Source organism: Cetorhinus maximus, chromosome 8, assembly GCF_964194155.1.
Source record: "Cetorhinus maximus chromosome 8, sCetMax3.hap1.1, whole genome shotgun sequence".
Taxonomy (NCBI): domain Eukaryota; kingdom Metazoa; phylum Chordata; class Chondrichthyes; order Lamniformes; family Cetorhinidae; genus Cetorhinus; species Cetorhinus maximus.
The window spans coordinates 118784324-118928502 of record NC_135886.1 but is presented as its reverse complement, the minus strand read 5'-3'; the positions used below and the strand labels follow the sequence as shown (position 1 = coordinate 118928502).

General features: G+C 42.0%; 2 protein-coding genes across 3 annotated transcripts; one reads left to right on the top strand and one right to left on the bottom strand.

Moving 5' to 3' along the window:
• Positions 1-46679: 46679 nt before the first annotated feature.
• On the bottom strand, positions 46680-100535 carry LOC144683913 (ubiquitin carboxyl-terminal hydrolase 12-like). Of its 2 annotated transcripts, XM_078547481.1 has the most exons (11): positions 100301-100535; positions 80268-80348; positions 74199-74412; positions 73133-73359; positions 72564-72640; positions 58931-59014; positions 58335-58532; positions 54134-54212; positions 52304-52373; positions 46905-47035; positions 46680-46779 (listed from the first exon to the last, which is right to left on the bottom strand). In XM_078547481.1, the coding sequence occupies exons 1-10, from the start codon at positions 100346-100348 to the stop codon at positions 46959-46961; spliced, it is 1155 nt and encodes a 384-aa protein (XP_078403607.1). In that variant the 5' UTR covers positions 100349-100535; the 3' UTR covers positions 46680-46779; positions 46905-46958. The 2 variants fall into 2 exon arrangements, with proteins under 2 accessions (XP_078403607.1, XP_078403608.1); XM_078547482.1 differs by lacking the exons at positions 46680-46779; positions 46905-47035 and adding an exon at positions 99652-99734 and having other exon boundaries at positions 49697-52373; positions 100301-100403.
• A 4752-nt stretch (positions 100536-105287) lies between these two features.
• Positions 105288-129897, top strand: rasl11a (RAS-like, family 11, member A). Its single transcript, XM_078546264.1, has 4 exons — positions 105288-105598; positions 109886-109942; positions 110718-110797; positions 128020-129897. The coding sequence occupies exons 1-4, from the start codon at positions 105457-105459 to the stop codon at positions 128485-128487; spliced, it is 747 nt and encodes a 248-aa protein (XP_078402390.1). The 5' UTR covers positions 105288-105456; the 3' UTR covers positions 128488-129897.
• Positions 129898-144179: the final 14282 nt, after the last annotated feature.

Here is a 144179-nt window from a genome sequence, read left to right as displayed (position 1 = left end):
CCTCCAGTGAGTTGTTTAATTGTCCACCACCATTCATGACTAGATGTGGCTGGACTGCAGAGCTTAGATCTTATCCGTTGGTTGTGGGATTGTTTAGCCCCTGTATATCACGTTGCTTATGCTGTTTAGCACGAAAGTAGTCCTGTGTTATAGCTTCACCAGGTTGACACCTCATTTTTAAGTATGCCTGGTGCTGCTCCTGGCATACCGTCCTGCACTCTTCATTGAACCAGGGTTGATCCCCTGGCTTGATGATAATGGTAGAGTCGGGGATATGCCGGGCCATGAGGTTACAGTTTGTGCTCGAGTCCAATTCTGCTGATGCTGATGGCCCACACCGCCTCATGGATGCCCAGTCTTGAGTTGCTAGATCTGTTCGAAATCGATCCCATTTAGCACAGTGGTCATGCCACAAACACGATGGAGGTATCCTCAATGTGAAGGCGGGACTTCATCTCCACAATGACTGTGCGGTGGTCACTCCTACCAATACTGTCATAGACAGATGCACCTGCGGCAGGCAGGTTGGTAAGGATGAGGTCAAGTATGTTTTTCCCTCTTGTTGGTACGCTCACCACCTTCCGCAGACCCAGTCTAGCAGCTGTGTCATTTAGGACTCTGCCAGCTCGGTCAGTCGTGTTTCTACTGAGCCACTCTTGGTGATGGTCATTGAAGTCCCCTACCCAGAGTACATCCTGTACCCTTGCCATCCTCAGTGCTTCCTCCAAGAGGTGTTCAACATGGAGGAGCCTTGATTCATCAGCTGATGGAAGGCAAAACGTGGTAACCAGCAGGAGGTTTCTTTGCCTATGTTTGACCTGATGCCATGAGACTTCATGGGGTCTGGAGTCGATGTTGAGAACTCCCAGGTCAACTCCCTCCCAACTGTAAACCACTGTGCAGCTACGTCTGCTGGGTCTGTCCTGCCAGTGGGGCAGGATATACCCAGGGATGGTGATGGTGGTGTCTGGGACATTATCTGTAAGATATGATTCTGTGAGCAATTAATTTCCACTTAAGGGCCTCATCCCACTGCTACCAGGATATAACCAGTGGCGGGAAAGGCCCACATCAAGCCAAGCAGGTTGGTGGAGGGTGGGAGTCCCTCAATAGGCCCTGTGGGCCCATCAGAGGGCCCCCAGAGGCATTACCCTCTCCCAACATTGTCCTCCCTCCACAGCCTCTCAAATCCCAGCCATCTCACTCCTCTTGCTGGACCCTGCCAGTTTAGCAGCTGATGAGACCCCCAAACACATACCTAATCCTGTTCCAATGTCATACAATGTCCCACAGTACTGGAGAGTTGCCAGCTTCTGATTGGTTGGCAGCTCTCTGAGGCGTGTCTTCCTGATCCAGAAACTAGGGTGGAAGTCCCGCCTCAGGACTATTAATGGCCAAGTGACCATTAAATGGCTGTGGGGCAGCCGGTGATCCCTCTATGGCCTTCTCCTTGACTTTTTACCCAGGGGCTGGGGATGGGGGCAGGGAATCCATGCCTTGTATAATCCAAGCTACTCTATCAATTAACTTACTGCAACATTGACACTATTCTCTTGTAAAATGCTAACTCTAGTTTGTTTGAATTAATTGTCTAACTTATTTTCATTCTTTGTTACATATCGAAAAGTTAAAGATACATGGATCTTGTAGATTGATGACTTGGTGGTCCTCCTGGTTTTGGTGTTGAGGCTGTTTAAAAATGTAGATGGGTGATTTATCTTTTCTACATTGAAAGTTACCTTAACCCTTACCTCAGAAGACCCTACTACTACAAAGATTTTCCCTCAACATTTTTCTCTAATGAAATGCTAAAAAAAATGTGAAATTTATAGTGAAGTCATGGCAGTTTTGATTCTGTAACTCCTCATTTAGAACCAGATCATCACAAAATATTTGTCTCAAAATTGCTAATGGCCTAGAATACACAATGCAAAATAAAATTAAACAGAGGGCAAAATGAGTGGGTAATTTGAAATGGTCCCATTTCCAGCCCAGCATGTTTGGTTAAAATTGCCCCATTATGATCAGGTGAGGAGGAGTAGGATTGCTCCTCTCTTTCCCCACTCCTTATTTGACCGCAATAGTTTTTTTTAAAAGGAGATGCTTGCCACATGCACACACACACACACACACACACACACACACCAATGAGTTACAGGGTGGGGGGAGATATTAAACAAGTATTTTTGGAGTCCGATAAATGTTAAAGATACGTGGATCTTATAGATTGATGACTTGGATGGTTCCAGGCTGGCTTGGTGGTCCTTCTGGTTTTGGTGTCGAGGCGGTTTAAAGATGTAGGCAGGCAATTTATCCGCTCTTCTGGAGACAGCAGCTATTGGGTTGAATTCTTCAAAAATCTCTGCCTGTGGCATGTGGATAGTCAAAAAGCATAGGGTTTGAACTTGCCAGATGGATGGGGAGGGAGAGAGGGAGGCCCACACAGGGTCTTGCCATTTCAGCATCTTTTCCGCTTCTGTCTCTGGCCTGGAGAAAACAGTTTCTAAAAACACAAAAGAGAGTTAGCTGGCTTGTCACATGACCCTCTCTTTCAACAACTGTCCAGTTACCCAAACATGGCCATGGCAAATGTATTCCAAGTGGGTGGTTTTGACTTGATTAGCCGGAGTTCATCATCTGAGGTGATTACGTCTAATGCATTGTCGCCAGCTAGGTGATTGTCTGAATGTTCTGTAAATGGGTTAGGAGATTATGCCATTCACACACCTTAAAGGTAATTGTCTCTGCTGGGGTTTCTAGACAGATAGGCTCCACTTAATGGCTTTGGGATTTGTCAAGTACAGTGATGCAAATGTTCAACCATCTTGAGTTTGTGACTCTAACTCACTGGAATGTTGCCTCAGTCTTTTTAAAATTTGATCAGTGGTTTTCAGATAGTAAATATATAAAAAGTCATTTTTCATAAAGCATAACCTCAAGATCAGCTTCATGATCTAAACACTATTTATCTTCAATCTTGTCGATCAAAACTGGATAAAGTGCAATCTGACTAAAACATTGCACTTTATAGTTACAGTACGATATTGTTTGCTTTGTATTCTAATGATTTAGAAATACCAGCAGATATCCCATGGCCTTTCTCACAGATGATTTGGAGCAGGGTTGTGATGATTGGCACCTAACCTGACCTGTCTTAATAAGTTCACAGCTCAAGTATTCCCCATAATTGTAATTGTAACCTTGAGTATTGCTGAAAAAGAGCCATGCTATCAAAGCTTTTCATCTTGCATTCATCAGGACAGCTCACAAGATAAATCAACAGTAAAGGGAACAACAATTTATACTGCATGAGAGGAGAGTGCTGATTTGTTAGCAAGTGCCCTCTGATTGGGAGAGGCATTTCCATGGAGAATGCAGCAGAGAACATTTAACTGCCAAGCTTTTGTTCAAATTCAAACCAGGCAGGATGACTCTTCTATGTCGCCTTAGGTCATTTTATGCATGCTAGAAACCATATGTATGCACACGCAGGATCCTATCTTTTGCAGACAGAAGAAGCATGTCCTTCATTGCACCTTTTCCAACTAAACAAAAGATTGGCGGACAGTCATTCCCTGGTTCATTCCCCATGGCAATATCTTGACCAATCAGAGTCAACCTGCCTGGTTTGAATTTGAACAGAAGCTTGGCAGTTAACTGCTCTCTGCTGCATTCACCATGACAACACCGCTACCAAACAGAACTCTCTTCTTGTGCAGTATAAATTGTTGTTCCCTTTATTGTTGGTTTATCTTGTAAGCTGTCCCAATGAGTGCAAGACGAAAAGCTTTAAAAGCATGTCTTTTTTTTGAGCAATATTCAAGTTCTGTACTACCAAACGACCAATTGCAACATTCTTATTATCATATAATTGTGGCTGAGGTTGATTATAGGTCAGTAAATTTCAAGCTCCAAGATAATTTTGTCTTTCTTTCCACATTTTTAAAATGAGTCCTGCATCTTTGAAATGTGATATTCAGTTTATGATCTTTGGTCTGAAATGCATATGCACTAGTATAGACTTTTAGTTGCTTGATTCATTGCTGAGCTAGCTAATTGAGTATATCTATTGTCCTTTTTTTCTGCTGATATGTGGTATCTTACACTTATCCATATTAAAGCTGAAATAATAACAGCTCATGATGGAGTCAGTCTATCAAATTCTTTCTTCCTTATGCCCAGAAGTATTTAGATGGTTTCCTCATTATATAAGATGCCTTAGACATATCCAACTCATTCATAATCAGCCAAAATTAACAATAGTGTAATTTTTGTTGAATCACATTATTGCATCACTGACGTGATACTATTGCAACAAAATAATGATTGGATCTGATCTCTTCACCGACAATGAAAAATTGCCAAACATTTTTGCATGAAACTAGTAGCCCGACCATTCAACTAACATTAAAATATTCCTAAAATGTATTAATCTGATCACAGTTAATATTAGATTAAAGAATGCATGCTTTATTTCTCTAATAAAGCAAAACATTCATCTTTCAATTAGTGACGATTTAAAGGGATAGTTTTTACGCAGATTAGTGCATCATGCCACATTGCTTGAAGAAAACAACAGTGCCACCTACTGGGTGCCAGTTGTTAAAGACAAAAGTAATTATATTGAAAAAAAAACTTCAGTTGTAAACAATTATGCAAGCATCAGTTCAGATACTGGCACCATGTGTTCTTTACAGGAAAGGCATTGTTCTGCATTGAGAAGCTCATAAATACTAGTGTGTAGGCACATGGGCAGAGGCTTGGGATAGCTCAGGAAGCGATTTGTCAAATGGAAACACACATTGCCTTACTGCAAAGTGCACAGATGAAGATCTCGAGGGCGTGTCCCACGTAAAAAGACTGACTCTATATCCTAGGACCTTCTAACTAGTTTGCACACAATGGTACTGGGCATGGAGGAATCCTGCTCTAATTCTTGCAGTCTTGTCTAGTATGGTTTTGAACCAATGCAGTCAAATATGGAGCTTTTGGTCACATCTATGAATACTGCAATGGGACTCACAATGATGGACCCTCCAGTTTCTATATTACAGCAATGCTACATTTCAAATGTATTTAATCAGCTGTAAAACATTTTGGGCATTCTGAGGTCATAAAAGGTGCTATATAAATGCAAGTCTTTATTTTTTGAGAACAGATCTGACATTGTTGCTAGGAACTTAAACTGTTTCTACTATGACTCTGAAATCTCACAGCTCCTCAGCCTTTCAATGCACAAAGAGCGAACGGATATGAATCTGGGGAACTTTTATAATGGCTCCCAGAGCATCACTACGGGATCAGACAGGATTAATAAATAACCTCATGGTAAAGGAACCTCGAGGTGACAGCAATCGTAACATGATAGAATTTCACATTCATTTTGAAGGGGAGAAGTGTTGGTCTAAGACTAATGTATTAAACCTAAATATAGGTAGTTATAAGGGTATGAAAGCAGAGCTGGCTAAAGTGAACTGGGAAACTAGGTTAAAAAGTAAGGCAGTAGAGATGCAGCGGCAGACTGTTTTTCTTCTTTCATGGGATGTGGGCTTCACTGGCTAGGCTGACATTTATTGCCCATCCCTAATTGCACTTGAGGAGGTGAGCTTCAGTCCATGTGGTGCAGGTACATCCACAATACTTTTAGGGAGTTCCAGGATTTTGACCCAGCAACAGTGAAGGAACGGTGGTATAGTATCTGCTGCCCTTGTCCTTATAGGTGGTAGAGTTTGTAGGTTTGGAAGATGCTGTTGAAGGAGTATTGGTGAGTTGCTGCAAAGCAGTTTGTAGATGGTACACACTGCTGCAACTGTGCATCAGTGGCGGAGGGAGTCAATTTCGAAGGTGGCGGATGATGGAGATATTTAATAACTCTCAGCAAAAATTTATCCCAGTGAAAAAGAAAGACTCTTTGAGAGTCATCCGTGGCTAAATAAGAAAGTTCTTGTACCTGGCTGAATCAGTTCTACACAAGAACCATCAGCTCAAACTCACTCCTAAAGATGTGGCGTATGGCAAAAAATCATTCCCCTTCCAAAACCTGGATAAGATCTCACATTGGCGGCTAGCTATCGAACAATTTCACTACTTTCTGTGTGCTTTAAGATCTTTGAGCGTCCTATCTTACAACGCATATCTCCGGAAGTATAAACCATCCCTAATGTCCACCAAGCTGGTTTCCATAAGGGGCGCAGCACATGAGATCAAGTTCTAGCACTCACCACCTACATCGAAAATGGCTTCCAAGAGAACCCAAGGACTGACATCGTGCTACTGGACCTCACAGCTGCCTAGGATACAGTGTGACACACTGGCCTGCTCCTAAAGCTGTTCAGAGCGCTTCCAAACTGGGTCGAGACAGTTGTTGAAACACTTCTTCTCAACAGAAGGTTCAGAGTACACCTTGGACAAGGGGAAAATACATGGAGAAGACAGGCCAACAGACTACCACAGTGTTAGCCCTAACCCTGTTCAACATATATACAAATGATCTGCCAACAACCATGTCCCACAAGTTCATCTGTGCTGATGGCATCTATTGTGGCACCCAAGCTCCATCCTTCTGCACTCCGGACCAAATCCTTAATGAAACATAGAAACATAGAAAATAGGAGCAGGAATAGGCCATTCAGCCCTTTGAGCCTGCTCCGCCATTCATCATGATCATGGCTGATCATCCAACTCCATAGCCTGCTCCCACTTTCTCCCCATATCCTTTGATCCCTTTCGCCCCAAGAGCTATATCTAACTCCTTCTTAAAAACATACAATGTTTTGGCGGCAACTACTTTCTGTGGCAGCGAATTCCACAGGGTCACCACTCTCTGGGTGAAGAAATTTCTCCTCATCTCAGTCCTAAATGGTCAACCCTGTATCCTCAGACTGTGACCCCTGGTTCTGGACTCCCCCACCATCGGGAACATCCTTCCTGCATCTACCCTGTCTAGTCCTGTTAGAATTTTATAGGTTTCTATGAGATCCCCCCCCCTCATTCTTCTGAACTCCGGTGAATATAATCCTAACCAACTCAATCCCTCCTCATATGTCAGTGCCGCCATCCCAGGAATCAGTCTGGTAAACCTTCGCTGCACTCCCACGATAGCAAGAACATCCTTCCTCAGATAAGGAGACCAAAACTGCACACAATATTCCAGGTGTAGTCTCACCAAGGCCCTGTATAATTGCAGCAAGACATCCCTGCTCCTGTACTCGAATCCTCTGGCTATGAAGGCCAATATACCATTTGCCTTCTTTACCGCCTGCTACACCTGCATGCTTACCTTCAGCGACTGGATAACAAGGACACCCAGTGCTGGTTGCACATTCCCCTCTCTCAGTTTATAGCCATTCAGATAATAATCTGCCTTCCTGTTTTTACTCCCAAAGTGGATAACCTCACATTGATCCACATGATACTGCATCTGCCATGCATTTACCCACTCACTCAGTTTGTCCAAATCACACTAAAGCATCTCTGCATCCTCCTCACAGCTCACCCTCCCACCCAGCTTTGTGTCATCTGCAAATTTGGAGATATTACATTTAGTTCCCTCATCTAAATCAGTAATATATATTGTGAATAGCTGGGGTCCCAGCCTCGATCCCTGCGGTACCCCACCAGTCACTGCCTGCCATTCGGAAACAGACCTATTTATTCCTACTCTTTGTTTCCTGTCTGCCAACCAGTTTTCTATCCATCTCAATAGATTACCCCCAATCCCATGCGCTTTAATTTTACACGCCAATCTCTTATGTGGGACTTTGTCGAAAGCCTTCTGAAAGTCCAAATAAACCATATCCACTGGCTCCCCCTCATCAACTTTACTAGTTACATCCTCAAAAAATTCCAGTAGATTTGTCAAGCATGATTTCCCTTTTGTAAATCCATGCTGACTCTGTCCGATTCTGCCACTATTTTCCAAGTGCTCAGCTATTAAATATTTTATAATGGACTCTAGAATTGTCCCCACTACCGACAACAGGCTGACTGGTCTATAATTCCCTGTTTCCTCTCTACCTCCCTTTTTAAATAGTGGGGTTACCTTAGCTACCCTTCAATCTGTAGGAACTGTTCCAGAGTCTATAGAATCGCAGAAGATGACCACCAATGCATTCACTATTTCTAGGGCCACTTCCTTAAGTACTCTGGGATGTTAATTATCAGGCCTTGGGGATTTATCAGCCTTCAATCCCATCAATTTCCCCAAACACCATTTCCCTACTAATACTGATTTCTTTCAGTTCCTCCCTGTCACTAAACCCTGTGTTCCTCAACGTTCCTGGTATGTTATTTGTGTCTTCCTTTGTGAAGACAGAACCAAAGTATGTGTTTAGTTGGTCAGCCATTTCTTTGTTCCCCATTATAAATTCCCGTGTTTCAGACGGTAAGGGACCTACATTTGTCTTCACCAATCTTTTTCTCTTCACATACCTATAGAAACTTTTACAGTCAGTTTTTATGTTCCCAGCAATCTTACTCTGGTACTCTATTTTTCTCTTCTTAATCAATCCGTTGGTCCTCCTTTGCTGAATTCTAAGCTGCTCCCAATCCTCAGGTCTGTTGTTTTTTTTTTAGCCAATTTGTATGCCTCTTCCTTAGATCTAATACTATCTCTAATTTCCCTTGTAAGCCAAAGTTTGGCCACCTTTCCTGTTTTACTTTTGCGCCAGACAGGAATAAACAATTGTTGTAGTTCACCCATGCGCTCATTGAATGTTTGACATTGCCTATCCACCATCATCCCTTTAAGTAACATTTCCCAATCCATCATAACCAACTCGTAGATTCCTTTATTAAGATTCAGGACCCTAGTCTCAGAATCAACCACGTCACTCTCCATCTTGATGAAGAATTCTATCATATTATGGTCGCTCATCCCCAAGGGGCCTCGCACAACTAGATTGCCAATTATTCCTTTCTCATTACACAAAACCCAGTCTAGGATGGCCTGTTCTCTAGTTGGTTCCTCAATGTATTGGTCCAGAAAAACATCCCATATACTCTCCAAGAATTCCTCCTCTACAGTATTGTTACTAATTTGATTTGCCCAATCTATATGCAGTTTAAAGTCATCCATAATTATAGATAAAAACAAAAAGCTAAAAGCTACTGCGGATGCTGGAAATCCAAAACAAAAACAGAATTACCTGGAAAAACTCAGCAGGTCTGGCAGCATCGGTGGAGAAGAAATCAGTTAACGTTTCGAGTCCTCATGACCCTTCGGCAGAACTGAGTATAGTTAGGAGAAAGGTGAAATATAAGCTGGTCTAAGGTGGGGGGGCGGTTTGTTCCTTTATTGCATGCATCTCTAATTTCCTGTTTAATGCCATTCCCAACATCACCACTACAGTTTGGGGATCTATATACAACCCCCAATAACGTTTTTTGCCCCTTAGTGTTTCTCAGCTCTACCCATACAGATTCCACATCGTCGGAGCTAATGTCTTATCTCACTATTGCGTTAATTTCCTCTTTAACCAGCAATGCAATTCCACCGCCTTTTCCTTTTTGTCTGTCCTTCCTAAATACTGAATACCCCTGGATGTTCAGTTCCCATCCCTGGCCACCCTGCAGCCATGTCTCCATAATCCTGACTATATCATACCTGTTTATATCTATTTGCGCGATTAATTCATCCACTTTATTGCGAATGCTCCTCACGTTAAGGCACAAAGCCTTAAGGCTTGTCTTTTTAACATTACTTGTCCCGTTCCCACTATTTTTCACTGAGGCCCTGTTTGATTCTTGCCCTTGATTTCTCTGCCTCTCACTTTTCTTATTCCCCTTTCTGTCTTTTGTTCTTGTCCTTGATTCCCCCTCCTCTAACTCCTTGCATAGGTTCCCATCCCCCTGCCATTTTAGTTTAAACCCCCTCCAACCACTCTAGCAAATATTCCCCCTAGGACATCAGTTCCAGTCCTGCCCAGGTGTAACCCATCCAGTTTATACTGGTTCCGCCTTCCCCAGAACCGGTCCCAATGTCCCAGGAATCTGAAACCCTCACCCTTACACCATCTCTTCAGCTACGTATTCATCTGATATATCCTGCTATTTCTACTCTGACTAGCACGTGGCACTGGTAGTAATCCTGAGATCACTACCTTTGAGGTCTTACTTTTCAACTTACTTCCTAACTCCCTATATTCTGCTTTTAGGACCTCATCCCTTTTTTTACCTATGTCGTTTGTACCAATGTGTACCACGACCACTGGCTGTTCACCCTCCCCCTTCAGAATGTCCTGTAGCCGCTCTGAGACACCCTTGACTCTAGCACCAGGGAGGCAACATACCATCCTGGAGTCTCGTTTGCGGTCACAGCCTTGTGTCTGTCATTCTGCATCCAAGCTCTTACAGACTTATGTAACCAGACTGTGTCACAATGGAGAGATTATGTGCACTCCATATTGGGCAAGCATAAACTGTACCTGTGTGTTGTCTGTTAAATATGTTTCTGTGAATCACAGACAGCTAGCTGACCAAAATGATTAAAAAATTGAAAGCATTGTTTTCTATTAGAGCATTCATTATTTGTTGATTCATTATTGAGCATTCATTATTTGTTGATTCATTATTGAGCATTCATTATTTGTTGATTCATTATTGAGCATTCATTATTTGTTGACGGCTGTACATAGGAAATCTAGTGATGGAACTGAAACTAGACCTATCTGCAGTCAGGGTGATATTAACCAACAGGGACCACTAAATGCACTTCTATGCTGAAACATCACTTTCCTCATTGCAAATTCTTCTTGCCAACAAAATTCTTCAGAAAAGGAACCCCACCATGTTTCCAGTGCCTCTGTGCTGCCCTGATTAATGTGTGAATTGTTCAACCATCTGTTAATATAAAATATACCTTTGTCAGTTTCTTTAGAGCCTGGCTGCTCTAAATTGTTAACAGTAATACATTCTTCATTGTAAGGTACATGTATATTCATACACATACAATGTGGCCAGTGTAATTTCTATTTTTGAACATATGGTGGCACTCACTAGTGATCTGTAACTTCATGTTGGCTAATACAGCATTCTACTGGCTTAGTCTGATATTGTAACAATTATAAGACCACACCCATTTTTGAACTTGCAGTAAAGTGTACACTCATAGTCGTGTGATTGAAGGCTGGAAAATACCCTGATCTGGCTCAAAAGGATCGATTGCAAGGAGCCCCTCTGCTGTAAACCTAATCTGTCAGAATTGTAGAGATAAAGAAATGTTGGAAACCTGAAATAAAAGTAGAATATGCTAGAAACACCCAGCGAATTAAAAAAATATTTGTTGGAGCTTAATCTTTTATTTTCTATGTGCTTCAAAATGGTGCTTTGCAATGTAAGAAAACATTTGCTACAAGTTGCTGAGTCATTTGAGCATCCTTGAGGTAGGTTCGTATCCTTGTGAATTTTACTCACCTTTTCATCCTCCTGAAGTAGATAAAAATCAGTAAAATTTCTTAAGTTTTAGGGAGAAAACAACACACTACTGGGGCTCAGCTTACCTGCTATATACTTGTACCAACTGTTTCAAAATGGAAACTGAAATCAGAGGCATACTCAGTGAGACCAACATTTGCCTGATCAATCTGTTGCTTTCTCTAATCTTCATTCAATCTCACCGGTATCTATTCTCTACCGTGATAGAGGGCTCACCTGATCATTTTCATTGTGCTTTAAATTGTAGGATCTAGGAGCTTATCAACAAAATAATTAATGAGCAAAGATATATCAGCACTTTCCCAGAACCATATGACATAAGCAATTGTAGTAATTATAGTTTTGGGAAATGTAGGACTGTAGCTTTAAGAATAATTCTATGTTGCAAGATCACATGATCTGTGTAAACCAATGTGTTAGCAATGCGGGGAGCCTCTAGGAGGGAGTTCTTCTCTAGTTATGGAATTTGATGCACATGTGCAGTTGCTGCTGCTGTCTTGTAAATAAAGTTAAATGTTTCCACTAAGAAAAGCTGTCTGAAGATCAACTCTATAATTAACTGGTGACGAGGATAAACCAGATTCGGTGCTGTACCTCGCTCAGCGATTGTATCTATGTTTGATAAAAATAAAAGAAGATATACTCATCCAAAATGCCATAGTTTGGCAGAATCGATCCTTTTGAGCCAACCACAGCGATTGGTCTCAATATATAGAACGTCTTGCGTTGTCCTTTCAAGCTAATAAAATCACGGGGGAGGAAAAGAGGAGAGCGATTCTCCTGAGTATTTGTGGGAGCAAGACCTATAGTTTAATTCAAAGCTTGACGGCCCCCGATTCGAAGACTTTCAGTGAATTAGTAGACTTTGTTAAGGGACATTTTCAATCCAAGTCCTAAGTCACAATGCAGAGGTCTAGGTTCAATTCACGGAATAGAGCCTCAGGGGAGATAATTGCTACCTACATGGTGAAATTAAAGCAACTAACAGAATATTGTGATTTTGGTGAAACCCTGAATGACATGCTCAGAGATCATTTAGTATGTGGCGTGCAGGAAGACACTATTCAGCGAAGATTGCTGGCTGAAGTGAATCTTAATTTTAAGAGGCATTAGAAATAGCACTTGCGATGGAAAGCTCTGTAAGGGATTCACAAGCAACGGCACCGTTCTCCAGGTCGGAACAGTCGGTTGAAAATGGTGCGAAAAGCCAGTACTCCGCCGCAAAGCAGGAAACAGCCCCCGCTTACTGAAAAATGAGAGGAAACAGTTTAGCAACTAAATCGAAAACTAGCTTTAATTGACATGGAAATAATCAGCCTTCTAGTGATTGGCAATTCAAAAAAGTAGAATGTCATTTTTGTCACAGAAGTGAACACATAATGAGACAGTGCAAAGCAAGATTTAAACAGGCCTCCAAGCAGCAAACAAAGTCCAATGAAGTCTATAGCGTAGAAAAGCCAGAAACAACCAATCCTGACATTTATTCATTATTCAACATGAAAGTTGGGAAGACAGAGCGAATCTTTATTACAGTGCAAGTGAATGGTAAACCATTAAAAATGGAAGAAGACACGGGTGCTTCTACCGCTGTAATAGGAGAACATACTTTCAGATATTTAAATAAAGGTGATCAACAATTAAATTTGAAACAAACATCTTCCAAGTTGAAAACGTACACAGGCGAAGAAATCCAAGTAAATATTATCATCATAGAACTGTTCATTATAAACACCAATCGGCACAGTTCCCAGTGATGGTGGTAGAAGGTGAAGGGCCAAGCCTGCTAGAGCGTGATTGATTGAAGGAGATTAAATTAATCTGGTCTGAAATCTTCCAGTTGTGAGCAGGTGGAATACCAGAGCTGCTAAAAAATGACACCGTCTTCAAGGATGAACTGGGAAAAATCCAAGGCCTACAGGTTGAGATTTATGTGGACCCAGAAGCAACCCCTCGCTTCCTGACTGGCGCCATGCGGCCTGAGAGAGAAGGTTGACACTGAGTTGAACTGGCTAGCCAGGCTGGGTGTCATAAAAGCGGTTCTGTTCTCAGAGTGGGCAGCACCCATAGTCCCTGTCCTTAAAGCAGACCAGACCGTCTGGATCTGTGGGGACTATAAACTAACAGTCAACAGAGAGACTAACTAGCAGGAGGGACAATGCATACAAAGCTTGACGTGAGTCACGCATATCAGCAACTGGAACTGGATAATGCCTCCTGGGAATTTGTAACCATAAATACCCACAAAGGGTTATATCAATAGACACACCTACCCTTTGGTGTTTCCTCAGCCTGTGCCATTTTTCAGAGGACAATGAAGAGCTTACTACAGGGACTACCTCTCAGGTTGTGGTCTACCTGGACGATGTACTGATAACTGGGTTCACAGAAAAGGAACACTTGGCTAACCTAGAGGAAGTCCTAAAACAATTTTTAGAAGCAGGACTGTGCCTGAAGAAGGAAAAATGCACTTTTCAAGCAAATGAAGTCATTTATTTGGGCCACCACGTAGATGCTGAAGGGTTATATCCGGTTGAATACAAGGTTAAAGCAATAAGAGAGGCACCTGCACCCAAGAACACCTCTGAAGTTTATCCACCAAATTTATCCACAGTTCTAGTCCCTCTACATTCACTGCTCAGAAAAATCCAGTGTTGGTTTTGGGAGGCACCCCAAAAAGAAGCCTTCATGAAAGTAAAACAGCTCTTACACTCTTCAAATTTGTTAGTGCATTATGCCCAGAGGAAGGAATTGGTGGTAACCTGCGATGCATCCCCCTATGGAGTGGGAGCGGTACTATCTCACAACATGGACGACGGTAAAGAGAGGCCAAGAGGCTATGTATCCAGGACAATTACCACAGCTGTAAAAGGATATTCTCAGATCGAAAAGGAAGGCCTGTCAATTATTTTTGGTGTAAAAAATTCCACCAATATGTGCACAGGCGACATTTCACGGTAGTATCAGACCACAAACCACTTTTGGGTCTGTTTAGCGAGGAAAAAGCTATACCTCCCATAGCCTCTGCAAAAATACAAAGATGGATCCTAATTTTGGCAGCATATGAATACACATTTGTACACTGACCAGGGATTCATATAACAAATGCCGATGCCCTAAGTCTCCTTCCTTTGTAAGAGAATGATGAACATGTCCCAATCCCACAGGAGCTCATATTAGTGAAGAATTTCATAGATTCCTCACCAGTCTGTGCCAGGCAGATAAGAAACTGGATGAATCGTGATCCAGTCCTGTCTTGAGTGAGAGTCCAAGTGTTACATGGATGGCCCCAGAAACTAGTCTCTGATGAATTGAAGCCGTTTTTCAACCAAAGACACGAAGTGTGCAGTCAAGATGGTATTCTATTATGGGGTGCACGGATAGTAGTTCCTGCACAAGGAAGGGAACCACTTTTAGTGGAGCTACACAGAGTTCATCCAGGGACCTCCCAGATAAAGACAATAGCACGGAGTTATCTTTGGTGGCTGGGCATGGATGGCGATATTGAAAATGTGATGACACACTGTGTGCAATGTCAACAGCTACAAAAGTTGCCAGTGGCAGTCCCATTACACCCATGGGAGTGGCCTGGTAGACCCTGGGTGCAATTGCACATTGATTACATAGGCCCTTTCCTTAGAGCCATGTTTCTACTGATTATAGATGCTCATTGCAAGTGATTAGACCTTTATGAGGTAAAGTCGCCAACGTCCGGCACTATTATAGAAAAACTAGGCCAGAGCTTCCCCACCCACGGATTGCCAGAGGTAATCGTCACAGATAATGGGACTGCATTTATGAGCACTGAGTTTCAAAGATTTATCAGCCTTAACAGTATCAAGCACAGGAAGACTGCTCCGTACCATCCATCATCAAATGGACTGGTGGAAAGGACAGTATAAACTTTTAAGGCAGGAATGAAAAAGTTAACAGGTGATTCATTGGAGATTAAGCTTGCTCATTTTCTATTTCACAACAGAATGACCCCCCACATTATGACAGGAACAACACCTGCATGATTACTGATGAGGCGCCATCTTCAGACAAGACTAAGCCAAATACTTCCCAATTTGGGGGGGGAAAGTGGAGAAAAGTCAAGGGAACCAAAATGTGACTCATGATTTGCACAGTCGTGAGCAACAATTTACTGTTGGGGAAGCAGTATTTGTAAAGAATTTCGGTGGAGGACCAAAGTGGTTACCTGGTAAAGTGAGTTCTGTGACCGGACCATTGTCATACCACATGGAAGTGGAGGGCCAGATCACCCATAAGCGTGTGGATCATTGAAGAAGAGAGATACCCCAACAAAATGTAGCCATTGCTGAATCTGTGGTTCCTGTTGAAGTTGCTCAACCAAGGATAGACATGCCCGATGTCTTTGTCAGAGTCGAAGACACTGAACTGCATGTGCCTAATGAACTACCTGATGTTAATGTGGGGGGTTCCAGAGAATGTGCTTCCTACAGTAGAATCTGAAGTCATGGAGCTGCGACGTTCCACATGGATCAGGAAAACATCTGAAAGACTGAACTTGTAATTTCATGAACTGTGTAAATATTGTAATGTCATGAGATAATTATCCTTGTAAATACAAAATGTATAGAAAAGTTAAAGGGGCAGGAATGCAGTAATTATCGTTTTGGGAAATGTAGGACTGTAGCTTTAAGAATAATCCTGTGTTGTAAGATCACATGATCTGTGTAAACCAATGTGTAAGCAGCGCGGGGAACCTCTACGAGGGGGTTCTTCTTTAGTTATGGAGTTTGATGCACGTAGTTGCTGCTGCTTTCTTGTAAATAAAGTTAAATGTTTCCAATAAGAAAAGTTGTCTGAAGATCAACTCTATAACAGCAATCAAATCACACTGCATGAAAATGTGTCCGTCTGATTGATTGAGTACTCGACATTCAAAATTGATTCTTTTGCTTGGGCAAGGGAGGCAGCATGTGAATTCGGATAGTGCCAGCCTGATGGTTGATGCAAACTAGTACAGTAGACCCAAGGCCCCCTTGATATTGGGCCTCAAAATTAAACCAGTGGGCTGTAGATAAATGCTTCACGCTCCCAGGCAATGTTCTGGAGAAGTCGACTCAAATTTTGGGTTGCTGTACGGCAGTAGCTCTCAGGTAGGCTCTGAAAGGAGGATGTGGTGTTTTATGCTGGAAATAACTCACACAGGTTCTTTACCTTAGTCAGCCATGTTATTGAACACTTCCCAACAGAAAGAACAATAACACAATATGATCAGCCCTTACGATATACAACTGAGGGGCAGGCAATCAGTGGGTGATGGGGTACGATCATGAGGGGAGCTGATTGGGAGGGAGGAGGTGATATGGGGGTACTGGACTGGAGGCCAGTAAATAATTTTGGTTTTGCTGTGGAGCTGGAAGTGGCTTCTCCCAGTTCCAGATTCAGGTAAGTATTTTTTATAAAAAGCTTATTATTTTTGGTACTGGCCTCCTTTAAGGACCACCAGATTCGACTGTATGTAGATGTAGCCGTATGAGCATAGCAGGCCCCGTGATGGCTGCATTCAAGACAGCCAAATTAGGAGAAGGTGGTGTTAGGAACACTATGTCATATGCATAAGGGCATATGCCTGTAAGAGGAAGAGGCAGCCACTTGTATCCCTCAAATTTTCTCCTGGGAAGCCTAGTAATTCCAGTGGCATTGTTCCGTGAAGAGGAAAGCCAGAGGCATGTCATGAATGTTAGTTGTACAAGTGTTAGTTATACAAGTGTTCCTTTTAGTGGGTGATGAGTGTGGATACGCCATGCTTTGCTAAGGATGAACAGGAAGTGTGCCCTGGGTTCTAATTTGCTTGGCCTGGTGAAGTCACTGTGCTTCTTGTGCCATTAGTTGGGGTGAGAGGGGAGTGCCACCTTCTGCTATGTGGCACAAGTGCCAGGCTTGCTGAAATGGATGCCCAGGAGTCTGCATCTCAATTCAATTTCTGTGAGTAAGTCTTGGAGGTCCATGTCTGTGTTCTACCGTGCCTGGGTGACATGCATTGCTGATTTATTTGTTTGCTTGTTTCAGAGTGTCCTGCTTTAAACATTCTTGAAAAGTATAATTAAAATGATTGATCAAACATGCCGTGAAGTTATCTTGGAGTCAGGTGAATGAGCTAAGCACTGGTCCTTTCTTACGTTATTACCCCTTGGTCTGCCACTGCATTATGCACACTGAGCTTTCTTTATATAGGCTGCACTGCACATTCCACATCCCTAACAACAACTTAAAGAAAGACTTGTGTTCGCTTTCCACAACCTCAGGAAATGTCAAATCACTCTACAGTCAGAGAAATACTTTTGAAAGGTAGTCAACAGTTGTAATGTAGGAAACACAAAGCCAATTTCTACACATTAAGGTCCCACAAACAGCAACGTGATCATGATCAGATAATCTGTTTATAGTGATGCTGATTAAAGGATAAATTATTTACACTCATTATACACAGGATTTCAGATAATTGCTGCTCAACAGCTATAAAGACCCTCATATAAATGCATTATCCTGACAACTGGTGGGAACATTTTTCAAAAATCATTTTAACTGCAGCACACTGACCACATGAAAATCCTTTCCCTTAAACACCAACAGCTCAAATCCAGGAGGGACATCTTCCTGATATATTGTAACACGCTCTTCATTAATTATTGTCCTTCTTAAAGACTTTTCCCCTCCTATTTCTGTTGCCTGCAACAAGAAATTGCAGAACAATAAATGCTGAGGATGCCAGTCCTGGATAGTTGTATCGTAGCATATTTGAGAACTACTAATATACATGCATCATGCCAAGCCTGTTACATTGCTCACTGTTTTAGATCATTGGCAGCTTCATATAAATGTGATTGCATTAATAAACTGCTACAGTAAGTGTCTGAGACCCATTAAATTCAACATGCTGTTGATAACAATTAGGCTTCCTTTAGGTTTAAAGTAGGAATTACCACAATCAGTATTTGTAAATGGGCTATAAAATAAACCTTCAGTTAAGTATGTGGTGATTTAATGCTACAGTAGAGAGACGAGGATAGACCAGCCAATTCAGGCATGTTCTGTCACCATGGCAACTGTGACAGAAGGAAACTACCCTGGAGAGCAGTTAATCAATTGCACTGATCCCATTGCATGGCATACCTATGTACTATTAACATTTAACATAATAACACTATACAAGTAGTATTGAACAGGTGATTTTTTTTCAAAGTCTGATTAAACTTAATGAAAATTTACAATGACTATATCCTTATTATGCATTCAATACCTCTCCCCATTAGTGGTTTTTTCTGTTAAGATCTATTTATGAGTTCGAAAATGGATAGCCATGTACGTAGGTGCCATGTTTGTTCACTGCAAGAAAATAAGGAGCTAAAGCCAGGGTTTCAATTCATGATCACTATCCAGTGGAGTCTTTGCAAAATGACATGCGTACACATCAGGTGAGCACAGTTAAGTAACAGTGAACAGTGAAAAAGAAGATTTTAAAGTATTGACTCGTAAAGACACACCCCAGCATTACACCAGTTACCTTTGTATCATTTTCAAGATTGATATTTTTTATGGGATTTCTGCTTCTTTTCCCCAAAGCTGCTTTTTTGCCCTCTGCCTCCCAGAAGTTGGCTCCCAGTGTCCATCCTATTCTGGATCACAAAGTCAAATTCCATTGAATCTGTTCAGTGCTTCACACTGTATTGCACTGCTATTTATACTGCTGGGTTAAAAAATTATGGGTGTGTAATGATCTATACACTTACCTTTGCTGAACCAGCAATCTCCATTTCATGCGAAGAACAAGAATCAAATAAAGATTCTAGAGCTAACACTCAAGGGCAATTAAGGATAAGAAATAAATACTGACCTTGTCAGGGCCACTTACATTCCATAAACAAATATAAAAAGAACTGTAAATGTAGACTTGGGTCAATGCTGGACCATATTTTTGGTACCTACATTAGATTCACATTTTTGATGATTTTCAACTTTGGAACAATCTATGATTGAATCACAGTATTATTCTATTGCCTCCTTCCCTCCTTATATAAATCCATGGATATTGTAATAAAGATCTTCTGTGATTCCGAAATAGATCTAGGGACAGGAACATCAGGACAGAAGAAGGTCACCCAGCCCCTCAAGCCTGTGCTACTACTTATTTAGATCAAGGCTGATTTGTACCACAATTTCATTTACCAGTCTTTGCTCCAAATCCCTTGATGCCTTTGTTTCTTTTAAGGTAAAATTAGTTAAATATTTGAAGAAAAGGAAGATACAAGTCCACAGGGAGAGGCTGGGATTAGTTTTGGATTGCTCTTGCAAAGAGCTGACACAGTCATGATAGGCTGAATGGCCTCCTTCTGTGCAATAGACTTCTACGGTATTATGGTTATATGAGATTAAGAGATTACAGAACTCCTGTACATGCAGCATGTCATTGAATGCACCCATGCCTGCTCCTTTTCACAATGCTCCTGCCCTAATGAATTGTAAGGAGTTGCACTTTATAAATGTTCATTAATGATGATGTGTGATGACCAGCAGCATATTGTGCAGATCATGCTTTTGTTTCCTAACAGCTGCCATGCTGCTCTTCAATTGCTTCAGTCAATATTCACGGCTCTGTGTTCCTGCATAGCAAATTAAAGCCTGGCTCCTTGGAGATAGGGGCTTCCCTTTGCACATTTGGCTTATGGCACTTTTTAGGAACCAGCGCTCAACAGTGCAAATCCTTTAGATCCACGTTGAATTACTCCATTGTTTCTACTCCTTTGTTGCTCCGTCAATGGCTGATACAAGGGAGAGGGAGATGATAGGTTGCATTGACTCAATGAAGGGCCCATGCTTGGCAACTCTAGGAGTTCAAGCCTGAGAGGACCCAAATGCAACCTGGAACAACTTGGCGCCTGCCAGCTACTGGGGCATTCTGACCCAGCTTGCTTTCTAACATTGAGGTAAGTATTGGCTAAGTCATCGGAAGAGTGCAATCTCACTCTTTTGTTTTTATTTCAACTTTATATCTTTTCCCACATAAAGCACTTTATTCTATTTATTCTAGTCTACTTAATTTTAACAAGGAAGCAAGGTGAAGTACTTTTATTGCTGGTTTCCTGTGTCTCCTTGTTGATTTTGGAGGCAGGAACATGATCCAAGTAATTTGCAATCCACAAATTGTTTGAAAACAACATCCAAAGTTAGGCTTCAGCCACTTCAACACTGCAGATCTAACGTGTAACTAGTTGTGTTGTAGCCAGGATCAGGTCTTTTCGTGGCACAGTTTTTATACATCACACCATGAAGGATTGCAATGGGATGAATTATTCTCACCAACATTGCCAGATTGCACCCAGAGGAAATAACTTTTTTATTCTTTCATGGGATGAGTGTTGCTGGCTAGGCCAGAATTTATTGCCCATTCCTAATTGCCCTCGAGAAGACGGTGAGTCATTTTCTTGAACCATTGCAATCCATCTGGTAGACGAACACTGCTATTACAAAGGGAGTTCCAGGATTTGACCCAGAAGGAACAGCGATATAGTTCCAAGTTAAGATGGTATATAGCTTGGAGGTGGTGGTATTCCCACGTGTCTGTTACTCTTGCCCTTCTAGGTGGTAAAGGTTGGAGGATGGAAGGTGGTGTTGAAGGAGTCTTGGTGAGTTGCTGCAGTGCATCTTTATATGGTACACACTGCCACCACTGTGTGCTGGTGGTGGAGAGAGTGAAAGTTTAATTTGGTGGATGAGGTGCGGCACATGCATGTTGCTTTGTCCTGGATGTCGGTATTGCAGCTGCACACATCCAGACAAGTGGAGATTATTCCATCACAATCCTGACAAGTGCCTTGTAGATGGTGGACTGGCACTGGGGAGTAATGAGATGAGAAAATCATCACAGAATTCCCCGCCTCTGACCTGCTCTTGTAGCCACAGTATTTATATGGCTGATGCAGTTAAGTTTCTGGTCAATGGTAACCCCAAGGACGTTGATGGTGGTGGATTCAATGATGGCGATGCCATTGAATGTCAAGGGGAGGTGATTAGATTCTTTGTTGTTGGAGATGGGCATTGCTAGGCACTATGTGGCGCAAATGTTACTTGCCCCTTATCAGCCCAAATCTGAATGTTGTCCACGTCTTGCTGCATATGAACATGGACTGCTTCAGTATCTAAGGAGTTGCAAGTGGTACAGAACATTGTGCAATCACCAGCAAACATCCCCACTTCTGACCTTATGCTGGAGGGAACATCATTCATGAAGCACCTGAAGGACACTACCCTGAGGAACTCCTGCAATGATGTCCTGTGGCTGAGCTGATTGACATCCAGCAAACACAACCATTTTCCTTTGGACTAGGTATAACTCCAACTAGTGGAGAATTTCCCCTCTGATTCCTATTGACTTCAATTTTTCTAAGGCTCTTTTATGCCTGATTCTGTCAAATGCTGTTTTGATGTCAAGGGCCTCACTTCTGAAGTTCAGCTCTTTCGTCCATGTTTGGACCAAGATTGTAAAGTTGTCTGGTGCCAAGTGACCCTGACAGAACCCAAAATGAGCACCAGTGAGCAAATTATTGCAAAGTAACTGCTGCTTGATAGCACTTTTAATTACCCCTTCCATCAGTTGGCTGATAATTGAGAGTAGACTGACAGTGTGGTAATTGGCCTAATTGTATTTGTCCTGATTTTTGTGAACAGGCCATACTTGGGTAATTTTCCACATTGTTGGCTAGCTGCCAATGTTGCAGCTGCACTGGAACAGCTTGGCTAGGGGTGTGGCTAGTACTGGAGCGCAAGTCTTCAGTAGTATTGTCGGATGTTGTCAGAGGCCCATGTTTTCAGCCATTTCTTGATATCATGTGGAGTGAATCGAATTGGCTGGAAACTGGCATCTGTGATGCTGGGGTCCTCAGGAGGAGGCCAAGATGGATCATCCATTCCGCACTTCTGGCTGAAGCTAGTTGCAAATGCTTCAGCCATGTCTTTTGCACTAATGTGCTGGGTTCAGCCATCGTTAAGGATTGGGATGTTTGTGATCCATCCTTGTCCAAGTTGTTTAATTGTCCACCACCATTTACAACTGGATTTTTTTTCGTTCATGGGATATGGGCATCTCTGGCTAGGCCAGCATTTATTGCCCACCCCTAATTGCCCTTGTTCACATGGCATTTAAGAGTCAACCACTTGGATGTGGCAGGATTATGGAGTTTTGATCTGATCTGTTGATTGTGGGATTGCTTAGCTCTGCCTCTCGCATTCTGCTGCCGCTGTTTAGCATGAATGAAGTCTTACATTCTGTAACAATCTCTGTAGAGACCAATAACATTTAAAAAGATATTCAAACTTCCAGTTGATAGTTTAAAGCTTGACAGGACAAAGATTTCACGTTTTAAAACTGTTACTGTAACAAATGACTAAAAGCACTATTGATTAAACATTATTTACTTTTTGTTGGCAACTTATACTTGAAACTAAAGAGAGGAGTATTGCCCTTTTACACTTATGACACATTTCACTCATGATGGAACTACAGTCCTTATAGCAAATTGTCCACAGTTGCTTCCAGCTTCCAATGGGTTTTCTTATCCCTGTTTTGCTGAGTAATAACTTTGAGTGACCATCTCCAGGCGCTTTCCTCAATTTTTAGAGAGTTTCTTAAATCCACCACCATAAATAAAGCCTGTTCTGAAGATTCTTCTTCCACTGGCCACACCAGGACCAATCTCCTGGAATCCACAGAAGGCTAGAGGATGCGTCTCTTCAACAAGAAACCATCTCCCCCCCACCCCTCCAAACACAACCGTGGTAGCTCACAATGTCAAGCAGCATTTCCCTCTGCTGACCACCCAGAGCCTCTGCTGTCTGTCTGTGATATTCACTGATGTGTTGGGAAGTCTGTAACGTGATCTCAAAAATGGTTTCATCTTACCTCTTCCCATGGTAACGTGAAACACATTAGCCTTGTATCTAGGTAGAAATACTAGTTAGCTATCCTTGATCCCAAATACCTTTCACCTTAGAAGTGAATGGACAGTTTACAGCATAACTGTTTACAACCTGATAATTACAACACCTTTCTGGAATTTTGTGAGGCTCAAAGTCTACTCATTGCAAACCCAGAACCTGCTGCCATTGTCTCCCAATGAAAATACCTTGCAACTTCTTAGTAACACAATCTAAGCCTTTCTTTTAACTACCCAGTGTTAGTCAGGTAGACTGCAGAACAGATCATAAGATGCCCTTTATTTACCGTAAATTTAAAGCTCCAAAACACAATAATCTTATAAACCTCATAATTCTGACAATAGTAGCTTCACCAGTTGGCACCTCATTTTTAGGTATGCCCCGTGCTGTTCCTGAAATGCTCTCCTGAGGTCCTCATTGAACCAAAGCTCATCCCTTGGCTTGATGGTAATGGCAGACTGAGGGATATGCCAGTCCATGAGGTTACAGATTGTGGATGAATATAATTCTGCTACTGCTGAAGGCCTACAGTACTTCATGGATGCCAGGTTTTGAGCTGCTATATGAACTTGCATGTGACCCAGTAAAAGTTAACAAGAAAGGGAGGAACCATATCTGATGGTGCACAGTCCTATGGTCGCACAAAATAATAATATGAGAAAGAACCATTTGATACATGCACAGAACTGCTGTGTATTGCAAGGGTGTTCTGTTTTCATTAACCATCTAATCTGACATCTTTCATTATACATCCTGGACAAGTTGCTTTTCTTGGCTTGAGATTTTCATGGCCTGCGCTACTCAGGAAGGATAATATTTCACAGAGCATTTGATTATCTCCATCTAGTTATATCTTTATAATCCTCAATCCTTCTGCTAACACGAAGAGCTTTCAATTCTATTTTACAAGCATTGAATGATGTAACATTATCTATTTTATCTGGAAGTCAGTCCAAAATCACATGTTCACAAATTCTACCTTCATATCCACATAGATGATTCGACTACATCTCCATCATCATAGAATCTTTAGGTAAATGCCCTATCATACTGTTTTGTGCATATTGTTTTTGTGAATTGCTACAATCTCCCGAAACAGCAATATTTTACTACTCTCAGGAATGTCCCAAGGGGTGCCACTGAAACGTACAGAGATTTTGATTTGTGTTGATTCCTCATGTAGCAATAAGCTACTGATTTCAATTGGTTGTATTTAGTTTTTATGCTAATATTCTCCTCAGGTTCCACATCATTGGCCACTTTGATAAGAAAACTCCTAATACCCAATGCATCAGAGTGTACCTTAACCTGCCAAACATCCAGGTAGTAAGGCCCAGGTGTTGACCAGAAAACCCCCATTACAGGATTCCAGATTACTGAATCTCATCTTCCATTGGTAGAAAAAATGCACTGTGAAATTTAATTCAGGTTGTAAATTAACAAAGCTATTTAGCATTTAACAGGAACTGAACAACACATTCTACAAAGAGTATATTCATAATTTACAAATGTTGCTTTCATCTCCAAATAGCAAAACAACAGATGTTCCTCCTGTGCTCTCAACTTAAATTTGATCCTGAAACACATTTGCTCACTTCTTAGATGAAGAAATACTACCACTCAGCCTCTGAATGACTTTGTACCTGGTACCAAGGGAAGAATTTCCCCCCCATTGGAGGGGAAGTGCAGGAGAGGGCGTGTCTCCGATCGGTGTCCCCAATCGGGGGTGCGCTGCCATTTTACGTGGGCGGGCTACTTAAGGCTCGCCCAGCGTGATGTCTGCCAGGAAGCGCTAAGCACTCCCTGCGCAGGCAGGGGGGATTCCCTCAGCTGGGAGTGCACTCTTTCGCGCATGCACACAAAAGAGCACATTGATCTCCCTGAGGCTAAGTGCTGCCTCAGGGAGATCGGCTCAGAATTAAAAGTTTTAACATAAATGTTTAAAAAATTTCCCTGACGTCCCCTCATGTGACACTGTCACATGAGTTGGGACATGTCCATCACTTAAACTCAAACCTTTATTAAAAATTTTAAAACCCTCATGAAACCTCATCCCGCCCATGGATGAGGTTTCATGCTTTTTCTGAAGCCCGCCAGGGCTCCCGGCCTGCCCACCAACCTTAAGGGTGGATGGGCAGGTCCATTAATTCAGTTAATCACTTTTTAAATGACCTCAATTCAGCTGCGCCCCCGTCGACCTGAAAATAGAAATGACGCGGGGTCCATCTGCAGACTTACCCCACTAAAAGTCAACAATCTACCATTAGCCATGCTGTAGCTACTGGGGTAGCACTGTATAGGAGCACTAGGACAGGAAATGACACCTGCAAGACAGCCGTCATAAAATGGTTACAACACAGGAGAAGGTTATTCAACATGTCATGTCCAAGCTGGCTCTCTCCAAGGGCAACTCAGCCATCTCACTCCCCCACCTTTCCCTATAGCCCTGCATTTTGTTTTCTATTCAGATAATTATCATATTCAATTTTGGAAATAGAATCATAGAATGATTGCAATGGTTAAGAGAATGCACAAAAGTAATTAGTTGACTCTTGGATAGAGTATCGGATGCTTCATTGGATAAAGTTGGAATGAACAGTTGTTTCCTGGTGGTTTTTATTTCAGGATGTTGTGATGGTCCATAACAGAGGGATGATAAGGTGTGGAACTGCTGACTAATGGGAGATTTGAGATTGTGTTCAAGAGAACTGTGGCAATCATGGATAATCCAGCCAGAGCAGGGATGTGCCAACAGCCTCCGCCCTTCCCCCTCCTTCTCCTGGGCTGCTTGCCTGGTGGCAAAGGCTGTTTCCTCATGATGGCCAGATTGTGGAGGATACAGCAGACTACTGCAAAGTGGGACGCATGCAGTGTTGAATACTTCAGGGCGTCTCCAGAATGATCCAGACAGCAGAACCTCTGCTTCAGCAACCCAATCATCTGCTTTATGATGATTCGCCTAACAGCATGGCTGTCATTTTACATTTGTTCCCTGTGTTCTTGGGTTGCAGAGTGGATTCACTAGCTAGTGTATAGTGGATAGCCCTTTTCACCCAGCATTGACCTTTTGGTTTCTTATGGTGACTGAATGACTGAGGTAGCAGCAGATCCGTGCAGAATAAAAGCATCATGACTGTTGCCAGAATAATGGCCAGCATGATGTGCTGAGATTGAACACCAACTGCATATTCAGAAAGGTGTAATCTTTACAGTTGTGGTACATCTCAGTATTTAAATGCCACTTTCACAATCAATCATTGACACTCTGTAACATGGGGAAATCTGCTTGGCAAAGTCACGTGCACGCTCTGCCTGATTCACTTTGTTCAGGGAGAACAGAATGAACTCTGCTCTCCTGACATAAAGAGCATCTGTCACCGCTGATGCAGGACTGGACAGCGAACTGGGATGGATCTTGACATGACAAAACTCAGGACCACAGATAACCTCACAGCTGTTGGCTGTGTGGTCCTTGTCCTGCATTGAGGCTGCAGTTCAGTTGCAAGAGGTGGCAGAGTTCTGCGAGCACCTCCTTCATAAAGCTCAAACAACGTACAAACTGCTCCTGGCTTAGGTGGAGGTAAGAGAAATCTTCTTGGAAAACCCTATGAGGAAAGGGCCGCCTATCAAGAGCCCTTTTGCCTCTCCTCTTCTTTCTTCTCTGAGCAGCTTGTCCTCTTCTTTGCTGCCTCTGCTCCATCTTCCTCTCATGCTGTCCAAGTGGAATTGTAACTATGGCACCCATGACTGTGCGCAAATGCTCTAAACAGAATGCTTGTAGTCACAACCTTGTCCACATGCAGTGCCACTCCCTGTACACTCCACCAATTTTAGCCAACTCTTCAAACCGCCAAGCGCTTCCACAAATTCGAACAGAGCCAGTAGAAATTAACCAACTAATCTGCAAGTTGTTTGTCTATTTAAATGGTGAGGAGTGCTTCCTGCTGTTACACGCTGACTAAAGTCACAATCCGTCTACCCTGCATACTTCTGACAGATGTACTTACTCACGCCTTTTCCTCCCGAGCAGCACATGGATTGTTCAAGAAGCAGTTCAAGAAGGCGGCTCACCACCACCATCTCAAGGGCAATTAGAGATGAGCAATAAATGCTGGCTTTTCCAGTGATGCCCACATCAGTGAATGAATAATTTTTTAATAAACCCTCAATAAGATGACGTCCGCCACATGCCATGCAGAAATGCACACGCACACATGCGCAGTAGACACAATTTTGGTTCCAAAACAGCATGCCTAGTGCAGAAACTGCAGACCCAAAGACGCCGAATTTCATAGTCTATAAACAACTTCATTTTTGTCATAACGCTATCATAGTGTTACTATTTTGTTGGTAAACCTTACAATCTGAAGGAGCAGAAAAAATATGACACTCTCAAGAATGCACCAAGAAGCTGTATTGGAAGGTACTGAGACCTTGGTTTACTTTGACAATTCCTCACATAATGAGCATCTGATACACACACACACACACACACACACACACACATATACACATAGCGGGGAACAACTGGGTGTTTTTTTGCCTTATTTCATGTATTTTAGAAAAACCCAGCCTCTTACTAAAACATCATCTTGCTTTTTGTATGAGAGAATAAGAGAGGGAATTTTGCTGATTCTAATCTCTGGCAACTGTCCTCACTGGGTTGTGAGGTCAGAAAACAAATCAAAAAGTAGTTAATTGAAAGGCACAGACAAGCAGGAGATAGCCCTCAAGTGACTTATTTTGAGAGCCACTAGGGTTGATTTTAACTTGTTTCACCTGGCATTAACAGAGGCCTCAAAGCAGTGTTTGTAGGGTTGCTGCCATGTTACCCAATGATGCAGTTGGCATTTTGAAAAGACACTACTTCTGGATGCCTAAAGCACTAACCTGTTTCTGGCATTTGGCCCATTTTAATATCCAAATCAGGGTCCTAGGGCTATAATTGCCATTTTAGGTCGCAATGTGCATTTCCAACTCACTCAATCTTTCCAAATCTATCAGATGGCCACATTCTTCAACTCAGTATGAACAAAATAAATCTCTCAAATTGTGACCCTCCCACTCACTTACTTTTCTTCCAGCTGGGACAGCCCCATGCTGGTTTGCCGCAGTCTGGCAAACTGCGTTGGCACATGAGGCGGCTTGCTGGATTTGAGCCAGTGTTAATGAGACCGAAATCACTGCAACTTCCTCACATTGAGATGCAGGTGATCAGGTGCTGCTCTGTCAGTCTTAGCTCAAAATCAACCTAACTATCCTATTATCATGTCTGAGGAGAAAAGGGATTGTATCAAAGATAACAAAGAAGAAGAGGAGAGGACAGGCATTTCTGACACTAGAGGTTCAAACGACTGAACATCCATGAAAGTACTGACAAAAATGAAAGGATACATGAGCCAATATAGTCAAGAATTTCTCTCTCAGATTAAAGTCCTTCCAAGATTCCATGATATCAAATGTTAAATAGTCCCTGCTATTATATAAATTATAGCAGATTCCAATTTAGACAATATATCGAAGATTTATGAAACTGATAGTATGAAGCATTCCTTCAAATGTGACACAAAGCACACATGTTGAACACATGCTCAAAGTGGTAGATGACTCACTTTATCAGTTCCAGTCTTCCACCTGCAGTCATTGATTTACATGCTGTTTCAGTGATTACCTGCGAATGTACGCATCAGGATTTAATCCAACACTGAAAAATGTGGGCTTTTGGTAAGATTAAAGTAACTTCACTGCCAATTGAATCGTACAGCTGAAAATGGTAAACACATGGTTACATTGCTGCAGACTACGCTAATAGGTTGATGTCTTCTGTAAATTGTTGAAATACTTTTCATATTTTCCTCCAAACTCTGTTTATAAATTACATCAAGCACAACACATAAATGGAATCTTTTTTTGGCTGCAGTGACACGCATCCCCAATAACAAGGCTGACCATAATCCATTCATGTATGTAACACCTGATGTCAAAATGTTCAAATCACTTCACAATTAATTACATTGAAGTAGAGTGCTTGTTGTTATCTAGGCATGCTGTACCCATAGTTTTAGTAAAGACTTCACATATTCAAATGGGGTGTGGACCCACACTCAAGTCTTATTCATCAAACTATGTAGCATTTTTTCCCCAAAACTACTAAATGGTCACATGCGCAACTTCTATTTCCTCCCAATTTTTCATGGTTGCCCTCTGATGCCTTGTCAAAGTGACATTCCTCATGTGTGGGTTTAAACAGTAGATGTCACTCTTCTCCATATCTAGCTCTTGTCTTGTCTGACCCAGTAAGTTAGTAAAGTTTTTCCAACAGGTTGTTATTAGTAGGGATAAAAACAAAAAACTGCGGATGCTGGAAATCCAAAACAAGGGTCATGAGGACTCGAAACGTCAACTGTACTCTTCTCCGCCAATGCTGCCAGACCTGCTGAGTTTTTCCAGGTATTTCTGTTTCTGGTTTTGTTATTAGTAGGGTATCAGTGTTAGGACTGATTGCCTTAGTCACCTTCCACTGACTCTGCACAGTTCTCGTTGATGACCTGTCTCATCCCGTGCTGAATAGGAGGTCCCTCATCTGTTTTATTTCATCCTTCAGCAGTTCCTTACGTGCACTGAGGGACTTTCTGCTCTCTTACAGATCTGACAGACATTTTTGCAATAAATTTCTTTTGTGATCCTCAGCCATTTATTTGAATGAGTACATCTCTTTAGGTTTCTGCAGGCCTTTAAATCCTGCAGCAGCATATTTGTTTGCACCACACCACTCCTGACAATAAGTTCCCATTGAATCGTGTTTCTGACATCCAGAGATCATTCCCAATTACTTAAATTGCACTAACTCTGGAAATTGTATCAGAGTCAGCCTACTTCACATTGAACAGGGGTGAAGTTCACAACAGAGTTACTGATTTTCCTGTTTCACAACAGAGTTCCTGATCATCTTGTTTTGGGTGGTTTGAAGCCAATTGTCTGGGCCCCATTGGTCTTCCTGCTATTCAGAATGTTATGGCACAGCAGATAGCAAATGCTGAGCTTCTCAAATCCCAGAGGGAAACTTGAAACAGCTGCCAAAACTGTTTTGCGATTTGTATTTCATTTTGAGATGCAAACCTTGAATGCAGTAGTAATGAGTCCACTGAGATTTAGAGATTTTTTTACAAAACTAAATTAAACATTTATTAATAAATGAAAAGATTTTAAGCACATACATAGGTCTACAAATTACTATCATGATAACTCCTAGATCCCCTAATTAATCTGACTCCCAGTTATACCAATTTTAAGGCAGCAGTAAAACAATTAGGCCCAGGCAAAGTACACAATACCCTGGTCAGAGATATTCAAAGTGAATTTTCTTAGCTTCGGTTCCTGTAGACAGCAACTTGCTGTACAGAGGCTGGAGGCTTTTCACACTTGCGTTAGATCTTAGAATTCCTTCTGCTTACACATAACCTCAACTCCTTTATATATGTTTCTCCCTTTTCAATGCAAATTCCATTGTTCCAAGATGTCTTTGCAGCTTTACCTTTCTCATAATATAAATCTTTCATAGTACCCATATTATAAGTAACTTTTGGGAAAAATAAATTTACTGTTTGGCTTAGCCTCTTAATGCTAGGTGTAACATCTCATCATCTCTTTGAAATTCAAACTACTCTAGCTTCTCTAAAAATGCAAATGTTCCTCATACCTCACATTCTAAAACTTCAACCATGTTTACGTATTTAGCATTTCAAACCTAGTTTCCCTTTTGATAGCTCAAAAGCTCCAGACCATCTGTCTTCAATTCAATTAAATCTCACAGACACACACACTAATCCAAACCCCACTATTAACCTACCTTTACAATAAATCACAATAATATTATGAGAATTATATTTTCATGACACCCCCCATCTAACTGGAAAATGAACTGTCATAAGTTAAAAAGATGGCTTCATTTACTTAACCCAACTTACATTATTTCCTATACTTATCTATATATTCACACTATTACATTACCAGATGCATGCATTAACATAACAATATATATGCAGATCCTTTACATTAACAGAAATCATTCCAGTTCAGTTTTTAAATGTCCAATTTTCCCTTTTTGCTTCAAACTTTTGACAAAGCATCTGCAATTAAATTTTCTCGTCCAGCCACATGTATAATCTGTGGATTAAATGGTCGCAATAATGAACTCCATCTGAGTAGCCTTGCACTTCTGTCTTGAAATTTGTCCAGAAATTTTAAGGGGAGAATTTGCTCAAGAGCGGGTGTGGGCGGGCGCGTAGCCAATTGCCGCCCACGATTGGCTGCGTGCCGCTATTTTACGTGGACGGGCCAATTAAGGCCCACCCAGCATGATGTGCACCCGGAATCGCTGTGCACTTCCTGTGCGGGCAGGGGGAGTAGGCTGAGTCGGGGCCTGCACTCTTTTGCGCATGTGCGTGAAAGAGTACAGAAATCTCCCTGAGGCAGAGCTGCCTCAAGGAGATCAGTTTTATTTTTGAAAATTTTAATAAAGAAAAGGAATTTGTTAAAACATGTCCCCTCATATGACAGTGTTACATGAGCTGGGACATGTCAATGAATTTTATTATAAATTTTTATTGAACTTTAAAAACCTTCATGAAACCTCATCCCACCTGTGGATGAGGTTTCATGATAATTAGGTTAATTACTATTTAAATGGCCTTAATAGGCCTTTGACAGTTCGGCGGGCGTGCAGCCAACTCCGATGCACACCCGCCGAACTCAAGGTCTGAATGATGTGCGGTGACATCGGGACACACGCCTGGCGTCACCTCGCATCATTTTACGTCGACCCGAAAATTCTGCCCTAACGGGTTGTGGTCTGTATAAACAATTGTTTCTGATGAATTGTTTGAAACCTAAATCTCAAAATGCTGCAATGCTAACTCCAGACACAGAGACTCCTTTTTGGTCATTGAACATCATCTCTGTTGTACATTCAACTTCCATGAAAAATACCCTATCAGTTTCTCAATTCCAGTGTCATCTTCTTGTAACTCAATGGCCATATTGCTGGAGTCAATGGCCAACTTAAATTGCTTGGCATAATTGGGTACTGTCAAAACTGGCATCATAGTCAATACAGTTTTCAAACTGTGTCCTGTGTCCATTGAAACTTCTTGTTCTTTTTTAATAGCACAGTCAATTGGGCAACCGCCTGCTAAAATTTGATACAAATTTCTGGTAAAGCCTAGTCATGCCCAGAAAGCTCAGAACTTCTTATTTGTTGTAGGCACAGGGAAATCCATGATAGCTTTGACTTTCACATCTCTCAGAGCCACCTTACCATGTCCAATGGTGTGGCCTAGATATGTAACTTGCGCTTTTGCAAAGTCACTTTTAGCCAAATTCAGTACCAAATTAGCTTCTTATAATTGACAAAACAATTCTTCCAGATGTTGTAAATGCTCCTCCCGCATTTGACTGAAAACTATCAAGTCATCAATATAAACAGCACAATTGCCCAGTTCTGCAATTACTTTGTCAGTCTTTTAAATGGGTGCAGGTGCATTTTTCATACCAAATGGCATAACTTTAAACTGATATAGTCCATCTGGTATCATGAGCTGATATCTCCTTTGCTCTCTCTGATAACTGTACTTGCCAATATCCTCTCAGCAAGTCAATCTTTGTGATAAATTTTGATTGTCCCACTTTCTCAATGCAATCTTCCAACCCATGGTATAGGATATGAATCCACTTTTGTCACCATATTCACCTTTCGATAGTCCACACACAGTCTTGGTGTTCCATCTGGTTTTGGTAGCAGCAAAATAGGCAAACTCCAGTTACTACAACTAGACTCAATGTAACCATTTTGAAGCATAAATTCAATTTCTTTCTCTACTTGTGATAACTTTGCTAGATTTAATCTATAAGGATGTTGCCTTGCCGAAGATGAAACTTCTACACATACAGCATGTACAGCTAAATTTGTCCTCTCTAGCTTATTCTCATAAATAGCTTTGTGTGACTGCAATAGCTTTTCCAAATCACTTTGACACTTGTCTGGAAGGTAACTCAATATTACATTTACATTTTCAAGTACTCTCTCATTATCCAATTTGATTAGAGGAAAATCAATTTCAGAATCCTTCATTTTTACCTCTTTCTCTTTATCTACCAACACTAATACCTCCTTTTGGTCCTCTTCCCTGTCAAAGTACTTTTTAAGCATATTTACATGACACGCCCTCTGCTTCTTTCTTCTATTTGAAGCATTTATTAAATAATTTACTTCACTCAGCTTCTTTTTAATCCAATAATGCCCACTAAACCTTGCCTTTAATGACTCCCACAGTACTGGTAATAGGGACTTTTTACCCAGCAAAAAAAACTACGAGCTGTAGCTTTCCTATCAGCCTTCGCTTTCATCACTTGCTGTGATATCTTTAAATGTTCCCTAGCTAACTCACATGCTCTATCCAATCTTTCTTTGAAGTTTGACACATAATCCAGAAGAGTAGTTTCCGAATTTTGACCCACCAACTTCTCATGAATCAATTTCAATGGTCCCCTTACCTCATGGCGATAAACTGGTTCAAAAGGGCTAAATCCAGTCGATGCATTAGGAGCATCCCTTAGCAAATAACAAGAATGGAATTCCCATCCCAATCCTGTGGATAGTTCTGACTATACGCCCTCATTATAGTTTTTAAAGTTTGATGCATCTTTCCAAAGCCCCTTGTGATTCAGGATGGTAAACTGTTGATTTAAATTGTTTTATCCCCAAACTGTTCATTACTTCCTTAAACAGCTGTGACATGAAATTTGAACCCTGATCTGATGTATTTCTTGTAAAATATTTAGTCAACTCTTCCACAATTCTCTTTGTTGTAATATTTCTCAAAGGTATCACTTCAGGAAACCTCATAATATAAATCTCTCATAGTACTCATATTATCAGTAACCTTTGGGAAAAATAAACACACTGTTGGCTTAGCCTCTTAGGCTAGGTGTAACATCTCATCATCTCTTTGAAATTCAAACTACTCTAGTTTATCTAAAAATGCAAATGTTCCTCACACCTCTCATTCTAAAACTTCAACCATGTTTACATATTTAGCATTTGAAGCCTAGCTTCCCTTTGATAACTCAAAAGCTCCAAACTAGCTGTCTGCAATTCAATTAAAGCCCCCACACACACACCTACACACGCACAGAAACTAATCCAAACCCCGCTAGTAACCTATCTTTACAATAAATCACAATAATATTATATAAACAATTATATTTTCTTTACAAGAAACACTGCTTCATTACCAGTTATGAACGTGAATCTATTGCGATCAATGTACATCTCCTGGAAACTCCATGACTCCTCATTACGGGGAGAGGAAGGCCACATGCTGGCAGAAGGAAAGCCAACAACAGAAACTAGGGGCTGAATTTTTCTTTTGTTGGGCGGGCGCACGCCTGACCAGAATGAGAGTAAAATAGCGCGCGGCGTCGTTGCACACTCTTGCAATATTTTGCTTGGCAGGCGGGCACGAGAGGCAGCAATGCGTCCGCCGACAATTAAGCAGCCTAATCAATTAATTGACTCGAATTTTTCACTGCCCGTCCACTCATTCGGTTGGCAGGCAGGCGAAAAGGCCAAGCAGCCTTTGCATTTTTGGCAAAACCTCATCCATGGGCAGGTTGAGGTTGCGACCAGTGATTTAAAAAAAAAATTAAAGTTTTAACACTCATATTTAATATATCCCTGCTTGCGCGACAAGAGACATGTGACATGTTTTCATTATTTTTAATATCTTTATTTTTATTGTTAAAAATCTTCAGCTCCCTGAGGCAGCTCTGTGCCTCAGGGAGCTTTTACTGCACGCACCCCTGCGCATGTGCACTCTTTCGCTCTCGCGCTCCTCCCACCCCCAACTTGGCAGTGCTGAGCACTACAGCATGTGTTTCATGCTGGCTGGCTGTTAATTGGCCACCCAGCGTGAAATCGACGTCGGGTCCGATCGCGGATGGTGGTCGGCTTCGCAACCGCTCCGGGGCCAACCCGCCGCGCCCACCCAACGAGGGCAAAATTCTGCCCTAGGGAGGGAGGGAGAGAGAGAGAGTGAGCAAAACAAACAGGGGAGCAAGGGAGAGAGTGCAATACAAAGTTGAGGGAAGGGGAGAGAGAGAGAGAGAGAGCAACATAAACTAGGGGGAAAGAGAATCAAGCTGAAGAATGGAGGAACATAAACTGGGGAAGGGAGTGAGCAATCCCAACTGGGGAGGGAACATGAGAGACCACATCCCGAACCCGAGTGGAGCAAAGAAAACAAACTGGGGAAGCACGAAATGAGACACAAACTAGGGAGGAAGATTTGATGTTGGACTGTGATGTGCACTGTTGTGCAATCTGTTTGGGAGGCAGGCGGTTTTATTACAGTTCCCTGTATTACTGACTTATCTGTGCAAGATCTTTTAGTTTAATAAAATTATTTCCTTAACTTAAGTTCACCCTTATTTCGTATGTTTTAAGTCCTTAGATTATTCTTGGTATGATTGCATAATTATTGCGTAGAAGTTGTTTGCAGATTTCTCTCTTTATAGGGGAAAAGTGGCAGAGAAGTAGATGATCAGCCTTACCTGTTTGAAAGGCAGAGCAGGCTCGACAGGCTGAATAGCCTACTCCTGCTCCTATATTGCTACATTCCTATAGCAGGTGTCAAATTGTCCTAAAAGAAAACAATGATGCTTTAAAGTCAAAAGATCACAACTGAATCACAGAGGAAATAATTTAGATTTTTTGAACCACATACAAAATCAGCTACAATATTTAAGCTCCTGATAACCATTCCAGCAATGTTAATGATCAAAATGTAGAAGATTGGCAGGAGAAATTGGAAAGAAGATAGGATTGCCCCATCCATATTGGACATAGGGGAGTCCTGACTTTGCCATCTTACTTCACAAGACAGGGAGAGAGCCATGCCATCTGCTGTTGGATGACTTCAGATAACATCTGGACTAGAGGTTGCTATATTTGCAAAGGATATCGCTTTCATCACTTTCTCATTGGAAGGCAAGCAACAGCTGCATGGGGTGTGGGGCTTTCACCAGGATTGATTATATGGCACCCACATGGGTATTATGGTGTCTTAAATCAGTCTACGTGAACAGAAATTGTTGCATTTTTAATTAATGTTCAGGTGGCATTTGACTGCAAACACATAATCATGCACAACAAAGGCCACTATGCAGGAAGCAACCATGACGCCTTAATTATATAACATTGAGCCTGCATTTCCAAAAAAAATAATAAACATTGAAATTTCACTTTTAAGAGTTGAGAGCTTTTCTTGTACCTATGCATCTTGAATGCACTGAAGAACCCCTGAACAGCAGAGACTGGTTGAAAGTCTGAACACTTGTTTTCTAATCCTCAGTATCCATTGTTACCTGACAGTTGTGTGCAAAAAGGTAATAATATGCATAATGCTTTAAAATGTACTTCCAACAGAATACAGATGTTGCCAATGTAGGGTTTCACTTCGATTGATGGGTCCCATAAGAAATAAGTGCACTCTTAAGTTTTCCATCGTACTGATATCAGCAAACATCTTCCTTGTCTGCAGCCAAGTATGAGAGGTCTGAGTGACAGCATTGGTGCAGTCAGGAATTCCTTCCATACATTTTCCAAACTCCTTTTGTGCCTCTTCTGCAGCAGGAGATCCAATTCTTCATCAAAGAAAGCATATTGCCATTGTAGACAATTTGACTGCTTTTCTGCCACTGCTGCAACTTCCCCTTCAATGGAAACTGCAGCTCTTTAGGAGCAACCATCACAACTGCACTTTATGCATCTCAGCCAAGTGCTCTGGAGAACAAGCTGTCTGGGCAAGCATTTCATATCCCAGCAGCCTATTCGCATAAAGGAGAGTCTCTGATACAAATTCAGCATGGTCAGTCTCTGAGTGTAGGTGACTTTGTAACCTGGGTCAACTCAACCTTATTTTTCTATTCTCACAAAATCGGGATTCATATCTCAGTTTAGAATGTGTATGAAAGCTTTCAGTTTTTTTGGTCAAAACTTTCATACCAATACGTAGATGGAGTTCTACCCTGTTGACGATATCCAATGGAAAACCCAATGGATTGACTCAATGCCATTCTTTCCATGGTTGGAACAGTTTCTATGATTGTGGGCAAAATGAGCTGATCTGGAGCAGGCTGGATAACCCTAAAAATAACAAATGCAAGTAATATTGCCTGCTCCAGGAATTACCAAGTCAAATTCCAATATAAATTACCATTCAAATTTCAAAATGTGCATTAAGATTTATCTCCCATTCTGCATGGTCACAAGTCAAATGAGCAGGGGCCAGGAAATTGTGCAAATCCTCACCAGTTTTGTGTGACTTACCTAAAGAGCTCTTGTATGAAAAGCTTGACTTAAATCAATGATAATAACAAAATAACAGCAAAAGCAATTTCCAAATCTTCTGATGGAAAATTTACTGTATTGCTAATGTGGCTACATGAAATGGGGAATGATGGTCAGCCCTGTACGAGGAAGATAGCAAGTGGCTGCTTAAAGGCTGTGTTTTTCATGCATCATTTCTAAAAATAGAGGTAAATGGTATATTTGCACTGGCTGGATTTCTAAGCATACCTTTTTTAAAACTTTTTTTTTGCATTTTCCCTATATTTTGTAGTAATATTATGAATTGTTAGAATTAATCAGAACATTGGCAATTTTTAGGGTATTTCTCTTTTGATATTATCATAGAAACATCAGAGGTGGTCGGTCTTTACTTTCCCTTTGTAGGTTCTGCTTCAGCAAAGGAGGCAATCGTCTATTTGTGCTGTTCGCTGGAATGTGATTTGTCCACTGCACTGCCAGTGCCAATCATCATCAAAGCTTTGAACTTCTATGCTTCAAGCATATTCCAAGCTATTGCTGGAAATTATCAGCCACATCAGCCAATCTAAATCCATAAATGCATTGTTCACCAGGTCAAACATTTTTATCACTTTCCCTGTCAATATCTAGCCACAGAAAATGTCTGACATGTTTTTCAAATCATGATTCCCCAACACCTAGGGCATTACCAATGGCAAGTGGTTTCATCTGTGCCTCAGTACAACCCATGGCCTTCAAACTCTCAAATAGTTCCAGTTGAGTAACGAGTAGAAGTCAGTGACCCATGCAAGTCAATGCCTGTGCCCCAAACAGCAGTGAAAATACCATCTTAAAACAATCCTATGTGATTTCACATCCTCCCATACAGGATGCAATGGAGAATCAAATATGCCAAATTTTGTTTCCTGCATTTCTCGCATAAGCACCTCCAGCCTCTGGAGAGAGGTGTGACATTCTCAGGCCAATTGTATTTTTATGTAACAAAACTTTCTTTCCAGTAATTTCTTCATTAGTCAAAAATAGCATCTGCAGCCTTCAAGAGTTGCAGATGTGCACAATTTCCCAGACCCTACTGTTAATCAGTACTCCCCATCCCATTCCTGCAGTCCCAAGGGAGGCCCAATAGAGCCAAAGAGGTAATTTACAAAAATTTAATTAGGTTGACATAGGGAAATCTCATGAGGTTGGCAATATAGCAATTTCAGCAAACGCAAGTCTCACTGTGTCCCAGATTTGGAAAATATACCATTGCTTCAAGGGTAAAAATCTGCTAATGAAGACTCAGTTCGGATCTGATCAAATAATGATTTTAAAATATACATAAGTACATGACAAAATGGATATTGCAGGTTTAAAATCTCACTGTTCTTCATATATTTTTTCAAAAATTTGACTGGCTGCCTGTAGCTACTTATATAAATGACCAGACAGAAATACACAAATGCAATAGTTCAATCTGGAGGAGCAACATTACTTTTGACAGATTTCTCTGTAATGGCTATGCTGTGCTGTAAGAGGAAACTTCACTAATTCAGGAACATTAAAAGGGTCTGATGGTTCTGAAGTGTGTGCTTCAGGTGACATTGTGGAGGATGGGATTTTTTTATGGTACAAAAATGTATATAAATAAACTCCCTTAAAATGTTTCCAGATGACCTGTGAACTCAAAATGGGTTATGTAAGTAGTATAAGTGCTGCAAAAATAAACAATGGCAAAAGAGCTAAATCTCTTCTATGATGAGATTTAATAAGGGCAAAAATACCCAAAATAGAATGTTCAAACCATTCTTTGCAGGTTTTGTGGAGATAGCAAACATTGAAATATGTTGACAATGAGTCATGTCACCAATTATCAGTCTATTCAGCACAAATGTCATCTTTTGTGGCTAATAGCATTATGTACAGCATCCTTTCTGCCAGGGAGAGTGTTTACAGATAGAGTGGCCAATCCTGAATCACAAGCATTGGTCCTAGTTGCCTATTCACTTCCCTTCTTGTTGAAGCCATCCATGAAATAGCATGCCTCAACAATTGCAAGAACATGGGGCTTTTGACTGACTTAGCATACCAATGGAAGCTTCAATTGGATATGCAAATGTGCTTTTTAAAATTTATTCATGGGATGTGGGCTTCGCTGGCTGGGCCAGCATTTATTGCCCATTCCTAATTGCCCTTGAGAAGGTGGTGGTGAGCTGCCTTCTTGAACCGCTGCAGTCCATGTGGTGTAGGTACACCCACGGTGCTGTTAGGAAGGGAGTTCCGGGATTTTGACCTAGCAACAGTGTAGGAATGGCAAGATATTTCCAAGTCAGGATGGTGAGTGACTTGGAGGGGAACCTCCAGGTAGTGGTGTTCCCTTGAAGTACATGTTTGCATTTCCTATGAGGAAAGAATGGCAATAATTGGGTTGAGCTGGTCCATAGCACAAGGTCACCTGTTCCAGAAGCTCAACGGGTAGGCTGTGCCAGATTTTGCAACAAGGTCCTTTAGGGTTGAAAATCTGCCGTCCTTATCCAGTTTGGCCTACATGTGACACCAGGTAGGGGTCAGTGCTGGTTGACTCTTAACTGCCCTCTGAAATGGCCAAGCAAAAAACTCAGTTGTATCAAATTGCTACAGAGAAGCCAAAAAAGAAAAACAGATGGACCACCTGGCATCAACTTAGGCACCAAAAAGTAACAAAGGCATATCCTGCCCATTTGACCCTGCAAAGACTTCTTTACTAATATCTGGAAACTTGTGGCAAAATTGGGAGAGCTGTCCCACCGACAAGTCAAGCAACAGCCTGACTTCATCATACTTACCAAGTAACTTACAGTAAATGTTCCTAACTCCTCCATCACCATCGCTGGGTACATCCTGTCCCACTGGCAATGCAGACTCAACAGAGGTGGTGACACAGTAATATATAGTCTTGAGGGGAGTGACCCTGGGAGTCCTCAACATCAACTCTGGACCTCATGGCGTCAGGTCAAACATGGGCAAGGAAACCTCCTGCTAATTACCACCTAACACACTCCCTCATCTGATGAATCAGTACATCTCCACGTTGAACACCACTTGGAAGAAGCACTGAGGGTAGCAAGGGCAAAAAATATACTCTATGTGGGGGACTTCAATGCCCATCAAGAGTGGCTCAGTAGCACCACTACTGACTGAGCTGGCAGTGTCTTGAGGACATATCTGCCAGGCTAGGCTTGTGGCAGATGTTGAGGGAACCAACAAGCAGGGAAAACCTACTTGATCTCGTCCTCACTGGTCTGTCACAGGTGCATCTGTCCTTCATAGTAATGGTAGGAGTGACCAACAGTGTCCTTGTGGAGGCAAAGTCCCATCTTCACACTGAGAATACTGTTATCATCGTGGTCGAGACCAGTAGCATTTTTTTTATAGAAATCTGAAATCCCAGTTAATTACTTAAAGAGTAAAGCTGCAAGATTCCATTTTTTAAAAACAAATTTTTTTTTTACTATATCAGGGTCAAACAAAGCAAACAATAAAAACTATTTTGGGTAACCACCTATACTCTAAACCGTAGAATCAGCACATGTTAAACATGAATTGACAGGCAAATTGCAGTCGATTATAAAATATAAATTACGCATTAAATGGCAGATGCAACTAAATGGGTCTTACAAATTAGCTCGGCTGTCCACTCAACACACATACCACCAGTCTCAGTCACAAAGTCCTTCGAAAATCTGCCTTCCTCACAAAGGATTTCAACTGCTCTTCTAGGATTTAGCCTTATCCCGACAACAACATAGCACAACCAGAGTTGCCACAAGCAAGGTCTTCACCAAAATGGCACACATCTGCAGAACCTCCTGGACTTTCTTATGATGGCCTGGATCCACCAATTTCATCTCCAAGTAACAGGAACAGCTGCAGCAACTGTATATTTACTCCCATCTTCTTCAAACTGTCTGTACTACGCCAGTGAGTTTATCATCTGAGCTCTGATGGCTCTGTGTCCTTTTATATGGTTTCAACCAGTTTCATTCGCCCCAGAAGTTTTGATTTCCAATCTCAGTTTCAGTCTTAGTTTCCTTAGAAACTTGGAGGGTCAGTTTCCTTCCTCAGTTTTCCCTTTTCAACTAGCGTCTGTCTTAGAAGCTTACAAACTTTGAAACCATGGATTCCATCACAATAATACTCTCCATCATGTCATGTGGCATTACCACCATGCTAAATGGGCTAGAATCACAACACATCTAGCAGTTCAAAACTGGGCACTGAGGGTCATCAGTGGCAGAATTATATTCAACCATAATCTGTAACCTCATGGACTGGCATATCCCTCACTCTACTGTTACAATCAAGCCAGGGGACCAACCCTGATTCAAAGGTGAGTACAGCAAAGCATGCCAGGAGCAGCACCAGGCATACCTAAAAATGAGGTGCCAACTTAGTGAAGCTACAACACAGGACTAAGAGCATGCTAGACAGCGGAAGTAGCATGTAATAGATAAAGCGAAGCAATACCACAACCAACTGACCAGATCAAAGCTCTCCAGTTCTGCCACATCCAGTCATAAATGATGCTGAACAATTAAACAACAAGTGGCAGGAGGATGCTCCACAAACATTTCCACCCTCAATAATGAGAGTGCCCAGCAAAACACTGAAGCATTTGCAACCAGCTTCACCCAGAGGTACCAAGCGGATGATCCACCTCGGCCTCCTTCTGAGGTCACCGCATCACAAATGCCAGTCTTTAGTCAATTCCATTCATTCTACGTGATATCAAGAGATGGCTGAAGCCACTGGATGCTGCAAAGGCTGCGGGCCCTGACAATATCCCAGTTGTAGTGCTAAGGACTTGTGTTCCAGAAATAAGTCCCCCCACCGCCCCGACCCCCCACATCATCCATTATCCCTAGCCAGGCTGTTCCAACACTAAAATACTGGGATCTACCCAACAATGTGGAAAATGCAGGATAAATCCAATCCAGTCAATTTACCATCCAATCACTCTACTCTCAATCTTCAGTAAAATGACGGAAGGTGTTGATGACAGTGTGCCCTGGCACTTATTCAGCAATAACTTGCCCACATGCGCTCAGTTTGGTTTCTATCAAGTCCACTTGGATCCAAAGCTCATTAAAGCCTTGGTTCAAATATGGAGGAAAGAAACAAATTCCAGAAGTGAGTTGAGATTGACTGCCTTTGACATCAATGCAGCATTTAACCTAGTGTAGCATCAAGAAGCACTAGCAAAATTGAAGTCAATGGGAATCAGGGGGAAAACTCTCTACTAGTTGGTGTCATACCTAGCACAAAAGATGGTTGTCATTGTTAGAGGCCAATCATCTCAGCTCAGGATATTGTTGCAGGAGTTCCTCAGGGCTGTGCCCTAGGCCCAACTATCTTCAGCTGCTTCATCAATGACCTTCCTGCCATCATAAGGCCAGTGGAATGTTCACTGATGATTGCACAGTGTTCAGTACCATTCGCAATTCATCAGATACTGAAGCAGTCTGTGCCCGCCTGCAGAAAGACCTGGGCAACATTTAGGCTTGGGCTACTAAGTGACAAGTAGCATTTGCGCTACAAGTGCCAGGCATTAACCATCTCCTAAAAGAGAGAATCTAACTATCTACCCTTGATATTCAATGACATTGTCATCACTGAATCCCCCACCAATATCCTGCAGAGTTACAATTGACCAGAAATTTAACTGGACCAGCCATATACATACTATGGCTACAAGAACAGGTCAGAGATTGGGATTTCACCTCACCTCCTGACTCCCCAAAGCCTGCCCACCATCTACAGGACACAAGACAGGAGTGTGAGGAAATATTCTCTATGTGGAAGGATGAGTGCAGCTTCAACAACACTCAAGAAGCCCAACAACATCCAGGACAAAACAACCCGCTTGATTGGCACTTCATCCACCACCTTAAACATTCACTCACTTTACCACCTGTGTACCTATAGTCACAGCAGTGTGTACCACATACAAGATGCACTGCAGCAGCTCGACAAAGGTCCTTTGACAGCACCTTCCTAACCTGTAACCTCTATCATCCAGAAGGAAAAGGGCAGCAGTCCATCACCTGCAACTTCTCCTCCAAGCTACACACCATCCTGACTTGGAACTATATCACTGTTCCTTCACTGTCAGTGGGTCAAATACCAGGAATTCCCTTCCTAATAGTGCTATGGGTATACCTAACCACTTGGTTTGCAGCAGTCCAAGGAAGCGACTCACCATCAACTTCTCAAGGGCAATAAGGAATTGGCAACAAATATTGGCCTTTGCCAGTGATGCTCATGAAAAAAAGAGTCCCTCTCCCACATCTGAGTAGCTAATTGGCATGTTAAAAGCTTACCCAGGGAGCTTAGTCAGTACCACACATAGCTAGGGAGAATGGCAACAACTGCTCATGGGCTACAACTCTCCATCAACATGAAGTTTTGGTCTCCATATTTAAGGAAGATTATACTTTCATTGGAGGTGGTACAACACAGATTCACTAAATTGGGATGAGGGGATTGTCCTATGATGAGAGGCTGAGTTAATTGAGCCTATATTCTGTGAAGTTTAGTAGAATGAGAGGCAATCTCATTGAAACATACAAGATTCCAAAGGGGCTTGATAGGATAGATGCCGAGAGAGATTGTTTCTGCTGGCCAGGGTAATCTAAAACACGGTACACAATCTCAGGATAAGGAGCCAATCATTTAGGACTGAGATGAGGAGAAATTACTTTACTCAAAGGGTTATGGATCTTTGAAATTCCCTACCCAGAGGATTGTGGATGCTCCATCGTTGAATACATTTAAGGTTGGAATAGACAGATTTTTGATCTCTCAGGGAATCAAGGGATATAGCCAGCAGGTAGAAAAGTGGTGTTGAAACCCAAGGTCAGCCACGATTGAATTGAATGGCAGAGCAGGCTCAATGGGCCATATGGTCTACTGCTACTACTTTTTGTGTTGCGTAAGTTTCAGGAGCAGACAAGGAGGACTAATTTTTCTTCAATGGCACAGTGGAGGCATGTGGGTAACACTGTTCCTCTTTGATGCTGAAGTATTTATTAGAGGTCCTATTGCAGATATATTCAAGGGGGATGTGGCCAGAGATTGAAACACAATAAAATCATGGATGCAAGCTGCAAGAGGGAGATTGCCACCTGACTTCATACAGTCACCCAGTTCCCTCATATCTATCTGCAAATGAGTAGTAAGATTGTGTGTATCAGTAGGAAGGGGAAGAGTATTCCTTATTAAACATGACACAAACCTAAGCTGGGAACATCAATACCCAGTACTGTTTAAAGCAATGTCTACAACTATTTTCATTTTGCAAACATTTGTGTACAGTCAGCAACCAGGGACATGAAGTTTAAGTCCTGGTCTTGGAAGGATGTGGTAACCTGAAATGTAACCTTCACTTTGCAAGCATTTTCTTATTTGAGGTGGTACCTGCAGTTTATCCCGCAACAGATGACAACTACTAAACCTGCTTTTGTTTAGTGGAGGGACAAAAGCTGGTCTCCTTTAACATGTTCAGGCACATATTAGGTATATAAAAAGGCAGGCCCTGAGGTAGTGACTGGCGCAAATGAAAACCCTCCGGTGTTATTACACAATATTTCTTGTCCCACACAGACTTGTGTTCCTCATTGATTTCATGCAGGGTTATGGATACTCCCAAAGGAATCTTCAGCAACTTGTATAACACTATTTCAATCACAGCATCGATAGTCAAAGTATGAGAGAAAACCCTCAGAAATGTGAAATAGCAAACAATCCAGCAAAACAAAGACATGAAGAAAAATGTAATTTCAAATGTAAAGCAAACCCATTTTTCCAGCAACTCAAATTGAAATCTTCCTCTAAGCCTCCATGAGCATGCCAAATATTAGGATTCCTGAAGCATCTATTTGTATTTGTGAGGTATATGCATGATGAGTGGTTTTGGCATCACACATTATTTTATTAATTATACTATTTAAATGAGATTCTGTCTTGCCTGTAGTGCAACTTCATTACGCACTTATAAAATGCAGCATTCAGCAAATCGGGCATGATCTCACATGCCCAATTTTATGCTTTGGACCGCTGATGCTGCCTCACAAAATTCACCCGTCATAGCAATGAAATTTGAAAAGAGCAGGGTGTCTTCTGGGGTTTTCATGTCCTTAGTTGGAAATCCAACAACCTAACCAAATCTTGTGTTCAAGATTTAGTGTATTCATTTCAACGTACTATAGGAAAAAAAATACTTTTTTAATGCTGTGCCAATATGATTCTTTTAATTTATCCCCTCAAGTTGAATCAACTATTAAGGAGACCTGTAACAGTTAATACTTCATTCTAGTGATATAAAGTTCCAAATGCCTGCTTTAGATATAAATCAAGTTTGGAAGGACACAATCTATAATCGTACTGCTGAACATTTTCCATTGTTCAAATATGAACATTTCACATGCTTAGTACTGCATTTTGCTGAAAAAGTCTGAGACCAAACTTTTTTTCAATTCACTCATGGGATGTGGGTGTTGCTGGCTAGGCCAGCATTTATTGTCCATCCATAATTGCCCTTGAGAGGGTGGTGGTGAGCTATCTTCTTGAACTGCTGCAGTCCATGTGGTGTAGGTACACCCACAGTGCTGTTGGGGAGTGACTGTGACTTATTCATACATTTGGCAGCACCTTAGGGCTAAATTACTCATTTACTATAAGATGAGGTCATTTACTCATTGAACTAGTTTGGCCATACAGTAGATTTATTGCCATATAAATAACATTTACAAAGTATGTCAAAACTCTATAATAAATCACATAACAAACTAAAAAGAAAATGACAGACCATATGAAATCTCTTAGGATGGGACCAAATTCTTGCTAATGCTGCATGCAAACGCTCAAAGCATTTTTAAAAAAAAAAATTGGCTTTGGTTGAACTATACTTGATTGAGCCGGGAAAAAAATGTCCAAAACTTTTGCTGTATTTTCTTCAGATTTGAAGTTGAGGTCTGTTCGAGCTGTTAAAAAAAAATTCAAATTATTTGTTGTTACATATGATGTGATTAAAAATCCAGAAAGGCACTCAATGAGATAAGTCTGAACAAGCTGAACTTTCTGGGATACAAATGGAAAGACAGCATACCTTCCTGCAAAAAAGGTCATTTCTCCTCAGGTGTGCCAAGGATCTGAAAGCTTACTAATCCATTCTTTGAGTTTCTTTAGTCCAAACTCTAGGCCAAAGATTGGAAGATTCAAAATGGCAGAATGTACCATCTGTCAATCAAAGTAGCAATTTTCAACATTTATTTGAGTAGAATATACATAAAACTAATTTTAGATTTATTTCTATTTGTTGCTTTTGGCAGTTAAAATATATTGGTATTGATTATTTCATCTCATGACCTTGAACTGTAAACAAAGTCTGACATCTGGCCAGCAACCAATAAAAAGGTAGTGATGAGCCCCTGAAGGAAATCTGTACTGGGAAAGTGATGTGCTGTTCCTCACATGATGCTATTTTCAGTGGCACACATGCAAATTATTACAGCTTAAAATCAGACTACATGATTTTATGCAGCATTGGGATTTCTAGAATTCCCATGAATCATGACTGACCAATTTATAGCGTGTTGTATGTGTGGCTATTTATATATCTCAATACACCCAGACACAAACCTATTTGATTCAGGAAACATATACAAAAATGCCTCAGTTTTGAGAATTGTAAAAAAAAAATTAATTTAAAGATGATCAAGCAACACAATAAAGAAAATAGCTAATGTGAGCTGCAGCTTTTCAAGGTAGTAAAGTCTTTCAATAGGCACATTATTGATTTTTAACCTCGGAAGAAAAACGGAAACTAGGCAAACAAAGCACTTCCCTTCTCAGCTTTGTGCTGCCATAAATACATCAAAAAACAATTTCAAGAACCATAGCGCTTGCATATGCAAAGATAAACTCTTTATTTATAGATATGATATCTATGAGTGGAATCCAAGAGCTTGGAATAGCAACATTTACATATATAGTATGTACTGTGGGAAAAGAAAATAAAGAATGGCGGCACATCTCTCTAGTAAAGCCAAACAAGAGTGATCACATCAAGAAGTTTGTGAACAGTTGATTTAAATTGCACAACTGCATTTGATAGAATGGAGTTGCACATACTAGTTTACCCTGGAGAGTGTACCAACATTAGGTTTGGTTGTCATAGTCCTGTAAAAATGCTTGGCACATGTTCTCAGAAAGTGAGACTGCCTGTAGGATCTAATTCCATTTTCAGCTGAAAGCATCTCCCACACACACCTTTAAGAGTAGATTCAGGCAAATATGGGCAAGAATTGCAAATGCAATGGCCTAAGGGTGTTTTTTTTTTTAAGATTAGCGCTTTGACTCTTCCTTCAATTATGTATATGGACCCCAATGTCATCGGTTGTTTCCCCAGAAGTGAAAAGGGGATCTAAGTGTTAAAATCCTTTGTAATTAGAAAAAATAACTGAGGGTTGTTGATGTAGTGCTGGCCTTTTATCTCTTGGGAACTGGTCTAAATATAGTCAAGTATAATAGAATGAAAGTCTTTTGTGCCTGCTTTAAACTAGTTTAAGCAATCTTATTCCAGTTGTCAATGGGTAAGGGCCTACAGTATAAAACTGTCCATAATTAAGCACTAACTGCAATCTGATCCACAGAACACACAATGGCAATTGTGAGAAATAGAAAAAAAATCACACTGAAGCACTATTTTTAAAAAATTATAATTATAGAAGTAGCTTAGTTTACATTTGTGAGTCCCAGCTATATCTCTGTGCATTCTCTTTCGTCCTGTGGTAGAGTTAACCTAAGGTGACTAATCAATGTGCTCATTGGTATTTAGATCAACAACACTTGGGGTGCTGGGGTTCTGAGGTGTCTGCGAATTTAATTCAACCTGGTGTAATGGGGCAGGCAGGTGTCTAATTTCCTAAAAGCAAAATACTAAAAGCTAGAAATCCAGAAACAAAAATAGAAAAGACTGATCAAACAACAGCTGTGGAGAAACAGAAGTTGGCCAACTGATGTTTCAGGTCTAAAAACCCTTCCCCTACTGCTATTCCCATCAAAATGAATTTACTGCACTCTCACTAGTGACTGATTGCACTACCAAATTGTGCTGAAAGTCAAATACCACGCTAATAGCCTTTTTGGTCTTTATTAGTCACATCAGTACCCCATTCATGCTATATAAAATATTAAATCCTCTTCAATCTGTTGTAGCAAAGCTTGGGACTGCTTCATGTTAATAATGGGTATGAAAATGCTGTACCCCCAATCTCAAAAGCCCAAATAAATAAGTGGAAGGTGATTAATTTCTGAAGAAATACACAACTGCTGGCTATAATGCTTTCATTGGATCATATCTATTCCATTAAACAACCTAATTACCCAGCTTTACCAGAATCTCAACCAACAGCCAATAAAAGTGATCCTTAGATTTCATTAACAAATTACCAAAAACAATTAAGACAGGCGTGAAGATGCAGCCGCCTCAAAATACAAGCAGCACAACTCATATCCTGTTGCAATGGTATGCTGACAGCAAGCATTTGGGAAATTGCTCAAAAAGGAATCCAATTGTGATAACAGAAAATTAAACACAGAAAATGCACATGTCATTGTGAACTTAGCAGAAAAATGTACTCAAAAATTTGCATTCCTTCTTTTTAAAGTTTACCTTCAAGATCATGCTCGAGTTCAAAGCTGGTTCACTAACTCAGTAATTTTGATGATTTGCTGCAAGAGTTTGCCAGCTCTGATTCCAGTAGAAGTAATTGGGAGCTGTAGCTGTCATTTTTTCCTTAAGGAAAACCTATGTTTTCATGGATATTACAGAGAGGAGTACAGTTTGCAGCATACCTACTTTGGGAGCAGCTCAAGAGTGCGACACTAGGAAAGCAATTGATTATGAAAAATCAGTATTTATTGACGTAGATATGATTAACACTTGGCTTATTTTTGAGAACCAATGGAGGAAGTGACTTATCACATCCAGTGAAAACTCAATAAAACATTTTAAGATTACTTAGGTGGCAAATGATGGCCGTACACTAGAGATACACTGTGGAAGGGTACATATATTTTGAGGAATGGCTTATGCATTATTCTTGAAATCAGTGAAGTATTTACAGAAGACAATGCAAGAACTAGTTTTTGCAGACATGCATATGAGGGTTGTGAATATACCCGTCTTCTAAACAGGATCAAGGTCTGATGAGAGGCACTTTAAAAATTAAGTTAAAACTAAAATTATGGTGACAGCGATTATTACAGATCTAGCTGGATGTTAAAAGCATACGATCCACTATCCAGTGCCTGCTTAGATGTAATCATTCATTTTAGAGTATAAAAATAATGGAAGCTATTTTCCTCTGACGATGTATGGAATAGTAAGTGGCACTAATTTAATGTCATAGTTCTAAATAGAGCCCTGTGGCTAAGCTATCTTAATATGTGACCATTAATTCCATCAAAACCTGATCAAGGACAAAAAATGGTTCAGGAAAAATATCCTAATTCCAATTCTTATCTGAGACCAATTTTTATCAAAGATTTCCATACATAGAATGGTATCACAGCAAACCTAATGCACTCAGCACTGCAATATATTATCCATTTGTTTCCATTATATGATGTAAGCAAGCTATGAAAAGCACTGTGCATTTTATCCTGCCTAGGTACAACTGGAAGCAGTCTTGGTCACCAAATGTTCATTTTAAATCAATCTGCTTTTTCCTTTTGTTAGCACCATCACAATTGTTACTTATTACAGAGAAAGACATTTCAGAAACAATTCACATCACAGTTTGATGAACTGTACACTTCACAGGATAACACAAGAGTTTAACATTAAAATAATTCAGAGTGAAACAGTGTGCTGGAGCTTTAATGGTCTGCACCACATAGTGGGCAAGGTCAAAGTTTGCAACCTAGTACCTCCATGACAAGTAACTGCTGTCAGCAGTGCTGGCATGGGCAGGCAGCGAAGGAAAGCCAGGTCCATTATGGGAAGGATAACCATCAGTCTCTCAGAGCTGTTCCCTTACCCTTTCATGAAACCGGTTCTCAAGTTACAGTGGTAGATAATTGAGAGCAGGTTGGCTCTGTTGTTGGGCACGGTGCAAGGCACAGAAAGGCTAAAAGAATGAAACAGAAACAGGAAAATACAACATACAAACAAATTACAGGTCAAATCATTACCTACAGCTAACTGAAGTCCACTCATTAAACCAGAGTCTTATTTGGGCAATTTTATACAGTGTACTGCAACTCACAGAATCACTACAGCAATTTCTTTGGCCCATGTGTTACCTTTATTCAACACAGGCAGGGTCCTCTTAATACAAGACTGTGTGAAAACACACCTCATAAGTTTTGCCTGTTTAGATACTTATAAATCTGTATCGAAGTGTACTTTGTAACAGGTTTTCAAACTATAGTACATGTCTTGCAATAGTATATCTTGTAAGTTTTCAAATCTCAAATGTTTTGTTTGTAAAAATGTTGAACCCAATATACAAAATACATGTCTCTAATGACCTGAATAACTTTCGGGTACAGAAGCTGGAGCTTGAGTTTAGAGTGCTATTATTAACACTGCATTTGGCCCACTGGTCACCAATGTAGTGTTCATATACCAGTGCGTATGAAAATGGGATGGGGGAGTGGGGTTGGGGCAGAGGTTAGGATTTAAGCCAGTTGGAGTCAAGATGGAGCAAAATAAAAATCGAATAAATGAACACATCTTAAAATTAAAAGAAACTTGCACAGGTTTAAAACTTCCTTCCACTCCTATGACCTTCTATATATGCATAATTTGTCTTGTTTGTTGCAAAAAAGTTAAAATTCAGCAGCACCTGTTCTCAAATATAGCCCTGATCACTTTAGTTCTACTGCAAGTTAATATGCCTCACCAAACTTAGCAAGTATAAGAATTTAACAGTAATCATAATTTAACTGAACCCCCATTATTTTATTGGGGGGGGGGGGGAATAAAATAATGTCTTTAAAAGGAAAATTATATCTTTAAAAAGCTGTCAGAAGAGATTTTTAAAAAATAATTAATGCTTTTGCCATATCAGAATACTTTTAACACTGAAATCAATCACCTTAATACATTAGTCAACTAAATAATTTACAGTAGTGTCAAATACAATAAAAAATTTAGGAAGTCAAATGATATTACTAAAAATGTTACAAAAAAACAGTTGGACCAACTTTTAAGTCTTTTCTTTCTTCCCCTAGTGTACAATGATTTTGGAAGATAGTACATAGTAACAGGAAGAATATGATAAGGAACACCAATATCTTGTGCCATCATGCTGCCAGCATACATTCACATTCCCAGCCTGCATACCAAAACAAAACCTTGCTGTACATCGTCTCTTCAGCTAGATCCTGTCCCACAGCCTCTGTGGGAAATGCTGCTGAGCACCAGCTTTCTCTAAGATGACAAGTAATTACTATTTCAAATTTCTTAGTCCCTTGATTGGTAGAAAAGAATATAACCTGATTCAGAGTTTTTGGAGATGTCTGATGTTAACCCATAGAATTCTTCAATAGCTTGGGCATCTATTTTCTGCAATTGGAAAGGAACATTTAGATTTCATATTAAATACTTCAACATTACGTTGTGATAAACTTGTTTGCTCCACTGGTATTTTATGTTTGTATTACAAAATTAAAAACATTTCACTTTTTAAAAAATATTTGAGAGATAATGGAGAAAGGAGCCAGGAAATGGTGGGGAGAAACTATATATACTGAAAAACCATTCTAATTCAAAAAGGCAGATAATATGCTAACACAATACAGGGCACATACTTGACTTCAGCTAAATAGATATCAAAAAAAGTTCTGTGCTTAAATTTATAGCAATTTATCAATGTATTTTTGAAAGTACCATACAGAGCTAAATTTGTGGATCTGGCACATTTCAGCTACTTTAGGAGGAGCTAGAAGTTCAACATTATTACGATATTGTAAATATAGCAAACTGCTATTTTTAAATATAAAGTTTTAAAATTACTGAGTGTAGGATTTCTAACTTCACATGTTGGAAAGCTGAAAAAACTGAAATAAACACAAACGCTGGAAATACAAAGTAGCTCTACCGGTATGTGATATTTCAAGTGGAGACACTGCAGAACTACATCTTATGTTACATATGGAGACTGTTCCTCAGCAAACCTCTCTTTTGGCCTTCCAGATGCTGATGAACCTACCGTACATTTTCTGTATTATGTTAAACAGCAAATTTCCTATTTTTGCATCATTCCTTTTACAAAGCAGGCCATCAAACAAACTTGGGAGTAGCCCTAAAATCCATGCAGGAGAGACACTGATAAATGACAACGTAAGCTAATCTCCTTTTTATAAAACAATGTTTAATTGATGTCAACCAGATGTATAGTGTATTTTATATCTGTTTTCTCTTAATTTTGCTGAAGCCTGAGTGAGGATTAAGAACTTTAGTATTACCCATTAGTCTAAAAACAGAGATGAATACAATAAGGAGATAATCACTGGGGAATTTGTTACTTTCTTCATAGAATCATGGAAACTTATATCATGGAAGGCCTTTCATCCCATCATGCCTGTGCTGGCTTCTTGAAAGAGCAGTCATGCTTAGTCGCACATCCCTGTTTTTGTCTTTAGCCCTGTAAATTCCTGATCCTCAAATACCTGTCCAACACCCTTGTAAAATATCTTCGGAATCAGTTTGCGCCACCCTTGCAAGCAGACCATTGCAGCTCCTGAGAACTCAGTGAAAAAAACAAGTCTTTTCACCTCTCCTGCAAACCTTTGCCAATGATGTTGAATCCAGCCTCTGATTATTGACCCAGTTATATATGGAAGTTTATTTCTATCTACTCTATAAAAACCTCTCATCACCTTGAAAACCCCAGTCAGGTCTCCTTTTACCGTTCTATGCTCCAAGAACAATCTTAAGTTTCCCAACCTTACATTACTGAAGTCCCTCAGTTCCTTGTTCAACAAAAATAGTTTTGAAAGAAATATTGTGAATCAAAGTTTTAAGTGGCAACAAGTAGGCACAGATACTATTACAGAAACAAATGTAGATATTTTTCTCCATAGAGAGGGCATTGACTGTGGAGTTTTTCTTTATTTATTTTCTTTACATTGCAGATGGAATCCTTTTTTGAACCATAAAACTGACAGCAGCTGCTGAAATGACTGGATGACTTGTGTCATCAGCGGAATATTCATTGCTTGTTTAGTATTTTTGGATTTTTCCATGCAAGATTATGGCAGCAAAAAAGAATCAATAAGGAGCCATTTAATAGTGCACTAAAAATCATAAGCAGAAACAATTACCTCCACAATATCATCATCAAAGAGCAACCAGAAGCCATGGCTCTTTACAATGGTGATATAATGTCCACGATTAGGACCACTATAAGGAAAATAATTAAACATGATTATTAGTGAACCTTCCATGGCATTACTTACAATAAATGAGATGATAAGTTGTTTTAAGTTATAAAATGTATAAATTTTATTAATTTACAATAACTTAGTCAAAATGAGTTTTACTACAAAGCATTGAAGTGCTAGCATCAACTCAGAATCACAGAATGGTTACAGAATGGAAGGAGGTTATTTGGCCCATCGTGTCCATCTTGGATCTCAGCAAGGGCAACTCAGCTCATCCCACTCCCCATCCCATTCATGTAGCACTGCAAATTTTCTCTCTTTGTTAGAACCATATCTACAAGAACTATATTTTATTTTAAAGTTTGGAAGGACATTGCATGATTTGGACACTTGGGGCATAATTTTGCCCTTGGCATGCGGGATTGGCGGGGGTGGTCAGCTTCCTGACTGCTGCCCGCGATCGACAGCTCTCCGCAATGTTACAGGGCAGGCCAATTAAAGCCTGCCCAGCGTAATACACAAGCGGTAGCGCTGAGGTCGGGCGGGGGGAGGAGGCGAGCAGGCATAGCGTGAACTTCGCACATGCACTCGAAAAAGCACTGAATGAACTCCCTGAGGCATGGAGCTGCTTCAGGGACATGAAAAATATATGGAAAATATTATTAAAAAACAAAAAAATTTAACAAAATATGTTCCCTTGTGTGACTCTCACATAAGCAGGAATGTGTTTTTAATTAAAAATTGAAGTTTTTATTTCATTTGTATTTGATTTTGGAAACCTCATCCTGCCCGTGTGCAAAGGCTACTTGGCACAACTGATAATTTAAAGGCCTTAATAGGCCTTTTAATTGTCTGCGGGCGCGCTGCTGACTCCAGTCCGCACCTGCTGACCGAACTATCGCGCGGCTGCGCATCGACCTCGGCACGCTCGGCTGACGTCATCGTGCGTCATTTCATGCTCGGTCGGTTGGGTTGGAATCGCGCCCACCCGCTGAGCTAAAAATCCTGCCCTTGGGAACTGATCTGGGTTTTTATAAAATGGGTCATAAATTAACAATGGACTGTGGGTAAGTATGCTGTGCCCAGGAAATCACCTGACCAACATGGCAATTGTGGAGGAGAGCTACTTGTTTATTTGAACAGCAATCACTTAAATTGGTGGGAAGAAAACTGCTTTAAAGGCAAAGGCCTGGTGATCTACTGGAAATCACTTGACGGAGGAGCTTTATGATTTGAAATGGCTGTTTGGAACTCAATTGGGAATGAACTGAGAAGAGGAAAAGCTGCCCAACTTGCGCTTTCCTTGCCTTGCATGAAACACAGTGTGGTTATCAGTACCCAGCTGAAAATCCTCATCTTAAGGGAACTTGTCTGTATTTGGAAATGCGAGAGGCTGAGTCAAGAAAGATTGATCTCGTTCTATTTTCCTCCATGCTAAAGCACCGTTGGTGAGAACCTCCAGACATCTACTGGGACTAGCGACCTGTCCTCGCTATCAATCTGGTGCTCCCTCATGCATCAAAACCCTGCGAACTTTATCCTTTTTATACAGTCTATCATAATCAATCATTCTGAGTTTATTGAAAGAAGCCTGGTTAGTCTCTTTTATTCTGGGGCTAACAGTAGTGGAGGTAAATAATTGGCCATTTTGGTAAGTGAATTAAACATCTATGCTAATGGTACAACCTGTGGAGTAGTGGGGCTAGATAAGCTGCGCACTCCTCCCATCCCAGTTGTAACATCTTCAGGTGCTTATCCAATTCCCTTTTAAAAGTCATGATTGAACCTGCCTTCACCACACTTTCTGTCTGTGCATTCCATATTCTAACTACTCGCTGCCTAAAAAAGTTTTTCCTCATGTCACCATTGGTTATTTTGCTATTTACCTTAAATCTATGTCTTCTGGTTCTTGGCCCTTCCACCAATGGGAATAGTTTCTCCCTATGTTTTAGACCTCTCATGATTTTAAGCTCCTCCCATCAAATCTTCTCTCAACCGCCTTAGCTCTGAGGAGAACAACCCAGGTTCTCCAATCTATCCTAGTGGCCAAATGCCTCAGCCCTGGAGCCATTATGGTAAATCTTTTCCACACCCTCCCTAAAACCTTCACATCCTTTCTAAAGTATAGTTCCCAGTATTGGACAAAGTACTCCAGTTGAGGCCGAACCAGTGTTTTATAAAGGTTCTTCATAACTTAATTGCTTTTGTGTTCCAAACTTCTATTTAGAAAACAAGGATCCCATATGCTTTTTTAATCATTTTCTCAACCTGCACTGTCACCTTCAACGATTTATGCATATATACCTCCCTGGGTCTCGCTGCACCCACTTTAGTACCCTTTGTTTTTATTATTGCCTCTCTTTGTCCTTGTGACCAAAATGAATCACTTCACACTTCTCTGCACTGAGTTTCATCTGCCACATGTGTGCCCATTCAACAAACTTATGTCCCCTTGAAATCTATCACTATCCTCCTCAAAGTTCACAATACTTCCAAGTTTTGTTTCATCGGCAAATTTTGAAGTTTTGCCCTCATATTTTAACCCATTTAGCCCCAGAATAATTCCAATTTGAAGGTAGAGCAAAATAGCCATTTGTTACACAATAAATCACAATCTTGTCACCCTGCTGGAAGGGTGTCTGAACATTGCACGAGGACTGGAACTGGATTGACTGTGATGCATCTCTCATAGCCAAATCATCTGCCAAATATCAAACTTGAACAGTGACCACTTGAGTGAGCTAACAGAGGGTAATCAACACCAATGAATTTGTATCCCAATGAGCACTCAACATCTCACTTGCTGATCTAGCTTAAAATCTATGATTATGTGCCTACTTGCATAGAAAGAGTAAATCTGTAGCTTTGATAGTGCTCAAAGTTAGTTTAACTGTGCAGTTAATTAGCTTTTTTTCAAGACCAGAACAGAGAGGAAAACGGCAGGGAATTTTTACTGGGTGCAGGGAGGTAGGAGGCAAGTTACTGAAACTGCATATAGCAATACTGGAGACATGGCCTATGGTGTAAGGGTTAGCAGAGTGATTCTACAGTTTGGGAAAAGAGGAGTTGAGTGCAAGAGCACTGAAGGGGCTGGGTGAAAGAGTGTGAAGTTGATCATACACCTGGAGGGCTGGCTCATAGGATTCAGAATTTGAACAAAGCAGGGTCTGGCAGGAAGAGGAAAGAGATGTCAAGGAACAGCAAAATTTAGAGAAAAAGAGGATGGGAGGTGAATCTGGGGGTATAGAACATGGAAGGGAGTGCTGGCTGTGACAGTAGTGACAGAGAAAGCAGACTTGGGTGTGGCAGTACTGGATGGCAGTGGTGAGGTTTGGGAGCATTAGAAACAAGAGGTTGCATGGGGTGAAGTTACAGAGCTCTACCAAAAATTCATAATAGCAGCAGCAGGTTTCCTGGTGGCCTGTTGGGATGGGGAGAAAATAGTGAAGCATGAGGTATCCGGTCAAAGAAGTGGGGGATTTCACAACACGGGTAATCCTGTTTGGGGAACCCAATTGCACTCATTGGTCAAGAAATATTTTAAAGAAATATTTCAATGCTGTTAATGATGGGGATATCATGCTACTTCTCTGTCCCACTGTGATCACGACCACCACCCAACCCCCTCCCCCACCCCTCCCCAGCATTACCGAGCAATTCATTTCAATTTTTAAGAAAAAATCTCACTGTTATGGAAACCCTTTTAGGAAATCCTATCCTTGTCATGGCCTGCTGGCCAATGTCAGGAATTGATTTTTGAATTCCTTAAATTAACATTGATTTGAAAAGCACTGATGCGCTTGGAAACCAGCTCCCAGCATTGGCGAGGAACATGGTTTTTACCACTTGAAGTGTAGGCAATCTTTTTCAGTGCAACTTTGGTTTGAGGTTGTGACAGTGGAGTGTAATAGGGGAAGAGTTTAAGGAAGGGATAACCAGTGGCAGTGGGTGAAACCAGCATTAGGTCTGTGAATATAACATGGTATTGTGTCTGCCCTACAGTGCAGGTTACCACTCAAGTATGAGATGTTTTACTACAGCTAAAAAAAATTTGAACTTCAAAAGTAGAATTTGCATTCATAGCATATCAGGCAAATACAACAACATAAATGGTTTTGGAGCGAATGGAGCAGTAAATTACCTGCCGCAGTGAACAACTACAGCTACAAGATCATACATTCGATCTGGATTGGTGGCATCCCCTGATGTGTTAAACAGTCTTAACTCCAAGGGAAAAACCACCCTGTAAGAGAGTTTTGTGTATCGATGGAGCTGATCCATGTACTTGAACCTTTTCAAGTGCAAAGCAAGAATCATTGGAAGTTTCTTCACCCTCATTCTGCAAAGGAAGTGAAGAAGAAATAAAATCACATTGCCTTCTTAGTCTGCACATATTTTAATGCGCAGCAAGATGAGACATTTCAGAAATTCCAAATTTGTAATGCCACTAAATCTATTTTTAACAATAATCAAACTAATTCATATTGTTTACTTTTATGATTAATCCACAACACTTTCATAACCATGTTATAATCATGTCAGGTATTACGGACACAAAGTAAGCCTGATGTATAAATTCTAAAAGGAAGAAACAGATATGGTAGGATTTATCTAGCTACAGTATATACAAAAAAAATCATATATTACTTTTCCAAAGAAGATTCCCCCCCCCCCCCAACCAAGTAGCTTTATATTTAGTAAACTTTTTTTTTTGTTTTACAAAATGGAAGTGTTCACCTCTTTTGTGCTTCTTGTTTACTGCGGCATTGCTCACAGTAGTACTTATATTCACTGCAGAGTGTCTCAGTGTTACTGAATCCTCTGTAGAATAAAAATATATATAACTATTAACAAAGGCACACTCTGGATACATCAAAAGATTCTGAAAATTATTAAATATGCTTTAACAATGAAATTAATAAGAAACTTAAAACTGAGAGCCTGGCTGCATGACTGGCTGTTGTGATTGTTTTGCACATATCTCATTTTGTTAATTCTCTTTCTTCCTGAAACCTAGATGAAAGGCCAGTCTTCTATAATGTGCCTGGGTTGAAAGTGCTGACGGATTATTTGAATTTAAATCTTAGCTCAGCCCAATCCTGACCTGGACTGATGTCCATATATACATGCACTTCCAACCTAAATTACTTGTATAAAACAAATTTCACTTCTTCATGCTTCCAATCTATTTCCCTGAAGATTTGTTTTTGTTTTTGAGACAAGTGGCCAAGGTTGGGTGCTATTGTTTTCAACATGTACTAAGATATTTTTGCAAATCAAGTAGAAGTATCTGGGTGGTGTCAAGCTTAGAATTTAAAAGCCCATATAATGTTGGATGGAAAGACTGAGGAAAGTAAGGAGTTCCACAACTGTCAGCTACTGAAAGAGAATTAATTTGAGTAGAATAGGATGACGTATGTCTTAACTTCAACACAATGGTGTGTGTGTGAAGGTAAAATGAGTATGTAGGGTGGCATACTTTTGAGTTTAAAAGATAATGAGGAAAGATCAGTGTAGCAACGACCATACTAACACTGGCTATGAGAGAGGAAGATACATAAAAGGTTAAAACAGGAAGTGTGTTTGAGGTGAGAAAAATTGCCCATTTGTATTTATAGGGAATGCTTCAAGAGCCTTCCCAAATAAAGTAGCAGCATTCAAAATTTGGACAGGCTTGGTCTTTTTAGAGAATCAAGTTATTGAAGAGAAAATTGGTCATCTTGTGGGAAAATTTAGCAATGAAAATGAGAGTTCAGGAGAGATGGTGAATCCAGAGGTCAACAAATAAAGAATAAAGAATGGAGCCAAAAAAAGGTCATTGTTCCTTCATCAAAAGTTATATTGTGAACTTGTACTGAACTAATTTAAGAAAGTTAAATAGTGCAATGGGTCAGCATTCTGGAAGGATGAAATTAAATGAGTTAAGGGCTGCCTTCAGCCAAAACTATCTTGCAAGCTGTTGGCCGCAACTGCAAGAGGTGTACGTAAATGGTCTTCCGAGGGCTGAATAGAACAATATTTTCAATGCCCCTTCAAAAGGCATGGAGAATTTTACAACTGCACTGCAAAAGGAACAATGGATGTGTACAATCTAAAGAAAGTTATAACTGTAGTGAAATCATTAGGGTTGGGCGATAAGTGAAGATGGTACATTGCAAGAAATAACAAAGCTTCTGAATGTTCCTGCTATGTAGAAAAATGCTAATTGCTGGTTTTCTAACACTGGTACAGGGGGTTTACCTCAGAGATTAAGAAAAATAATGAAAACTTTACCTCATACTTAACTGTAGTACCTGATTCAGATGTGTATGACAGACAGTGGATATAAAAAATGGTAAAGCAATTCATTACCGAGCAGTGATGGTGCTCACCTCAAATACGAAGTTCAACTCTGCTACTTCCTGCCCCCCAAAACCTCTGCAGTTTTCATTCCCAGCTTTTTACAGGCCACAGGAATGGTAAAGAATGAAAATGTAGAAATAATCTTAACGGCATTCTGACTTAAAACAGGTCACAAAGATTTTTAGGCACTTTAGAATTTTGCACAGCTGAGTCACGCAGAGATTACTGAAGGGATGGAACAGCATGAGGGAACTTCAGTTTAACTGAAACTGAATTGCCATCATCTCAGTAATAAAAAGCTTACCTGATGTTGCTATCACAGGTATGCACCCAGCAGTGGAAAAACACAGAAAATGTCCTGTTTCCTAAAGTAAAATTAGATAAAGTAGGATTTACTTCGAAAAATTAAAACTTTGGAAATACTTTTGACACAATTACGCCTTCTTATCAAGAAACAAAGATGAAAGATCATGACCTCATCTTGAGCAGGGCTTATTTTTCCACAGATGAGCACATACCAAAAATGCTTTAATAGGTAAGCATCCCATGATTATAATGGCAGTGTTCCAGTTTCAGCTGAGACTTTCCCATTGGCTCAATAAAGGTTAGCACACATTGGATGAGTTAAAGACTGTATGATAGGTTCAATTGTGCATTCTCCGTGGAAGCAAGGTGGGTGGGCCAAAAGGTCTTTCTCATCCCAGGCATCCATATTCACTTTACAGTGACTGACAATGGACATTTCAAATTTTTAAAGTTAGTAAACTGATTTCACAGGCTTCATATTGATATTTTCTAAAGATGCTTTTCTAAAGACCTTTCCTCAAAGGGGGTTTGAAAACTAAAATCTTAACTTTTAACTCTTTTCTTTTGCCCAAAATAATGCATTTTGGTCATCAGTAATTTTTAGAACCAGCTAGATATTTTGCATTCTGCAAAACCACGTCAGCAGGGAAATAAACATAACTAACTTGTTAAAGTGTGACAATAAATAGTGCTAAATACAGCTACAAAAAAGAATAAAACCACAACATAATTAAGCAATGCCAAACTCTCTGAACTGCCACAATTTAATCCTTGCCATTTACAAAGTAATTTATTTGCTTCAGGTCCTGCCTTTCTTTTGTGAAGATATTCAATTATATAGACTGTAACACCTTAAGTGTTTATAGTTCAGATAATTATCCAGACTTGAACAGCATATCTTCAATTCTGCATCAACGTTTTCCTTTCCAAACTATTTACGATTTTGAAGCCTGAATTTACTTGCTTATTGCAGCCACATTTTGCACCAGTCGAATCAAGCAATCTGTTCATTGTACCAACACAAACCTTAAAATATAACACAGCAGATCAAACAACATATGCTTAAATGCAAATTGTTGCTGCAACCTCAAATTCTATGCATAATACATTTTGGAGTTATTGTGCCATGGTATCAGCACCTATCCATCAGTCAAGCAGCTATTCTTAACAAACCATGACTTAATCTTGGATAGCAAAGCTGAACCCAATCTTTGCTTCTTCAAATGCCCACACATACAAACAGGAAACACTGAATAGCAATTGAGAAAGGTTGATGTTTTCTATCTCTGGTCTGGGATGGTCCTGTACGTCCAACTGTAGTGCCCCCAACCACCATCAGCTAGCTCAGCAATGATTTTTTGCAAAAGCTTCTGATTTGTATAGTGTTGTACTAACTAGGTTGTATCTTAATCCACTAAGCCAACTAAAGAGCTCCTTAGAGGCAAATCTAAATAAGATGCAGAAACTCTCTCTAAATACATCAGACTCATTTACAGAAAACCTGCCTATTAATCACCTGTTCAGACATCACGCACAAAATTCTCTGCTTACACTTTACAAATAACAAACTCTAGCAAATGTGTTTTCAATAAAGCTGCCTTATGTAAAAGGCTGTACTTGAAGATTGTGGATCTCAGGGCCTGACAAAAGTCTGCTGTTGGGAGTTGACACATAAATCTACTAAGAGGTGGGTTCCACTGAATAGCTATCATATTTGGCAATCAAGAACTCAGGTACACTTGGGCCCCCAATGAGAAATGGAGCAGCCAATAGGCTACAGCTTGTTACCTTGGTGATAAGTTCAGGTGGAAATTTAGCAGGTTGCGTGTGCGTATGGTGTTTAGGAGACCGAGAGAGTGTGGTGTCTATATGTGTAAGGGATCGACAGGAGAGCAGTGGAATGAAGGGAGAAGGTGTGTCAAGGGAGGGGAAGGGATGGGTGGGGGTCAGACCCACAGTTGGATAACACAGCCAGTTTTGGCAGCAGAATCCCATATGAGTGAAGGGGCCAAAGTCAAAGGGCTGGGGGAGGAGGGAGGGAAGGGAGCACGGGGTGGACGGACAGAATGCCTGCTTAACATAAGGATACCTATTGTATGGTCACAGCCTGAGTATGAAAGTTGTACCATGGGATTGGTCAGCCTCACGACTTAGAAGAAGTGGCAGAGACTACACAGCTCAAACTGAGGTGTTTAGCAAGCAGTGATAAAAGGGCAAGCAAGCAGGCATCACAAGACCTTAAGGGGAATTTGGAAAGTTGAGTTGCAATCCAAATAGGTAAGAAAGATACAGAAGTAGTAACTGTGCTTCCACTTGTTCCAATCATCTGTAGAAACTGTACTCTATCAATAACAAATTGTACCTTCATTTGTAACTCTGAACTGTCCCTCACAGTTCTGAACATAGTGATCAAGGTGGCCTATCACCAGTTTTCAAGAAAAAGCTTTTATTCCTACCTTCACAAACACTGTCCTTAACCATTAGCATTTTCAAACTTAAATCCCAAAGAACAAATTATTTGGGATAAAATCAGTTAAAATTAGCCAATTTGAACAGCACCTTGAACTCCATGCCTACTCAAGGAGCAGCACTGCATGTGCTGATCAAAGATCTCTAAAATGTCCCATTCTCAATAAGCACAGATCTGTAATGGAATCACTTGTGTGATCCATAACCTCAATTCCTATTGGGGGGTTCATCTTGTTTAAACAAAAATAAAATTCCAATCCGCATTTGTAGATCACTTTTTACTCACTTCCAATTCAATTAAATTTATACTGAAAATGACATGGACTTGAATTCACAGAGGAAAAGTGAACAGTTCAGATTGATCTATTTTATACAGAGGTGATGAGTGTGTTAATTAGATAGCCAACAGAAACAGTGGAAATGGATACCAACAGAAAATTCAAAAGAATGAGACAAAAAACAAACTTGCATTTATATAGCACCTTTCACCGCCTTGAAACATCCCAAAGCACCTCACAGCTAATTCAGTACTTTTGACACTGAGTCACTGTTGCAAATGCAACAGCCAATTTGGGCACAGCAAGGTTTCACACACAGAAATTAGAAAAATGACTACGGATAGATAATTTGTTTTAGCAAAGTCAGTTAAGGGATAAATATTGGCCAGGACACAGCAGGGCTCATCTGCTCTTCTTTCAAAAATGCCATGGAATTTTTTATGCCTTCCTGGGGGCTTTTGGGGCCTTAGTTTAACGCCTCATCCAAATGAAGGCACATCCAACAGTGGCATTGGAGTATCAACCTAGATTTTATGTTCTATACTCCAGGGCGGGACTTGAACACACAATCTTTGGACTCAGTAATGAGAGAGTTATCACTTAGCCAATGCTGATCCATGAGCTATAAGGATTTTTGGCAGAGTTCAAGTTAGTGGAGCGGGGGATGGAGTGGTGGGGTGTTTTTTGTACTTTGCAGTTGATTAGATGGAGCTTCAAAAGGACTATTCTAGTCCTATACATTCCCATTTATCTAGCTGTACTCTGAATTACCAAATAAAAATGATTTTTATTTAATTTTAATAATTGATAGTTATATGCTTTTAAATACATCCTATGTATTTAAAAGCATAAACCATTATTAAAATTATAGTTATAAGAAAAGGATATTAACACCCTTGATGGTATGGTTAAGGGTTAAAAATATTTACAAATGGCAATTATACAAACTTTTCTTTTTGTAATGGATTGACATTTGCCTAAAATTCATCATTTCTAACCTTACTGGGAGCTTTTAAGCGATTTTTCCCCTTTAATCACATACTGATGAACATGTGGACGCCTAGAAAAGGCAACTATTTGGAGTCAAATGAACATTTATTTTGCAAAAGTAAAAGAGCTGGATTGATATTTGAGTGTTTTTGAGTGTTACGGTGACAAATAGTATTCAAACAGTTGCTTGGTAGTGCAGAAATTGAATATTGCTCAAAAAAGAGACATGGGCCAGAATTTTCCCGTCGGTGATTTGGGGGCGAGGCCTGCTCGCCGACGGGAAAATGACGCGGGATGATGTCGGGAGGAACCCCCGACGTTATCCCGGTCCCTTTAAATTTTCAGGGAGGCGGGCAGACAGCGAAATCAGCTGTCCACCCGCCGACTTCTCAATGGCCAATTGAGGACATTGTCAGGCTAATTAAAGTAATTAAAGGCCCTGCCCGTCCAACCTCAAGGCTGGCGGGCAGGCCAGGAGCCCCAGCGGGCTTTTGATAATACATGAAGCTTCATCCACTGGCAGGATGAGGTTTCATGTTCCTTTTTAAAAACTTTAATAAATGTCATGTGATATTTATTAACATGTCCTATCTCGTGTGACATTGTCACATGAGGGGGACATGTTAATAATATTTTTATTTCTCTATTTTTTACGTTTTTGACAGTGTCACTAATCTCCCCAAGGCAGCACTTCGTCTTAGGGAGCAGCATGCTTTGACAGATAGGGAATCTCTCCTCCCCCCACCCCCCACCGCCCCCGCACAGGAAGCACATAGTGCTTCCCGTCGGTCAAAATGGCGGCAGGCCCCGTTTTGGCAGCAGGGGTTGGCTGTCCATCCGCCGCCAAGCCAGTGGGGCCCGCACGCCCACCAAGGGCAAAATTTTGCCCATGCTGTCAAAGCTTTTTGTCTTGCACTCATCAGGACAGATGCAAAAATGCCAAATTTCAAAGGGGACAACAATTTATACATCATAAAAAAGGGGTGCTGATTGGTTGGAAAGTTAGCTCTGATTGGTCGAGAATCTGCCATGCTGAATGCACTAGAGAGCTATTGTCCCCATGCTTTAATTATTCAAGGAAGGTGCAATGCCTTGACATATTCCTTCTGCCTGCAGAGGGCAGGTCCCTGCATATGAATATATCCAGCTTCTAGCAAGTGTAAGTGAGCTATGTTGCAAGCCCAATTGATAATCTTAAATTGGCTGTTCGCATAATTCTTAGCACACTCGAGATTGTTCAGCAAATGCTGCCCAATCGTGGAATTGCATCTAATGTTAGACATTAAGTTCCGAGTTTTGCAAGCACAAAATGGTTGACTACTTTCAGTACTTTGCCTATTGTGAACAGCCGAAGGGACATGCTGTTTGATACGATCCACCAGTTGTTGGGATGTACAGCCAATGTACCTCGCATCACAGCAGAACTTAAAATTCATATACTGCATTACTCATTTGTGCGATGGGCAGAGCTTCTTTTTGGCTTGATGACTTATCAGTGGACGACACCATTCATGTTGCTACTGATTAGTAGCAGCATGAAACATAGGATATAAGCAGGAGTAGGTCATTCGGCCCTTCAAGCCTGCTCCACCATTCAATATGATCATGGCTGATCCTCTTATCTCAACACAATACACTCGTGCTCTCCCCATACCCTTTTAGAGTCTAAAATCTACCTGTTCCCTTCTTAAATATATTCTGTGACTTGGCCTCCACAGCCCTCTGTGGTAGGGAATTCCACAGGTTCACCATCCTCTGAGTGAAGAAGTTTCTCCTCATCTCAATCCTAAATGGCCTACCCCGCATCCTAAAATTGTGACCCCTTGTTCTAGATCCCCCAGCCAGAGGAAACATCATCCCTGTATCCAGTCTGTCCAGCTCTGTCCCAATTTTATAAGTTTCAATGAGATCCCCTCTCATTCTTCTAAACTTCAGTAAATACAGGCCTAGTCGGTCCAATCTCCTCATACAACAATCCTGATTCCTGGGATGGCAGTCTGGTGAATCTTCGTTGCACTTCCTCTATGGCAAGTATATTCTTTCTTAGATAAGGAGACCAAAACTGCACACAATACTCCAGGTGTGGTCTCAGCAAGGCCAAGGCAAGGAACAGCTGCTTCATCTGTTGCTCAAATTTTTTGAGATACTTTACCCTTCCAGGGTAAGTTGAGGCACTTTTCAGGTCCGAAAGTGGCCCATTTGTGAGTGTGCGCAACACACAGTGAGCAATGATCTGGTCAGGGTAGCCATTATCCCACAGGATAGCTTTGATGCACCCTATTTCTGTGCCAAGCTTGTACGCTGAGTAAATGGCTCAGGTCCTATTTACAAGAGTGCAAATAAGACAATCACGCTTGCACTGTAAACTCACTCAAGTAGAACTGATTTGGCAACGCAATTAACGGCGCTGCCAAACACAGTGAATTGGTCTTATCATGCGCTCTCCAAAAGTGAGTTCATCCTTGCTCGTGGCTTCAATTTTGGCGTTCCTATGTCCCACATCAAACCTGAAGAGGTATTTGCAGAGTTTGAACTCCTCTACTCTCAGCTGTTCTACCACAAACTAGTGTCCAATGAAAATGTTGAGCGCTTGAAACTGTGCCTAGCTGATTTAGCACATGCATATTGCGGGCTACCCGATGACTTGTCCGATTTTCACATACAGTATGAATGCTTGGTGGCATTGAGAGACCTCAAGGCCAATCCAGACATACATATTTGCAAGCCAGGCAAAGGGATAGAATAGTCATCCTTAACAGGCAAGACTATATTGACAAAATGCACACCTTTCTTAATGACAGATCCAAATTAGTATCCATTGAACCTGCCAAGCATGATTGCACACACACCTGTTTGAATGTGCAAAAATAGTTGTTAGACTTGCGCAAGAGTAACAAACTGCCTTGTGGTGTAGATGATACGATTCGTCCTCCTGGCTCACTATGTCCACAAATATACAGGCTGCCCAAGATACTTAGAAGCTGTGTCCCATTATGCCCTATCTTGTCTATGATTAGTTCTGCACACCATGAATTGGCCAAATGGTTGAGCAAGTTGCTACAACTAAGTTCTGAGTGACTATTCCACATACACAATGAAGGATTCCATCATTTTTGTGAAGATTATACGCGACCTGCATATCGATAACAATGCCATGTCTATGTGTTTGTTTGACATTGCGAGCCTAGTTCATTAATGTGCTGCTCAAGGAAGCTATAGACATATGCATAGTGTCTCAATATCATGGCAATCTAGATATGCCACGTTCCAAATCTGTATTCATTGAGCTCATGAACTTAGCAGCTCATGCTGTTGAATTCAGCTTTAATGACACTATGTATACCCGAATAGATGGAGTCTAGGGCCAACTGTTACTAACATTTGCATCAGTTTCCATAAGAAACACATTTTCAATGCAATGACCCCTAATCTCCTATCTCTTGCATACTTCTGATACGTAGATGACATGGTTATCTTTGAATCTACAGCTACATGTAAGATTTCCTTACACACCTTAATGTGCTCCATCCCAAGCTCCAATTCACCTTTGAACTGGAGCAGTCTAACAAGTTCCACTTCCTCGACATTCTAGTTGAGAAATCCGCTAATGAGTCCTCTACCACTGTCTACCGAAAGCCTAACTTCACTGGTCAATATACATGTTGGGATTCCTACAGCTCCACGCACTACGAGACTGGCCTTATTGGTAATCACATAAATGGGGCCTGAGCTATTTTCTCACCCTGAAAGCTTGACGCTGAAATAGGGCGCATCAAAGCTATCCCGTGGAATAATGGCTACCCCGATTAGATCAACGCTCGCTGTATATCGCACATACCCACGAATGGGTCAAAGGTCGCAACTTTTGGACCTGAAGCGCAGTCTACCTCAAATTAACCTGGAAGGGTAAAGGATCTCAAAAATTTGAGCATGGGTGAAGCTAGCCATTTCACGCTGCTACTTTGCAGCAGCAACACCAAGTGGTGTCTTGCACTAACAGGATGCTACTATCAAGCTAAAAGACGTTCTGCCTACCACACAAATGAGTAATGAGGTATATGAATTTCAATGTCGGTTCAATGCCAGGTACAAAGGCTGTACATCCCAACAGCTGGCAATCGTATCAAACAGCATGTCTCTTTGGTTGTTCATAATAGGCATAGTACTGACCATATTCAACCAGCCCATGCTTGCAAAACTCAGAGCATAATGTCTAACGTTGGATGTTATTCTACAATTGGGCAGTATTTACTGAACAATCTGATGTGTGCTAAGAATTATACTAACAACCAATTTAAGATTATTAAATCGGCATCATTTTTGCTATAAGTTACACATATTCATATGCAGGGACCAGTCCAATGCAGGCAGAAGGAATATGCCCAGACTTTGCACTTTTTTGAATAACCAAAAGCATGGGTGACAATAGCTCCCAAGTGCATTCACCATGTCAAAGTCTTGACCAATTAGAGCTAACTTGCCAACTAATTAGCACCCCTTTTCTCATGCAGTATAAATGGTTTTCCCTTTGAAATGTGGCATTCCTGCATCTGTCCTGTTAAGTGCAAAACAAAAAGCTTCAACAGCATGGGCAGGATCTTCCGGTCGGTGAGCGGGGGCTGGGCCGGCTTGCCGACACGTAAAATTACGCGGGATGATGTCGGGCGGAACTCCCGGCGTCAACCCGCGTCATTTCTATTTTCAGGTCGGCGGGGGCGCAGCCGAGTCAGTTGTGTGCCCAACCTGTCAATGGCCTATTTTGGCCATTGAGAAACGAATTAAAATCATTAATGGACCTGCCCGTCCAACCTTAACGTTGGTGGGCAGGCTAGGAGCCCTAGTGGGCTCCAGAAAAAACATTAAACCTCATCCATGGGCGGGATGAGGTTTCATGAGGGTATTTAAATTTTTTAATAAAGGTTTCAGTTAAAGTTATGGACATGTCCCAACTCATGTAACAGTGTCACATGAGGGGACATGTCAGGGAAATTTTTCTATCATTTTTATTGCAAATTTTAATCTGGTGCCAGTCTCCCTGAGGGAGCACTTAGCCTCAGGGAGATCAGTGTGCTCTTTTGTGCGCATGTCATGTCTGGCGGACGTCACGCTGGGTGGGCCTTAATTGGCCCACCCACGTAAAATGGTGGCGCGCCCCCATTGGGGGCGCCGATTAGAGGCACACCTGCTTCTGCACTTCCCCCACAATGAGTGGGGGGGGATTTTTCCCCATGTCTCTTTTTTCAGCAATAAATAGCATTATTTGATTATTTTCACAACTGACATATGAAAAGCAACTTGGTATTCTTTAAATGAGGAAAACAAGTGCCATGAGGAAAATGCTGGAGTTTGAATGCAGTATTTTAATAGGCTGAATTGTCTTTATGTATAAAAAAGTGTTCATGTTCCTGCCACAATTTCTGTTGTTCAGTTTTGAATTAATGGAGGTGAAAAGCCGTCACACACACCACAGTATTCCAAAATATCACAATATTGGAAATTCTCAACATACAAAGAATCTCTTGATGATTGGTTGTAAATACTACAATGCTGTGAAGTGGAGAAAATGTCAAACAACAAATTACAGATCAGTAATAGCTTATTTAGCAGGGAAAGAGACATTTCCCCTAACTCTCACTGCAGGTCATGGTTCTCTTAGCTGCATACTGATAGCTCGCAATGAAGTTTGTTTAATTTGCATGAAGAGGAAGCCTAACCAAAAGAGAAAAACTGGGTCGTCCTCCTCATTTTTACACAAAACATACAGCACAGAGTTAGGCCATTTGGCCCAATTAGTCTGTGCGGGTGTTTATACTCTACACAAGTCTCTTGCCATTTCATCTGCCTCAAATCAGCCTTTCAGCACATTTTTCTATTTCCTTTGAAAGCATCTAAGCTATTTGCCTGCCCCATTTCCAGTGGTAGCAATTCAACATTCTAACTTCTCTTCAAGTAAAGAATTTCATCCTTGTTTCCTCTTTGGATTTATGAGTCAGGATCTTGTAGTTATGGTTCCTAGCTTTGGATTATTCCACAAGCAGAGACATTCTCTACACATTGAGCCTCTCCAACCCATTCATAATTTTAAATTCCTCTATCAGATCACCTCTAAGACTTTTTGCTAAAGAGAAAAGCTCCAACCTTTCCCAATAACAGTAATCTCTCAAATATGGTACCAAGCTTGTAAATCCGTTTTTGTACTTTCTCCAGTGCTTTTATGACCTTCATATGTTATGGAGACCAGAATTGTAGCCTGACCAGGGTTTCATACAAGTTTAGTAAAATGCCATTACTTTTGAATTTGATAATCCTAAAAATAATCCCAGTGCTTCCTAAGCAAATTTTATTGCTGTGTTGACATCTGAGACTGCTTTTAATGATTTGTTCACCTGCATTCCTAGTTCCCTGTGCTCTTCTACCCCATGCATTTTTTTTATTTTCTAAGATGTAGGTGATGTTTCTATTTTTCCTACCAAAGTGCAGTGCCTCACATTTATCTATGTTAAAATTAATTTGCCACCTTGTTTTCTTGTATTAAGTTGAATTCTTCCTCAGTGTTAGCTATATCGGCTAGTTTAGTATCATCTGCAAATCTTGATATTGAGTTATTTACTCCTCAGTCCAAATCATTAATGTAAGTTAAATATCAGTGGTCCCAGCACTGATCCTTGTGGAACACCACTTTCTATCTTCCTCCAATCTGAATAATTCCCCTTTACCCATATTCTCCATTTCCTATTTTTAGCAAGTTTGCTATCCATTCAGCTATTTGTCCCCTGACTCCACAAGCTCTAACTTTTATCATGAGCTGACTGTGAAACCATACTGAAGGCCTTTTGAAAATCCAAGTAAATGACATCTACTACATTACCCTTGTCTATTCTTTTCATTCTTTTTCTTTTTCAAGGAATTCAGACCAGTTAAACATTTTGGCATCAATGATGACTTTTTTTTCTCTAGATGTTCTATCAATCCTTTTAGTAAAGATTCCAGTAATGTTCCTATTGCTGACATTAAACTGAGTAGTCTATAGTTTCCAGGTTTTGATCTAGAGTCAGAGTGGTTTATGGCACAAAAGAAAGTCATTTGGCTTATCAAGTCCATGCCAGTTCTCTGTAGAGCAATTCAGTAAGTCATATTCCCTCTATCTCCTCCTTATTTGTCCTGAGTATGTGAGGTTCTATATTATCCAGACCTGAGGTTTTATCCTCTTTTAGTTTTGCTAGTTTATCAAATATTTTATAACCCAACTGTATTAAATATTCTTTTTAAGCACATCCTCTAGTGAAAGGCCTATTTCATTATCTTCTTCGGTAAAAACGGAGGCAAATAACTATTCAGCACTCTGCCATTTCTCTGTCATTACCTGTAAGTTTAACTTGCTCATCCTTTAGAGAGCCTATTCCTATTTTAATTTTCTTTTGGTTATGTATGTGTCTATATAACACTTTATTAGTTATTATATTCCTTGACAATTTGGTTTCAGAATTTCTCCTTGCTTGCCTAATGGTTTTATTTTTAAACTTCTCTTCTAGGTTCTTCGCATTTGTTTTCATCCTTTAAGGTAAGATAATATAAAAATTCAACCTGATTTTGATAGGAACCATCACTGCTACTGCTAATGGAGCAGAAGCGACAATACCCACTTCATTGGCTCACTATGTTATCTTCATTTGGATCAACTGCATTGACCAAACACCCACACTCAAACTCAAACTGAACCAGCTTTTAAGTTAAAAGCAAAACATTGCAAATGCTGGAAATATGAAATTAAAACAGAAAATGCTGGAAAAACTCAGTAGGTCTGACAGCTTTTAAGTTGTCCAGTTTCAATCTGAATAGATTGATTTGTATGTGGGTAAGATACCTTTCAGAAAACAGTAAAATAATCCCTCAATACCTCTAGCCTTTTAATATGAATGCACATCAAGATGAATATATTATTTCCAAAAATATATGTGCCAAAAAACATTTATAAACTAACCTACCTTAAACAATGAGTTATTGAAGTGTTTTGTTCTACATCAACTGAAAGATCCAAAAAATCTTCATCTTTACTACTAACCTGGAGAAAAGAAAAGATGACATTTAACCACGAAACATTAGTTAGAATTATTTCATGATATTAGCTTTTTTGTTGTTTATTTTCTTTTGGAGAGTTGGGTGGGGTTGAGGAGGGCGAGATGGTGATCCAGACAAAATATAAAAGGCAAGCTTCTCCAACAGCCTAGATATGAAAGGTACTACCTGATGTAGCACTACATCAGGTGATGCCCAATATCAGCGAAGAAGTCCCATCTGTAATGAATTGCCCATTTCATCTCTGGCTACTTTCACTAAAGCATGGTTCTACAAAGCCTCGCTTCCATTTGGAAAGCCCCAGTCAGATTGAGAAAGTTGCAATCATCCAATTTAGTTGGAGCAGATTTGGCAATGAGAGAACTAGCACGATTATGGGATTTTCTGTAACAAACGGGGGATGAAATGCTGTCCTTGTTTTGCACCATTAGCAATACACACTAACTTATAGGTTTCAACATTTTCCTTTGAAACTCACAGTTTCACAATTAAGACACCTCGTTTCGTTTGTTAGTGTTCCTTGAAATATTTCGTGCACCCAGGTTGGTTCCGTTTTATCACTTTCTTCATTTTCCACATTGCCATTCTGCAGCTTGCCATTCTGCTTTTCCTGTTTCTTTTCCTCTTGTAATAGATCAGCAATTGTGTTTAAAAGATAGTTCAGGAACTCGTGTGCATCTTGCTGCATATAATTATCAAATAGTTCTGGAAACATCAAAAAGAGAGTTGTCAACGACTCTGACTAGTTTTGTATTATTAATTAATATACACTGCATTTTGATTAATGTCTGATTTCCTCAATAACATTCAGGCAGCTTGCCTTTTTAGTTTCAATAGGGAAAGGATTTTTTTTAACCCCAAAAATGAGCCATTGTGCAGAATTTCTATTAGCCTAAAGAATAACTTACCAATCATACGGTGTTGCAAAGCCACAAAAGCCACCATAATGAAAGGACATAGCTTAAGTAAATTGAGGAAATCTGTCAATTGGATTTAAATTGCAATGCCACTGCCACATTAACATTTTTCAAATGATGCTGTACACTATCAGAAACAAAATTCACAGTTCATGAAAAAGTAGGTCTATGCATCTACTAAAACAAGGGCAGCCATTGGAAAGCTTTAACCAACTTCTGTTTATTAGTAATCTTCTTTCTGTCAAGTGTAACTGACAATCATTTATGCACAATTAAAGTAGGCTTTCTAGGGATATTGTTTCAAATCTGCCTTAATTTTAAGAAGAGAAATTTTGAAATTAAAAAGGTAGATTATGCTCTCAGCCATATAGGGACACTACAACTGATCCTAGTGCAATAAAATAAAGCAGGATTCTGACTCCTAATTACTATCCAGACCAAATTCAAAATTTGGAGCAAAATATTTTTACGATTATTTCCAATGCACTCTAAAATTCGCTTCAACTCAACATGATTTTAATTTTAAACTAGCCTGTAATTAAAATCAAATTTATCAAATTTAAATAAAAATTTGGCTGCAACATTGTCTTTGCATAACAAACAAATAGTAGAAAATGTCCACATTACCGTTTTCTTTTCTTAACCTTGAAATGAATTTCTTGGGTGGTATCACACCAACTTTCTTTTTCTGTGTTGCTATACTATTAAAGAGTTCAGATAGGCACGTGAGCAGATTTTCCTTCTTCCTGGACTGCAGCTTGTAAGCCAAAACCTTTTCCCGAAACGGCCGACAGAAGTAAAGTGCTTGTAAAACCGAATTGCAATAACAAGTATTGCCGAACTACCAAGGTCAAAAAAAGTCCAAAATACACAATAAGGAATATGAAATAATGTCCATCTTTCTCATTGTTGATGAGTTAATGATGCTTTCAGGTTATATTAAAATCAGCTGATTCACACTACTGAATTCAAGGACAGCAGGGCCCGAAAGAAATCAGCAGTATTTGCCATTTATACAAAACAAACAAAATTTTAAATCAACAGAAATATAATCTTTAACCACAATTGTCAAAAGATTTGGCTGGGATATCATTCTTAATATACTTTAGCAGCCTATATAAAAAAATAAAAGTGTAATGTTTTGAAAAGGCTTTTACAGTGCAATTACACCTATCATGACTTCTGACTGTTTCAAATTCTCCTGTGATAATAAATGGCTAATTTGAAAAGCCACCTCCTTCATTCAGGGCACATGGATTCCAAAGGTTCAAACAAGATGAAAAATCAATGTAATAGTAAATTAATCTGTTTTAACTGGACAAGGTCTCAAGGGTTTGATTCCTGCTTTCTACAATAGTGTGGCCATGAAGGTTCCAGACTACTACATTCTTATTTCAAGACCTCTGGAAGTCTGTGAATGACAGCATTATAGGTGTAGTTATCACTTCGCTTTTCCTATCCCTCCTGTCTCACATTTTTCCAATCTATTTGCTCTCATTAGCCAGTTACAGAAAACTAGCAGCTATTGCTGCCGATGTCCCTGCACATTTCAAAATGGATCAGCCAACACTTCATTTGGTTACTTTTTTGAAAGCTGTGACTAATTACTGACAAGTAGATAAAAAGATGGTCACACGGAATTAGGACTGTTTTTAGGGGATAAACACCAACAGAAACTGGTTGAGCTGAACACCCTGTTCTAATTTCTGTGCATGGGTGCTATATATATTCAAAAAGGGGTTTCTCCCATTGTCAGAATTGTGTGTTTCGAGCTTTTACAATCAATTGCTTTGTAGTACAAAATTTGAATATTGCTGAAAAAGGAGACATGGTGCCAAAGTTTTTTGGCTTGCACGCATAGGGATAAATAGGAGAATGCCAACTTTCAAATGGCCACCAAAATTTATACTATAGGAGAAAAGGGTGTTGATTGGTTGGCAAGTCAACTTTGATTGGCTGAGGCATTGCCATGGAGAAAGCAATGAAGAATGATTGACTCCCCATGCTTCTGGGTAATACAAAAAAGATGCAAGGCTTGAACATATTTCTTTTGTTTGCAGCAAACAGGGCCCTGCATAAGAATGTATGTTGCTTCTAGCGAGTATAAATAAGCCACATTACAAGCATGATTGATTATCTTAAATTGGTTGTTAGTGTAGCTATTAGCGGACTGCAGATTTTTCAGCAAGTGTTGCCCACTCAAGGAAATTTTTTTATATTAATTCATGGGATGTGGGTGTCACTGGCTAGACCAGCATTTATTGCCCATACCTAACTGCCCTTCAGGAGGTGGTGGTGAACCGCCTTCTTGAACCACTGTGGTGTAGGTACACCCAAAGCACTGTTAGGAAGTGAATTCCAGAATCTTGATCCACCAACGGTGAAGGAACAGCAATATAGTTCCAACTCAGGATGGTCTGCGGCTTGGAGGGGAACTTGCATGTGGTGGTGTCCACGTGCATCTGCTGTCCTTGGAGATGGTAGAGGTCGCAAGTTTGGAAGGTGCTGTCAAAGGAGGCTTGGTGAGGTGTTGCAGTGCATCTTATAGATGGTACACACTGCTGCCATTGTGTGTCAGTGGTGGGTGAATGAACGTTTAAGGTGGTAGGTGGGGTGCCAACCAAGCGGGCTGCCTTGTTCTGGATGGTGTTGAGAGTGTGTTGTTGGAACTGCATTCATCCAGGCAATTGAAAGGTATTCCATCACACTCCTGGCTTGTGCCTTGTAGAGATGGTGGACAGGCTTTGGGGAGTCAAAAGATGAGTTACTTGCCGCAGAATTATCAGCCTCTGACATGCTCTTGTAGCCACAGTATTTATATGGCTGGTCCAGTTGTTTCCAGTCAATGGTAACCCCCAGGATTTTGCCGAATCACATCTAACAATAGATATTTTGTTTTGTGTTTTGCAAGCATGGGCCAGTTGACAATGGTCTGTACTCTGTCTATTATAAACAGCTGGAGGAACTTGTTGTTTGACTCAATCAGCCAATCGTTGGTGCGCACAGCATCACACCGGCACTGAAATTCATACATGATGTTGCTCAATTGTGTGGTATGCATGCCCAAATAGATAGTGTCACTATGGAATCCCCTCTAGGTTCAGCGCTTGCTAACATTTTCATCGGTTTCCATAAGAAATGTGTTTTGATGGAATGAGCCCGAGCCCCCTACGCCCATGCAGATTTCCAATACCTAGATGATACTTTCACTACCTTTAAATTGCTGTCGGGTGTAAGGATTTCCTTACACATCTTAACGCGCTCCATCCAGCACTGAAATTCACTTTTGAGATGGAGCAGTCAAATGTGGTCCTTTTCCTCAACGTGCTAATTTAGAAATCCACTAATGGTTTTTTCACTTCTATCTACCGCAAGCCTACCTTCACCGGTCAGTATATGTGATGGAACTTGTATAGCTCCACGCACTATACGATTGGCCTTAACCGCAACCTTGTAAATGGGGCCCTAGCCACTTCTTCACCTTGCAAGCTTGACGCAGAAAGCGGGCAGGTCAAAGCTATCCTGCAGGGCAATAACTATCATCTTTAGGTCAGGTATTTGTGTGTGTCGCACAAACTCACATATGGGCCAAAGGCCGCCATATTCAGACCTGAAAAGTGCCTGGTCTTTCAAGAGGTCTTTCAAAAGGGTTTAGAGTGGGGAATGACATTTTTCTTAGTTTTTCAGGTCTCAAGTTTGTACTGCTTAGACATGTGGAACATACCCATATGCTGGACCTACTGGACAGGTGCAGAATCTCATTTTCCATTATTCAAAACTATTTCAGAAGGGATAAGAGTGGGGAACGTTTATTATTCTTAGTTTTTCAGGTCTCCAGTCCTTGCTCCTTGAATCAGATGGACCATATTCCCTAATAGAGGTGTTAAATTTCATAATTAAAACATTTCAAAACTGTTTAGGGTGGGGAATGGCATTGTTCTTAGTTTTTCAGGTCCCCAGTTGGTACATGTGGAACATGCCCATACTCAGGACCTACCGGACAGGTGCAGAATCTCATTTTCCATTATTTAAAATTATTTCAGAAGGGTTTGGGGTGGGGAATAGCCTTGTTCTTAGCTTTTTAGGTCTCAAGTTTGTGCAGCTTAGACACATGGAACATAACCAAACTCAGAAGCTAAAATTTGATTGAAACATAAAATCCTGAGGGGTCTTGAGAAGGGGCAGTTTCAGGATGGCAACCTGTAACTAGCAGAGTGCCACAAGGGTCAGTGCTGGGGCCAAAATTATTGACAGGGTGGATGTGTAGAGGATGTTTCCTCTTGTGGGAGAATCTAGAACTAGGGGTCACTGTTTAAAAATAAGGAGTCGCCCATTTAAAAGAGAGATGAGGTGAAATTTTTTCACTCAGGGAGTCATGAGTCTTTGGAACTCTCTTCCTGAAAAGGTGGTGGAAGCAGTCTTTGAATATTTTTAAGGTATAAGTGGATAGATTCTTGGTAAGCAAGGGGGTGATCAGTTATCGGGGGTGGGCGGGATGCAGATTTCGGCTTACTATCAGATAATCCATAATCTTGTTAAATGGCAGAGCAGGCTCGAGGGGCTGAATGGCCTACTCCTGCTCCTTGTTCGTATGGTCTACCTCAAATTACCGTGGAAAGGCAAAGTATCTCAAAAATTTGAAAAAAAGGTTAAGCAAGCTGTTTCACACTGCTACTATGTAACGGCAATGGGATAGGATGTTGCCGTTCAGCCAAAAAGATATTCTTCCTACCACACAACTGAGCAACGTTGTGTATGAATTTCAGTGCCAGTGCAATGCCCGTACATTTCAACAATTGGCTGATCGAAACAAACAACATGTTCCTCCAGCTGTTCGCATTAGACAGAGTACAGGCCGAACTCAACCAGTCCGTGCTTCCAAAACCCAAAACAAAACGTCCACTGTTAGATGTGATTCGCGAGTAAGCAGCGTTTGCTGAACAATCCAAGCAGCATAGATAAAGGGGAACCAGTAAATGTAATATATTTGGATTTCCAAAAGATGTTCAATAACGTACCGCATATAAGGTTACTTAATAGGATAAGAGCCCATGGTGTTGGGGGTAGTATATTAGCATCAATAGAGGATTGGTTAACTAATAGAAGACAGAGTAGGGATACGGGGGGCATTTTCAGGGTGGCAACCTGTAACTAGTGGAATGCCACAGGGATCAGTGCTGGGGCCACAATTATTTACAATATACATTAATGGCTTGGATGAGGGAAATGAATGTACTATTGCCAAGTTTGCGGATGACACAAAAATAGGTGGGAATACAAGTGGTGACGATGACACAAAGGGTCAACAGAGGAATGTAGACAGGTTAAGTGAGTGGTCAAAAACTTGGCAGATGGGAGGTTATGCATTTTGGCAGGAAGAATAGAGGAACTGAATATTATTTAAATGGAGAAAGACTGTAGAAAACTGCAACACAGAGGGATTTAGCGGTCCCCATGCATGAATCCCAAAAAGCTAGCACACAAGTTTAGCAGGTAATAGGAAAGGCAAATGGAATGTTGGCCTTTATTTCAAAGGAAATGGCGTATAAAGATAGGGAAGTTTTGCTAAAACTATACAAGGCACTAATTAGACCACTCCTAGAATACTGTGAGCAGTTTTGGTCCCCTTATCTAAGGAAAGATGTACTGGCATTGGAGGCAGTCCAGAGAAGGTTGGCTAGGTTGATCCCGGGGATGGAGGGATTTTCTCATGAGGGGAGGTTGAGTAGATTGGGCCTGTACTCATTGGAGTTTAGAAGAATGAGAGGTGACCTTATTGAAACATATAAGATTCTTAGGGGGCTTGACAGGGTAGATGCTGAGAGGTTGTTTCCCCTTGTGGGAGAGTCTAGGACCGGAGGGCATAATCTCAGAGTGAGGAGTCGCCCATTTAAAACAGAGATGAGGAGGAATTTCTTCTTTCAGAGGGTTATTAACCTGCGGAATTCTTTACCACAGAGGGCTGTAGAGGCTGGGTCGTTAAGTATATTCAAGGCTGAGATAGACAGATTTTTAATCAATAAGGGAATCAAGGGTTATGGGGAAAAGGCAGGAAAGTGGAGTTGAGGATTATCAGATCAGCCATGATTTCATTGAATTGCGGAGCAGGCTCAATGGGCCGAATGGCCTATTTCTGCTCCTACGTCTTATGGTATCCTGTGCGCTAAGAGCTATGCTAACAACCAATTTAAGACAATCAGTTGAGCTCATAACGTGGCTCATTTACACTTGTTAGAAGCAACATATATTCATACGTAGGGACCCATTCTCTGCAAACAAGAGGATAATGTTCTAGCCATGCATCTTTTTTGAATTACCCACAAACATGGGAAGCTTGTGGGTAATTATTCCATATAGTTCCCTATTGTTTTCTCCATGGAAACACCACAGCCAATCACAGTTGACTCGCCAACCAATCAGCACCCCTTTTCTCCTGTAGTATAAATTTCTGTGATCATTTGTATTTTTGGCATTGTATTTGTAAGATGAAAAGTTTCAGCAACACGTCTCTCTTTTCAGCAATATTTAAGTTTTTACAATTTTACCAGTTTACTTCCACTCTTGTGGTGTAGGCAATATAATTCCACTGTTTCAAAAGGAAAAATGTCCCTTAAAACAGGACTAAAACTCATTTTGAAATGCATAAAGGAGAAGCTAGTCTTAAGGCTGCCTCAAAAGATATCAGCAATAACTCACATTGACCAAGCCAAAGTAATGTTCATTTACGGGAAACTGTTCCGGCCCAATCTCTTTCTCCAAAGCAGAGGCATTGGCGCCCTAAAAACACGAAGACAAAAGATAGGCCATCTAGGGTATCACAAAACAAGGAATAATGTCGTGTAACATTGTGAAACTTGCTGAGTTATTTTCACATAAAAAGAATTATCATTCTATGAGTCTATCATAGGACTCTAAAACACCTGAAAGAAATTAGGTAAATCAGTCATGTTCTTCCTACAGTAAATATATATGAAAACATGTAAAGTCTGGACAAGACTTCTGGAGTACTGTGTACAGTTTTGATCTCCATCTTTGAATAAAGATATAATTGCATTAGAAGCAGTTCAGAGAAGGTTCACTCGACTCATTCCTGGATAAGGGGCTTAGCTTATGAAGACAGGTTGAACAGGTTGGGCCTATACACATTGAAGTTTAGAAGAATGAGAGGTGATTTTATTGAAACATATAAGATTCTGAGGTGATTTGATATAATAGATACCAGGAGGATGTTTTGACTTGTGGGAGAGACTAGAGCCAGGGGACACAGTTTAAGAATAAGAGGTCTACTGTTGAAGACGGAGATGAGGAGAATTTTTTTTCTCTGAAAGGATCGTCAGTGTGTGGAACTTTCTTCCCCAGAAAGCAGTGAACGCTGGGTCATTGAATAAATTCAAGTAGGCATTCGACAGATTTTTATAGAGAAAGGGGTCAAGGGTTATGAGGGGGGGCGGGAAACGTGGAGTGGAGTGGAGACCACAGCCAGTTCAGCCATGATCTTATTGAATGGCAGACCAGGCTCAAGGCTGAATGGCCTACTCCTGCTCCTAAGTCCTATGTCCCTATGACAGGAGTAATGGAGCAACCCCTAGTCACTGCCAGAACCAATTGCAGAATGGAAAAATATAAGGCAAGAGAAGCTTTACTTTCATCACCCCTGTAAAGTATGCTAGATCTATTGTGACAGCTGTACTGCACATAACAATGTGAGTGCAGATTCTTCAAGTGCATAGCAGTCACAAAAGCTTAAAATATACTCTCACTCCAAAGCCAGTTCTCAATCCCAGGATACACACTTACGCAACCTGTGAAATGAGCATCCTATAGTGCAACAAAATGCTTCTAAATAGAGTTTGAAACCAGTCAGCTGCGAGGTATTTCACTTCTACTCAAATGCAGTAGTGAGCCAGGATACAAAGCTAATTTCACAGCTAGACTGCTATTTTTGCACTGAAAGTTTCAGTGGCAATATAAACCTCAGCTACTCTATAAACTGAGTTCATTGCCGAAAACTGAATTCAAGGAGTTAGAGATCCATTTAATGCTGTAATGATGCCCTAAGTATCTTCAAATGTTTTGTAAGTAGCTTTTTGAAAATTTGCAATTGTCAAATCATTGTTGCTCCAATTTCAATAAGAATTTAGTTAAGTGTCCAACATGGGTATTTTAGACATGCGCACGCACAAGTTTTTATTTTAATGTTTGATGCAGTTGTTGGCCTGTATCCGCTGATTTTTTTCCCCCACTTTAGACTTGCGTGGAGGCCATTATTTAGCATAATACACACACGTTTGAGGCAGCACGTGAGACAAAATGGTAAGATTTGATCAATTAATTTAAAGCTTTCAGAAAATTAATATTTAATGTTTGGCTAACTGGGCAGTGAGAGTCAAATATTTATTTTTTATGTTGGCTACAGTACATGGCACTTAATTAAATTTTACATTTTCAGATTTCATACAATCTGAAAGAACTATGTTGGCCCACAGAAATGGAATTTGGGCACATTTGATGAACTAATTTGCATGGCGCACAAATCCATGTTTTTATTTAATTTTCAGTCATTGGGTTGGGGTACTGAATAAATAATTTAATACATGCATCGCACAGTGGGAGCATGATGAAATTGTATATTTGTGCACCACAAATTGACAATCAATCTCTCCTTTGCCCCCACCTATCGCTGGCCTTCTATCCAGCTTCACCTGCTCCACCCACCCCCTTAAGCAGTATAAATTTAATCACATTTCTACTTCTCTTTAGCTCTGAAGAAGGGTCATACGGACTCAAAATGTCAACTCTGTTTCGCTCTCCGCAGCTGCTGTCAGACCTGCTGAGTTTTTCCAGCATTTTCTGTTTTTGTTTCAGATTTCCAGCATCCGCAGTATTTTGCTTTTCAGAAAGCAGGAAAGATTGCTATGGGCAGTCAGCGGGGCTTGGGACCTCAGAGCAGGACGGGTTCACAGAAAAGGAGCAGCAGCAAAGTGGTAAGAACAGAAGGCGGCGGAGAAACTTGTAGGGCAGAAAGGAAATGACCTATTAAACTACAGAGATTGAAAAGCAGCTAACTTTGGGGCAGGTACACATGGAAGTCACTGAGCAAAAAAAGATGGGAGCATCAACAGCATTTTAAATAGAAGAAACTTATTTGACTGACAAGAGAGCAAAAGACACAAAAGTTGATAAAGGAGTTAAGAAGGGAGCTTCAGAAAGTCACTCTATAGCACCAAGCAACGCAAAGTTGAAACCATATTGTGATAGGTCTAGCAAATTTTACATCTTTAAAGAGTTTCCTATTATGAACGCTTACAGAGGGCGTTTCTATATTGCTGAAGGATGAATGTTCTTTTAAGATTCTATTTTTTTTTCAAAACATCACAACATTTCCCAATTAAGATTCAACCATGAAACTAACTCGAGCAAAGTTTTCAAAATCTCTATGGTGAACAAATGTCTGTTCATGGTCTAACAGGTTTCTCTATAGGTTGACTTAATAGGTCATTATTGCTGTTGCTGCACACCAATAAAAATGTTTTCTGAAGCAATAGCACTAATTCCCTTGGAATAACTGATATCATCGTTCAATATTTAGGAAAAGGGGATCCCCAAAGTATGTCAATACTTGCAGGAATCTCCCACAGAGATTAATTGGAAATCCACTGAAATAGAATTAACAGTTTCTTTTAAAACCATCAGTAATAAACGCTACAGCAATTGAAATAACGAATTAAGTCTGCACAAAGAACTGCTGGCGTAGAGGAATTTACTTCAATATTGAGTGAAATTTACTGTTCTTTGTCATAAAAAATGTTTAACAATGTTTTTGAGATTGTCACCTTATGATACTAACATTGTCAATATGGAAGTTCAATTCAATTGCACATCTAGGTTATTATTTTGGTTACATGTACCTTAAACATGACAAACAATAATTGAGATCCAGTCACCAGGTGACTTGATCACAATCTTGCAACAGTTAATGAGCAAATTTTCTGCTAAGTAATTTAGTAGTACAATTTATTTGTGTACCAATTACTGTGTCAGAGTGGGAGTTGCAGGTCTAACAAATTTAGCTTCCAACCTCTACCTCTATCCATAAACACCTTGAGTAAGGAGAAACAGAAGCTGCTTCCTGTAAAAGGAGGGAATAAAAGTCCAAAAGCAGTATTCCTATTCGTTGCCCTAGTTGACAATATAGTGTTCTTAAAAAAGGTGCTTACAAAATAAATATGTAATTGCTACTTAAAATGGGAAGGAACAAAAAGGAAAGGGGAAAGGAAAATTAATGCTTGTTATCTTGATACAATACTCAAGTCAACCTAAGGACTTCTGGGCAGGTTCCCCAGCGCATCTATGGGGTGCCCCCCCCACACCCCCCCCCACCCCCCACCCCCCACACCCCCCCCCACACCCCCCACCCCCCACACCCCCCCCCACACCCCCCCACACCCCCCCAACCCCCCCCACACCCCCCACCCCCCCCAGTTGTGATGCCCCGGAGCTCAGAAGTTACAGTCTTCAAATTTGAAAGTAAATTCCTTTTATTTAAAAAACACACTATAAAGTGAGAGAGTTTTGAAAGCAAACAAGTAATATGAGCAGAACAAGTGTGTTTAATACACCAACAAATAAAGAATGGTTTTTGATCTTCACTGATGTGACCAACCTCAAAAAAGTGGCTCTAATTAGGATGGAGAAACAAAATAAAGTTCTCACCAATTAGGCAGTCAGCCACTGGAAAAATTACAATAAAAAAGCTAAAGGGGAGGTGGTGGCGTGGTGGTATTGTCACTGGGCTAGTATTCCAGGGACCCAGGTTAAGTTCGAATCCCACAGCAGATGGTGAGATTTGAATCCAACAAATAAAATCTGGAGATGACCATGAAACCATTGTCGATTGTCATAAAAACCCATCTGGTTCACTAATTTCCTTCAGGGAAAGAAATCTGCTGTCCTTACCTGGTCTGGCCTACGTGTGACAACCCACAGCAATGTTGTTGACTCTTAAATGCCCCCTGAACAAGGGCAATTAGGGATTGGCAATAAATGCTGGCCACATCCCATGAACGAATTTTTAAAAAAGGCTTAGAAACAGCACCACAAAGGATGTGCATTGCTAATTAAGGAGGGAAGAAATGTCAGATGCACAGAATAATTCAACATTCTCAATATATGTATCTCTATTTTGGAATGATTACACGATTTCCTACATCTATATGTTTCCTCAACTTTTCTTGGTGTAGCTATCTATAAGAAAACTACAGGTAGAAATCAAACTTGGGCAGCGGGCACAAAATGGGCAGTATTGCTTGGCTGCTTGTTGTATGCAGCACCAGGTACAGTCCCATTGCAGTCAATGGAATTAAATGTCAGATGCTGTGTATGACAAGCAACCAATCTCATGCTGCCCATTTTGGGCCTCTGCCTGAGACCAATTTCTAGCACCAGTAACTATTTATTAGCATTTAAAATAATTTCACATGTTTATTTTTGCTTTTTGAGTGGTTTTGTTGTAATATCTAAGGTTTGTTTCAACATCACACAGAATCACCGTGCAGAAGAGGCCCTTCGGCCCATCGAGTCTGCACCAACACGTGAGAAACACCTGACCTACCTCCTACCTAATCCCATTTAACAGCACTTGGCCCATAGCCTTGAATGTTATGACGTGCCAAGTGCTCATCCAGGTACTTTTTAAAGGATGTGAGGCAACCTGCTTCCACCACCCTCCCAGGCAGTGCATTCCAGACCATTATCACCCTCTGGGTAAAAAGGTTTTTCCTCACATCCCCGCCCTAAACCTCCTGCCCCTCACCTTGAATTTATGCCCCCTTGTGACTGATCCTTCAACTAAGGGGAACAGCTGCTCCCTATCCACCCTTTCCATGCCCCTCATAATCTTGTACACCTTGATCAGGTCGCCCCTCAGTCTTCTCTGCTCCAACGAAAACACCCCAAGTCTATCCAACATCTCTTCATAACTTAAATGTTTCATCCCAGGCAACATCCTGGTGAATCTCCTCTACACCCCCTCCAGTGCAATCACACCCTTCCTATAATGTGGTGACCAGAACTGCACAAAGTACTCCAGCTGTGGCCTCACCAAGGTTCTATACAACTCCAACATGACCTCCCTACTTTTGTAATTTATGCCTCGGTTGATAAAGGCAAGTGTCCCATATGCCTTTTTCACCACCCCACTAACATGCCCCTCCGCCTTCAGAGATCTATGAACACATGCCAAGGTCCCTTTGTTCCTCAGAACTTCCTGGTGTCATGCCGTTCATTGAATACTTCCTTGTCAAATTACTCCTTCCAAAGTGTATCACCTCACACTTTTCAGGGTTAAATTCCATCTGCCACTTATCTGCCCATTTGACCATCCCGTCTATATCTTCCTGTAGCCCAAGACACTCAACCTCACTGTTAACCACCCGGCCAACCTTTGTGTCATCCGCAAACTTACTAATCCTACCACCCACATAGTCATCTATGTCATTTATATAAATGACAAATAATAGGGGACCCAGCACAGATTCCTGTGGTACGCCACTGGACACTGGCTTCCAGTCACTAAAGCATCCTTCTGTCATCACCCTCTGCCTCCTACAACTAAGCCAATTTTGAATCCACCTCATCAAATTACCCTGTATCCCATGTGCATTTGCCTTCTTTATATGTCTCCCATGTGGGACCTTGTCAAAGGCTTTGCTGAAATCCATATAAACTACATCAGCTGCACTACCCTCATCTACACACCTGGTCACCTCCTCAAAAAATTCAATCAAATTTGTTAGGCATGACCTCCCTCTGACAAAGTCATGCTGACTATGCCTGATCAAACCTTGCCTCTCCAAGTGGAGATAGGTACTCTCCTTCAGAAATTTCTCCAATTGTTTCCCTAACTACATAAAAGAAGCTTAATGGTTGGTGTTCATTTTCCCAGTGGCTATCCCTCCAGTGAGAAACTGCCCACTGCATGATGCTCCTATTCTTTTAATTGACAATTAAACGTGCCAAAAGTATTAAACCATATTTGAAATGATATACAGTGATCAGCTAAGGCATAGGCTAAAATTTCCACCCATTGATTGCAAATGATGGCAAACTTATACTATCCTGAAGCATTCCAAAGTTACTTAACACGTTTTAATTATACACTTTTGAAGTAACAGGAAAGGACAAGACTTGAAATACATGAAAACCGGCTCCGTTTAAAAGCAGAAGTGGAAAATCTTGTTAATGGTACTTTGAAAATAGTGAAATGGAACCCCTTCTGGTTAAACATATATGACTTTGTAGTGTGTTTTATGAAGAAGCACTGTCACAATTGTCCACATTAAAATGAGAAGTTCCATCATAATACTATCTCTGGTATTCAGCTTGTTTGAACATGGGGATGTGGTTAGTTGTAATTCTATATTCTATATATAGATTCTATATTATTTATTCCTCCTTTTGACCCCTAAACTGTGCAGTACTGCTTCAATGATCTTCCCTCCAACATAAGGTCAGAAGTGGGGATGTTTGCTGATGATTGCACAGCATTCACGGCTCCTCAGATACTGAAGCAGTACATGCCCTAATGCATGAAGGCCTGGATAGCATTCAGGCTTGGGCTTGGAGAGACCTAACCTTTGACTTTCAACAGATGACCCAATCGCCCACCATCAACATCCTGGATTACCACTGACCAGAAACATAAATGGACCAGCCATATAAATACTGAGGTTACAAGAACAAGTCAGAGACTGGGAATTCTGCAGCAAGTAACTCACTTGACTCCCCAGAGCCTGTCCACCATCTATTAGGCACAAGTCAGGAGTGTGATGGAATACTCTCCATTTGTCTGGATGATACACAAGAAGCTCAACACAATTCAGGACAAAGCAAACTGCTTGCTCAGCGCCTCATCCTCCACCTTAAACATCACTCCCTCCAACACCAGTGTACAGTGACAGGAGTGTGTGCCATCTAGAAGAGGCACTGCAACAACTCACCAAGCCTCCTTCGACAACATCTTTAAAACCCATGACATCTACCACCTGGAAGGACCAGGATTGCAGGTGCATGGGAATGCCACCCCCTCAAAGCCACAAACCATCCTGACTTGGAACTATATAGCCATTCCTTCACCGTCAATGGGTCGAAAACCTGGAACTAACTTCCTAACAGCATCACTCAGGCTGCAGCTGTTCAAAAAGACAGCTTAAGGACAATTAGGGATGGGCAATAAATGCTGGTCTTGTCAGCAATGCTCATGCACCTTGAAACAATAAACAAAAAAGGATATTTATACATGTTCCAACAGCTCCTTTTATTCAAGTCAATGACCATGAATTTGCCATTTCACAGATATGAAGAGAAAGGATTCCTGATTAGATCCCAAGTCTGTGCTGAGACAGCAGGTCTCAGTGACAGTATTAGCATCAGTGCACAGAACTGACAAAGTAAAAATTGCTGCTCCTGATCACTGTCAGTGAATAAAGTGATGGCTTCAATGCACTAAGCATTAGTTGAAGGGGGAATGGATGAGCTGTGATGTAACTGTCTAGACACATACATGTAAAATGGCGATTTCGGCTAGTTTGTAGAGGACAATAATTGTTTAGGGACTGCACCTCAGCAAGAGTCAATGGTGTCAGGAAACCATTGGTAAAAGAAAATCTGCATTGCGCAATGGCCAATGAATTCACCCCAAAGTTGACCAAGTCTCAAGTCCCTTTATGCACTGTTACCTTGTGCATTTTCTGATGGAGCTCACTGGATTGAACAAATGCTTTATGCTCCAATGACAAATATTTCATATTAAGTTGGAATGTTTTCTTGTTTCCGACTGTATAAAATCACAATTTGGTGATCTCAGGGACCAGTGAGATAGCTGGAACGGGAAATGGAAAAACTCACATACACTTGCTAACTAAGGTATGTAAGGTTGAAATTAATCTTTTTTCTCTGGCCATTGCCTCTCCTTTGTCCCACCAGTGCAACTGATGGATCAGGGAAAGTGGTGTGGTATGGTTTTGATGGCATTTGTATATCACGCAATTTCAGGACGGGACAGTCTTGATGAAGGAGGTCTATTTTGGTCCATATTTTCAAATGTTCAGAGAACTATTCTTTAAAGATAATTGTGATAGTTTAAGCAACCATTTTGTGTTTTCCATAAGAAAATTTAATTGAATTTGACAAAAAGAATTCAGATCGATAATTAGACTTATGTTAAACCTGATCAATTTAGGAGCTGATCAATGTTCAGAACATGACACTAACTTGTTTGCATACTTGGTAACTTTGTGTGCATGTGCAAAATGGAATGGTAGTTTGAATTCTAAAACTATCAGATGTTTTATGGACGATGGCGACATTCATTCACCCAGAAAGACCTCACAGTTCCTTTGTTGCTTCATCTAATTATTCCTTAAATGATTCCACGTATCAATTCTATCCACTCTTTCTGTGAAAAACTTCCTAATAACAGTCTTAAGTTTACCTTTTACTAGTTTGAACTAGTTTCTACTTGTCGAACTCTTGCAATTTATAGTAGATTTTTGATATATCTTTTCTGTTTCCTTATGTCCATTGTGTACATCTGAGATCAACTCCTGATGAAGGTGAAAAATCAAAGTTTCTTCACTCTTTCCTCATATCCCTAACACTAGGGGTGGAATTTTATGGCCCATCGCGATGAGGGCAGGGTTGTAAAATGCAGTGAGCCGTTTAAAAGTGCACCGACTTCAGCATGACTGTAAAACCCCGTCGGCATAAAATTCCGCCCTAGGGATCAGCCTCATGGCTCTTCTTTATACTGTCTTTAATTCCCTGAACTGGACATAGTTCTCAAGCTGTGATCTAACCAGAGCACTTTGCAGTTTGACCTTGCCTCCCTTTGCCATCTATTCCGTTCTATCGTGAAAATTAGCAGGAAGGAGCAATAGGTAGTATATAAGAATTGAAAGAAAAATCTAATATGAGCAATTCTTTAACAAGTTTGGTAGGTATCTAGTTATAAACATTTTATTTATGTTTCCCTCCATTTAATGTATGTGCCAGGATTGTACTACAATGTGAATCAAATACTGCAACAATTACATGTAAATCTTTGGTGGGAAACTGTGAATAGTATGGCTATAACTTATCCAAGGAATTAGAAGAATGCAAAGGGTTTGTTAGCATCATTTGAACCCAAGATTCAATTAAAGCCTTGTACTCAGTTTTTATCATCTACAAGTTGTCTGCTAAAAATAAGAGAAACGTACTGTTCAGTTGATAAAACAAAAAAGGTATTGATAGCTAAAATATTGAAAATACATTTAAGACTTTTAGAAGCTCCTGCAATGACACCATTCTTGAATAATACCCCCATATGATTCATAGGCAGATATGAGAATATAAAAACAGAAATTGCTGGAAAGATTCAGCAAGTTTGGCAGCATCTGCGGAAAGAGAAACAGAGTTAACTTTGTCGGTCAATTTCCTTGCATTAGAACATGTCCAGGGAATTATCGACCAGTCAGCTTAACATCAATGGTCAACAAAATAATGGAATCCCGACAAAAGGAGAGGATAGAAGAACTTCTCTATATAAAAAACATAATAATGAAGGGAAACTCTGAATGGTAATTCAGGAGATGTAATTTATCTGGATTTTCAAAAGGACTTTGATAAGGTCTCCTGTAATAGACTAACCAACAAGGTCAGAGAATGTGGAGTCAGAGGCTAAGTGGCAGAATGGATTACTAGCCAGAGAGCAGAGATTGGGAGTAAAGGGTAGTTATTCAGAGTGGTAGAAGTTGAGAAGTGGTATTCCACAAGAATCAGTGCCTGAACCACTGCTGCTCCCAATCTGCATTAACAATTTGGACTTTGAAGTCAAAACCAATTTCTAAATTTGTGGATGACGCCAAACTGGGGCGGGGAGGCAGGGGTGAAGACAGTAAACACTGAGAAGACCGCAACAACTTATAGGGGGGCATTAATAACCTACCTGAATCAGCAAATACTTGGTAAATGAAGTTCAACACATAAATCTGAGGTAGTATGTTTCAGTAGGAAGAATAGGGAGGTCAATTATTTGGAAGGTGCAAGTCTAGGTGGGGTAAAGGAACAAAGGGATCTTGGAGTACCAATCACCAAAAGTTGCACCACAGGTTAGCAAGGCCCGAAAAAAAAATCAAAACCAACTAGGCTTTATTTCTAAAGGATTAGAATTGAAAAATCGGGAAATTATACTAAACCTGTATCGAACTTGGTGAGACCACATTTAGAGCATTGTGTGCAGTTCTGGTAGCTCTTTTAGAAAAAGGATATGGACGGACTAGAGAACTTGCAGAGAAGATCTACCCAGGAGCGCACATGTATAAATCAGGAAAAGATCGACAGGCTGGGTTTCTTTTCTCTCGAAAAAAGGCTGGGGGTACAGACAGGTCTTTATCAAAACTTTTCATGATTTTAGAATGGATACAGAGAATGTTTCCTGTTGTGGAGCAGAGCTTAACTGGAGGCCATCAATATAAGATAGTCACCAAGAAATCCAGCAGAGAATTCTGAAAAAAACTTCTTTACCAAAGAGTGGCAAGTATGTTGAAGTGAATAGTACAGATGCATTTAAAGGGAAGCTAGGCTTGAGCGGGGAGGGAATATAGGGCTATGATAATAGATTTAGATGAGGAAAGAAGGGAGGAGGCACAAACGGAGCATAAACACCAGCATGGACTTGAGGGCCGAATGGCCTATTTCTATGCGGTGTATCCTATGTAATCCAATGTAGATTGCCAGCATCCACAGTATTTTCCCTTTGCATAAGAGAGTACAGTTCCAAAGCAAAATTTATAAGAAAATTACAACCAAATAAATCTTTAACTTACCTTCCAAAAAATAGACTGGAATTTGCTCAGACTAAATGAAAGCCATTGACAAATGTATTCAGCACAGTACTGTAACAGCTTGCCACTCAACCACTAGACCTTGTCGTTCAATACAAATGGATGCAGTTCAATGTAACTCTATAGTAGAGTCAAAAGTCACAAATTGACGTGAATTATAGGTACAAGATTTTTCACAAACTTTTCATCTTGCTGTCAAATTCAAGCTTGAAACCCTTCCTGTGACAAAGCGCTCTGTCACTGGTTAAACAACCGTGGAGTTTATCCATTTTAAACAGGGACAGTGAAATTCAAGCAATTTATAACCACATCCTTTAGGCATGATTAAAAATTGTCTTATAGGCAGTTCCAGCACAGTGTAATAGCCAGGAATCCTTTGTATGCCCATTAATTGGACAGCTATTATCCTTCATATGGGTATCTAATAATAATTTACACAAGTGACTAGATCTGTTGGCAGCTGGTAGCTGTTATTCTGAATAGGTTTCAATTTTATGGGAGCTTTTATTCTACTCTTGTGCAATTTGCAACAACTGTGCATGATCCGTATCTGTTTGGGCCAAGATCCCATTTTGATAAAATTTATGCCATTATCACTAAGTTTATCAGTAAATAATTTGAAGTTAATTGCTGGAAAGTTCTACATATAAAACACACACAAAAAAAACAGCTGTTGGCTAAGAGTCAAATCTTTTATTGCACGATTGTATTTAGAATTAAGGAAAGAAGTTTAACATACAATTTTACAGAAATCAGAAACATCATGCAATTGAAATGAATTCCTGAATTTTCCATGTTAAAGGTGTTTTATAATGCAAATTGTTGTCAATAAGAATTACTGAAGATGTTTCAGTTGGAAAGACCCTGCAGTGGCCAAATTATCACAATTTACTATGCAGGATGAGTCCCATTTATTTGAATGGAAAACAGCAGAAATCTTATTCTAAAATGTAGCTAATTATACTTAGCTTTTGCTATTCTCCATGGGGCTCTCAAGAAAATACAAAACAGAGATTAAAAACAACAACTTGTATGTATATAGCATCCTTAATGTTATAAAAAGGTCTCAGGCACTTCAAAGGAGTAAACAAAATTTAACGCCAAGCCACAAAGAAATATTTGGACAAAGGAGCCCTAGCAAAAGTGGAGTCAATGGGAATCTGGAGGAAAACTATCCACTGATTGGAGTCATACCTAGCACAAAGGAAGATGATTGTGGTTGTTGGAGGTCAATCATCTCAGTCCCGGGACATCACTGCAGGAGTTCCTCAGGGTAGTGTTCTGGGCCCAACCATCTTCGGCTGCTTCATCAATGACCTTCCCTCCATCATAAGGTCAGAAGTGGGAATGTGCGCTGATGATTGCAGAATGTTCAGCACCATTCACGACTCCTCAGGTACTGAAACAGTCCGTGACAATGTGCAGCAAGACCTGCACAACATTCAGGCTTGAGCTGATAAGTGGCAAGTAACATTCGCGTCACAAATGCCAGGCAATGACCATCTCCAACAAGAGAGAATGTAACCATCTCCCCTCGACGTTCAATAGCATTACCATTGCTGAATCCCCCACAATCAAAATCCTGGGGGCTACTATTGACCAGAAACTGAACTGGACCAGCCATAGAATACTGAGGAAACAAGAGCAGGTCAGAGGCGAGGAATTCTGTGGCAAGTAACTCACCTCCTGACTCTCCAAAGCCCGTCCACCATCTAAAAGGCACAAGTCAAGAGTGTGATGGAATACCCTCCACTTGCCTGGATGTGTGCAGCTCCAACAACAGCTGAAGGTACAGCCATCATTGGTGGAAGCAGTTAAAATCAGAGATACTCAACAGTCCAGAATTAGCAGAGCACAGGTATCTCAGAGGGATGTGGGAATGAGGAAATTAGAGGTAGGGAGGTGCGAAGGAACCAAAGTAGGACCGAGAGCACACAGCTGATAAAGTGAACGGTGCTGAGTGCAAGTAAGGCCACAGGCTGCAGTTTTGGATGACCTCAAGTTTACAGAGGGTAGAACGTGGATGGCCAATGAGGAGTGTGGTGTGATGGTTAAATATAGAGTTAACAAAGAGATGAATGAGGTTTTCAGTAGAAGAGCTGAGGTATGGCTGAAGTTGGTCACTGTTATTGAGGGGGAAATAGGCAGTCTTAGTCATGACGTGGATGTGTAATTGGAAACTCATCTCTGCATCAAACATGACACCGATATTTTGAAGTCTAGTTCAGACCCAGACACCTGCCAGGGAGGGGGAATGGAGTTTGCGGTTGGGAAACAAAGTTGGAGGCTGGGACCGAAGGCACTGGCTTCTCTTCCCAATATTTAGGAATCCAAATTTTTGCTCATCTGGTACTGGATGTCAGACAAGCAGTCTAACAACTTAAGGTTATAGAGGGGTCAAGAAAGGTAATGGTGAAGCATGTGAGAAAAAGGACTTTTCATTAAGTACCCAGAAAATTACCTGCATCTAACTGTAAAGAGTGGAAAATTGCCCAGGTATGACCTGTACACAAAGAGCAGGACAAATCCAACCTGCCCAATTATCACCCCATCAGTCTACACTCAATCATCAGTAAAGTGATGGAAGGGGTCATCAACAGTGTTGTCAAAGTGCACTTGCTTAGCAATAACCTGCTCACTGACACTCAAGTCTGGGCTCCACCAGGATCACTCAGCTCTTGACCTTATTACAGCCTTGGTTCAAACACGGACAAAAGAGCTGAATTCCCAAGGTGAGGTGAGAGTGGCAGCCCTTGACCTCAAGGCAGCATTTGACTGAGTATGGCATCAAGAAGCCCTAGCAATGCTGGAGTCAATGGCAAAACTCTCTGCTGGTTGGAGTCATACCTAGCACAAAGGAAGATGGTTGTGGTTGTTGGAGGTCAATCATCTCAGTTCCAGGATATCATAGCAGGAGTTCCTCAGGGTAGTGTCCTAAGTCCAACCATCTTCAGCTGCTTCATCAATGACCTTTCTTCCATCATTAGGTCAGAACTGGGGGCGTTCGCTGATGATTGCGCAATGTTCAGCACCATTCCTGACTCCTCAGATACTGAAGCAGTCCATGTGCAAATGCAGCAAGAGCTGGACAATATCCAGGCTTGAGCTGACAAGTGGTACGTATCATTCATGCCACACAAGTGCCAGGCAATGGCCATCTCCAACATGGGTTGCCATTGACCAGAAACTGAACTGGACTAGCCATATAAATACTGTGGCTACAAGAACTCACCCCCTGACTCTCCAAAGCCTGTCCATCATCTACAAGACACAAGTCAGGAGTGTGATGGAATACTCTCCACTTGCCTGGATGAATGCAGCTCCAACAACACTCAAGAAGCTTGACATCATCCAGGACAAAGGAGCCCGCTTGATTGGCACCCATTCTACAAACATTCACTCCCTCCACCACCAATGAACAGTGGCAGCAGTGTGTACCATCTACAAGATGCACTGCCGAAGCTTACCAAGGCTCCTTTGGCAGCACCTTCCAAACCCACGACCACAATCATCTAGAAGGGCAAGGGCAGCAAATACATGGGAACACCGCCACCTGCAAGTTTCCCTCCCAGCTACTCCCAATCCTGACTTGGAAATATAATCGCCATTCCTCACTGTCGCTGGGTCAAAGTCCTAGCATTCCCTCCCTAACAGCACCATGGGTGTACCTACACCACATGGATTGCAATGGTTCAAGAAGGCAGCTCACCACTACCTTCTCAAGGACAATTAGAGATGGGCAATAAATGCTGGCCTAGCCAGCAACACCCATATCCCGTAAATAAATTTTAAAAAAGACTCAGGTCCTTTCCCAGCCAGCTCCCACAGCAAAACATCAGCCCTGCAACCCCCTGTCGATTAAGATCAAGAGCGAGATCCTGGAAAATGTGGACCATTTTCTATATCTTGGTAGCCTCTTCTAGTCGAAGGCAGACATAGATGATGAAATTCATCATCGCCTGCAATGTGCCAGCTCAGCCTCTGGCCAAATGAGGGAAGATGGTTTGAGCACCAGGATCTTAAACCTGAGACTAAAGTCATGGTTTACCAGGCAGCAGTGATCCCCACACTCCTATATGCTTTGGACACTTGGATGGCCTACAACAAGCACCTCAAAGCTCTTGAGAAGTACCACCAGCAGTGCCTTTGCAAGATCCTCCACATCTGGTGGCAGTACATAAGAACATAAGAACTAGGAGCAGGAGTAGGCAATTCAGCCCCTCGAGCCTGCCCCACCATTGAATACGATCATGGCTGATCTCATTTCGGCCTCAACCCCAATTTCCCGCCCTCTCCCCATAACCTTTCAATCCGTTACTAATTAAAAATCTGTCCATCTCCTCCTTAAATTTATTCAGCGTCCCGGCATCCACTGCACTCTGAGGTAGTGAATTCCAGATTCACGACCCTTTGAGAAAAGTAATTCCTCATCTCTGATTTAAATCTACCAACCCTTAGCCTAAAACTATGGCCTCTCGTTCTGGAATGCTCCACAAGGGGAAACATCCACTCCACATCTACTTTGTCTATCCCCTTCAGCATCTTATATACCTCAATTAGATCTCTTCTCATCCTTCTAAACTCTAGCGAGTATAGGCCTAAACTGCTCAATCTCTCCTCATAAGGCAAGCCCCTCATTTCTGGAATCAATCTAGTGAACCTTCTCTAAACCACGTCCAGTGCAACTACATCCTTCCTCAAGTAAGGGGACCAAAACTGTGCACAGTACTCGAGTTGCAGTCTCACCAATGCCTTTTGCAGTTGCAACAACGCTTTCCTATTTTTATACTCTTATTCCTTTAGCAATAAATACCAAAATTCCATCTGCCTTCCTTATTACCTGCTGTACCAGCATACTAGCTTTCAGCGATTCATGCACAAGGACACCCAGATCCCTCTGCACTGAAACATTCTGAAGTTTATCTCCATTTAAATAAGTCGCCTTCTTATTCTTCCGTCCAAAATGGATAACCTCACACTTATCCACGTTAAACTCCATCTGCCAATTTTTAGCCTATTTACCTAACCTGTCCATGCCCATTTGTGAATTTGTTATTTCTTCATTGCAACTTACTTTCCCACCTATTTTGGTGTCATCTGCAGATTTAGCTATAGTGCCTTCTATCCCTGAATCCAAGTCATTAATATAGATTGTAAATAGTTGGGGCCCAAGGACCGAACCCTGTGGCACCCCACTAGTTACAGCTTGCCATCCAGAAAAAGACCCATTTATCCCGACTCTCTGCTTTCTGTTGGTCAGCCAATCCTCTATCCACGCTAATACATTACCCCTAACTCCGTGTGATCTTATCTTGTGTATTAATCTTTTGTGTGGCACCTTATCAAAGGCTTTCTGGAAGTCCAGATATACTACATCTACAGGATCTCCATTATCCACTTTGCATGTCACATCTTCAAAGAACTCTAGCAAATTAGTCAAACACGATTTACTCTTCAAAAAACTATGCTGATTCTGGTGGATTGCATTTTGACTTTCCAAATGCCCCATTACTACTTCCTTAATAATAGATTCCAACAATTTCCCAACGACAGATGTTAAACTAACTGGTCTATAGTTTCCTACTTTCTGCCTCCCCTCCTTTTTTGAATAAGGGCGTTATATTAGCATTTTTCCAATCCACTGGAACCTTTCCAGAATCCAGGGAATTTTGGAATATTATAGCCAATGCATCCACTATCTCCACTGCCACTTCATTTAAGACACTGGGATGTAGGCCATCAGGACTTGTCACCCTTTAATCCCAATAGTTTGCTCAGTACTTTTTCTCTAATGACGGTGATTGTTCTAAGTTCTTCCTTCTCTATACCCTCTGCACTACCTGTTACTATTGGGGTGGTACTAGAGTCCTCCACCATGAAAACTGAGGCAAAATATTGATTAAGCGTCTCTGCCATTTCTGCGTTCCCCACTATTAACTCTCCAGTCTCATCCTCCAAGGGATCAACATTCACTTTAGCCACTCTCTTTCCTTTTATATACTTGTAGAAGCTTTTGCTATCAGTTTTTACATTTTGCGCTAGTTTTCTTTCATAATTTACCTTTTCTCTTTTTATTTTTTTAGTAGCCCTTTGTTGATCTTTAAAAGTTTCCCAATCTTCCAGCCTGCCACTGACCTTTGCAATTTGGTAGCCTTAGTTTTTACCTTTATGTTATCTTTAACTTCCTTGCTTAGCCATGGATACTTTTTCCCCCTCTTACCATCTTTCTTCTTCTTTGGAATATATTTTACTTGGGCGGAATTGAATATCTTCTTGAATATCTGCCACTGTTCATCAACAGTCCTGCCTTGTAGTCTTCATGCCCAGTCCACTGGGGCCAAATCTGCCCTCATGCCTATGTAGGCATCTTTGTTTAACTCCAGAACACTAGTGTGGGACTCAACTTTCTCACTCTCAAACTGAACTTGAAATTCTAGCATGCTATGATCACTCTTTTCTTGAGGATCCTTTACTGAGATCATGAATTAATCCCATCTCATTACACAAAACCAAATCCAGAATAGCCTGTTCCCTGGTTGGTTCCACAACATATTGCTCCAAAAAACAATCTCTAATACACTCTATGAACTCTCCCTTGAGGCTACCCTTGCCAATTTGATTAGTCCAGTCTATATGCATATTAAAATCACCCATGATTATTGTCGTGCCTTTCTTACACGCTCCCAGCATTTCCTGGTTTATACAGTAAAGGCAGTCCAACAGCACCATCCTTTCCCAAGCCAACTTGCCCAACATCGAGGCGCTAATCATTCCAAACCAGGTCCACTGGGCAGAATATGTCATCCTGGCACAAAACTCCCAAAGCAACTGCTCTACTCAGAACACAGTCACGGCAGGAGACTCCCAGAAGGACAGTGGAAACGCTTTATGGATGTCCTCAAAGCATCCCTGAAGATGTCAAATGTACCTGCAGACTCAGGGGGGGGGGACCCTGGCTTGTGACAAACCAAAATGGAGAGGGCTAATTTGGGAAGACACTGAACACATCAAGACACTTCATGAGGAAAGTTCAGAGGCAGAGTCGCGATGTCAGAGGGGGCATACAAACTTCTAAATAACCAATCCCCAACCTTTAAAAGTATCCTCTGCTCCACGTGCAGCAGAGTCTGCAGGGCATGCATTGGATTTATCAGCCATTTCAGAACCCATCGAATCGGAGTGGAGGCAAGTCATCTTCGATTCCAAGGGACTGCCTAAGAAGAAGGTGACATAGAGCTGGGTGTCATCGGGGTACATATGGAAACTGATATCATATTTTTGGGTAATCTTGCAGAGAGGAAGAATGCAGAAGAAAAATAAGAAGGGGCCAAACATAGATCCCTGGTGGACACCACAAGTAGTGGTGCAGGAGTGGGAAGAGAAGTTATTGCAGGTGATTCTCTGGCTATGATTAGATAGATAGGAATGGAATCAGGCGGGTGCAGTCCCACCCAGCTAAATGATGGTGGAGAGGCACTAAAAGAGGATGGTGTTGTCAACCATGTCAAAAGCTGCAGAAAAGTCGAGACGGATGAGTAGGTATAGTTTACCTTTGTCGCAGTCACAAAGAATGTCATTTGTGACTTTGATAAGAGCTGTTTCATTACTGTGACAGAGGAGCAAACTTGTTTGGAGCGATTCAAACAAAGAATTCTATGAACGACGGGCACAAATTTGGGAAGCAACAAAATAAAACAAACATAAATATGAAATGAATTTGCTCCATATTTTTATTCAAGTAAAACCAAACTCCAATTTGCTGCTAAAGTGAGTTCCTAAGTGCAAAAAGAACATAATTACATTAACAACACTATTCTAGTATTACTAAGCCAGTATCATTTTTATTAAGGTCACTGAAAAACAGATGCTGCAGCTACAAAAGATTGAAACCCATTGCTTTCACAGTAGGCAATTAGTGAGGCAAATCAATCATTCTTCAACCCAAACTACAACCAAAGTTACATCATTTCAAGTAAATGCACAATTATACAGTTGAATATTGAAAAACATATAATTTGTCAAGAACCTATCTGCAGTTAAAAGTTCCTAACAATAATGTCAAGAGGTAAATGTATTTCATAAAAGTTTAACTGGCTGGATCAACTACCAATATGCATTTATTCATTTCCAAAACAACCATACTATATAATGTACAGGCGCAAACATGTTGAGCACAGATATATATTTTCAATACTTGCATTAATTCATTCTGACTGGTTGTCGGTTTTCCTTCCAGGTTAGTAGCATACGTCCTTGAAGTATTTCGTCAAGCTACAAATGGCTTCCATTTAACCAAAAGAGGAAGGGGGGGGGGAGAAATGGCACATTATTCCCCTGGTATGCAGGAACACACAAAAACTAAGAGACTGGGAGCTTCAACCTGCTGGACCAATTTAAATAAGCTATCCCCAAATAAGGACACAGTCAGAAATACTTTAGTAAAAAAAAAGACCAAATTTGAAGCCCTAAAAAAAATTATGATTGGAGTGTGTCCTACATAAATATTAAAAAGTTTTATAATGAGAAATTAGGAACCTTGGAACTGGGTGATATTATAAACACAAACTCGTTTTTTGCTGCAGGTCAGACCGAACCGTTTATTTACCCCATTGATCGTTTCGTCGAAGATCTTTCCCCCCAACCACCAAATTATTTATTTTTGAAACATTTTGGAGGGGTTTTTTTTTTTCCCCGGCTTTATTTGCAGCAAAGAACGAGATGTCTCTGCGCGGTCCTGGGCTGGAGGCTGCGTTTAAACTGTTCTTATCTTTTGAGCCCGGGAAACCAGGGCTGCGGAGGAGGGAGGGAGGGAGGAGGTGGGGATGCGGGGGGGCCGCTCGCACTCACCATGGTACAAATCGAGGCGATTTTTCTGACAGTCATCAGTATTTCCATCCGTCCGCCGCCATGTTGCCCAAACCGTACAACCCGACAACCGAACCCGCGTGGGGGGGGGGGGGGGGGGGCGCTCCTCAGCCGCGTCACACCCACAGCCGTTCCCTCCCCCCATCCCCCACCCGCCTCGCGACCCCGGCAACCGCCTCAACCGCAGCCCGTCCGCCGCACACTCCAGCCCCCCCACTCCCCCTCTGACAGCCGTTCCGCAGTAGATGCGTTCCTCCCGCTCCTACCCTACGCTGGACAAACGATCCATCACCGGAGCTACACACACACCCACACACACAGGGAGAGGGTGGGGATTTCTGTCCGCCCCTCCTGAGAGAAGTGCAGCAGTGCAAAACCCGGCCTGTGCTTTCCGATCATTCCGGTTCCTGTCCCTACTACATCTGTACCCAATTCAGGGCTTCCCTCACAGCGAGGATTTCTTTTTGTTTTCAATTAGTTCTTGCGGTGGGGGGAGGAGGGGGGGGGGCTGGTGTAAACGCCGTTGCCCATCCCGAATTCCGCCTCCAGCCCAGGCGGGCAAGCCGGCGGGATCATAAATTGAGATCAGAGTGCCATTCGTCGCAAACAGCATTTGAGCGAAGGAAACTCTTTATGTTCTAAGACTGATTCCATCGCGTTTTTAAATCAAACTAAATCAGACCTAAAACAGTGAGATTCGACAATTTTTGGAATGGAAGTCTGCAATTTAAAACACAATTGAACACATTTATTTACATGCAATGTTTCTTTTATTAAAATACCTGCAAATTTTAATAGTAATGTTTGCAATAATAGGGTGACCCATTTGACCACTTAATATATTTGCAAGGAATTCATAGCAAGAATTGCATAAGCCACAATCTTAACAGATTTCTGGTTGTTTTGCTCCATAACGTTCCTGTGAAACGCCTTGGGCCGTTATGTTCATCTGCACAGCTGATGTGTGTAAATGTTACATAGTTTAGTTATTAGTTAATACTCATCAGATACAAGTTTCTCCGACTAATTTATTGATAATGCATCATCTGCTATGACATATCAATACTGTTATAACGATATATTACGTTAAAAGCAGTATCATAAATAAATATAAGTTGTTCTTGTGCTGCAACTACTCCAAAATATCACCTTTTTTTTTACTGTCAATCTCAATTAGTAAACTGTAGAAATAACTACTTGTGTCATAAATTAGACAGCTGGGCTAAACTATGTGTAATCTATGTTCTAAAGTATTCCCCTAACACAAAAGCTGCATTATGTAAACCTTATGGAGATTGAAGGATTGCCAGGCGAATCTGGGTTTCTGTTGAAGCATCATCAATTTCAACCCTGGCACAATGTTTCTGTTTCAATGCTAATAAAAGACATATTCTGCAATAATAGCACAGGCTATCTTTGGGTTGCTGAAACCCTTAGCAGTTTTAGGACTAGGGCTTCACAGAGGTTTGTTCATATTTGATGGGAATTCCCCATGAAGAGAAGTTTGGAAACTATTATCCTTGCAGCTAAAATTATTTAATCAAGTGCTACTCCTAAGAAGGAATAAGACAGATACGGTTCTATTCACTTAACAGAACTATTCTGTAGGTATTCATCTGTACAGCTGATGTGTGTAAATGTTACATAGTCTAGTCATTAGTTAATACTCATCAGACACAAGTTTCTCTGATTAATTTATTGATAATGCATCATCTGCTATGTCAGCATAACATCAATACTGTCACTTTCTCAAGGTAAATACCAGATTTTTAGAAGATGTATAAAAAGGTTTTTAAAATGTATTAAAAGATAAAAGAACACTTTTTGCCAATTTTACTCTATATGTTGCACTCTTTGTCTCCTGAAAATACTGACTTTTGTTGTGAAGACAGCTCCATGGACAACAAACATTCTCCAGAACCTGTGATGAATTGATAGGATTATCCATGTGGATGCAATCACTACTGGAAGCTTGGCAGGGCAAGATTACCGCCTGCCAACTGACACTAATATCATAGTTAATTGGATCACCATCATTTGCATTTTTCAGACATTAAAATATCTCATATATCTCTTACTGGGGCATTATCCATTTGGGGTGATAATTAGTATGGTACTGAAGTTGCATGGGCCTGTACTAGTTTAAAGAAGCCACAGGACAGAACTTTGTTTTGGAGACAGAGCAAAATTGCTTAATCTGGTAATGTTGAGAAAGCCAGCAGCAGGATATAGCACCCCCAGATTTTCAGATTAGAGGACCACAAAAAGAGTGTTTTAGGACCAATGGCTGGAAATGGCCAGGACAGTCAGTGTCAACTCAACCACCACGCATATTACCACTTGATGTGGGAAGAAGTGTAATGGCCTCAGAAAATCAGCAAGTTAAAAGAAGCCAACCATGCTAGAATTTAAGAATGTACTATACGAAGCATATTTGCCACAAACAATGATGTTCCCTTAAAAGATATTGAAGTGCTTTGCAGTTTATCATCAATCTCCCAAAAGCAGCACAGTGCCTTTTAAACCCACAGCTTTAACCTGGAAATTTTCCTTCACTCTAATCCTTACATGTAATTACCCTACAACATGTTTCATATGGAATGACCCCCCTCCCCCCCACTTTATGGCTGCATACAAAATACCTGGGCTTTAGTGTAAGTTTTGGCATTGAGAAGTCATTGTCCCTTTTAACATTATGTCCACAACCGCTAACGGAGAAATATCTTTGCCATAGGAGAAGGAAGCTTTACAGTTCCTGGGGAGACATTCCATGGGATGGAAATGGGGATTTCTTTTTTCTTTCATGGGATGTGAGCATCGCTGACAAGGCCAGCATTTGCTGCCGATACCTAATTATCCTTGAACGGAGTATACTGCTGGCCATTTCAGAGGGCAATGTGTGCCTCCAACTGTGGGCTACATATGACTCCAGACCTACAGCTGGAGTCATATGTAGGCCAGACTAGGTAAGAATGGCAAATTTTCTTCTCTAAAGGGCATGAGTGAAACAGCTGCCATGGTGGGATTTGAACATGTGTCCCCTGGGTATTAGCCTGGGCCTCTGGATTACTAGTCCAGTGACATTACCACTATGCCACCATCAGCAAATATTCACACAACTGGTATCAGCTTACCATCCAGATGGACGGAACCATGGAACACATGCAGCATAAAGAACCAACATCTCAGGACTGATTCAACAGCAGAGGTCCCTGACTTTGATCTCCATGGAAAACAGTGTTGGTCGCTCAACTGAATCTGCACAGAACATGGACAATGTGGCCCAGCTGCTCCATGACTGGAAGATGAGGGTCAACCCGAAGTGCGATTGTGGCCATGAGCCCCAGAGCATGGAATACATCACATCAACTTGTCTACTAAGGTCTGTAGTGGGAGGCACTTCATTTCCCCATTTGATATCTCAGGAGGCCATCTTAGGATAGCCAAATTGGAAATTCTACACATATTAAAGTAATAATACCAACCCAGATACCCCAGGGAGTGAGAAGTTAGATAGTGAGGCAGAATTGCATACATTAGGTAACACACAGTCCATAACTGGGAAGTGACGTTGGGTAGATAGTGATTTACTTGGCTTTTTGTTAAATATAGCATTTGCGAAATTGTAATTTTCTTTTAAAGTAATGTCTAAGCAGGATCTCATTTTTATGGGTTCTTAGTCATTATCTTATAGAATAGACTGGAATGCACTGATTCAGCCCACACATTCAAAAGGGAATTGATCTGATACTTGAATCAATGTGAAATTGGAGGATGTAAGTAAGGAAAAAGTTGAAAATAGTCAGCTCATATCCTGAATGACAGAGGCAACTGGATGGATTGAATGATCTTTCTAATCACTTTCCTGGAATCACAGAATCATACAGCACAGTAGGATGCCATCTGGCCCATTGTAAGCTGTTCAAATAAATCCACTCCCTGCTGAGTTTTTCCCAAGTATTTTTGTTTTTGTTTTGGATTTCCAGCATCCGCAGTTTTTTGCTTTTATCCACTCCCTTGCTGTTTCCCCATACTACTGCAAATTTCTTCTTTCCAAGTACATATATGCAATATGCATGCAAGTTACGACTGAATCTGCTTCCTCCACCCATTCAGGTAGTGCAGTCCAGCCCATAACAACTCACTGCATTAACAGAAATCTCTTCTTCTCCCCTTTTTTTTTGCCGGTTACCTTAAATTTGTGTTCCCTGGTTCCAGACCCTTTTCTTAACAGAAACAGTTTCCCATTATTTACTCCATTAAAGCTCTTTATTATTAGCCTTACTGGGACCACTGATTTAAGTCAATGAGTAAACCAAATTGCATTCTTATTACTTGGGTTTCTACGATGTTTACATGTATTTGCGGATTGCATTCAGTGATGGTCCCTGAAAGTTATGACATGGCCCATTTATGAGGAAGGATTTCCACCCCAAATTTTAACTTGATTTCCCTCTCCTTCCCTCCCCTTTCAGCTTTGCATTTCCAGTCTGGATTTCACCTCACTGACCATAACCCACTGATCACCATTAGACTCATCTCTCAGTCTTCAGTATAAATCCTTTGTCACAGGAAAATCACATCAGTGGACACAGACTGGGATTGCATTCGTCGACTGTTTCCAAAAGGTCAGAATTTGTTGAACGCATGAGAACATTTGGTTCAACATGTCTTTGAGAGAGCTATCCAATTAGTCCCACTCCCCTACTCTTTCCCCATGGCCCTGCATTTATTTCCCTTTAAGTATTTATCCAATTCCCCTTTCAAAATATTTTTGGCAATTTGCTTCCACCACCCCTTCAGGCAATGCATTCCAGATCACAACAGCTCGTGTCGGAGGAATCCAATTAGGTCCGTGATTGGCAGTTGTTGAGTTTGTTACAATTTCTCATTGGCCGCTGCCGCCAGAATATTTGTTGTAAGTTTGGGGGGGGGGGGGGGGACTTTCATTCTCGATTGAATTTGGGAAAGTACAGTACCACTTGGTCGTGGCTCATAGCCCCTCGGGGTAAATAGGAACAATCCGAGTCCGGATACAATCAGAAGGGCTCACTTCGGCGGGTGCGGTCAGGGCAGCTCGTAAAGTTTCCGCTTTGCCAGGTTTTTTTTTTCGCTCATCTTAATGTGCAGTTTTATAAATGCGTCTCATCCAGAACACCATGTCAAACAATTCGAGTAACTTCCTACTGCTTCCCATACCGGAGGTCCCAGTGCTTGACTACCTGCACAACAGAAACGTGAAGATCGTGGTGCTGGGAGCGAGGAGGGTTGGAAAGACTGGTAAGAAAGAGAAGGGGGAATATCGGGGAGATTCGTATAAGAGGGGGATTGTTAATTCGAAGTGTCTGTCCGCACTCGAAGTTCCGGGAATATAGGTGTGGTACCCCATTCCACTATGATCGTGATGTGTTGAGGTACTTAGCCTGAACCGAGAACAAGGAAGCATGTTTTTGCAATTGTTCTTTGATCCCGACACTGCTGCCCTGATACTGACAGTAAATCTGCCGCTAATTTGTGGTTAGGGGTTAAAGTTATCACCTCTAATTTTTAAACCGCGGTTGTAGCGAGACCTACCTAACAATTAAGCTGCTCTTAACCTCAAACCCTAACCTCTAACTCAACTGCCTATTTCTCAAATTTAGAAGGCTGTTTCTCTCTAAACACTATCCTAACCTCAACAGCTGATCTGTCGAATTTCCAGACCATAATGTAAATGTATGGTTTCTCTTAATCGTTGTTTGCATTAACTTCACCGTTGTCATTGAAGAAGCACTTGGACTGATACTCTCTTCGAGAATTGATAAATTAAACCTACATTTCACTTTTTTAAAAAAGAGTTTTCTTATCTGTAGCACAAATATGTGTGTTGTCAGGGAAGGAGCTCTATGTAATCGCCATTGACTTTGTGAGTGTAAAATTGATGGGGGCATAAACTTGAAGTTAAATGATTGGATAAAAACACGTAGAGGAATTTACATTTCTATTTAAAGTGGCCTCTTCACCAGAATGAACAAATTGGATTCTGTCACCATTTAGTTTGTCCAGGACAAATCTTTTTGATAAATGTATATATACCCTGACTCAGTACATACCCTGTGATGTTTAGTGTTAACCTGGCCCATTCATTTAAGGCCCGTTTTCAATTACTCCCTGTAGCAGTTTGTAATTTCCTGAAGTAAATTAGAGACCAGTAAATTAGTTGTATGTTTCAGATAGGAAGAATCCATCACAGGGTGAAATGCCTGGCTTTATTTCTCAGTTTTTGAGATTGTGTTTTACATCTGTAGCAAATCACATCAGAAGTTGATTGAGGTGTATAAAATTATGAGGGGAATAGATGGGGTAGACAGGAAGGAACTTTTCCCCTTGGTGGATGGATCAATAACCAGGGGGCAGGAGGTTTAGAGGGGATGTGAGGAAGAATTTTTTCACCCAGAGGGTGGTGGGAATCTGGAACTCACTGTCTGAAAGGATGGTAGAGGCAGAAACCCTCATAACATTTAAGAAGTATTTGGATGTGCACTTGCGATGCCATGGCATACAAGGCTATGGGCCTAATGCTGGAAAATGGGATTAGAATAGTTAGGTACTTGTTTGACTGGCACAGACTCGATGGGCCAAAGGGCCTTTTCCTATGCTGTAGACCTCTATGACTCTAAGTGTGATGGTTGAAGTGAGGCTTTATGCTTGCTAGGACTAGGCATATTGATCTCCTGGCAAGGTGAATCGGAGGAGATTAATTTAAGCCATTAAAGAATTTGCACAATGATAGTATTAGACTTTCTTTCTATTATCCTTGTTCCCACATTGATAATTCTTCAATCTGTGTGCTACGAACAAGACATTGATCTCACAAATTAACCATGTGTTATACCCCTTACTCTGTCTCTTGTCACCTTTATCCTTTTTTCTCAGCTTTCTAATTCTGTTCAGCTGCCCACTCTTAGATCTACACATTCTCCTCACCTCAGCTTGTGTGGGGCCCTCTGCACACTTTTTTTCCTACCTGAATACTGTAACTTTAAAAAGAAGCTTTCATATTTTTTTAAACACTGATTTGGATTATACTGTATTCAATCACTTACCATACATGTCCTGCCAAAATATATCATCCTTCTTAGTCCCCCAGGTCATCCATGAGCCACAAGGCTTTTTTCTGGTACTTGCTTATTGTCTGGGCCAGCTAGTTTTATACATTTTGTACACAGTTGCCTCTTCCTTTGTGATGAAATCAACAATCTTCCTGTGTCGAATATTGTTACATGTCCTATGCATGTGCACCATCTGAAATCTGAATACAGGAAAAGCCACTCCTCAGTACTGAGCTGGGAAAGATGTTTTTGGAAGTACTTACAGTTAATACAGTGTATTTGTATGGTACAATTACTTTACATTTGTTGGTTGCGGTTCCTCAGCTCAGTGATCCAAGGCTTAAGTTTCAGGTCACAGTTCTGGGAGTGGATCCAGCCAAAGCAATATTGGAGACAGAACACAGAGAGTGGTGCTATGGTACATAGTTCTACTTTGGGGAATACTGAAACATAAGTACAACAGGATAACCAAGAGGTAAATAAATGGTAAGCCATGACATCCAAAAACATGGCATAGGAAATATGTCATAAATAGGAAGATGCAAAATTTCTTATAAATAGATTGTATAATGTAGCTAAAGTCATAGCAACAATGACTCATATATTTATATTGTGCCTTTAACTTAAAATATTCCAAGGCACTTCATGGGGCAAACAAACTATGACATCGAGCCATATAAGGAGAGATTGGGTCAGATGAGAAAAACTTTTTCAATGAGATAGGTGTTAAGGAGGAAAGTGATGTAGAGAGATAATGGTTTAGGGAGGGAATTCCAGAGCTTGGGGCCCAAGCAACTTATGGCACAGTGTGATAAATATCTAGTTCTTGTTAATATTTGAAAGATAATGTTTAGTTTGGGGAAGATTCAAGTTTAACTGTAGAAAATGAGATAAATGCAACTAAAACAGCTTGAAAAAGGTTGAGGCCATATTGACTTAAGGGGTTAACAGCTAGAAAGGTAAGATCCTAATACAGCAGGTGGGCTTACTTAGCTGGAGAGCTGAAGATTTGATATCTACACTGCTTGCAAAGAAGTGTGGTACAGCAAGATGATTTGTTTTGGGAGTTAGAACTACGTTGGTTTAAAAGCATTCAGTGAATCCTAAAGGCTCCGTCATCGAGATGGGTAGATGTTTAAGAAGGTTCTCTGGTTTCAATTTATCTCCGTGTTCTGCATTAGGGAAAGAGACTGGATGCCGAAAGGGTACTGCTGTTAGTAGTTTCCAGGCAGCTAGGACTCAAATAATCTGTGAGCTGTTTGGTGCAGTTAGGGCTCAGGAGAACTGAGAGTTGAGAAGGTTGCAGAAGGTTGCTGGTTCCATGCTGAGAGGGTTAGTGCTCAGAAGAAACCCTGGGAGCCACCTATAGCTCGGTGCAGCTGGGAGACTGGAACCCAGAGGCAGTGCCAGATTAGTGAGGCCAGCAGTCTGCAAAAGAGTTGGAAGTGTGCAGGTTATTAGAGGCAGGAGTGCAGCTTTGTGAATCACATGAATGTAGTCTCGGCTGAAGAGATTGAACGATCAAGAGATGAGCAGTCATGGAGGCAATCTACGTCAGAGTGACTTGAGGGAATTCAAAAGCTAGATCTTCAAAAGTGAAGACTAGAAATCCCTCATGAGGGAGATAGAATTTTGACAAGATATTGTGACTGTCAGTGGTCACTGACATCTGGGGGGCTTGCTGAGAAATCCATGGGATCTTTCTTGGTTGCATCCATCATTTAATGTGCGTTGTGGTGTGCTTGATGATAGTTTGCCTGTTAATTCATATTTACCTCATGTTAATTCTGAATGTTAGAGTATAAGATGGATATTGTAAATTGTTTTACTTTTTAGACTTTGTATAGTGGAGTTTATTTTGCTTGTTTAAAACTGTGCGATCTTGTGGCTTTATCCTCTTATTGGGTTACTGGATTTAAAACTTTATCTACTTTTAAAAGTTACTGGTCCCTATCCGGATCGTAACAAAAGCCATCAAGGGTGGAGCAATTGAAATCGAAGAAGCTCAAGAAGCCAGAATTAGAGGAGTGCAGAAATCTGAAAAGGTTGTGGGGCTGGAGCAGATTAGAGATATGGAGGGACTTGAAAACCAGGATGAGAATTTTAAAATTGAGGCTTAACAGGGGGCCACTATAGGTCAGCATGCGCAGGGATGACAGGTGAACAGGACCTGGTGCAAGTTAGAACATAGGTAGCAGATTTTTAGATGACCTCAAATTTATGGAGGGTAGAATGAGAGAGGCCGGTCAGGAGTGCATTGGAATAGTCAAGTTAAGAAGTAACAAAGGCATTCAGGGTTTCAATGGGAGATGGGTAGCTGAGCAATGTTACAGAGTTGGAAATATGCATTCTTATTGATGGTGTGAATATGTGGGTGTACAGATAGATCTGAGATATAAACTTGTGAATGTTGAACAGAAAAGCTTACTTTTTCATCAGCTTAATTGAAAAGTTGCATTTCACATTTTTCTTGCAGCTTTGATTGTACGGTTTCTCACAAAAAGATTCATTGGAGATTATGAACCAAATACAGGTAATTGTTACATCTGCATATTATTTAAATGGAGAGAGTGGTACATAGAGATCTGGGTGTCTTGGTACTAGAATCACAAAAAGTTAGTATGCAGGTACAGCAAGTGATTAGGAAGGCAAATAGAATGTTGTCATTTATTGCAAGGGGAAAGGAATATAAAAGTAGGGATGTTTTGCTACAAATGTACAGGGCATTGGTAAGACCACAACTAGAGTACCATGTACAGTTTTTGTCTCCTTATTTAAGAAAGCATTAGAAGCAGTTCAGAGAAGGTTCATTCAACTCATTCTTGGGATGAAGGACTTATCTTATGAGGACAGGTTGGGCCTTCTATTCATTGGAGCTTAGAAAAAACATAAGATCCCGAAGGGATTTGACAGAGTGGATGCTGAAAGGATGTTACCCCTCGTGGGAGAGACTAAAACTAGGGACACAGTTTAAAAAAAAATAAGAAGTCTCCAGTTTAGAACAGCAATGAGGAGAAATTTTTTTGAGGGACATGAGCCTGTGGAACTCTCTGCCCCAAAGAGCAGTGGAGTCAGAGTCATTGAATATTTTTAAGGCAGAGGTAGATTGACTCCCTTGTTAGTCAAGAATCTAAGGCTATCCAGGGTAGGCAGGAAAGCGATGTGGAGACTCAGCCATGATATTGAATGGCAGATTAGGCTCGAGGAGTCGAATGGCCTACTCTTAATTCGTATGTTTGTATATTCAGGTTCTTTCTATTTGTCAATATTTTTTAGTAGGTACTTGAACGTATTCTTTTAAATTTCAGGAGCTCTATACTCCAGACAGATTAGCATCGATGGCGATCAAATTTCATTGCAAGTGCAAGACACTCCCTATGCTAATCAGGTAGAATCCATTTCTCTATTTTCTCTTTTTGGGAATTTTGCACTCAAGGTGTGGGCTATTATTACTGGAAATGTAACACTTTCCATTTAGTCTTAAAATTGCAGCATTACAGTCAAGTGTACCAAAATTAGATGTAGAGTAAAACTCCCTCCACTTTGTCCTTGTAATGCACAAATGTCAAAAGAGGACCCCCTCCAATTCAGCTATGATTTTCTTTTCGGTCATATATCAGCCAGTCTGTGGGCTTCCTTAATGAGAGTCCCATTACCAGATGAATTGAGGCGGGGTTTTTTTTATGGCCCATACCAGGTAGATGAAATCACTCGAGCTCAGTTTATATGGATCCCATACAGCAAACATGAGAGATTTTTGCATCAACTAGATTAGAACCATTATCAGAGGAGAAAATTTGTATCCAGCTTTATGTAGGCAGAGGCAGAAAGAATTGAGGTGCATTGAAACAATGATAAACGAAAAGGCGGTGTGATATTCTTCCTTTGTTGTGTTTTGTCTTTCATTCAGCAAACAGGGCTATTTGTTTTGAAATAAATTTTGTATATAATGGCTTGTTTAACGATGGAGTCTTGCTATTAGTAACCCTTAAAGAAGATCAAACCAGTTCAAAGAATTATAATTAATATTAAAGAGCCTCTTTTAAAGTAAACTTTTGCATTCAATCCTATAGGCAGGGTTTTGCACATCACCAAGTTCTTCCCCTGACGAAGAAGTTGACGGTGAACCCGCCCCAGTTGCGGCGGGCTGCTCCACAACCATTTAATTCTGAGGAGCGTTAAGTGGCTCTGGGCAAGACTGCTGCCCCCATCTGGGAGGAACTCTCACCTCCAAGAGCTGCAAGCCAATCAAATGGCTGGCAATTGTTTGGTCCTGGCAGCGCCACTGGGAGCCAGACCTTGGGGGAGTTGGTGGTGGGGTGAGTGCGGTCAGATGGGCCCAGGAGGAGGCAAAGGAGGAACCCCATCCCCCTTTCCCACCAGTAGCCTGAAGAGTAGGACCCAGCAGGCTCCAAACTAGACTCCCTTGTCTGCCGCTGCAGGAAAAATTGCGGGGTGGGATGGCTACCTTGAGTGGCCATTAATTAGCCACTTAAGAGCCTCAATTGACCAAATAGTGAGTGGGCTGACTGTCTTCCCCACCACATGTAAAATTGTTGTGGGGTCAAGTTTGGGGAAGGGTAGGTGCTGGGAAAAGTGACCATGGTAACATGCCCACTTTTACACACCACCCCCTCAGAGTGTAAAATTCCACCCCATTTGTCTTATTCCTGTTGCCCATTATCGGCTTTGAACATTCCTAAGTCAGAAATAGATGCCAAATAAAATCCCTTTTACCTTACACGGACAATGTGCTTGACTCCAATCTCCAGCAAGCAACCCTTTAACAGACCAGTTATCATCAGAGAGCAGCTGGTGGATGTCTCCTGTATATCTTTTGGAGAAGTGCCTGACATTCCCTCATGAATCCATCAAGTGTGAGATTATTGAGGTAAAACCCACAAACCATCAATCTGTATGCAATGTTAATAGTGGATTACCACAACTATTTGTGGGTGGGGGAGGGAGGTGAAGTGATGGAATGGTAAAGGATTTGGATATATGGCAGATTAGGGAGAAGATGCAATGCTACCTTCCAACGCAGTTCCCAAATTATGTGATCAACATTCATTCTTTAAGCATAAATACATTAAATTCAATTTGTTTCTGTCATTTGAAGCTAGGGATTAAATTATATCTTGAAGATCACTGAATTCTGTTGCTTTTTCTTGTAACATAAACTATTCGGTCTTGTGTGAGCTTTTTCTATTAGTCAGTCTTCTGGAAGCGATGATGACATGCTGCTGACTGTGAATGTGTGCCCTATCTTTCATGTGTGATGATCACCCCAAGCATACTGATGACTCTGATGATTTTACTGCAGATTTTATTAAGTCTGTTTACCAGGAATTCCTACAAGCAGCACTTTGAGGATCTGATAAATTGTTGAGAAAATGTAAATTGTTAACGGGAATCAGTGAAAATGAATCAAAACATGAGCAAAAATGCTATAGAATAAATACTTTGCAAATTTCTTTCAAGTTGCAATTAATAATCAATTTTGAAAGAAAGTAGAGAGGCAACGATATAGTTGAGTTTGATCCTGTAGGACTAAAAATATACAAAGCAAAAAAAAAACTGGAGAGCATTGTCTTAAGAGGCTGAGGCTTAACAATGATCCTGTGACTGAGCTATGCCATTTCCTCAATGGAGACTATAGCAGGATCAAACATCTGTATGGCATTACCAATGATCCCTATCTCTAATCTCCTCCAGCCCCACAACCCTCTGAGACAGCATTGCTCCTCTAATTCTGGCCTTGTGCATTCCTAATTATAATTGCTCCACCGTTGATGGCCTCGCTTTCAGCTGCCTAGGCCCTAAACTTTGTAATACATTCCTTGAAACCTTTCCACCTATATCTCCTCCTTTAAGGTGCTCCATAAAATCTACCTCTTTGACCAAGTCTTTGGTCATCTGTGCTAATATCTCCTTATGTGGCTTGGTGTCACATTTTGATGATGCTCCTGCAAAGTGCCTACATATTACTACATAAAAGGCGCTATATAAATGTCATCGGACTGCCATTGCAGTCGATGGCTTTTTTTTTTGCATGGAGATGTTGGGCACTAATAAAATTACAACCAGGTCTGCATTTAGCATTTCAGAGACTTGTAATAATGGGAAATGCAATGGAAGCCTACAATCAATATTAATTCCTTCTATCGCATGACTGAGTTTTCTTATACTCTTTAATAAAACCAGTGACTAGATGCAGCTCAGGAATTAATCAAACCACGTTAGACTGACTGACGGACTGTTTGCAGGTAATCATCCTCCTGAATATTAAAATTCCCTCAAGACAGGCAGGCGTAGATTATATTATACACAAACCTTCACATCGAAACAAAGGAATATTTACCAGTACAGCAGCAGCTATGGCTTCCATTTTAAAAATCCCAGCAAATCAACCTAATTCATATAAAAATATACAATATAAAAATGTTTGACTTGAATCTGGACAGATCCTGTTTCCTCACAGCACCATTGTAGAATCAGGGAATCGTTCAACCCGTTGTGTCCTTGCCAGCTCTCTGCAAAGGCAGCTCACCTAGTCCCACTCCTCTGCCTATTCCCTGTGGCACTGCGAATTTTTCACTCATCAAATAATTATCCAATTTCTCTTTTAAGGCCTCGATTGAATGTGTCTTTGCTAGATTCTCAGGCAGTGCATTCCAGATTCAAACCGCACGCTGCGTTTAAAATTTTTATCTCATATCACCATTGTCTTTTCAATCACCTTAAATCAGCGTCCTCTGGTTCCTGATGTATTCACCAATGGGAACAGTTTCTCCCAATCTACTCTGTCCAGACTCCTCATGATTTTGAACGCCTCTATCCAATGTTCTCTCCTCCAAGGTGAACAACCCCAGCTTCTCCAATCTATCCAAGTAACTAAATTTCCTCATGCCTGGAATCGTTCTTGTGAATGTTTTCTGCACCTTCTCTAATTGTGTGCTCATTAGAGTCATAGAGGTCTACAGAAAAAAACCCTTCGGCCCATCGAGTCTGCGCCAGTCAAACAAGTATTCTAATCCCATTTTCCAGCACTAGGCCCATAGCCTTATATGCCATGGCATTACAACTGCACATCCAAACACTTCTTAAATGCTCTGAGGGTTTCTGCCTCTACCACTTTTTCAGACAGTGAGTTCCACATTCCCACCACCCTCTGGGTGAAAAAATTCTTCCTCACATTCCCTCTAAACCTCCTGCCCCTTACCTTAAATCTATGCCCCATAGTTATTGATCCCTCCACCAAGGGGAAAAGTTCCTTCCTGACTACCTTATCTATGCCCCTCATAATTTTATACGCCTCAATCATGCCCCCCTCAATCTCCTCTGTTCCAGGGAAAATAACCCCAGTCTATCCAATCTCTGCTCATGACTAAAACTCTCTAGACCAGGCAACATCCTGGTAAATCTCCTTTGCATTCTCTCTAGTGCAATAACATCCTTCCTATAATGCGGATTCCAGAACTGCACACAATTCTCTAGATGTGGCCTAAACAGTGTTTTATACAGTTCCAGCATAACCTCCCTGCTCTTATATTCTATGTCTTGGCTAATAAAGGCAAGTATCCCATATGCCTTCTTAACCACCTTATCTACCTGTCCCACTACTTTAAGGGACCGGTGGACATGCACACCAAGGCCCCTCTGATCCTTGGTACTTCCCAGGGTTCATTGTGTATTCCTGTGCTTCGTTTGTCCTGCCCAAGTGCATCACCTCACACTTATCCGGATTAAATTCCATTTGCCACTGATCAGCCCATCTGACCAGCCCGTCTACATCCTCCTGTAATCTAAGGCTATCCTCCTCACTATTTACCACTCCACCAATTTTCGTGCCATCCGCGAACTTACTGATCAACCCTCCTACATTCAAGTCTAAATTGTTTATATATACCACAAACAGCAAGGGACCCAACACTGATCCCTGTTGAACCCCACTGGACACAGGCATCCAGTCACAAAAACACTCCCTCGACCATCACCTTCTGCTTCCTACCAATCAGCCAATTCTGGATCCAATTTGCCAAATTGCCTTGGATCCCATGGGCTCTTACCTTCGTTATCAGTCTCCCATGTGGGACCTTATCAAAAGCCTTGCTGAAGTCCAATTAGACTCTGTCAAATGCATTGCCCTCATCTTGCCTGGTCACCTCTTTGAAAAATTCAATCAAATTGGTCAGACATGACCTTCCCTTAACAAAACCATGCTGACTGTCCTTGATTAATCCCTGCCTCTCCAAGTGTAGATTAATTCTCAGAATTGCTTCCAATAGTTTCCCCACCATTGAGGTTAGATGACTGGCCTGTAGTTCCCTGGTTTATCCCTTCCTCCCTTCTTGAATTGGCTGTCCTCCAGTACTCTGACACCTCTCCTGTGGCCAGAGAGGTATTGAAAATTATTGCCAGTGCCCCTATCTCCTCCCTTGCCTCACTCAACAGCCTGGGATACATTTCATCCGGGCCTGGAGATTTATCTACTTTTAAGCCTGCCAGACCACTTCGAACCTCCTCCCTTTCTATGCTAATTTCTTTAATTATATCACAGTCCTTCTGCCTGATTTCCATACCCACGTCGTCCCACTCACTTGTGAATACTTATAGTCCATGTTATGTTGTAGACAAGTTAGCAGTAAAATTGAGACTTCGTGACATGCTTAATTTTGGTAGGACAGCTTGAGCAATGCTCCAGCAGTCATTTCTAGCCTCATCTGTCAAAGCTCATGATGATGATGAATGGTCACCCGGGTTAGTCACCAAAATGTTGCTGGCACCAGTGGACTGTATGCTGGGAAGAGTTAGCATTTTCAAGAGAGGACAGAAAAAAAGTCTGGCCAAAAGTCTGGCATCATCTCTCTCTTTGTTAAAGCAGTTCATTTTCCATTTTATTTTAATTTTTAGTTGCACATTCCATTCTTATTTCTATTTTTTTATTCAATATGGTACCTTGTCTTATAGTGGTGCATCCTCAAACAGTTATTTAGACACTAGAGTGCAACTGCAGCTACAGTCTATCCATCGAAAACCTTGGCTATATATAGGGGGGAATTTTCCCCATGGTGGGCCGTGCGGGAGTGGGCATGGGCGGGCGCGGACCCAATCGCCACCAGTGATCGGGTCCGCGCCACCATTTTACGCGGGCGTGTTTCACGGCTCCCAGTGACAGCGGGAGTGTGCGGGCGGCGGCAGATCGGCAATCACCGCCGGGTCCAATGGCGATCCGGCGGCCTGCTTAAAGGGCCAGCAGCAGCCGCTCCTAGGCTGCTGTACATGGCCAGAGGTTGGGGCCAACACAGATCCAGGCTGGCCATGCAGGAGGATAGGGCGCGTGGTCAAAGTGCGCCCCGGTTTTCGGACGAGTGCCTTGCTGCCCTCCTCTAGGAGGTGGCAGCACGGCAGGAGGTGCTCGTCCCCCAGGATGGGAGGAGGAGGCCAGCCCATTTGACAAAAAATGCAAGGGAGGAGGTAGCAGAGGTCGTGAGCTGCCACGACGTGATGCGGCGCTCATGGATCCAGTGCCGCAAGCGACCTGTGCACGGGAAGGGTGAGTAGCATGTTGGCATCGTTCACTTCACCCATCATGTAACCTTCTCCCCGCACTGGTGCCCCACCCATGTCTGACTGGCCTGAATGCAATGAGTCATTGATGGCATGTGTCCTCAGCTGGGTGGGCCAGCAGATGTTCCCTATGAGTTGGTCAGCCTGAGAGGGTGGTGGTGGAGAGACGGGTTCTGCACCCGCAGCATGTGGTGGACTGAGACCCACATGACTGATGGGGGCAACCTGGAGGATCTGCACCCAGGTGCAGTGCTTGAACACCAGAGCATGTCGAAGTCAGGGTGATGACATGGGTGCAAGGGAATCGTCAAGGTGGCATGGCACAGATAGATCTGCTGCCCTCTGCGATCCACGCCATTGTGCCTCTTTGCTACGGCAGGTTAAACTGTGTGCTCCCAAGTGCGATGAAGGCAGCATGTGGCCAAGGGGTGAGGGGGCGGGTGTGGGGGTTGGTGGTGGTGGAAGGACACATCTGGCTTATTTGTGAGAGTGTTCAGCAGCAGAGAGGTAAGGATGCACTGGACTCCTTCAATGGCCAACTGGGCTTGGGGTGGTCTGGCCATGAGGAGATTCATGGTACAAGTATCATTTATCAATGCTCTTTTCTCATTTCCAGGAGAAGAATTCTCACAACACCGCCAAGCTGGTGAGGACTGGCAGTGGGCCAACCAAGGTAGTGCTGCTTAGCCGCTTCGAGTAGGAGGCCCTCGACCTGGAGAGGCGCCATGCGCCCAGATGCGCAGGAGCCGGAGAGGCTGTGGTTCTGCGGGCAGGTATGTGTGGCCAGCACTCACGTTACCAGTAGTCTCCCAACAGCCATGGCAGTGCTGATTGTTGAGTGAGTGACGTTACCAACATGGCTTGCCCATTGCGTGTGGAATGATGAGCGCATGATGATCCGGTGGACAGGCGTGTACATTGACGTGGACCGCACGCTAACTGATCGAATTTCCTTACTGTTCCTTTCAGCATCAGCGGCACAGGGCCAGGACCCAGAGCAGCAGGGGCCCCCTCTGACACCTGAGGACCATGAAGTTCCAACATCTCAAGCGTCTCACCATTTCTGCCAGGCAGGCACCAGTGCAGATACTAGCACTTTGGTAGGCATCAGATCTTCGGCTAGCATTCCAGGGCACAGCGGTGAAGGCGGGACAGAGAATACCCATGGCGCCAGCAGTCAGAGGACTGCAGGGGCCCAGGCACATGCTCAGTCCGTGGCTGATGATGAGCCTCTGGAGTCGACCGTGATGCCAACTCATGAGATATGGCCGGGTGTGCGGGACCATCTGGTGGAGATACATGAGGCTGTGCTTGGCTTGGTGTCAGTGGTGGGGGAGCCTACGCGGACTGTAGCTGATGCATTGAGCCTCATGGCTGAGTGCCAAGCTTCCTCCATTGAGAGAATGGCGACTCTCGTGGAGAGGCAGCTCCAGAGACAGGATCAGGGGTTCCTGGCGTTGCGCTCGGACCAGTAATCCCCCACAGCGGCATTGACCTCAGGTGGTCAGTGCCGGTTTGGGCACCAGGTATCCCACCTCGGGGCCCATCCATCTATGGTGAGCAGGGAGGGCCAAATGGACCTCACGTCAGCGGAGCAGCTGCCTGTCGTCTCTGCTGGCGCCTCATAGGGCGCTCCGGATGAGGCCGGCAGTTCCTCCGCCCCTCTGCCAGTGGCTGCGGCACCCAATGAGGCTGTGAAGACTGAGGAGATGCCAGCTGCAGAGCTGGCAGCTCCCTCCCAGGCGGGGCCAGCAAAGGCTCGACGGGCCAGAGGACGTCCGCCAAGGTCAGCGAGGCCAACAGGACTGCAGAGAGAGTAGGCTGTCTCAGATGCCAATGCCAGCGAGGTGTCACCACAAAGACATAGCACCCACAAACGTAAAATTATGGCACCTTAGGCACACCCTGGGTTAATCACTGGTGGTTTTTTGTTAGCCCCTCTATGAGTTCCTTCTGATTGTGTTTGCAGTGCGACACCATTTTATTTGTCTTATGTTAGGAGACTTTTGTGAAAGCATTAAATTAAGATCGTCTGATGTGGATGGGGGGTGCCTCTTTTCTTGGGCAGGTGGATGGATTCCTGCGATGTTATGAGTGATTTGTGTGTCATTGACATTTATTTACTGGGCCCATCGTCAATGCTCCTATCCTAACAGATTTTGCACTAAGGCCTCCAGTATGGAGGCTGCAGCCCAGGCTTGTGTTGGAGGTCCATATGTGCTGTGCTAGCTGAAGGTTCCTTGGATTAGAGTGTCCTGGGTGTCCCTGCATCCCTGGAGTATGCCCAGGTCAGTCTGTGCCCCCTCAGCATTTCCCTGTGCGTGCTCATCCTCGGACTCACTGCTGGATTCATCGTGTGCAGCCGCAGCCACTCCGCCTACAACTTCTTTGTCCACAGCATCACCCCTTTGCAGTACAAGATTGTGGAGAGCGCAGCTTGCAACCACTATCAGTGACACACGATCTGGGGTTACTGGAGTGCGCCCCCGGAATGGTCCAGGCATTGGAAGCGCATTTCGAGAAGACCGATGGTTCTCTTCACCGCAGCCCTAGTGGAGGTGTGGTTCCTATTGTAACGCTACTCAGCTTCTGTTCTTGGATGGCGGAGAGGCGTCATGAGCCACCACCTGAGGGTTAGCCCTTGTCACCCAGCAGCCATCCATCCAGCCGGGCTGGAGCACTGAAGAGCCCCGGCATCTGGGAGTGTCTGAGGATGTAGGCGTCATGGGAGCTGCCTGGGAACCTTGCACAGACTTGTAGAATCTGCATCCTGTGATCACACACTATCTGCACATTCATGGAGTGGAAGCCCTTCCTGTTGACGAAGGCACCGGGCTCACCTGCTGGTGCCTTGATGGCCACATGTGTGCAGCCTATTGCACCCTGGACGCGGAGGAAGCCAGCAAGGCCGCGAAGCCTCTGGCTCACTCTGTCTGGCTTGCCTCATCCCAGTGGTAGTGGATGAACGTCAATGCATGCCTGAACAGAGTGCTTGTGACCTGCTTGACACAAGTATGGACAGCTGATTGAGAGACACCGCAAAGATCACCCACTGAGCCCTGGAAAGAGCCAGAGGCATAGAAGTTGAGGACAGCTGTGACCTTTAGAGCCGTGGGCATGGGGAGTCCACCCACACAGTTAGGGGAGATCTCAGGCCCAATCATCTGACAGTGTTGACTGTCTCCCTTGAGAGACGGAGCCTCCTTTGGTATTGCACTTCAGACATATTGAGGTAGCTGCTTCGCCACCTGTATGCCCTGGCAGCAGGATAGTGGCGTCTTCTGCGGCCCCTTCCACCTTGGACAACCTCTTGGCCCTGCGCCCCTTGTGCCTGCTCCTCTTCTCCCAAAGGTGGCTCCCCTGGAGGCTGAATGTGCACTCCTGGCCTCCTCCCCACTAATAGCCCTCCCTTCCTCCTCAGAGGAGGTGCCTCCAGTGGAGAGATCACCTCCCATTCCCAGGCTCAGGGAGGCTTCCTGAAACCTACTGAAGTGACCTGAAGTTTGAGTCCAGTCGAAGCAGCTGGTATGCGTTTTGAAGTTTTCCAGCTCACACAGGCAAGTTTCAGTAACTTTTGTACAATAACTTTTAAATCTGTAGAATCACAACCCCACTGAGCCCTCTTCTCCTGCTCGTGGATGAGGTTTATACAAATTTCTGCTACCCGCCCGCCCATTGCGCCTGTGCGACAAGCCGAAGATTGCACGGACGCCGCAAAATTCCCGTCGATTGGAGCCTCAAGGGCCTTAAGTGGTCTGTTAATTAATGGTGGGCGCGCAACGGAGGTCGTCACACCCCAGCCCACCGAAATATCGCGATGGCGCGCGGTGACATTGGAACACTCGCCCGACATCGTCACCGCAGGTCATTTTACATGTCGGCATGTGGGTCCCGTTCCCGCACACTGACTGGAAGACTCTGCCCATAGTATCTGATTTTATAGCAGGGAACTATAGTTGCTGATATGATATGTTTGGGCCTAATGATGTCATGCACATTCATGATATAATGATACAATGCATATCCAATTGTGAATGGTGGTGGACAATTAAACAACTCGCTGGAGGAGGAGGCTCCACAAATAACCCCATCCTCGATGGAGGAGCCGAGCACATCAGTGCAAAGGATAAGGCTGAAGCAATCTCGACAATCTTCAGCCAGAAGTGCTGAGTGGATGATCCATTTCAACCTCCTCCTGAGGTCCCCAGCATCACAGATGCCAGTCTTCAGCCAATTTGATTCACTCCACATGATATCAAAAAACAGCTGAAGGCCTGGATACTGCAAAGGCTATGGGCCCTGACAATATTCTGGCAAAAGTACTAAAGACCTCTGCTCCAGAACTTGCCACGCCCCTAGCCAAGCTGTTCCAGTACAGCTACAACACTGGCATCTACCAGGCGATGTGGAAAATTTTCCAGGTATGTCCTGCACATGAAAAGGACAAATCCAACTGAGCCAGTAACTGCCCCATCAGTCTACTCTCGATCATCAGTGAAGTGATGGAAGGGATCATCAACAGTGCTATCAAACAGCACTTGCTTGGCAATAACCTGCTCAATGATGCTCGGTTTGGATTCTGCCAGGGTCACTCAGATTCTGACCTGCCTTGGTTCAAACATGAACAAAAGAGCTGAACTCCTAAGATGAGGTGAGAGTGACTGCCCTTGACATCAAGGCAACATTCGCTTGAGTGCGGCAGCAAGGAGCCCCAGCAAAACTGGAGTCAACTGGGCAGAAAACTCTCCACTGGTTGGAGTCATACCTAGCACAAAGGAAGATGGTTGTAGTTGTTGGAAGTCAATCATCTCAGTTCCAGGACATGCTACAGGAGTTCCTCAGGGTAGTGTCCTAGGCCCACCCATCTTCAGCTGCTTCATCAATGATCTTCTTTCCATCATAAGGTCAGAAGTGGGGATGTTTGCTGATGATTGCACGATGTTCAGCACCATTCGTGACTCCTCAGATACTGAAGCAGTCCATGTTCAAATGCAGCAAGATCTGGACAATATCCAGGCTTGGGCTGACAAGTGATAAGTAATATTTGTGCCAGGCAATGACCATCTCCACCAAGAGTGAATCTAACCATCACTCCTAGACATTCAATGGCATTAGCATTGCTGAATCCCCCACTATCGATATCCTGGGGGTTACCATTGACCAGAAATTGAACTGGACTAGACAGAAAAATACTGTGGCTGCAAGAGCAAGTCAGAGGCTAGGAATCCTGTGGCAAGTAACTCATCTCCTGACTCCCCAAGGCCCATCCACCATTGACAAGGCACAAGTCAGGAGTGTGACGGAATACTCTCCGTTTGCCTGCCTGGATAACTGCAGTTCCAACAACGCTCAAGAAGCTTGACACCTTCCAAGACAAAGCAGCCCCTTGATTGGCATTGCTTCCACAAACATTCACTCCCTCCACCACTGACAAACAGTGGCAGCAGTGTGCACCATCTACAAGATGCACTGCAAAAATTCGCCAAGGCTCCTTAGGCAGCAATTTTCACTCTCACTCACCATCCTGACTTGGAAGTGCATCACTGTTGCTGGGTCAAAATCTTGGAACTCCCTCCCGAACAGCACTGTGGGTGTACCTACACCATAGGGACTGCAGCGGTTCAAGAAGGCAACTCATCACCATCTTCTCAAGGACAATCAGGGATGGGCAATAAATGCTGGCCTAGCCAACAACGCCCACATCTCGTAAATGGGGGGGAATTCAATATATTATGGTAGCCCAATCTGAGCACTGGGCTCAGGACCAGTGGATCCTAATTTGAACCCCAATATGGCCCATTTGGCATTTGATTCTTCTAAATTATATAAAATGAATCCAATATTGGAACCTGCTGGGGGAAAGCAGAAGCCCGTGCATGATGCTCAACACACACTCAGTATATCTAGTGTTCAATAATCCTAGAGTTTTGGCAAATGAATGTAACTTTGCTCAGAGATATTCATTTCACTCAGACTTTTCCAGCATCTTTGTTAAAAGGCCTAGAAATTCATTTGGGCTAGTTTTCAGGTGCTAAATGGGCGCAGGAATTCTTTGAAGATGGAGGCCAGAGGATTATGAGAAACTCATCCCCATAGCCTTACCTAAATAATTGCTGGCACCTGGTACACCTCCACAGCTTACCCAGCCAAAGCAGAAGATCCCGGACCCACTGCCCTGGTAGGAGTGGGCCTAAGGTAAGTCACACAGTAGGCTGAATAATAGAACGGCAAGACAGGGAGCCAATAACATCAGCTTGCATGAATTGTAAAAAGAAAAATACTAAACTTATCTTTTGGTGAAAGCCACTTACTGGGCCGGATTCACATTCGAAAAAACCAGGGCAGCCAAATTTCCCTATTATGGCATTAAGCCTGTTATCAGCGCACACAAGGTACCTGCTGCCTCTTTTAGGTGCCACCTCAAAGAGCTGAAAGATGTCCTGAACCAGTTTTGGGTTGGATGCTTATCAGATGTCCTTGGGTGCAGTATAATCCTCCCTGAAATTGAAACTAGTTGCGCACAATTTATGTCTGTGACAGGGTCCAGTTTTTACCCCAAAAGTGTTGGCTAAACCTTGGTTTTCTTTGGAGAGTGGGAAGATTGATGCTTCTTTTTCATCACCTGAGGATTACTTGAAATTTGCAAGCAAAGGAACAGTGCTTGCCAGTCACTTGCTGACAGCTGCCCACAGAGTTTTCACTGGCTTTTGAGCAGAGACTTGCTGTCATCAATTCCTCTACAGGCCTCTACTGTGGCATGTGTGAGCACAAAGTAACAGCATATATGCTCAGTTTAACAGATTGAAGAATCCTCACTGAGCCACATAGTCTCTAAATGAGGAAGTAATAACCAGGAAATATAAAATGGGTTTAAATCATGTAGAGAAAAAAAGGATTGAAAAATGGGGTTATGAGAGAGATAGAGACAGACATAAATTAAATTCTGAAGGAATGAGACTCTAAACTTTGAAAATTAAATTTTCAGGCCCGGAGACATTATTTGGCAGTAACTTACTTCTGAATGCACCAGCTCTAACTTTTTCTGTTATGTTTAGTGGATAAGTACTGCAACTTCACTCTCTTACATTGATTTCAATGCTGAGTCTGTTGGTGAGGTACTGTTATAGTATAGTCTGTGGAGGAACAGGGTAACTTGGACCCCATGTGGGCACTTTAGAAGTTTGTGACTGATGCATTTCATTATCATAGTGAGTGCTGTTAATAATTATGCTTAGACTAACACACAGTCCAGGCCAATATGTTTGAACAACATTTGGGGGGAGGGATTGCGTTTTTCTCCTTGGAACAATTGGCAAGACATGGGGGAGCTGGTACTCGTGAAACCATACCAGGGTAAGTCTGTGCTTTCAAGAAGAGAGTGAGTTCATTTTTAAAAAAAAAGTAAAGTAACCTTACCAAGAAAATATATAATTCATTTTGCTTGGCAGTACAAAACTTGGAAATTGTTGAAAGGCGAGATATGTTGCTGAAGATTTTTAACCTGCATTCATCAGGCCAAACACGCTGCCAAATTTCAAACAATCATAGCAATTTATGCTTTAGGAGTAAAGGTACTGTTGGTAAGTTGACTCTGATTGATTGGCTAAGGCATTTCCATGGTGGAAGCAATAGGGAACTATGGGTTCCCCAGATTCCCCAGGTATTTCAAAGGTGCAATGCTTGAAATCCTGAATGTGCTAACAACTACACTAACAACCAATTTAAGATAATTATTTGAGCTCATTATGTGGCTCACTTATGCTTGCTAGAAGTGACATACATTCATACACAGGGACCCATTCTCTACAAACAAAAAGAATATTTTCAAAACTTACACCCCTTTTGTACTACTCAGGAATTTTTTTTATTCATTCACGAGATGTGGGCTCCGCTGGCTGGGCCAGCATTAATTGCCCATCCCTAGTTGCCCTTAAGATGGTGGTGAGCTGCCTTCTTGAACGACTGCGGTACATGTAGTGTAGGTACACCCACGGTGCTGTTAGGAAGGGAGTTCCAGGATTTTGACCCAGTGACAGAACGGCGATATATTTCCAAGTCAGGATGGTGAGTGACTTGGAGGGGAACTTGCAGGTGGTGGTGTTCCAATCTATCTGCTGCCCTTGTCCTTCTAGATGGTAGTGGTCCTAGGTTTGGTGAATTCCTGCAGTGCATCTTGTAGATGGTACACACTGCTGGCAACGTCTGTCGCTGGTGGAGGGAGTGAATGTTGTGGATGTGGTGCCAGTCAGTGGACTACTTTGTTCTGGATGGTGTCCAGCTTCTTCAGTTTTGTAGAAGCTGCACTCATTCAGGCAAGTGTGTGTTCCATCACATTCCTGACTTGTGCCTTGTAGATGATGGATAGGCTTTGTGGAGTCAGGAGGTGAGTTACTCATCACATGATTCATGCTCTTGTAGCCACAGTATTTATATGGCTAGTCCAGTTCAGTTTCAGGTCAATGGTAACCCCCAGAATGTTGATTGTGAGGGATTCAGTGATAATGCCATTGAACATCAAGAGGCGATGGTTGGATTCTCGTTGGAGATGGTCATTGCCTGACACTAAGATAAAAGCAAAAAACTGCGGATGCTAGAAATCCAAAACAAAAATAAAAATACCTGGAAAAACTCAGCAGGTCTGGCAGCATCTGCGGAGAGGAACACAGTTAACGTTTCGAGTCCGTATGACTCTTCAACAGAACTAAGTAAAAATAGAGGAACTATATGTTCTATTTTTTAGTCTATTTTTACTTAGTTCCGTTGAAGAGTCATACGGACTCGAAACGTTAACTGTGTTCCTCTCCGCAGATGCTGCCAGACCTGCTGAGTTTTTCCAGGTATTTTTATTTTTGTCATTGCCTGACACTTGTGTGGCGCGAATTTAATTTGCCACTTGTCAGCCCAAGCCTGGATATTGTCTAGGTCTTGCTGCATTTGGACATGGACTGCTTCAGTATCTGAGGAGTCACAAATGGTGCTCATCATCGTGCAATCATCATCCCCACTTCTGACCTTATGATGGAAGGAAGGTCATTGATGAAGCAGCTGAAGATGGTTGGGCCTAGGACATTACCCTGAGGAACTCCTGCAGTGATGTCCTGGAGCTGAGATGACTGACCTCCAACAACCACAACCATCTTCCTTTGTGCTAGGTATGACTCCAACCAGTGGAGAGTTTTCCCCCTGATTCCCATTGACTCCAGTTTTGCTAGGGCTCCTTGATGCCACACTCTGTCAAATGCTGCCTTGATGTCAAGGGCAGCCACTCTCACCTCGCCTCCTGGAGTTCAGTTCTTTTGTTCATGTTTGAACCAAGGCTGTAATGAGGTCAGGAGCTGAGTGGCCCTGGCGGAACCCAAACTGGGCATCAGTGAGCAGGTTATTGCTAAGCAAGTGCTAGCAATGTTGATGACCCCTTCCATTACTTTACTGATGATCGAGAGTAGACTGATGGGGCAGTAATTGGCTGGGTTGGATTTGTCCTGCTTTTTGTGTACATGACCTACCTGGGCAATTTTCCACATAGCCGGGTGGATGCCAGTGTTGTAGCTGTACTGGAACAGCATGCCTAGGGGTGTGGCAAGTTCTGGAGCACAAGTCTTCAGTACTATTGCCAGAATGTTGTCAGGGCCCATAGCCTTTGCAGTATCCAGTGCCTTCAGCCATTTCGTGATATCACGTGGAGTGAATCGAATTAGCTGAAGACTGGTATTTGTGATGTTGGGGACCTCTGGAAGAGGCTGACATGGATCATCCATTCGGCATTTCTGGCTGGAGATTGTTGCGAATGCCTCCGCCTTTTCTTTTGCACTGATGTGCTGGGCTCCTTCATCATTGAGGATGGGGATATTTGTGGAGCCTCCACTTCCAGTGAGCTGTTTAGTTGTCCACCACCATTCACGACTGGATGTGGCAGGACTGCAGAGCTTAGATATAATCTATTGGTTGTGGAATCGCTTAGCTCTATCACTTGCTGCTTATGCTGTTTGGCATGCAAGTAGTCCTGTTTTATAGCTTCACCAGGTTGACACCTCATTTTTAGGTATGCTTGGTGCTGCTCCTGGTATGCCCTCCTGTACACTTCATTGAACCAGGGTTGATCCCCTGGCTTGATGGTAATGGTAGAGTGGGGGATATGCCTGGCCATGAAGTTACAGATTGTGTTCGAGTACAATTCTGCTGCTGCTGATGTCCCACAGTGCCTCATGGATACCCATTCTTGAGTTTCTAGATCTGCTTGAAATCTATCCCATTTAGCATGGTAGTAGTGCCACACAACATGATGGAGGGTATCCTCAATGTGAAGGCGGGACTTGGTCTCTACAAGGACTTTGCGGTGGTCACTCCTACCAATACTGTCATGGTCAGATGCATCTGCAGCAGGCAGGTTGGTAAGGATGTGGTCAAGTATGTTTTTCCCTCTTGATGGTTCCCTCCCCACCTGCCGCAGACCCAGTCTAGCAGCTTTGTCATTTAGAACTCAGCCAGCTCAGTCAGTAGTGGTGCTAGTCCCCCACCCAGAGTAAATTCTGCGCCCTTACTGCCCTCAGTGCTTCCTCCAAGTGATGTTCAACATGGGGGAGCACTGATTCAACAGCTGAGGGAGGGCGGTACGTGGTAATCAGCAGGAGGCTTCCTTGCCCATGTTTGACCTGGTGCCATGAGACTTCATGGGGTCCGGAGTCAATGTTGAGGATTCCCAGGGCAACTGGGACAATGTTGTGATTGTTTGAAATTTGGCATTCAACTTAGGCAAAGTGGCTCTCTCTTTTAGGAATAACTAATTTTTACAACTTTGTTTTCTAATATTGCTAGAAATTTACAGAAATGGTATAGGATGCGAAAGGTGCAAAAGAATTCGGTACCCAAAGGGTTACATTTGGAGAAAAAAAACTCTTTAGACTCACTTCTGCTTTCAGTAAAAGTTTCCAAAGATATGTTGTGCAGATTTGATTTGATGCAAGAATTGCAAGATGAATTTAGTTAACCAAGAAAAATAAGAGGCCATGTTTAAATGTTTTCCTTGTCTTCCTGTGACAGGGCGATGGAGATGATTCTCGCAGTCCAGATGTTATAACCCGCTCAATTCACTGGGCAGATGGCTTTGTTTTCGTCTTTTCACTTACGGACCCAGAAAGCTGGAAAGCTGTTCGTCCGCTCCATCAGCAAATCAGGAAGATCTATCCCAACACCAGACTTCCATTTGTGCTAATAGGAAACAAGGCCGATTTACCGCATGCACGGCAAGTGGAAACCAATGAAGGGATTCAGCTGGTAAATGAGATAGGGGGGACTTATTTTGAAGTTTCCGCTAGAGAAAATTATAATGAGGTCTATGATGCTTTCCACCAAGTCTGCCAAGAAGCCAGTAAAGTGATTGGAAGCAATAATGGGGAGAAGAGAAGAGGTCTGCTTTTAGCTAGGCCCAAATCGCCAAACATGCAAGATCTTGGAAGACGATTAAAACAGGCTCTTTCATCTAAAGTGAAATCCACTACATCTGTTTAAGACTGGTTTTTTTTTTAAGGAGGTTCCAAGCTCCAAGATTCTTTTTCTTTTTGTTTACCTTGAGCATGAATAAGAGTTGTTCAGAAAACCCCAACAAGGTGAATCCTCAGATATTTTAAAGACTAACATACACAAACTGAAAATGCCAAATTATTTCCTATTCATGTCCATCTTTTTAAATACATAATTTAATTGCTGTTGGGTGAGTACTTTTTGCCCTTGGATATGGATAATTATGTTGTGATGTTTATGGTGCAAACTGCACAGTCACCTGCAGTAGGACCTTGTTTTGTGACACTATTCCACTAATTTACATGAAGTTGAAAATCATTCACAGCCAGAAACAATGTAAAATTTTCCACAATTTTAAATTATTTAAAAATAGGGGGTTGCCTGAGAGGGAGGGGCGGGAGAGCTCTCCTGAGTGCTTAGCTGATACATATCCTGCAAAGTGTAAATTGAACCATAAAGACCAGAAAGATTTCTAGTTCTACTGCTCTTTCAAAGAGCCCGCACTGGCAGAATGGACTTAAGAGTGTCTTTCTGTGCTGTAAGTTTCTATGATTCTATTTGTGCCTATTTAGCTGACCTCAGCTGGAGGAACCATAGAGTTTCTGCAATTGTCCTCCATGTTCCTGTGCTAGGAAATGAAAATATCAGCTCGGTTCCCCACCGTTGATCACTATGCAGTGATTCCTGCTGATAAGTATGAATGGGTGTTTATCTGGTCATGACAGGATTGTATCTGACTGTGATGCGCCAATGGCTGAACAACTGGCTGTCACTCACTGCCAAGCCTCACTCATGAATAATATCCACTTGGAAGCAGAGAAAATTGCCCGACAGAAACTGTTTGTTCATGTTTCATTGCAAACAGCTGGTGTTATCAACAATAAATGACTATTTGTAAAAACTCCAATTTAACCATTTAATTCCAAATCCTAGCAGATCTAAGCCAGAATAATGAAATAGGATGGTGCATTTTTTTCAAAAAAAAAGAAAAAAATAACCCAATGTGTATGAATATTGTTTTAGTTTAATAATTGCCTTCGCTTTGGATCCAGGATCAACTATACTCCAGAATTAGGAAATGAAAAATGTTTCCTAGTGTTAACTGTTCATTTATGGCATTGTGGTTTCAAAATGATTATAGTAGACTGCCCATTGTTGAACCATAGGACTGAATTTTATGACCTCCCCCTCCCCCCACTCCATCGGCATATTTGAAGGTGGGGAGGCTCCTGCCCAACCCAACCTGTCTTCCATTTTACGGTGGATGGATAAGGCATCAGGCAGCCCTCCCGCCCTTGGGACGATTGAGGCCCTTAAGTGGCCAATTAATGGTGCAGTAATAGGTTCGGCGGGGGAGGCAGAAGCAAGGCGGGCGGTCTGGCAGCTTTCACTGTCGGTTGTTGTCAGGCAGAAAGCAGGGAATAACTCCTTTGGGGAGACGCTTTTGTCCATTGGAGGCACCCCGACCAATATCGTACCCCCTTCTCCCCTGCCACCCCCCCCACCCCTCTCGCTGGGATCTGTTCAAAATCCTTGGATTTCCCTGAAGTCCAGGATCCATGACATTTCTTCCTGGGAGACTGCTTGTAATGCCAGCAATGGCCACTACTCTACTCTGGGGCTACTGGGACTACAGAGCTGCTGGCCAATCGGATTGGCTGGCAATTCTTGAGGGTGGGACTTCCTCCCAAATAGGGTTGGAAGACCCACTCTGAGTCAGTTAAGGCTGCCCTGAGGGTAGCCATGGACATTTTGGTTGTGGGGGGAACAAGGAATATGTCCCTTTTCCATTTCTCCCACAACGCTCCACCCATTAAAGTTTAACTTTGTGTTCTTCTTTTATATGCAAAAGATTGCTGGCTTTGTTATCCTATTTGACGCTGTTCTTGCAGGAAAATTTCAATCATTTATTTAGTTTGTTTACGTCAATATTAAATGTTGCAAGGCATATTTTAGCATTTCAGTTTAAAATTCAATGGCCAGTATTTTGCGATAGTAATGGTGGTGAAACTCAAATGTTTGCTTTGATTATTCCTCTGAAACAGACAGCCTTCTGGGGTCTGTCTTTGCAGTTAAATGTGGACAGCTTTCTTTGAGCCAGAATATTGAAGTCAGTTCCTCTACCGGTTCTTTGTGGTGACTTGATCCCTTATTTGAAGCGCTGCATTATTTGTTACTCATATCCATTTAATCCCTGTGGGGATGGATCCCTGCAAATATTTTCACAGTTTGGAAATCTCCCTGCCCTGACTACTGAAAGGTGATGTCAGTTATCCCAAGGGAATCAGTGCTATTTGGTTCAGAAAGCATCTTTATTGGCATGCAGCAATGGGAATAATGACAGAGTAAGTCAACAAATACAGAAATCCATTAGTCCATGACCAGAAATGTGTTCACCACAGAGATTCCGTGTGATGTTGCCTTCTGAGAGCCCGGGTTTGAAAACCTTTGCTTCAGTGAGTTTCATTCCAGGAGGAAAAAATAGTAAAAACTGGGAAATAAGAATACTAGTCCCATCTGGTATTGTATACTTTAGAATGGAACACCAGTAAAATCTAGAAAATAAGAGTACTGGTCTGAACTGTTTTTACCTTCTGGGATGGTTGAACTTTAATTGGGAGCTGTTGTAATCTTCTGAGAGGAAAAAAAAGGCCTTAAAAGAATATTTATCCTTTAGCGATATAGAAACACCTTGTGAGACATTTTTAATAGAAGGCACTTATGGTCAGGAATTTTTGGACGGTGGGGTTTCGTGCCCCAACACCCGAAGATTCAGCAGGGAACACAGCCCCACTGATACTGGCTGCCCGCAGCCATTTACCCCGCCAAGGACCATTAACTGGCTGGAGACGGGACTTCTGTCCCTCACTTAAGAAGGAGTCCCACCTCAGAGAGCTGCTGCAGTTAAGTAGCCCCAAGAGCACTAGTAGCATAGTGGACAGAACTGGGACTACATGCAGTCCCCAGATTCCAAGTCCCAGAGTCCAGGACGAGTTAAGTACAGTGGTGGGTGGGTGGGGGTGTCTTAAGGCAGGGAGGTGAGTGGGGAGAGGGGGGAGATGGCAGTCTTTATGGAGAGGGCGGGAGGTGGGGGCACCTTCAGGAGGCAGACCTTGAGGAATGGCACCCAACCTGGTAAGGAGGCGCTCCCACCCACCCCAGTTTCCACCTCGAGGCCTGAGCAGGATGACTTGCTTGGCTTCCCCTATGCCCCTGAACTCCTCCCACCAACCTCAATTGCAGGAAATGACATTTCAGTGGTTATTAATTGTCCACTTAAGGGGCTCAATTAGGGCAAGGGTAGGCTGGCCTAGGCCTCAGCCACCTCACCATAACATTTCAGAAGTTGGAGTGGGTGAGAGGACAGAAGGCCATCTGGGGAATTTTATGTGCTCCCCCACCCCCAGCCTGCAAACCTACTGGTTGTGGAGTATAAAATTCAGCCCTATATAATGATGTAAAATTTGCTAGACCTGTCAGTATGGTTCCCAACTTTGTGTTAATTGGTACTACAAAGCAATTTTCTGAAGCTCTCTTCCAAACTCCTGTACAATTTTTTAACTCCTTTTTTCCCCCAATCAAGTAAGTTTTTTCTGTGCAAAATCTTATGTTTTCCTTCTTGCTGTGCCTGGTTCTCTCATCTCCTCCTCCTCCTTTTGCTCCAGGGCTTCCAGATATTGTTCCAGTGTAGTTGCTCCACTATTAGCCACTTTAAAATCTTAGCAGCTGAATTGGTTATTTCCTTTCTTTTATCACAATCTTCTCCCCATTCTTCCTCTGTTTTTACCGCCAACTACCCCTCTTTCCGTAAGCCCACCCTGCTCCGCTGCCCTGCTGTTCTTACTACCTCCTCCACCCCAGAACAATCTCCCTTCCTGTTTGTTTGTTTTTCCTGCTTTCTAGATTATGATGCCAATTTCTCCTTTCACCACTCATATTTTAAAGTTGCTAAATTATAGCAGAAATAAATGAATAAACTGTTGGGTTATCCTAACTACAGCATACCAACTTAAAAAAAATTTGTAAGCTTCCAAGCATTTCCGCTGAAAGTTTACACCAATGTTCTACGCTACAAATAAATTCCTCCAACTTTGATTCTTGTGGTAACTGCATCATTTTGTGTGTCCATCAAATTTGTGGTGAACAAATATAAACCATCATCATGGCCCCACCATTGCAATAGAATTTGCTGTCACTGATTCTACACTTTTTTATATTCATTCATGGGATGTGGGCTTCGTTGGCTGGGCCAGCATTTATTGCCCATCCCCAGTTGCTCTTGAGAAAATGCTGGTGAGCTGCCTTCTTGAACCGCTGCAGTCCATGTGGTATAGGTACACCTACAATGCTGTTAGGGAGGGACTTCCAGGATTTTGACCCAGTGACAGTGAAGGAATGGAGATATATTTCCAAGCCAGGATGATGAGTGATTTGGAGGGGAACTTCCAGGTGTTGGTGTTCCCATCTATCTGCTGCCCTTGTCCTTCTAAATGGTAGTGGTCGTGGGTTTGGAAGGTGCTGTCCAAAGAGCCTTGTTGCATCTTGTAGATGGTACACACTGCTGCTACTGTGGTGTCAGTGGTGGAGGGAGTGAACATTTGTGGATGTGGTGCCAATAAAGTGGGCTGCTTTGTCCTGGGTGGTGTCGAGCTTCTTGAGTGTTGTGGGAGCTGCACTCATCCGGGCATATTGAGAGTATTCCATCACACTCCTGACTTGTGCCTTGTAGATGGTGGACAGGCTTTGGGGAGTCAGGAGATGAGTTAGTTGCCACAGGATTCCTAGCCTCTGACCTGCTCTTGTAGCCACAGTACTTATATGACTGGTCCAGTTCAATTTCTGGTCAATGGTAACCCCCAGGATGTTGATAGTGGGAGATTCAGTGATGGTAATGCCATTGAACATCCAGGGGTGATGGTTAGATTCTCTCTTGTTGGAGATGGTCATTGCCTCACACGTGTGTAGCGCGACCATTACTTGCCACTTGTCAGCCCAAGTCTGCATATTGTCCTAGTCTTGTTGCATTTGGACATGGACTGCTTCAGTATCTGAGCAGTCATGAATGGTGCTCAACATCATGCAATTATCAGCAAACATCCTCACTTCTGACCTTATGATGGCAGGAAGATCATTGATGAAGCAGCTGAAGATGGTTGGGCTGAGGACACTATCCTGAGGAACTCCTGCAGTGATGCCCTGGAGCAGAGATGACCGACATCCAACAACCACAACCATCTTCCTTTATGCTAGGTATGACTGCAACCAGCGGAGAATTTTCCCCCTGATTCCCATTGACACCAGTTTTGTTAGGGCTCCTTAATGTCACACTCTGTCAAATGCTGCCTTGATGTCAAGAGCAGTGACTCTCCCCTCACCTCAGGAGCTCAGCTCTTTTGTCCATGTTTGAACCAAGGCTGTAATGAGGTCAGGAGCTGAGTGGCCCTGACGAAACCCAAACTGGGCATCAGTGAGCAGGTTATTGCTAAGTAGGTGCTGCTTGATAGCACAGTTGATGACCCCTTCCGTTACTTTACTGATGATTGAGAGTAGACTGATGGGGCAGTAATTGGCCGGGTTGGATTTGTCCTGCTTTTTGAGTACAGGACATACCAGGGCAATTTTCCACATAGCCGGGTAGATGCCAGTGTTGTAGCTGTACTGGAACAACTTGGCTAGGGGTGCAGCAAATTCTGGAGCACAAGTCTTCAGTACTATTGTTGGAATGTTGTCAGGGCCATAATCTTTGCAGTATCCAGTGGAGTGAATCAAATTGGCTGAAACTGGCATCTGTGCTGCAAGGGACCTCAATAGGAAGCCGAAATGGATCATCGACTCGACACTTCTGGCTGAAGATTGTAGTAAATGCTCCAACCTTGCCTTTTGCACTGCTGTGCTGGGCTCCCCCAACATCGAGGATGGGGATATTTGTGGAGCTGCCGCCTCCGGTGAGTTGTTTAATTGCCCACCACCATTCACGACTGGATGTGTTAGGACTGCAGAGCTTAGATCTGATCCATTGGTTGTGGGATCGCTTAGTCCTGTCTATCACTTGCTGCTTACGCTGTTTGGCACACAAGTAGTCCAAGTAGCTTCACCAGGTTGACACCTCATTTTTAGGTATGCTTGGTGCTGCTCCTGGCATGTCCTCCTGCACACTTCATTGAACCAGGGTTGATCCCCTGGCTTGATGGTAATGGTAGAGTGGGGGATATGCCTGGCCATGAGGTTACAGATTGTGTTTGAGTACAATTCTGCTGCTGCTGATGTCCCACAGCACCTCATGGATGCCCAGTCTTGAGTTGCTAGATCTGCTTGAAATCTATCCCATTTAGCACGGTGGTAGTGCCACACAACACGATGGAGGGTATCCTCAATGTGAAGGTGGGACTTCGCCTCCACAAGGACTGTGCAGTGGTTACTCCTATCAATACTGTCATGGACAGATGCATCAGCGGCAGGCAGGTTGGTGAGGTCAAGTATGTTGTTCTCTTGCCACCTGCTATAGATCCAGTCTAGCAGCTATGTCATTTAGGGCTCAGTCAGTAGCGGTGCTACCGAGCCACTATTGATGATAGACATTGAAGCCCCCACCCAGAGTACATTCTATGCACTTACCACCCTTGGTGTTCAACATGGAGGAGCACTAATTCATCAGTTGGTGGTATGTGGTAATCAGCAGAAGGTTTCCTTGCTCATGTTTGACCTGATGCCATGAGATTTCATTGGGCCTGGAGTCGATGTCAATAAAACCTGCTGCCAGAGCCACAGCCTCCCGGTTTCAACTTATTCCTCATGGATTCCTACTTAAACTCTACCCTTTGTGTTATGATTACATATATTTCCAAGACATCCAGAACCCCTCGAATTCCTGTTCTCACTGCATCCTAGTATGCACACTCAACGCCATGTGCCGCCACATGCACGCTCTTGATCTCTCCCTTAAGCACCAGTGATTCACCCTATCTCAAAGGTGTCCAGGTCCACAGTTTCAAAAAAAGAGTTCTGATGAAAGGTAATTGGACCTGAAACGTTAACTCTGTTTCTCTCTCCACAGATGCTGCCTAACCTGAGTTTTTCCAGCATTTTTTATTTTTAGTGCCTCTAATGACATCTGTTCCCTGTGGGGGTTGGTAATTAGATCAGTTCAGTCTCTGGCCTATGGTGCCTCAAGTGATGTGTCTGCTCATCCTCCAGGTTATCCTCACTAACAGGGGTAGGACAGGGAAATGCCCCTGTGGAAACAGAATTATGGGGGATCCTAAAACTAATTGCCTTCATACAGGAGGGATGGCAAAGCTGGAAAGAATGAACTGCTAAAAATGAGAGAATTAAGAGGAAAGAAAAACACACAATGATTTCTAGGCTCCAGAGCTGTAATGCCTCTTTTGTTGGCCTCCCAGGCTAAGGGTCATGTATTGGCCATAAATCATGCCATTACCAAGCCATTATTTTTCAGTCTTAATGGCTGTGGCATGTAAAATGGCATAAATCCAGTAAATTGGTAATCTTTATTGACTATAATGAGGGCTGAGTGGCAAGGAGAGACTTTTAATGGCTTTGAGGCTGATGCTGGAGCATCACAATTGTGGCAGCAAAATATGACGGAAGGCAACTTATCATGTAACTCATTCCATGATATCCTGGAACTTTTTGGTATTAGCAATTCTGCAACTGTTGATATCTAATCACTATTGTGCAACAAATTCAGGCCCAATAAAACTCTCTGACAAAAAAAAATGTAGTATCCAAGGAAAATGTAACAGTAGGAGTGGTTTTTGGGGCAGTAATTTAATCTGTGGTTTAGTTTGACAGTTCCAACCTCCTCACAGTTCTCGCTTGCCGTGTATGAACTTTTGGGAATTCTCTCAGGAATTCATTGGAAATGCCCTATTGAACTGTTTGGCAGCATTCCTAGTTTCCATGCAGGATGGATTCTCACATGATTGAAACTCCCACTTATCGTTGATGTTTGCATCTGGGAAAGGCTCAATGAGGATTTTTAATTCTCCTGTATAAATCTTGCTAAAAATAAGACATTCGATTGCAAATCCTATTCAGAAACTGAGTTTAATTCTGGTTTTAAAAGGAGTGTAGAGACAGTCTAAACCCACTTCAATTGTAGTACCAGAATAGCTAACAGTGCCAGTGAACATGAAAACATAAAATGCAAAGGCTGGCAATATGAAAAAATAGAAAAAGATTGAAATTCACAGGAGGTTGGTCAGTAATTGTAAAGAGCCAGGTGAGTTAATTTTAGGTGAGAATCTTCATTTTGATCACATACTTATGTTGGGTCCCTACAACATGGAAACACTGTATATAGCACTGTATATTCAAACTTTTATCCTTATTGCTATTATTTTTAAAGCTGGACTTTTTCTGCTGAACAAAGAGAATTAAGATGGCTGCTACAAGTCACCTGATCACAGGGTTGGCTCTGGGAGCTATCCCTAGCAGTTTGAAGAACAAAATAATTCTTTTTTTACCTTCTGGAATTTCACACTTCATTGTACAAACCCCTTGTAATCAACAAAAGCAGAGGAAGTGCAGATGAACTGGCTCTCCCATTCTTAACCGTTACAGAAGCAAAAGATCAAAACTTGTTAAACTGGAAGAGATGCTAATAACCAAGTTGTCCTTCTAAGGAGGAACAATGGAATTCTGGCCAGGAACACAGAAAATAATTGTTAAGCTGCAATTAACCATTAATAGGCCAAGTTGCATGACCCAAGCCTCTGGCCTTTTGGACAGTTTTAACATTGTGTTACTGGGTCTCACAGGCAGATAGTTTATTTTAACATCAACTGGACGGAGCTCCATCAGCCAGGCTGGGTAAGCATTCTCAACTCCACGAAGCCTACTTGATTCCAAAAGTATCTGATCAATGCCTGCCAAGTGGTGTAAATACAGAAAAGCCCACCATGCAGCAGCATCATTCGTTTCAAGATTTTTGTATTGTTTAACCAGCCAGAAACTCATCGGAACAGAACTCCATCACAAAGGAAACATCCTCTGGACTCTGACTTTGGACTCTGGACCTCAGGTGAACTAATATTCATTTTCTGTGATCCTTATACTATAAAACATCTTTTCTCTATCCACCCCCCTCCCCAACTTTTACTGTGTGAATGTGCAGGGTGGGAAGTAGTGAACACTCCTTTTTCTGGGTTTTGAATATATAAAATAAACTAACCTTCTGAGTTAATCCGAACTCAAGTTTGCTGTGGATTATTAGCAAAATTGGATCACAAAAATCGAGGGATTGAGAAAACACGCCACGGCCCATTCCTATAGAAACTAATTCAAAACATCTTCAGCTTACAGACAGATGGCAAGAGGGAATCTGTCTGTCTCTCTCCTATCCGTAACACTTTGAATGAAGTTACACTGCCAATACTTGTGTTGATGTGAAATAATTTTGAATACGAAGCAGTGCAGACCTCGCAGCATAACGCAAACTGGCTTAAACAAACTTAATCTGGGAGGTGACATTACCTTCAGTAGGCATTCTTTAAACTATTAATTTGCCTCAGATGTAGTATAAAATTAGACTAGTGTAGGTTTTTCTAACATAAACAATTAAACAGCCCAGTAGCAAAACTGTGTCATTATGCTGGAAGCATATGTGAAGAGTGCTCTTTGTCACTTGCCTCAACATGTAGTGGTGGTTGGGGGCGTGGCAGTGCTAACAAGAGTTAGGCTCTTTGCCCCCAGATACAGTTCAGAGGCAGCTACAGGGGCTGCCAAGTGCTGAAGTGACTGTTTAAAAGAACCGCCTCAATGCTCTTGGACTTTTTAAAAAAAAAAATTATTCATTCAAAGGAAGCGGGAGACAATGACAAGATTAGCATTTATTGGCCATCCATAATTGCCCTTGAGAACGTGGTGGTGGTGAGTCTTCTTGAACTGCTGCAGCCCATGTCATGTAGGAACACCTACAGTGCTGTTAGGAAGAAAGGTGCAGGATTTTGACCCAGCGACAGTGAAGGAACAGTGATATATTTCCAAGTCAGAATGGTGTGTGCCTTGGAGGGGAACTTACGGGTGTTGGTGTTCCCACCTATCTGCTGCCCTTGTCCTTCTAATGGTAATGATTGCAGATTTGGAAGATGCAATCGAGGAGTCTCGGTGAGTTTCTACAGTGCATCTTGTAGATGGTACACACTGCTGCCAGTGTGCATCGGTGTGGAGAGAGTGAATGCTGAAGGTGGTGGACGGGGAGCCAATCAAGTGGGCTGCTTTGTCCTGAATGGTGTCCAGCTTCTTGAGTGTTGTGATCTGCACTCATCCAGGCAAGTGGAGAGTATTCCATTATGCTCCTGACTTGTGCCTTGTAGGTAGTGTACAAGCTTTGGAGAGTCAGGATGTGAGTTACTTGCTGCAGAGTTCCCAGCCTCTGACCTGCTTTTGTAGCTATAGTATTTATATGGCTGGTCCAGTTCAGTTCCTGGTCAATGGTAACCCCCAAGATATTGATAGTGAGGAATTCAGCCTTGGTAATGCCATTGAATGTCATGAGGCGATGGTTGGATTCTCTCTTGTTGGAGATGGTCATTGCCTGGTCCTTGTGCGGCACAAGTGTTGGTTGTCACTTATCAACCCAAGCCTGAATATTGTCTAGATCTTGCTGCATATGGACATGGACTGCTTCAGTATCTATCACAAATCGTGCTGATTATCATGCAATCATCAGCGAACGCCCCCCTTCTGACCTTGTGATGAAGGAAAGGTCATTGATGACACAGCTGAAGAGTTTGGGCCTAGGACACTACACTAAGGAACTCCTGCAGCAATGCCCTAGGGCTGAAATGATTAACTACCAACAACCACAACCATCTTCCTTTGTACAAGGTTTGACTCCAACTAGTGTAATGTTTTCACCTTGATTCTCATTGACTTCAGTTTTTTTTTTAGGACTCCTTGATGCCTCGGTAAATGCTGCCTTGATATCAAGGGCCGCCACTCTCACCTCACCTCTTGAGTTCAGCTTTTTTGTCTGTGTTTGGACCAATGATGTAATGATGTCAAGAGCTGAGTGGTCCTGGCAGAACCCAAACTGAGCATCAGTGAATAGGTTATTGCTGTGTAAGGCTGCTTGATAGCACTCTCGATGATACCTTCCATCACTTTACTGATGCTTGAGAATAGACTGATGTGGTGGTAATTTGCCGGGTTGAATATGTCCTGCTTTTTGTGAACAGGACATACCTGGGCAATTTTCTACATTGCCAGGTCGATGCCAGTGTTGTACTGGAACAATTTGACTAGGGGCTAGTTCTGGAGCACAAGTACTATTGCCAGAATATTGTCAGGGCCCATAGCCTTTGCAGTATCTAGTGTATTCATCCATTTCTTGATATCAAGTGGAGTGAATCGAATTGGCTGAAGACTGGCATTTGTAATGCTGGGAACCTCAGAAGGAAGCTGAGATGGATTATCCACCTGGCACTCCTGGCTGAAGATGGTTGCAAATGCCTTATCTCTTGCACTGATGTGCTGTGCTCTCCCATCACTGAGGTTTGGGATATTAGTGCAGCCTCCTCCTCCAGTTAGTTGTTTAATTGTCCACCACCATTCATGATTGGATATGGCAGGACTGATCCGTTGGTTGTGGGATCACTTAGCTCTGGCTATTGCATGCTACTTCTGCTGTTTGGCATGCGAGTAGTCCTGTGTTGACACCTCAGTTTTAAGTATGCCTGGTGCTATTCCTGGCATGCCCTCCTGCACTCTTCACTGAACCAAGGTTGATCCCCTGGCGTGATTGTAATGGCAGAGTAGGGCATATGCTGGGCCATGAGGTTACATTGTGGTTGTGTACAGTTCTGCTGCAGCTGATGGCCCACAGCACCTCATGGATGTCCATTTTTGGGCTGCCAGATCCGTTTGAAAACATATCAGATCTAGCATGGCAGTATACCAAACAACACAAGGACTGTGGGGTGGTCACACCAACCAACATTGTCACAGACAGATGCATCTGCAACAGGTAGATTGGTGAGGATGAGCTCAAGGCGTCTTTCCTTCCTTTTGGTTTGCTCCCACCTGCCGCAGACCCAGTCTATCAACTATGTCCCTTAGGACTTGGCCATCTCAGTCAGGTGCTACCAAGCCATTCTTGGTGATAGACATTGAAGACAGTACATTCTCTGCCCTTGCCATCCTCAATATTTTTCCAATTGTGTTCAACATGGAGGAATAGATTCATCAGCTGAGAGAGTGGGCAGTTGGTGGTAATCAGCAGGTTTCCTTGCCTGTGTTTGACCTGATGCCATGAGACTTCATGGAGTCCGCAGTCAATGTTGAGGACTACCAGGGCAACTCCCTCCCAACACATACCACCGTGCCACCACCTCTGGTGGGTCTGTCCTGCTGGTAGGACAGAACATACCCAGGGGTGGTTATGGTGGTGTCTAGGACATTGTCTGCAAGGTTTGATTCCGTGAGTATGGCTATGTGTGGCTGTTGCTTGACTAGTCTGTGGGGCTTTCCCAATTTTGACATAAGCTCCCAGATGTTAGTAAGGAGGATTTTGCAGAGTAGAAAAGGCTGAGTTTGTCTATGTCATTTCCAGTGCCTAGGTTGATGGCGGGTCGTCCATCCGGTTTCGTTCCTTTTAGACTTTGTAGCCATTTGATACAACTGAGTGGCTTGCTAGGCCAATTTCGGAGGGCATTTAAGAGTCAACCACATTGCTATGAGTCTGTAATCACATGTAGGCCAGACCAGGTAAGGACACCAGATTTCCTTCCCTAAAGGGCATCAGTGAGCCAGATGAGTATTTAGGGCAATCAACAATTTAATTCTAAATTTATGAATTGAATTTAGATTCCACCAGCTGCAGTGGTGTGATCTGAACCCATTTCCTCCGAGTATTAGCCTGGGCCTCTTGAATTACCATTATCACTAAACTACTGCCTCCCCCTTTATCTGTTATAATGAAAACAGTAAAGCCCTCACCCCTCACATCCCCTTGACCCCCTACATAGTCCCCATGCTCCATCTGTTACAGACAAGAGAGAGACAGGGAAAGTGTACTTCTTTCCTCTCGCTAACTGTCCGTAAGCAGAAGGTGTTATGAATTTTTAAAGTTTACTATGGTATGTTTTCCCAAACCCTCAGTTTGTGTGATCCAATTTACTAATAACTCGCAGCAAACTCGCATTATGATTAACTCAGAAGGATAATTTATTTCACTTCAAAACCCTGGAGAAAAGTTTTTGCAACTTCCCACTCCACTACACACACAGTAAAGTGGGGGAGGGGAGAGGTGGTGGGGAACTAGAGAAAGGAGTTTTACAACTGTGGATAGTAACAGTTCAAGAACCACAGAAATGAATATTAGTTCACGTGATTTCCAGAGTCTGAGAAGTCAAAGCCCAGAGGGTATTTCCTTTGTGGCGGAGTTCAGTCCTAATAAGTTTCTGGTCAGAGTTGCCAACACAAAAATCCTTGAAACGAATAATACTACAGCACAATGGGCTTTCTGTGCTTAGACTGCTTGGCAGGCATTGATCAGGGACTTTTAAAATCAAACAGGCTTTATGGAGTTGAGAGATGGGACCCAGCTGCTTGCTTAACCGGGCGGCTGGAGTCCTATCCAGTTGATAAAACAGCAGTCTGCCTGTGAGCCAAAAATGGCCAAAAATGTCTGTCCAAAAGGCTTCGGTCCACTAATGGTCAATTGCAGTTCAACAGTCAGTTCCTGTGTTTCTGGCCAGAATTCCATTGTTCCCCTTTATCGATGAGGTGGCTATTAGCATCTCTTCCAGTATAATGCATTTTGATCTCTCTTTTGTGATAGTTCAGGTTGGGGAACCAGTTCGCCTGCACTTCCTCGGCTTTTGTTGCTTGCAAGGGGTCTGTACAATGAAGTCTGAGATCCCGCAGGCTGGGAGAGAAATTCCCTTGTTCTTGTAACTCCTGGTGTTAGCTCCCAGAAAAAAAGGTCTAGTCCTGTGGCCATGTGACTTGTAGTGGATTCTTTTTTGATTCAGCAGAAAGTCAATTTTTTAAACATGACAAAAGAATAGTTTTGGATTTCTTTTCATGTCATATGGGCCCAACACATTCATGCCATCTCATGTCCCCTACCCACCCCATGACTTCTCAGTCTCTGTGCCAACCTGTACTATGCCTACCTACCCATCCCCACAACCCTCATACCCTCCATGCCAACCAATGCCCTTCACTCATCCCCATGACTCTTTATAGCCCCTATGCCAACTTAGTGCCACTCATGCCAACCAACCTCCCAACCCACCACCTTTTGCCCTTACACCCTCCATGCCTCCTCACCCAGCATCTACCATGGGCAGACCTCAGGAGCTATGCTGAGATGAAATTAAATAAAGTTCTAAGTATCTATTACAGACTTCCTCCTCCTTCAGGACCATGGACTTCCATTATATCATGCTTGGCAAAGTATGGCCGAGATTTGCCATTGCCTTCTGCAGCATGGCTGATCAGGAAACACTCGCACTCTTACTGCCTGTAATTGGAAGGATTTACAGGCTGTTATGATCCCAGCTGAGATAACCCCTGGACAAGCTTGATTCTCAGGGTGGAACCCAGTTTGATAGATCCTAACTTTTTGTTTGTTTAGATACTTGGAGAGTGGCTACTGAACAGGAGTCAGCTAATGAACTTTTAACAAAAGAATAAAACATGTATTGAACAAGAAAAGATGAACAATATTACAATAATCCTTCACCCACAATTAGGATATCACAAGTTACAAACACTATCTTATACAGTCCATTTAGGAGTCAACCACATTGCTGTGTTGGAGTCACATGTAGGCTAGACAAGGCAAGGGCAGCAGATTTCCTTCCCTAAAGATCATTAGTGAACCAGATGGGGTTTTAGAACAATCAGCAATGGTTTCATGGTTATTATCAGACTTTTGTTGAATTCAAATTTCACCATCTGCCATGGTAGGATTTGAACTCAGGTCCCCAAAGCATTACCCTATGTCTGTGGAATACTAGTCTAGTGACAATACCACTATGCCACCACCTCCCCAGTATTGATGTAATTGTTTCAAAGCAAACTTCCTCCAGCATTCCAACAGCACTTCTAGTGCAGACTATCACTTAATTCCAAGTGTATTCCAACCACTTCAGCTGTCTTTGGTGGCACTCTCATCTCTGAGCTAGCCTGTGAATTCAAATCCCACTTGAGTACATAAGATTAAGCTAATACTCCATTGAAGTATTGAGGGAAAAACTGCATCATTGAAGGTGTCCTGGTTTTGGTCTGACAGGAACCCAGAGATGAAAACAAAGTGGGGGGGTCCATTTCTGATGGCTTCTGACCTCTGAACATGCATTCAACTGCATCTGTGACCCCCCACCCATCCCAACTAATGCTATTTAAAGGAATCACCATGCTACTTTCAGGTGAGATGCTTCTAACTTTTTTACGCTGCTGCTGGGTTAGTGAAGTACTGTGTTGTTGGATAAGCGCATACAAGTTGTTTGAGTGAGAAAGGAATGAAGCTGGACCTGTGGCAGAAGGGTGTGGATTTGAAAGGACTCTGAGTAAAAAAACTTGCTCTCGGTCATGGGTGTCTCCCTTGGGCTGCAACATGTCAGAGAGCTAAAGAAAAGGTAGCAGAGATGAGAAGCTATGCGCAGAGAGAGGAGTGTTTTCAACAAAAGCAATATTCATCTAGCATA

Excerpts from the sequence above, each read along its gene's own strand:
- LOC144683913 (XM_078547481.1), bottom strand. The coding sequence starts at position 100,348 with ATGGAAATACTGATGACTGTCAGAAAAATCGCCTCGATTTGTACCATG. Across the intron at positions 74,413-80,267 it reads ATTACTTTGGCTTGGTCAAT|TTCGGCAATACTTGTTATTG; the intron begins GTGAGTTATTGC and ends TGACCTTGGTAG. Across the intron at positions 54,213-58,334 it reads GTAGTTGTTCACTGCGGCAG|TGGTCCTAATCGTGGACATT; the intron begins GTAATTTACTGC and ends TTTTCCTTATAG.
- rasl11a (XM_078546264.1), top strand. The coding sequence starts at position 105,457 with ATGCGTCTCATCCAGAACACCATGTCAAACAATTCGAGTAACTTCCTA. Across the intron at positions 105,599-109,885 it reads GAGGAGGGTTGGAAAGACTG|CTTTGATTGTACGGTTTCTC; the intron begins GTAAGAAAGAGA and ends TTTTTCTTGCAG. Across the intron at positions 110,798-128,019 it reads ACACTCCCTATGCTAATCAG|GGCGATGGAGATGATTCTCG; the intron begins GTAGAATCCATT and ends TTCCTGTGACAG.